The sequence below is a fragment of the Symphalangus syndactylus genome, chromosome 13 (assembly GCF_028878055.3).
Source record: "Symphalangus syndactylus isolate Jambi chromosome 13, NHGRI_mSymSyn1-v2.1_pri, whole genome shotgun sequence".
In the NCBI taxonomy this organism is placed as follows: Eukaryota; Metazoa; Chordata; class Mammalia; order Primates; family Hylobatidae; genus Symphalangus; species Symphalangus syndactylus.
In genome coordinates, this window is record NC_072435.2 from 106,185,907 (window position 1) to 106,328,657 (window position 142,751).

Genomic DNA, 142,751 nt, shown 5'->3' on the forward strand with positions numbered 1-142,751 from the left:
GTGGCTCATGCCTGTAATTCCAGCACTTTGGGAGGCCGAGGCGGGTGGATCACTTGAAGTCAGGAGTTCAAGACCAGCCTGACCAACATGGTAAAACTCCATCTCTACTAAAAATACAAAAAAAATTAGCTAGGCATGGTGGCGCACGCCTGTAATCCCAGCTACTTGGGAGGCTGAGGCAGGAGAATCGCTTGAACCTGGGAGGCAGAGGTTGCAGTGAGCTGAGATTGTGCCATTGCACTCCAACCTGGGCAACAAGAGCAAAATTCCGTCAGAAAAACACAAAACCAGCCGGGCGCGGTGGCTCACGCTTGTAATCCCAGCACTTTGGGAGGCCGAGGCGGGCGGATCACGAGGTCAGGAGATCGAGACCACGGTGAAACCCCGTCTCTACTAAAAAATACAAAAAATTAGCCGGGCGCGGTGGCGGGCGCCTGTAGTCCCAGCTACTCGGAGGCTGAGGCAGGAGAATGGCGTGAACCCGGGAGGCGGAGCTTGCAGTGAGCCGAGATTGCGCCACTGCACTCCAGCCCGGGCGACAGAGCGAGACTCTGTCTCAAAAAAAAAAAAAAAAAAAAAAGTAAAACACAAAAACAAAAACAAAAAAACTCATAAAATTGAGCCGGGTGTGTGGCACGTGCCTGTAGTCCTAGCTACTCTAGAGGCTGAGGTGGGAGGATCCCTTCAGCCCAGGGGTTCAAGGCTGCAGCGAGCTATGACTGCACCACCTTACTCCAGCCTGGGCAACAGAGTGAGACTCTGTGTCTACCCAAAAATAAAAATAAAAAAGGAAAGAAGAAATATTCATAGAATTGCCCACCAAAGAAACCTGTACTCTGATATGTAAGAAAAACCTTACATCAAAACTATCACACAAAAATGTATACTGCATATAAATTATCCCTCTATAAACCTAAGAAAAAAGAAATGTGGAGCAAGTATGGCAAAATGTCAATTTCTGAATAATCTTGGAGGAGTACACAGTGGCCTTCTTTTCTGTGCCTTTTATCCTGTTTGGAAAATTTCTTTTTTTTTTTTTTTTTTGAGAGAAGTCTTGCTCTTGTCCCCCAGGTTTGAGTGCAATGGTTTATCTTGGCTCACTGCAACCTCAGCCTCCCGGGTTCAAATGATTCTCCCGCCTCTGCCTCCCAAGTAGATGGGATTAAGGCACCTGCCACCACGCCTGGCTAATTTTTTTTTTTTTTTTTTTTTGAGATGGAGTCTCGCTCTTTCACCCAGGCTGGAGTGCAGTGGCGCGATCTCGGCTCACTGCAGGCTCCGCCCCCCGGGGTTCACGCCATTCTCCTGCCTCAGTCTCCCGCGTAGCTGGGACTACAGGCGCCTGCCACCTCGCCTGGCTAATTTTTTGTATTTTTAGTAGAGACGGGGTTTCACCGTGGTAGCCAGGATGGTCTCGATCTCCTGACCTCGTGATCCGCCCGCCTCGGCCTCCCAAAGTGCTGGGATTACAGGCGTGAGCCACCGCACCCGGCCACGCGTGGCTAATTTTTGTGTTTTTTAGTAGAGACGGGGTTTCACCATGTTGGCCAGGCTGGTCTTGAACTCCTGACCTCAGATGATCTGCCTGCCTCGGCCTCCCAAAGTGCTGGGATTACAGGCGTGAGCCACTGTGCCCAGTCCCTGTTTGGAAAATTTCAATCTGAAAAGAACAAAAACAAAAATGATTTTTTAGAAAGCCGAGTTTATTCAAACTGCAGTCTGGTTCAATAATAGGATGCAAGGTTAAAACTGTATGGTAAGCTGGGTATGGTGACTCATGCCTGTAATCCCAGCACTTTGGGAAGCTGGGGTGGGTGGATCACTTGAGGTCAGGAGTTTGAGACTAGCCTGGTCAACATGGTGAAACCCTGTCTCTACTAAAAATACAAAAATTAGCCAGGCGAGGTGGCAGGCATGTGTAATCCCAGCTACTCGGGAGGCTGAGGCAGGAGAATCACTTGAACCCGGAAGGTGGAGGTTGCAGTGAGCTGAGATTGGGCCACTGCACACCAGCCTGGGCAAAAGACTGAGACTCCGTCTCAAAGAAAAAAAAAAAAGAAACCCAAAAAGAAAAAAAAATAACAACTGTATGGTAAACAAGGAATTCTTATTTCATTCCTGTTGGTGAGTGTCTGTGACTGTATGTATGACTTTGTTTTAGAAAAGGTCAAATGCAAATGTGAGACCTTTCGAGAATGTGAAGTCTGCTCAAATAGTCCTTCTGTCCCTGTAACGTTTCAGAAAACACTTAAAGAACAAGAATAGGCTGGGCACGGTAGCTCACGCCTGTAATCTCAGCACTTTGGGAGGCCGAGGCGGCTGGATCACTAGGTCAGGAGTTCGAGACCAGCCTGGCCGAGATAGTGAAACCCGTCCTACTAAAAATACAAAAATTAGCCAGGCATGGTGGCGGGCACCTCCCAGCTACTCGGGAGGCTGAGGCAGGAGAATCGCTTGAACCTGGGAGGCAGAGTTTGCAGTGAGCCGAGACCGCTCCACTGCACTCTAGCCTAAGCGACAGAGCAAGACTCTATTTCAAAAAAAAAAAAAAAAAAAAAAAGAACAAGAATAGTACTCGGTGGTTGATGAGGTATGTGGGGACTGGGAGAATGAGAGCAGTTAAGGATTATTTTCTTCTGGGCGTTGATCTGGAAATCAATTACCCAACTAGTTACTTCAGTCAAAATGGTACAGCCAATCCTCCATCTTCACACAGTCTTGATCCCTTTGTAGATCTAAAGTAACCCCTTTAGGAAGCTTGATGACTCTGCCACCTCATTTGTGAAATGTTTGGGTGAGATGAATAAAAACAGATATACTAATCACTAGAAAAAAATTTATACTTTTTTTGTTTTTGAGACAGAGTCTCACTCTGTTGCCTAGGCCAGACTGCAGTGGTGTGATCATGGCTCACTGCAGCCCTTGACCTCCTGGCCTCAAGCGAGCCTCCAACCTCAGCCTCTAGAGTAACTGGGTTTACAGGAACGTGCCACCATGCCCAGCTAATTTATTAATTTTAAACAGGTTGGAAGCCATGACTTCAGCAATAACAAGAACAACAATAATAACCAATTCACCTCAAACCACACCAAAGAGCAAGACAGAGTGGTTGACTCTACCTTGTGAAGTTAGCCTTAGTTTTTTTCCCTACTTACATACTCCTCCTATCTTTGATTTTTTTTTCTTTCAGGCTCCTCATATATGGCAGCTTCTCAGCACAGAATTCTAAAAAGCTGAATTGTCTTAAGCCTCCCAGTGTCAGCACACACTATAAGGAATTGTGAATGCCAATAATCCTGGAGAAACAGATGGATATTTGAAATCACAAACATTTATGCACTAACCAAATGTTGAGGTTTTGGGCCCAATATGGAACTCGATCTTAGCCACTTTTGTGTCCTTCCATCCTAATGAGGGAACCTGCTAAGGCCAGGGACAAAAGGAAGGGAGAAAGGGTGTTCTTGGTTGAAAGATGAAAACAGGCTGGCAGAAATGGGTCACCTGTGAAATGAAAAGTTCCAATGTTCCTAATGTTTGCAAAATGTATCTGGGTAGGTGCAATCCTCATTCAGAGTCAAATATCATAAAATTACTTTGGGGCCATCTGTCAAGTGTTTGAGATTGGACAAAAGAGGTAGTGAAATTGGCAAATCATATCATAGCAGGTCCTGGTTGGAATAATGGGATATCAGACTTGAAGAGGACCTCAGAGGTCCTATAACCGTAACAAAAATTATAAAACTGGATGGGAGTGGTGGCTCACGCCTGTAATCCCAGCACTTTGGGAGGCCAAGGTGGGCAGATCACTTGAGGTCAGGAGTTCGAGAACAGCCTGGCCAATATGGTGAAACCCCATCTCTACTAAAAATACAAAAATTAGCTGGGCTTGGTGGCGGGTGCCTGTAATCCCAGCTACTTGGGAGGCTGAGGCAGGAGAATCACTTGAACCTGGAAGGCAAAGGTTGCACTGAGCCAAGATCCTGCTACTGCACTCTAGCCTGGGCGACAGAGTGAGACTCCATCTCAAAAAAAAAAAAAAATTATAAAGCTAAAGGATGAGTTATCAAAATTTAATCCAGCAGTCTAAAATTTCAAAACAGAAAATAGAACAAAATGGTTCACAGGTATTAAGGAATAGGAAAGAAAGTAGAGGGCTGGAAGTAAAGAGGTTTAAAAAGGAAAACAAACATGCCCTGGTTTTAGAAGTTATGAGATGAAGGTTTGGAAAATATATACATATTTTTTTGAGATGGAGTCTCGCTGTGTCACCAGGCTGGAGTGCAGTGGTGTGATCTCGACTCACTACAACCTCCGCCTCCCAGGTTCAAACAGTTCTCCCACCTCAGCCTCCCAAGTAGCTGGAACTACAGGTGCCCACCACCACGCTCAGCTAATTTTTGTATTTTTAGTAAAGAGAGGGTTTCACCATGTTGGCCAGGATGGTCTCGATCTCTTGACCTCGTGATCCACCCGCCTCAGCCTCCCAAAGTGCTGGGATTACAGGCGTGAGCCACCATGCCCGGCCTACTTTTGGTTATTTTTTTAAAAGGGGAAGCATTTAATCAGTTATTAAAAGCAGTCCAGAATTTCAGTCAGATGCTAAAGCAATCCTTCACAGAAAAAAGAGAAGTATCTGTCTTACACATTTGAGCGATTCAATTATATTTTTATACACTGTCTCTGGAATGCCACAGGAAGGTGCTAAAGATATCACTTTGATGATTTAGTTTTGCTAAATACATTTAATAAACTAGATATATATACTGTTTGGCATTCTTTTGAATTGGTATACACATTTCTTGAATAAATATTGTGTTATGTTTAAGGTTTTTTTGTTTTGGAGTGCAGTGGCACGATCATGGCTTACTGCAGCCTCAAGCTCTCCGGGCTGAGGTGATCCTTCCACCTCAGCCTCCTGAGTAGCTGGGACTACAGGCACGTCCCACCACACCTGGCTAATTTTTGCATTTTTTGTAGAGATGTGGTTTCACCATGTTGCCCAGGCTGGTCTCAACTCCTGGACTCAAGTGATCCTCCCAAAGGGCTGGGAGTACAGGTGTGAGCCACTGTGCCTGGCCATGTCTAAGTACTTTGACATCTACTTCTGAACTGTGCGGAGATTAAGTGTCAAAGGTGCAGCCAACATCCCTGGGCTTGGGTACCTCCTAAATAAGCCCATTCAGAATGGAGAGGCTTTCCTAAATCTTAGGGTCTCCAGGTCATTTTGTAGCATTACAGTGGATTTGCTTTGTTTTCCCCTTTAAGATGTCTAAATTATTTTACTTAATTTTTGTAAAAGATTTTTGTCTTTAAATAAGTTCTTAGGCCTGGCGTGGTGGCTCATGTCTGTAATCCCAGCTCTTTGGGAGGCTGAGGCGGGAGGATCACTTGAGGCCAGGAGTTTGTGACTAGCCTGATCAACATAGTGAGACCCCCTCTCTACAAAAAATGATAAAAGGTATTAAGTGTTCATTTGTCCCCTTTATCACAATACAGCAGACAGAAGTTATCTGGCAACGTTGTGAGATGCAGCTAAAACAAAAAAGGTGAAGCCAGTGTTGACAGAGTCTGGGATAGAGAGAATTCAGAGACAGTGATCTCACAGATCCCTGTGCTCCTTCGAAACACCCACGTTAGTGGCGTTGGGACGGTGCTTCCCAAATTTCCGTCCAACTCATCTGCTTGCATCGGGACATTTGTTAAAAATATTTATTCCTGGCTGGGAGTGGTGGCTCACGCCTCGAATCCCAACTACTCAGGACTCAGGAGGCTGAAGCACGTGGATCACTTGAATCCAGGAGTTCGAGACCTGTCTGGGCGACGGAGGGAGACCTCGTCTCTACAAAAAAAAAATACAAAAATTAGCTGGGTATGGTGGCGCGCGCCTGAGTTCCCAGCTACTCAGGAGGCTGAAGTGGGAGGATTGCTTGAGCCCCAGAGGTCGAGGCTGCAGTGAGCCGAGATCGCGCTACTGCACTCCAGCCTGGGCGACAGAGTGAGACCCTGTCTCAAAAAAAAAATCCCCCAAAAACTGATTCCTGGGTCCTGCCCTAAACTTACCAACTCAGGATGTCCTGAGGTGGTACCTGGAAATCCGACTTTTTTTTTTTGGTTGAGACAGAGTCTCGCACTGTTGCCCAGGCTGGAGTGCAGTGGCACGGTCACGGCTCACTGTAGCCTTCACCTCCCGGGTTCAAGCGATTCTCCCGCCTCAGCCTCCCGAGTAGCTGGAACTACAGAAAATCTGCATTTTTTAAGCAAGCGCCGCAGACCGGTTGGGAACCACAGCCGGGATTTACACGCCCCTCGTTTACGCCAGCATCACACCCGCTCACTATTGCTCGCCCCTGTGCCTGCCATCGCTGCCTCACCCAGGCTCCGCCCTCCGTCCTCATCCGGGATCCGCCCCCTGCCTCATACAGGCTTGGACCCCGTCAGTCTCCTGCAGCTTCTGGCGGCTTCGCAAGCCCCTTCCCGTGATGCCCCGCGCCTGGCTGCCGCGGTTGCCGGGCAACGCGCGGTCCCGGTCGCGGGCCTAGCTGGGACCCTCTGGGAGATGAGGCCGCGAGGTCTCCCGCCGCTCCTGGTGGTGCTCCTGGGCTGCTGGGCCTCCGTGAGCGCCCAGACTGAGGCCACCCCGGCGGTGACGACAGAGGGCCTCAACTCCACCGAGGCAGCCCTGGCCACTTTCGGAACTTCCCCGTCGACCAGGCCCCCCGGGACTCCCACGGCTCCAGGGCCCTCCTCGGGCCCCAGGCCTACCCCGGTCACGGACGGTGGGTACCATGTGCCAGCTCCTGGGGTCCACAGTGATCCAACCTCAAGGGGGCAGCCCCGGTGAGGACGTAATAATGATAGCTAACGCTTATAGAGCACTTACTGTGTGGAGACACTGCTGAGTGTTCCGTAAACGTCCGTTCTCTAAACAAAAACCTTGAGAGGTAGCTGTTACTATCACTGTCAGGTAAATGAGAAAACCAGGTCTCAGAGTTTAAGTGGGACGGTATCAAACCTTTGAAAATACTTGAAGTGGTCCCAGACAACAGTGATGCAAAGAGCAATAATGAATGAATCTTTGCAGCCCAAGACGAAATTAAGTAGAGACAATGGTGGAAATTAGTGCCTAGGCTGCACTGAACTTGCACTTCAAGAGAGGCCAAAGGTCTGTCTTACTAAATGTGACTATGTTAAGACCCTTGTCTGTTGACCTGAATTCTAAAAACCTACGATTCCTCCTGTGTTGAATTGGAGGTGGAAAGCTATTGAGGGAGGGGTTACGCTTACTTCTTAGGAGTCATGTTTAGGGATAATTAACATTTTTTTCAGAAAATTATTGTTTAGTTCTAGAATTACACAGTGGAAATATTTTATAATCTAATTTGACGTTTGGCTGGCGCCGTGGCTCACGCCTGTAATCCCAGCACTTTGGGAGGTCAAGTCGGGTGGATTGCTTGAGGTAGGAGTTTAAGATCAGCCTGGTCAAAATGGCGAAACCCAGTCTCTACTAAAAATAGAAAAAATAGCCGGGCGTGGTGGTGCATGCCTGTAATCCCAGCTACTCGGGAGGCTGAGGCAGGAGAATCGCTTGAACCCATGAGGCAGAGGTTGCAGTAATTACCACTGCACTCCAGACTGGGCGACAGAGCAAGACTGTCTCCAAAAAAAAAAATTGACGTGGATGACTTCACTGAATGACTGTGACCCGTTAAGATTGAGTGCAAAACTTTGTGAATATGCCTTTTCCTGAGATGAGAGTTCATAGCAGCTGATTCTTAAAGTGGTTCATGATCTCAAAAAAAGTTTTTTAAATTTTCCGATTGTGTGAATTGAGAGTAACCCCAATAGATATGCAGTACTTTTAATCTTTTTTTCAGTCTTTCTTTTTGAGACAAGGTCTCGCTCTGTTACCCAGGCTGGAGTGCAGTGGCGTGATTATATCTCACTTAAGTCTCAATCTGCTGGGCTCAAGGGATCCTTCTGCCTCGGCCTCCAGAGTAGCTGGAACCACAGGTGTGCTCCCCCGGCTTGCTTTTTTTATTTTATTTTTAGTAGAGATGAGATCTCGCTGTGTTGTTCAGGCTGATCTCAAACTCCTGGGCTCAAGTGATCCTCCCACCTTGGCCTTCCAAAGTGCTGGGATTACAGGTGTAAACAACTGTGCCTAGCCTATCCCTTCTTAAGATCTTTTCTCAAATTGATTAAGGCTCGGTATTAGTAAGTAAAAAAGTCATCAGCTGATATCTTGAACGCTAGGACTTAACTTCAGTTACTGAACCTTTATTTCTCCAAAAGCTCTCCTTTCTGAATTATGAGTAATCTGAAAGAAAAAGTACAGAGAAATATATGTGCTATTTTAATATATAAACAGAGCTCTGTTTTATATTTAAATTGTTGATTTGATGAATTAGTAGGGAAGTTAAATCAGTGATAAACTGGGACAGAATAAAGCCAAGTATTCAATGCCTGAAACTCTTTAAGGTTTTTGGACTGGATTGTCTTTTATTCATGTGAGTACTCCATCTGTTAATGCATTTTCTCTCCAAAATAAAGCTATGCTTGAAACATTGTTATTATAGCATGTGTTCAAGGCTGTTTTTCTAGTATAGGGGATGAATTTGTGCTTGTCCTCACACTTTATTCTTTTTTGGATACAGGGTCTCACTCTGTCACTCAGGCTGGAGTATAGTGGCAGATCACAGCTCACTGCAGCCTCGACCTCCTAGGCTCAGGTGATCTGCCCATCTGAGACTCCCAGGTAGCTGGAACTACAGGTGCATGCCACCATGCCTGGCTAATTTTTTGTAGAGACGGGGTTTCGCCATGTTGCCAAGGCTGGTCTCGAACTCCTGGCCTCAAGTGATTGCCCACCTAGGCCTCCCATAGTGTTAGGATTACAGGCTTGAGCCACTGCACTCTGCCAGTTGCCTGTCTTCACCTTTTTGAAGGACCTCTCTTTAGACTTGTGACAGTAATAACTCATTTGTTAACTGTTCACTGTGTGGAAGACACTGTGCTAAGCATTTCACCTATGATGTATCTCATTTAATCCTTACAACAACTCCATGATGAGGGTACTGTTATCCCCATTTTTCAGGTGGGTAAATTATTTGCCTAATTTTAGGACACACAGCTTGTAGATATCGGAGCAGGAGGCTGACTCTGAGTGGAGAACTGGATGGAAAATTGCAGGTGGCTTCAGGCAGTGTTGGGAGAAGAGTGATAACCCTTCATCTTGAATCTGGGCTCTGTTCATTTGTACCCTGCTCTACAAGCCAGGTGTGCAGATGCGATAGGAGGCAAGAGCAGCTGAGTGCTACTTAGACCTGACAGGGGCTGAACAGCTACTTGTTGGATGATTAATTACACTCGCATCCTGGGTAGAAACCTTTTTCCTAAGTGGAGTTATTAAACACTATTGCTTCGTCCTTAGTGGTCTTATAGCTACCTATAAGGGCTTTAAGTTTTGAAAACAAAGCAAGATAGTAATTTTAAACATACAGAGAACCTGAAGCACTTTTTATTTTTTATATTAGCGTGCATAAGTTGTGTCATTTTACTAAGCACATAGAAGAGTTCTCAACTAGAGAGAAGCACTGTAAATTTTAGGGGGAAAGCTTTTGTGTCTTAGACTAAGAAATCATCGCATGTTAACAAAACCTTCCCCTTCACCTCACACATTTTTTTGTGCAGAGTGCATTATACCTTTTACGGGGTACTCTTTTTTTAATCACCCAGGCTGGAGTGCAGTGGCACAGTCTCAGCTCACTGCAACCTCCACCTCCCAGGTTCAAGCGATTCTCCTCCCTCAGCCTCCCAAGTAGCTGGGATTACAGCTACGCGCCACCATGCCTGGCTAATTTTTTTGGTATTTTTAGTAGAGATGGGGTTTTACTATGTTGGCCAGGCTGGTCTCGAACTCCTAACCTCAGGGGATCCACTCTTCTCAGCCTTCCAGAGTGCTAGGATTACAAGCGTGAGCTATGGGATACATTTTTCTTTTCTCTTTTTTTCTTTTTTTTTTTTTTTTTTTTGAGATGGAGTCTTGCCCTGTCACCCAGGCTGGAGTGCAGTGGCATGGTCTCGGCTCACTGCAGCCTCTGCCTCCTGGGTTCAGGCGATTCTTCTGCCTCAGCCTCCTGAGTAGCTGGGACTATGGGTGTGTGCCACCACACCCGACTAATTTTTGTATTTTCAGTAGAGACGGAGTTTTACCATATTGGCCAGGCTGGTCTCGACCTCCTGACCTCGTGATCCCCCTGCCTCAGCCTCCCAAAGTGTTGGGATTACAGGTGTGAGGCCGCTGTGGGGTACATTTTTCTAAAGCTCCTTTTTATCGTGAAATAATTCATACGTACAAGTAAGAATGTTGGGTGGACACTAGCAGCATTTGCTTCAGATTCCTTTTTTGTTATTTTTGTTTTTTGGCTTGAGATCTTTTTTTTTTTTGAGATGGAGTCTCACTCTGTCATCCAGGCTGGAGTGCAGTGGTATGATCTCGGTTTACTGCAACCTCTGCCTTCTGGGTTCAAACGATTCTCCTGCCTCAGCCTCCCTGAGTAGCTGGGATTACAGGCGCCCACCACCATGCCTGGCTAATTTTTGTATTTTTTTTTTTTTGAGATGGAGTCTCGCTCTGTCGCCCAGGCTGGAGTGCAGTGACACGATCTCAGCTCACTGCAAGCCCCGCCTCCTGGGTTCACGCCATTCTCCTGCCTCAGCCTCCCCAGTAGCTGGGACTACAGGTGCCCGCCACCACACTCAGCTAGTTTTTGTGTTTTTAGTAGAGACGGGGTTTCACCGTGTTAGCCAGGATGGTCTTCATCTCCTGACCTTTTGATCCGCCTGCCTGGTCCTCCCAAAGTGCTGGGATTACAGGCATGAACCACTGCGCCCAGCCTAATTTTTGTATTTTTAATAGAGACAGGGTTTAACCATGTTGGCCAGGGCGGTCTCAAACTCCTGACCTCAAGTGATCTGCCCGCCTCCCAAAGTGCGGGAATTACAGGTGTGAGCCACTGTGCCTGGTTTGAAATCTTTTGAAAAAGAAAACGTTACAGATAAGATTGAAGGTTGATCTTACTTCTTCCCTTCCAGCAATAATTGCAACCATAAATTCATTCTCTATTTTTTTAAAAGGGTTTTCTTTTCCTTATTTGACAGAATAAAATAGAGAATTAAAAATCCAGATAATCATCTTTGTTACAAAGCGGCAAAGAAAAATCATCCTTATTAATGATTACAAGTTGACCAGGAGTGGTGGCTCACGCCTGTAATCCCAGCACTTTGGGTGGCTAAGGCCAGCGGATCACTTGAGGTCAGGAGTTCGAGACCAGCGTGGCCAACATGGTGAAACCCTGTCTTCACTAAAAATACAGAAAAAAAAAAAAAAAAAAAAGTTGGGCATGGTAGTGCATGCCTGTAATCCCAGCTACTCAGGAGGCTGAGGCAGGAGAATAGCTTGAACCCAGGAAGTGGAGGTTGCAGTGAGCCAAGATTGCATCATTGCACTCTAGCCTGGGCAACAAGAGCCGAAACTCCTTTTAAAAAAATAAAAATAAATAAAATAATTAAAAGTTGTGAAGTGGGGGGGATTCCTACCCCGCCCTCATACCTTATTGTCTAAATCACCAAAGACATTCTGAGCACCTGAGCCGGTATGATTCTTGGCCAAGGGTCTGTGAATATGAATTCAGCTTTAAAGCAGCAGGTTATACGTGAAGAGAGGGGCAAGGTTGAAAAGCCTCTTTCCTGAAGGTTAAAGTGGGCCCTTCCTCTGAATCGTAATCTCCAGAGACTGGGCTTAAGGACTTTGGAGTTTTAAACTGGTGGTTCTTATGGTCAGGCAAATGGTTTAGGGGTGCTTGTTCTTAAACTTGTCTAATTTTAAGCATCACCTGGAAAGTTTCTGAAAACTGCAAATGCCTGGGTTTCATATTCATCTTACCAAATCAGCATCTCTGTAGGCAAAGCACTAACAGAACTTTCCAAGCGAGTCAGATCATTAGCCACTTTGGGGAAACCTCTGATTGTGGGATGCTCAAACTGACTCATTTCCACTTCACAAATTTCCCCCAAAGTGCAATAGGAAAAATAAAGTGGACCTTTTGTATGAAGTTGACTTATAGTTTACTGCGGTGGCAGGGGGCAGTCACCACCTGCTGATGTTGATGCTCTGGATCCTACCCCTCTTTTTTCTGCAGTTGCTGCTCTGTGTGTCTGTGACTTATCCCCAGCACAGTGTGACGTCAACTGCTGCTGTGATCCTGACTGCAGCTCCATGGATTTCAGTGTCTTCTCTGCCTGCTCAGTTCCAGTTGTCACGTAAGTTTACGTATGACACATGCAATTTTGAAAAAATTTGACCAGGATAATACAATTTGGAGAAAGGGAAAACTTTCCCAGGCTTAAAAACCCAAACCTGATTTCCGGTGTTTTGCGTTGTTCTGAAGCCATACTGTCCAAACTAATATGTAAAAAAATTACTATGCCTGGCAGGGCGCAGTGGCTCACGCCTGTAATCCCAGCACTTTGGGAGGCTGAGGTGGGCGGATCACGAGGTCAGGAGATTGAAACCATTCTGGCTAACACGGTGAAACCCCGTCTCTACTAAAAATCCAAAAAAATTAGCCGGGCATGGTGGCGGGCACCTGTGGTCCCGGCTACTCGGGAGGCTGAGGCAGGAGAATGGCGTGAACCTGGGAGGCGGAGCTTGCAGTGAGCGGAGATCGCGCTACTGCACTCCAGCCTGGGCGACAGAGCAAGACTCATTCTCAAAAAAAAAAAAAAAAAGTAGCTATCCCTTATTTGCATTCAGCCAGGTAACTGTGCAGGCAAAAGAGAAGAGAGAATATACATTAAAATAATGTAATGAAACCTCTGTGTTTGAAGATTGAATTACATTTCAATTTGAGTTGTAAACAGACAGTGGTCACATTTTTTGTATCAGTGAATTAGTATAGCCTAGGGTGAAAAGTGCAGTTTAATTTCACAGCTTTTGTTGTGGTCATAGTATTTGTAACAAAAAATTAGGTAAGAAGTCTTTGTTTGTACTTTTCTGATATGTAAATCTACCAGGAATTCTCACAGTTCGCATTGTATAGAACAATGAAAAATGACATTCCCAGCTGATTATAAGGTAAAGAAATAATCTGTTCTGAATGATCTCTTATAATTGAGATTTCAAGGCTTTTTTTTTTTTTTTTTTTTTTTTTGAGACGGAGTCTCGCTCTGTCGCCCAGGCTGGAGTGCAGTGGCGCAATCTCGGCTCACTGCAAGCTCCGCCTCCCAGGTTCACGCCATTCTCCTGCCTCAGCCTCTCTGAGTAGCTGGGACTACAGGCGCCTGCCACCACGCCCGGCTAATTTTTTTGTATTTTTTTTTTTTTAGTAGAGACGGGGTTTCAACGTGTTAGCCAGGATGGTCTCGATCTCCTGACCTCATGATCCGCCCGCCTCGGCCTCCCAAAGTGCTGTGATTACAAGCGTGAGCCACCGTGCCCGGCCTTTTTTTTTTTATTTTTTATTTTTTTTTTTTTTTTATTTTTTTTTTTTTTTTTTTTATGAGATGGAGTCTCACTCTGTTGCCCAGGCTGGAGTGCAGTGGTGCGATAGTGGCTCACTGCAACCTCCGCCTCCTGGCTTCAAGCAATTCTCCTGTCTCAGCCTCCTGAGTAGCTGGGACTATAGGTGCACACCACGATGCCTGGCGTATTTTTAGTAGAGCCGGGGTTTCACCATATTGGTCAGGCTGGTCTCGAACTCCTGACCTCAGGTGATCCGCCTGCCTTGGCCTCCCAAAGTGCTGGGATTTCAGGTGTAAGCCAACACGCCCAGCTTCAAGGCTTTTTGAAAAACTGGCAGCACTTAGAAGAGGCTCATTAATTCAGGATGGGACCAACTTAGTATTCAGAGATAGCTAATTTAAATTTAGCCTTATAGCAAGTTTTAGCAATTGATACTTGATAGGTGAACCCTTTTAAGAAGAACAATGGGTTTTTCCTGTGAGAAACTATTTTATTGACCAGTGGGATTTTGAGCCTATTTAGTATTGTAAAAATGCTCAGAGAACAGGGCAATGTAGTCAGATTAATTTTCTGGCTACCTGGCCTGTAGCATGTTTCAGTATTTGTTGAAAATCATTCTGTTTTCCTCCCTTAGTAAATACGGGAGCCTGAAAGTGAGATTTCACCTGGCTGAACGCAAATAAGGGATAGCTACTTTTTTTTTTTTTTTTTTTTGAGACTGAGTCTTGCTCTGTCGCCCAGGCTAGATGCAGTAGCACGATCTCCGCTCACTGCAAGCTCCGCCTCCCGGGTTCACGCCATTCTCCTGCCTCAGCCTCCCGAGTAGCCGGGACCACAGGTGCCCACCACCATGCCCGGCGGCTTGGGGCTATTTTTTTTTTTTTTTGAGACACAGTCTTGCTCTGTCGCCCAGGCTGGAGTGCAGTGGCTCCATCTTGACTCACTGCAACCTCCGCCTGCTGGGTTCAAGTAATTTTCCTGCCTCAGCCTCCCAGGGAGCTGGGACTACAGGCATGTGCCACCACGCCCAGCTAATTTTTTGTATTTTTAGTAGAGACAGGGTTTCACCGTGTTAGCCAGGCTGGTCTCGAACTCCTGACCTCTTGATCTACCCACCTTGGCCTCCCAAAGTGCTGGGATTACAGACGTGAGCCACTGTGCCCAGCCTGGAAGATCTCTTTACTCCTTAACCATTAGTGCCTAGTAGAGCTCCTGCCACATAGTGGGCCCTCATTAAGAATGAGTTGAATTGGCTGGGCACAGTGTCTCACACCTGTAATCCCAGCACTTTGGGAGGCTGAGGCGTGTGGATTACTTGAGGTCAGGAGTTCGAGACCAGCCTGGCCAAGATAGTGAAACCCCATCTCTACTAAAAATACAAAAATTAGCTGGGCATGGTGGTGGGTGCCTGTAATCCCAGCTACTCAGGGGGCTGAGGTGGGAGAATCGCTTGAACCTGGGAGGCAGAGGTTGCAGGAGCCAAGATCGCACCGTTGCACTCTAGCCTGGGCAACAAGAGCGAAACTCCATCAAAAAAAAAAAATAATAATAATGAGTTGAATGGATGAATGAATTTCTCCCTTCCACCTCTGATTTCCTAGTGTCCCTTTTTGACTTCCTCTACCATTAGTCTTTTAGGCCGACACCAGGCCAAAAACCCGGAGGCTCCCCTGACCCCTGCCTCTTCCTTTCCTTTTCCTGTCTCAGCAGTCTTTCCTTTCTCCCCACCTTTCTTGAGCACCTCCTGAATCCCAGCACCAGGGACATAAAGATGAGTTAGGCACTTTCCTGCCTTCAAAGAGCTTACCGTCGAGTAAGGGAGACAGGAGTGGATGGCAGTTTCTACATTAAGCATGATGAGAAGGCAGAGGAATGGCATCTAACTCAGCCCACTAAGGAATGCTCCCCAGAAAACAGGAGCTGAGCTGGGTCCTGAAGGACACGTGGAAGATGGTCAGGATGGACTGAGGGGAAGGGCATTCCAGGCAGAGGGAACTGCATGGACAGAGATGGGGGGATGCGGGATGGCCTGCTTAACTGCAGGTAACTCAGTGTGGCCAGAAGAGGGGTGGGGTGAGAGGAGTGTAGCAAAGAGAGCGGGGGTCGGGTCCCCAGGGGCCTTGTGTGTATGCTAAGGGGTTTGGACTCTGTCCTGAAGTCCACAGGGCCTGGGTTGTAAGAGGATCAGATTCCCATCTTATGTAATTCTGCAGCAGCATGTGCAGTGGATCACAAGGCCAAGCCTGGTGGCAAGTAAAAAGCTATTAAGCTGTTGCAGATGCGGATTAACGGTTTCCCTCCCCACCTTCCCCAAAAGCTGTGACAGTGGGGCTAGGGAGAAGTATCTAGATCTGATGGTGATACTGAAATACTGCACAGGATTGGGGATGTGGCTGACTGGAGGGGAGTAAGGAGTCCCATTCTGTGGCGTCTTCCATCACTCTAGCCCTCATGGTCGTCCATCCCTGCTCCTACTTTATGAGCTCACACCTCATCCTGTCAGGCACTCACTAAAAGACCTTCAGAAGTTCTCATTATCTATAGGCTTCTTAGCCTGGATTCAGATTCATTCCCACCTTCTTTCAGAGCCTATCACCTGCTACCAGCCATCTCAAATCCATTCCATCCCAACCTTAGTACTCAGAGTTTCCCAAAGACCATAAGTCGTTACCCAGCCTTGGCCATTGCTGTTCTTGCACTTGGATTTGCTTCCCATTCCTACTGTCTGTCTGATTTCTACTTATCCTTTAAGGCCCAGTAAAAACTGAATGATAATATCCAGTCTTGGCAAGAGTACAGGGAAATAGGCACTCTTACTACAGTGTTGGTGAGAATGTATATTGTGCCCTTCTAGAGGGCAATCTGGGAGTGTGTCTCAGAAGCTTTAAATAATGTTACCTGCCTTTTGGTTTAGCAGTTCCACTTCAGGAAACATATCCTAAGGAAACAACTGGAGACAGTCATAAAGATGTATGTATGTATAAGGATGTCATTATAGCATTACATATAATTGGGGAAAATTAGAAACCTAAACCAATGAGCATAGCTCCCTGCAACCTTGCTCCTGGGCTCAAGCAGTCCTCCTACCTCAATCTCCCAAGTAGTTAGAACTATAGGCATCTACCAGCATGCTGGGCTAATTTTTTCTTTGTTTTTTGTAGAGATAGGGGTCTGTGTTGCCCAGGCTGGTGTTGAACTCCTGGCCTCAAGTGATCCTCCCCAGCCTCCCAAAATGCAGGGATTACAGGCATGAGCCACGGTGGTTGGCCTGTACCATATCCATATCTATATTGGTTAAACAAATTGGGGTATTAATGGGCTGGTATACGATGATGAAGCCACTTAGTATAATATTGTAAGTGCATATTAAGCATTATATATTAAGTGAGAAAAGCCTCAAAACAGTATGTAGAATATAGTCCCATTTTTATTATGACTCTATACCATTATCTATCTGTCTGTCCAGCTGTCTATTTTTTTTTTTTTTTTTTTTTTAAGAGACAAAGTCTCACTTTGTTGCCCAGGCTGGTCTTGAACTCCTGGCTTCAAGTGATCCTCCTGCCGTGGCCTCCCAAGGTACTGGCATTGTAGGCGTGAGCCACTGTGCCCAGCCTCTATATTTTTTTGAGACAGGTCTTGCTCTGTCACCCAGGCTGGAGTGCAGTGACATGATCATAGCTCACTGTAACCTTGCTCCTGGGCTCAAGCAGTCCTCCTACCTCAGCCTCCCAAGTAGTTAGAACTATAGGCATCTACCAGCATGCTGGGCTAATTTTTTCTTTGTTTTTTGTAGAGATAGGGGTCTGTGTTGCCAGGCTGGTGTTGAACTCCTGGCCTCAAGTGATCCTCCCCAGCCTCCCAAAATGCAGGGATTACAGGCATGAGCCACGGTGGTTGGCCTGTACCATATCCATATCTATATTGGTTAAACAAATTGGGGTATTAATGGGCTGGTATACGATGATGAAGCCACTTAGTATAATATTGTAAGTGCATATTAAGCATTATATATATTTATATATATATATATATATATATATATTTTTTTTTTTTTTTTTTTTTTTTTTTTTTTTTGAGACGGAGTCTCGCTCTGTCGCCCAGGCTGGAGTGCAGTGGCGCAATCTCGGCTCACTGCAAGCTCCGCCTCCTGGGTTCACGCCATTCTCCTGCCTCAGCCTCTCCGAGTAGCTGGGACTACAGGCGCCCGCCACCACGCCCGGCTAATTTTTTGTATTTTTAGTAGAGACGGGGTTTCACCGTGGTCTCGATCTCCCGACCTCGTGATCCGCCCGCCTCAGCCTCCCAAAGTGCTGGGATTACAAGCGTGAGCCACCGCGCCTGGCTTAAGCATTATATATTAAGTGAGAAAAGCCTCAAAACAGTATGTAGAATATAGTCCCATTTTTATTATGACTCTATACCATTATCTATCTGTCTGTCCAGCTGTCTATTTTTTTTTTTTTTTTTTTTTTTTTAGAGACAAAGTCTCACTTTGTTGCCCAGGCTGGTCTTGAACTCCTGGCTTCAAGTGATCCTCCTGCCGTGGCCTCCCAAGGTACTGGCATTGTAGGCGTGAGCCACTGTGCCCAGCCTCTATATTTTTTTGAGACAGGTCTTGCTCTGTCACCCAGGCTGGAGTGCAGTGACATGATCATAGCTCACTGTAACCTTGCTCCTGGGCTCAAGCAGTCCTCCTACCTCAGCCTCCCAAGTAGTTAGTACTACAGGCATCTGCCAGCATGCCAGGCTAATTTTTTCTTTGTTTTTTTGTAGTGATAGGGGTCTATGTTGCACAGGCTGGTCTTGAACTCCTGGCCTCAAGTGATACTCCCCAGCCTCCCAAAATGCTGGGATTACAGGCATGAGCCACGATGCTTGGCCTGCATCTGTATCTATAGCAAATTGATTGGGGTTTGTCAAATCTGGGATTGGTTGAAGACTTGAAGACTTAACTCATAACTTCTTTTTTTTTTTGGAGAGAGAGTCTCACTCTGTCGCCCAGGCTGGAGTGCAGTGGCACGATCTTGGCTCACTGCAACCTCCCAGGTTCAAGCAATACTCCTGCCTCAGTCTCCCCAGCAGCTGGAACTACAGGCGCATGCCACCATGCCTGGCTAATTTATTTTTGTATTTTTAGTAGAGACAGGGTTTTGCCATGTTGGCCAGGCTGGTCTTGAATGCCTAACCTGAGGTGATCCGCTCTCCTCGGCCTCCCAAAGTCTGGGATTACAGGCATGATCTACTGTGCCTGGCCCTGTACCATAACTTCTAAGCATTAAAACTTCCAGATGACTCCACATTTTCTTATTCTCACAGTCCTTTGAAGACAGCTTTATTCTAAAGACAAGGAATTTGGATCTATTCTGCGTACTTTTAAACAATCTGAAGGTCTGCAAAATTTTATCTAATTGATGCTATCAGAGTTTATAAAGTTCATTGACATAAAAATTATACCCTGATCTATGTTCTTGACAAGATTTCCTTAAAGATTATTCTACTTGTCTCAATTTTGTTTTTTTCTGTTAGAGGAAAAAATTTTAAATGCCAAACTTTTTCTTTTTTAAAAAGAGACGAGGATCTCACTATGTTGCCAGACTGGCCTCCAACTCCTAATCTCAAGTGATCCTCGCATCTTAACCTCCTGAGTAGTTGGTAATACAGGTGCATGCTACTGTGACTGGCCCAAATGCAAAATATTTTAACACAGAATAAACTAAATAAAAATGGATTCAGCCAGGTGTGGTGACTCATGCCTGTAATCCCAGCACTTTGGGAGGCTGAGGCAGGTGGATCATCTGAATTAAGGAGTTTGAGACCAGCCTGGCCAACATGGTGAAACCCTGTCCCTAATAAAAATACAAAAATTAGCCAGGCATGGCAGTGCACACCTGTAGTCCCAGCTACTCGGGAGGCTGAGGCAGGAGAATCACTTGAACCTGGGATGCAGAGGTTGCAGTGAGCTGAGATCGTGCCACTGCACTCCAGCCTGGGAGGGTGAGACTTTGCATCTCAAAAAAAAGGATTCATTTTTTTTTTTTTTTTGAGATGGAGTCTCACTCTGTCACCAGGCTTGAGTGCAGTGGCGTGATCTCGGGTCACTGCAACCTCTGCCTCTTGGGTTCAAGCGATGTTCGTGCCTCAGCCTCCCTAGTAGCTGGGATTACAGGCACACGCCACCACGCCCAGCTAATTTTTGTATTTTTAGTAGAGATGGGGTTTTACCATCTTGGCCAGGCTGGTCTCGATCTCCTGACCTTGTGATCTGCCTGCCTCAGCCTCCCAAAGTGCTGGGATTACAGGTGTGAGCCACCGTGCCCAGCCGGATTTAATTCTAATGTCATGCTTTCATAAATATCCTCCACGTAACTGTTAACATAGTACAGTACAAGCATCTGACAGTTTTTAAATAATCTTGCTAAGATTGTGTGCTTATGTCTTGTGACTTTGTATTATTATTTTTTTAATTTTCAGGGGCGACAGCCAGTTTTGTAGTCAAAAAGCAGCCATCTATTCATTGAATTTTACAGCAAACCCACCTCAAAGAGTATTTAAACTTGTTGACCAGATTAATCCATCTATTTTCTGCATTCATATTACAAACTGTAAGTATTTGACATTGATATATTTTGTGAAACTCTGGAAAATTTTTCTCAAAGTTATGGAAAAATGTCTCAGATTTCTTTTATGATTATAATTATGATTTTTTTGAGACAGAGTCTTGCTCTGTCACCCAGGCTGGAGTACAGTGGAGCAATCTCGGCTCACTGCAACCTCCACCTCCCAGATTCAAGTGATTCTCCTGCCTCAGCCTACTGAGTAGCTGGGATTACAGGCGCCTGCCACTATGCCTGGATAATTTTTTTTTTTTTTTTTTTGAGACGGAGTCTTGCTCTGTCGCCCAGGCTGGAGTGCAGTGGTGCGATCTCGGCTCACTGCAAGCTCTGCCTCCCGGGTTCACGCCATTCTCCTGCCTCAGCCTCTCCCAGTAGCTGGGACTATAGGCGCCCGCCACCACGCCCGGCTAATTTTTTGTATTTTTAGTAGAGACGGGGTCTCGATCTCCTGACCTCGTGATCCGCCCGCCTCGGCCTCCCAAAGTGCTGGGATTACAAGCGTGAGCCACCGCGCCCGGCCTGCCTGGATAATTTTTGTGTGTGGTTTTTTTTTTTGTTTGTTTGTTCGTTTTTTTTGAGACGGAGTTTTGCTCTTGTTGCCCAGGCTGGAGTACAATGGCTGGATCTCGGCTCATCACAAATCCTCCACCTCTTGGGTTCAAACGAGTTCCTGCCTCAGCCTCCCAAGTAGCTGGGATTACGGGCATGGGCCACCATGCCCAGCCAGTTTTGTATTTTTGGTAGAGACGGGGTTTCTCCATGTTGGTCAGGCTGGTCTCAAACTCCCGACCTCAGGTGATCCACCTGCCTTGGCCTCCCAAAGTGCTGGGATTACAGGTGTGAGCCACTGTGCCCAGCCCTATTATTACTATTTTTTCTTTCTTTCTTTTTTTTTTTTTTGAGACAAAGTCTCACTCTGTTGCCCAGGTTGGAATGCAGTGGCATGTTCTCAGCTCATTGCAACCTCTGCCTCCCGGGTTCAAGTGATTCTTCTGCCTCAGCCGCCCGAGTAGCTGAGATTACAGGCACCCGCCACCACACCCAGCTAATTTTTTATTTTTAGTAGAGACAGGGTTTCACCATGTTGGCCAGGCTGGTCTCAAACTCCTGACCTTAAATGATCCTCCTGCCTCGGCCTCTCAAAATGCCAAGATTACAGGTGTGAGCTGCCTCGTCCAGCCCTCAGTTAGATTTAAAGCAATTATTCTATGTTTTGCTATATGTATAGTGTATATCTTTAGAGACCATTTCACAGGTAATAGGAAGTAACTTTATAGACCTATGGGCATGCACATTTTCTTTAAAAGTAATTATGCTTGTGTAGTTGTCTTTTGAAAGCTTATACTTATCTCAAAGGTGTTTATAATATGCAGACATACATAGGAATCTAGGTTTCTATATATACATGTGTTTTTTTAACTTTATTTCCTCCTGGTTTAATGGTTGAAAATCAGGCTCAGCTTTGAACATTACCTGTGGTTTCTATTTCCTTTTTTTCTTTTATTTTTACTAAGAATATTTGCATGAAAACAGGATCTTTATTTTTATCTGAGCGTTTAGCTCAAATATATGTTTAGATCCAAAGTACATGTAAAATGTTATCAGGATATCAAAGATCAGAGACACATTTATGCTTTTTATTTGTCAATTAAACTCTCATATTTTCAGAATATCTTTATAGATTTTGGTTTTGTTCTCTTGTGATTGAAAACAGGCAGATGCTCTGTGTGATTTGTAATCTGAAGTGATAACTGGCCAGTGACTGTCAGGTTCTCTGTCGTAACACCAGCCCAGTGAACATGCCAGCCTGCTCCCTTCTCTCTCTTCTGTGAACAGCACATTTTACTCCAGGACTTTCACAGTGGCTGTGTGAGAGTAGAAATCAGATTCTTTCATTCCCATAGCCATCTGGAGAGAGCTTCTCCTTACAGGTTGATACAGCAGACTCATCAGTCCAGGGGCTAGAGAAAAAGACAGATTATTACTGGCTTCTGTTGTGCTGTTTACTTGTAGCTGCTACAGACTATTACTTCCCCATTATTAGAAGAAGCAGGCTGAGTCTGGAGGTCCTGTTTATTTAATAAGCTTTAAAAAATCCTGGGAGAAGTGAATATGGAAAAATACACTTTTTTTTTTTTTTTTTTGAGATGGAGTCTCGCTATGTTGCCCAGGCTGGAGTACAGTGGTGCTATCTCAGCTCACTGCAACCTCTGCCTGCTGGGTTTCAGCAATTCTCCTGCCTCAGCCTCCCGAGTAGCTGGGATTACAGGTGCGCACCACCATGCCTGGCTAATTTTGTATTTTTAGTAGAGACAGGGTTTCACCATGTTGGCCAGGCTGGTCTCAAACTCCTGACCTCAGGCGATCCGCCCACCTTGGCCTCCCAAAGTGTTGAGATTATAGGTGTGAGCCAGTGCTCCCAGCCAAGACACTGTTTGTTTTTTACATCAGCCTTGATGCTATTAAAAACTGTTTCCAAAACCTTTATATAGGTCATACGTATTATACATATATTTTATACTGATTTAAAATACTGTTTTTTTTAAAAAAACAGATAAACCTGCATTATCCTTTATTAATCCAGAAGTACCTGATGAAAACAATTTTGATACATTGATGAAAACATCTGATGGTTTTACATTGAATGCTGAATCATATATTTCCTTCACAACCAAACTGGATATTCCTACTGCTGCTAAATATGAGGTGAGCCTGAACTTGATTGATTCTTTTCATCCCATCACAAATGTCTTTCCTTGTAAGTTAATTTTCAAGGTTACCAGGAAAACTGGCTTCCTTGAGACAGAGTTGATATTATAGACTAAAAAACTTAATGTTCATGCCTACAAATCAAAGATCATGAAAATTAAAACTGAATATTTGAAGATGGATTAAAGACTTAAATGTAAGACCTAAAACCATATAAACCCTAGAAGAAAACCCAGGCAATACCATTCAGGACATAGACATGGGCAAAGACTTCATGAGTAAAACAACCAAAAGCAATGGCAACAAAAACCAAAATTGACAAATGGGATCTAATTAAACTAAAGAGCTTCTGCACAGCAAAAGAAACTATCATCAGAGTGAACAGGTGACCTACAGAATGGGAAAACATTTTTGCAATCTATCCATATGACAAAGGGCTAATATCCAGAATCTACAAGGAACTAAATAAATTTACAAGAAAAACACAACCCCATCAAAAACTGGGTGAAGGATATGAACAGACACTTTTCAAAAGAAGACATTTAAGTGGCCAACAAACCTATGAAAAAAGGCTCATCATCGCTGGTCATTAGAGAAATGCAAATCAAAACCACAATCAGATACCATCTCACGCCAGTTAGAATGATGATTATTAAAAAGTCAGGAAACAACAGGTTCTGGAGAGGATGTGGAGAAATAGGAACGCTTTTACACTGTTGGGTGGGAGTGTAAATTATTTCAACCATTGTGGAAGACAGTGTGGCAATTCCTCAAGGATCTAGAACCTGAAATACCATTTGACCCAGCAATTCCATTACTGAGTGTATACCCAAAGGATTATAAATCATTCTATAAAGACACATGCACGCGTATGTTTATTGTAGCACTATTCACGATAGCAAAGACTTGGAACCAACCCAAATGTCCATCAATGATAGACTGGATGAAGAAAATGTGGCACATATACAACATGGAATACTAAGCAGCCATAAAAAAGGATGAGTTCATGTCCTTTGCAGGGACATGGATGAAGCTGGAAACCATCATTCTCAGCAAACTAACACAGGAACAGAAAACCAAACATCGCATGTTCTCACTCATGAGTGGGAGTTGAACAATGAGAACACATGGACACAGGGAGGGGAACATCACACACAGGGGCCTGTCAGGGGGTGTTGGGCTAGGGGAGGGGATAGCATTAGGAGACACACCTAATGTAGGTGATGGGTTGATGAGTGCAGTAAACCACCATGGCACATGTATACCTATGTAACAAACCTGTACGTTCTGCACCCGTTATCCCAGAACTTATAAAAATAAAACAATATTTGAATGCTGAATAGAGGATTTAAGGTTGTTTATTCTTTGATAAACTTGTAATTTGTCTCTTCAGAGTTCTTTGTTCTCCTGAACCTTAAAAGATGTAGCAAAATGCTTGAGGCATGTTGCTGAGATCATGGAGTAGATTGGTTGGTTGCCTGGTCATCTTCTCAAAATTGTATTTAGTTTTACAGATTGTGGAAGATGTGTGCTGTTTTATGTCTGTTCAGTAGTACACCTTTAAATGCGACACATATTAACTGAATGAACCTTCTTTTGGAAGCATCTTTTTAAAAGCAGAGTATAAAAGCAAAATGTACTAGTTCTAAAAGTTCAAAGTATAGAGGCATATAAGTAAAAGTTGAAAGATCCCTGTATCCATTAAAATTCATACTGCAAATCACTTTGAAAAGATTGGTGTGTATTCTTCCTGATTTTTAAATGTCTATTATAATGTATATATGGTGTTGTATAGAAGTGGGATTTATAGGTATCCACATTGTTCTAGAAAATTCCTTTTTCAGTGATAAATCATGTGCATCTTCCCATGTCAATATAAAATTTACCATTGAGCATTTTCCATGTGCCAGGCACTGTGAAGAGCTTTTCAGGCATTACTTCATGCACCCCCATGGGAGGGATGCACCATTGTCTCCATTTACCTGATGAGAAAAACTTAGGCACAGGAAAGTAACTTGTCAGAACTAGTGATAGAGCTGCGTTGTTGTCTTGTGTTTTTTTTTGAGACGGAGTCTTGCTCTGTCGCCCAGGCTGGAGTGCAGTGGCGTGATCTTGGCTCACTGCAACCTCCGCCTCTCAGGTTCAAGCGATTCTCCCACCTCAGCCTCCCAAGTAGCTGGGATTGCAGGCACCTGCCATCATGATCATCTAATTTTTGTATTTTTGTAGAGACAGGGTTTCACCATGTTGGCCAGGCTGGTCTTAAACTCCTGACCTCAGGTGATCTGCTTGCCTCGGCCTCCCAAAGTGCTGGGATTACGGATGTGAGCCACCGCACCCAGCCTAGAGCTGCAGTTTACAAAATATTCTTGGCTGGGCACAGTGGCTCACGCCTATAATCCCAGCACTGTGGGAGGCCAAGGCGGGCAAATCACTTGAGGTCAGGAGTTCCACACCAGCCTGGACAATATAGTGAAACCCCATGTCTACTAAAAATACAAAAATTAGCTGGGCGTGGTGGTGCGTGCCTGTAGTTCCAGCTACTTGGAAGGCTGAGGCATGAGGAATACTTGAACCCAGGAAGCAGAGGTTGCAGTGAGCTGAGATCATGTCACTGCACTCCAGCCTGGGCAACAGAGCAAGACTCCATCTCAAAAACAAACAAACAAACAAACCCAAAATATTCTTTTCTGTGTATGTATCTGAGCTGTTCCACTCTTAACAGACCTGTTTCCAGTTTTTGCTGTTATCCACAATGAACAGTCTCATATATACATACATTTTTGTACACTTCACTGATTAAATCCTTAGGATACATTCCTATAAATGAGTTAGTTTGGTAAAAATGAATGGAAAATTTAAATATTGATACCAGATTGCCCTCCAGAAAAATTGCAGTGCTTTACACTCCCAACTCCAGTGAGTGGAAGGAGTTGTGTCCCATACTCCTGCTGGCACTAAAGCATTTGGATAAACTTTCAAGTTTGAGAAAATTGGCTATAAGCCTAATAGCTATTAATCTGGGTTTTGAAGATTGGAAAATAATTTTGTGGGGTTTGGTTTTGGGAAAGAAGGCATTCTTTCATAAAATTGATTCATAAAAAATTGATTTTTATGATTTTAATGTATACTGTATATGTTATTTAAATAATTAATGCTAGCGAAAAATAATTATCTCACCCCTGTGTCCGGCCACCTACTTTCTGTCTGCAGAGGCAGACTGTTATGCCATTGTCTCATGTACCCTTCCAGAGAAATTCCATGACTAAGAAGCCTGCAAATACAGTAACATGCACATACAGAAACACACATCCTTTTAAAAATGGCGACACAACTAGATGTGAGCTTCTTGAGGGCAAGGACCACATCTGTTTTTTGCTCATCACTGTGTCCCTGATGCCTGCAGTGCTGCTTGGCACATTGTGGGTGCCCAGTAAGTGTTGAATGAATACCTTAATTACACCATAATGACTGTTGGTTGTTGTGTTTGCAGTATGGGGTTCCTCTGCAGACTTCGGATTCGTTTCTGAGATTTCCTTCGTCCCTGACATCATCTCTGTGCACTGATAATAACCCTGCAGGTAAGAAAGTGGCCATTCTTCTTTCCTTAGACATTTGCTGTTATTATTAGGTTGGTGGAAAAGTAGTTGCGGTTTTTGCCATTAAAAGTAATGACCAAAATCGCAATTATTTTTGCACCAACTTAATACTTTACATTTGTAGTAGTCATAATTAAACAGGCCTCGTAACTAAAAACAGAATCTTCAGGTTAAAAGAGGCCTCAAAGGTCATGTAGTTCAATTTCCCACCCAGGGCCAGTCTTTTCTACCACATGCAGTCACTGCTTGAGCACTTGTAGTGATGGGGAACTGACTACCTGAAAACAGCTCACTCAATTGTTTAACACTTCCAGTTGTTGGAAAGTTCTAAAGCATATCAACAGCTAACCATTATTAAGCACTTAGTGTGTTCTGGGTATTGTGTTAAGTGCTTGCATGTGTTTTCCCTTAAATCCTCTCTGTAATCCCTTGAGGCCAGATTAGTGTCTCCATTTTTTAGAGCAGGAAACAGAGATGTGCAGTTTCTTGTTCAGGCTCACTCAGGCGGTGGTGGAGAGGGGATGGACCCCATGCAGTTGGCCTGCAGCCTGTGCTCCCCTATGCTCCTCTCCATTCAGGAGCCTCCAAGAGTTTGCAGAATGGCCCCCTAGGCAGTGGAAGGCAGCAGGCTTGGCTCTCCCATCCCCAAGGGGCCTCACTATGAAGAAGCTAAGTAATGGATGATAGGAAAATGTATTCTGCTGAAAAGACAATCTTGCACACACAAAGAACAGTGTAAATTAAAACCAAACCAAAGGCTAGGTGCGGCGGCTAATGCCTGTAATCCCAGCACTTTGGGAGGCTGAGGTGGGCAGATTGCTTGAAATTAGGAGTTTGAGCCTGGGCAACATAGCGAAACCCTGTATTTATAAAAAATACAAAAATTAGACATAGTGGTGCACATCTGTAGTTCCAGCTACTCAGGAGGCTGAGGTAGGAGGATTGCTTGACCCAGGAGGTGGAGGTTGCAGTGAGCTGAAATCGCACCGCTGCACTCCATCCTGGGTGACAGAACAAGACTTTGTCTCAAATAAAAAAAAAAGAAAACAAAACCAAAAACAACTCCCCCTCCCCCGCAACAAAACCTAAAAACCAAACTGAGATACCATTTTCCCCTGTCAGATTGGCAAAACTAAAAAAAACTGAAGCTGTGGGGAAATAGGCACTCCACCTACATAGCTGGTAAGACTGTAAATTGGTACAACCTTGGTGAAGGGCAACTTAGCAATTTGTATCCAGATTACAAATGAATGTGCTCTTCAACCCAGCTGTTCTACTTCCAGGAGTTGATCCTACAGAAATGCTGGCCAACATGCAAAATAATAGATTGCAGCATTGTTGGTGATAGCAAAGATGGAGACAACTTAAGTGTTCATTAATAGGGAACTAGTATAATAATTATGCCACATCTATAATATAATACTAATTATCCCCAAGAAAGGAGGAGCTGCTTCATGTAAAGACAGGCCAATCTCCAAGATATATTGTTCAGTGAACAAAATGAGGGGCAGAATAGTGTATATATTGTACATTTGTTTCCAAAAGGGGAAAGAAATAATAATAAAAATATGTGTATGTTTTTTACACACATATTTGCTTTTATTTCCATAGAATATTTCTAGAAAGATACACAAGAAGCCTCATGCCAGTTGCCTCTGGAGAAGGGGACTGGTGGTAGCTGGGGGGCAGGACAAGAATTGGAGGGGGATTTACTCATTATCTTTTTGTACTTTTTGAATTTTGAATCTCATGAATGTATTACCTTTTTGAAAAATAATTTAAAACATTGTAGGCCAGGTGCACTGGTTCACACCTGTAATCCCAGCACTCTGGGAGGCCAAGGCGAGAGGATCACTTGAGGTCAGGAGTTTGAGATCAGTCTGGGCAACACTGTGAAACCTTGTGTCTACTAAAAAAAAAAACAAAACAAAACAACAACAAAATTGTATATCTGTGTTGTAACTTATTTTACAGTTTTACCTAGATTAAAATTTTTTAGTTGCCATTGGAAAATTGAAAAATTTCTTCTCTTTTTTATTTTTTTTTCCTTGGGAATGTTAATGATTTCCAGCGTTTCTGGTGAACCAGGCTGTTAAGTGCACCAGAAAAATAAATTTAGAACAGTGTGAAGAAATTGAAGCCCTCAGCATGGCTTTTTACAGCAGCCCGGAAATTCTGAGGGTAAGAATTATTTTGAAGTGGAACTTACTCATTAGGTATGTTTCTGTTCTTTCTGCGCTTTTAAAATATGACAAGTACAGAATAATTTCAGTACATGATTGATACTCGAGTTTAAATTTCTCCAGTACTTTTGTATCAGTGATTATTGAAATAATCCTTTAAATAATTTTTATTTTTATATAGTTAGCTCATATTTTGCTTTTTTTGATTTTTTTCTTTCATTCATTTTGATGGTAACCAATATCTGTCTCCTGAATAAAAACAAATCTTTACTAATAACTAAAAACTTTAGAAATCATAAAAACATCTTCATGTCTGTGACAGAAATAATCGTATTAGCCCCAAAAAGGGCTCTCTCTCAGAAACAGGCCAGAAAATAAGAGGAAATCCACTTTCTGGTTGGCAGATGACACAGGCAGTCAGGAAAGAACAGGAAATGGGAGAAGTGGGCACGATGATGAAGGGGCCCCTTCTCTCTGGTTGCAGTGATTGAACCCTAAACTGAAGAAATGAGTGAGGCCACTGGCCCACATGACAGATGAGATGGAGGGTGGCAAGGGAAGAAGACTTTTTTCAATGATTAAAAACCATATGATAGGCTGAGGCAGGAGGATCACTTGAGGCTAAGAGTTCAAGAACCAGCCTGGGCAACATAATGAGATCCTGTCCCTACAAAAAATAAAAAAAAACTTTTGTGGCATGGTTGTGCACACCTGTGGTCCCAGCTACTCGGGAGGCTAAGGCAGGAGGATCACTTGAGCATAAGAGGCTGAGGTTGCGGTGAGCTAAGGTTGCAGTGAGCTAAGGTTGCAGTGAGCTATGATCGCACTCCAGCCTGGGTGACAGAGTGAGACCTGGTCTCTAACAAAACAAAACAACCCCCCCCACCGCCAGAAACATACGATTATTGTCAAAGGGGTCCCCTTCCCAATTTCCTTTTTATGAGGGGTACAGGGGTAGGGTGGTTCATGGCACCATTATTTATCTGGACTTCAGTTTTTAGGATCAAATTTAACCTTTCCCTCTCCCCTCATTTTCTCTCTCCCTCTCTTGTGTAAGTCAGCCATCTAGGCTTGTGAATTCTTCTAGTTAGCTTGAGCTCACAGTTATCTTGAAGTAATTCCTTGGGAATCCAGGTACAGTTCTCTTTGAGCACAGGTCTCTACAAACAGGTCTATTTGTCTCTCTCACCACGTTTCCCAGTGGGCCCTTCAGAAAGAAAGCTGTGGCTCTACTAGGGAGGCAAGAGCTTGTCATTGAGGAGGCTTGGGCCAGAGGCAGGAAGACCAGTTAGGAGGCTGTGGAAATCGCCTGGGCAAGCATTGGTGACCTTCCAGCAAGGACAGGTGCAGTGAGAGTGACCAGGAGTACAAGAACTGTGCTTCCCACAGTGCTTATGGCCGTGAGACCATGTGGAAGTATACAATAATGACCCTGGAGCATGGAGCCTTCCTGAGACTAGCTTGGTGAGCTTCCACCTGGAGGAAATGAAGATAGAAGGAAAATGCAGTGTGACCTCTTTGATTAGGACATAGATTCAAACACATGCAGATGGGAAGTCTTGATCAAGGAAATTCTGTTTTCTTCTTTGTGAAACCTTTAATAAGATGAATATACTCTTCAACTCAAGATCTGAAAAAGCAATGAAAATACTTCTTTTTGTTTATTTAACACAATTTTTTGTGGTTTCTTTTTATCTAGGTACCTGATTCAAGAACAAAGGTAAGAGTATTTATTTATTTATTTTTGTAATAGAAAGTAGGATAGTTTATAATACTGTCTTATTTCTGAGCCCTTTTAAATGAATACAGTTACAATTAGAAGGGGACCTTGTTGCCAAAAGCAAATACATTTGCCAAAAAGCAAGTAGAAGTGCAGTAGGGAAACTCCTTAGTGGGAGTCACACTTCTGGGCTTTCCAGCTGCCTCTGTTGTTGTGGTTTTGTATTCTTCCATGGTTCAGTGACACCACTGTTGTGACCAGTAGTGGGTGTGATTGACTTCTAGACATTAAGGCTGTCCCTTGCTCCCTTCTTGGTCTCTTGTTAAGAAAGCTGTCCAGCTCCCAGGATGCTGCCCGTCCCACTTTGGCCAGTGGGTGTCCATACCGTGTGGGAGGCGTGCCCCGTGGTGTACCTTCAGGGCTTTATTTGAGGGTGGGTTCTTTTCAAAGCCTTATCGCCCAGCCCAGGGTTCTACTTGGTTGTGGTCAGGATGCCAGGGTCTCTTCGTGGCTATGTCAGAAGGAATGTGGATCCCTCACCCCTTATTCTAGGGTTTGCACCCTAGGCCTGCCTGTGAACACAGTCCCCATGGAGGCCTGAGTTGGTGGCTTTGTCATAGTTTCCCACCCTGTGGAATTGGCTAGCCTAGGTTCAAACCTCAGCTTTGCCATTATTTTCTTGTCTGACTGACACCGTGGTCTCCCTTTGTTGAGTGGATGGTAAGCGTCTGTGCAGAGGTGTGACGCAAGGCCAAGTGGGAGAAGCACATGAGGTGCTGGTGTGGCATCTACGCATGGGATGCACTCGGGATGGGAATACACTGGCTGTGATTGACTTCACTGATGCTCTGCATACAAACGTGTTTGAGGGAGATGTTTGAAAGGAAATAGCCATGTGACTTTGGGTCTTATAGAACGGTGTGTGAGGCTGGATCCCGTCTTCTGTGAAGGGTGGGAAACCCTATTATGAGGAATGATGGATGTTACTTGTGTTTTCAAACTTGTTTTAGTTATAGAGACCCTTTCTTAAATGCAGTCTGAAGCGGAACCCTCCCTAGAGTGTAACACAGACTGAATGTGGAGCTGTGCTGGTTGGAGCAGGGATGGGACCTGAAGCCCTCCACCTGCCCAGTCTCCTTCTCTGTCCTCTTTGGTCCCAGTGAAGAACCCTAGGGCTCCCGGGAATGCAGTGTGAAAGTCATGCAATGGGCTAGGTCTCACCTCCCTCCAACCCCTAGAGGGTGCTTGGATATTACCACTCAAAACTGGAACCGTCTGTGGGGGCAGCAGCCCTATCAGCCTTGTTCATGATATGATATGTCCTCATTTCTAATGCAGCGTCCAGTATGTACTGGGCACTCAATGAGTTACGTATTTAGTGATGAATGACTAGGAAGGAGGTGGGTCCATTCAGGGTGGGAAGACCTATTATGAGGAATGTGATGGATGTTACTGGAAGGCTTGGAGCAGGTGCCGGGACTGTTCTAAGTGCTGTACATGTCCGACGTCTTTGAATCCTCTTGGCTGTCCTAGGAGGTAGGTTCAGTTACTGTCACTGTCTGGCAGATGAGTCACAGGAGATGAATGAGCTTGCCCACGGCTGCACAGCTGGGAAGTGGCAGAGCTGGGACAGGGATCTAGGTGGTCTGGCCCCAGGGACCTTATACTTTACCACCATACTGGGCCAGCTCTACTCTGTGAGCCCATGTGACAGGCTTCACACACTTTCCTTCTTTGCATCCTGTGGACACACAGGACATGGCAGACTGGGACTTCCAACTTAGGTCTGTGTGACACCAAAGGTTGTGCTCTAAAGGACAAGCATGTAAACTAATAGTAGGAATTTGTTAAAAATGTTCTTAAAAAGCAGATTTTAAGGTTAGAGGATCAGGAGTATAGAAATTGGTTCTAATCTCCCCACTAAGTGAAGACTGTTATGATTGCCTGGAATCATTGTCAGTATCTGTGGAGCCATCAGCGAAAGATTCCAGGGTAGCCCTGTAGTTTCATTGAGTATGCTGGAGTTCTTTACCAGTGTGTGGTTTGGGAATGGTATGTGGTGGAAGAGGAATCAAGGAAATCAGCACAGCCCTACTGTTTCCTTCTTGTGACAGTTGAGTGAGCTGTTGAGACGAGGGCAGCTCCTGCCATTGACACCAGGACTCTCCAAAGCTCATTGACACTGAGTCCTTTGGTTTTTGCCAATTCCATGCACACACCATGGAAGTGGCTCCAGCAGAGGCTGCTATGGCAGGCTATGCTCTTTCTTGGAACCCGGTGTCATTGCTGAATCAGGGGCTGCTATGCACAGAGTATGGAACCTGGGGTTGCCCTTGTGTTAAACAAGAGCTAATTGAATCACAGCCTAGGACCCCCTCCATGCTGAAACCCCTAGGTGCGGCATGTGATGCAGAGGGCCTCACACTGACTAGCATTGCCCTTCTGCCATTCTCGTCATGACAGCTCACGTCTTTGTTACTGAGTCATGTCACTTTCTTCTATGAGAGGTTTTGACTCACAGGTCTTCTCGGTCATGGGAGCAGACACTTAAGGACTGCTTATTTATCTCTAAAATAACTGCTTAAATACTTGGTCATTTTGAATTATAAACAGCATGGTGCATAATTGAGTGTAAGTTCAAAGTGGTATAAACAACTATTAATAGATACATGAGGCTCCTTCCTCAACAGTGGTTTCCAAGAATTGAAGTTTAGAGCAAATGACAGATTCATCCCATAGTACGAGGAGGCCCAGCTACCTTTAGAGGATGGCTTGATGCCTTGTTACTCTGCTGGTGGTGGCCATGAATGCAAAATGTCCTTTAATAGCACTGGGATAAACAAGGCTTCCCTGGTGCTGCTGAAAACGTTTGTCTGTGTCTGTTTTTTGTTGCTCATAATCCCACCACCCAGAGAAACCACTGTGTGTGTGTGTGTGTGTGTGTGTGTGTGTGTGCGTGTATGTGTGTGTGCGCATGCTTGCGCTTGTATGGAAGTTGTGTATAAATTGGGCCAAATGAATATTCAGGGGTGTGTGGGGGCTTAAGGATATGTATCCTGGGACTGCTTGTGAATGTGCACATGGAGTGTGCAGGAGTTGTGTTTTGGAGGTGAGGATATATATGTGCACTTGACAGTGTGATGGAGTTTTGTGTGTATTTGAGATATAATTCACATACCATAAAACTCACCATTTTAAAGTATACAATTCTGTGGTTTTTAGTATAGTCACAGGTCGTGCAACCATCACCACTAATTCCAGAACATTTCCATCACCCCAAAAAGGAGCCCTGTGTTAGCAGTCACTCCTCATTCTTCCCCAGCTCTGTCCCCCATCCCCTGGCAACCACCGATCTACTTTTCGTCTCCATGGGTTTGCCTATTTGGACATTCCGTATAAATGGAATTAGAACTGTGGCCTTTTGTGTCTGGCTTCTATGACTTAGCATGTTTCTAAGATTCATCTGTACTGTGGCATGTATTAGTACTATTTTTAGGGATGAGTCATATGCCTTTGTAAGGCTAGACTTTGTATTTATCCATTCATCAGTTGATGGACATTTAGGTGGTTTTTGGTTTTAGCTATTATGATAGTGCAGCTGTGCCAACATTTGTGTACAAGTTTTTGTGTAAACTTTATGTTTTCAGAGGTAACTACTTTTAAAGTTTTGGTTGTATCCTCTCAAGTATTTTCTTTGTGAATGTATATATGTTTATTACTTTTGCAAATGTGGATCATAGTATACACATTGTTGTGTAGCATGCTTCCCCCTACTTGGCCATATATCAGGGGAGGTTTCTTTCCAGTTGGTTTTTATTTTAGCCCATCCTCCCTGGGTAGAGCGTCTTCAACACTCCAGGTCTTCACTCTGCAGGTCCCTATCACTGTTCAGTCCATCGTCATTCAGTCTCTAAATAAAACACTCACCCGACGGGAAGACACTAATGTGCTGCAGCCGGCTCTCGTCAACGCTGGACACTTTAGCCATTGCATGAATGTTGTTCTTGAGGTAGGTGCCAAATTTGGCTTTGAGAGCTTGTCTGTGGCAGATTTAAGCCTCCTGTTGCACTGGGGTAACTGGACGCCCTCCGAGGATGCTCTGCTCAGCCTATGGTGTGGCTTTTCTTGGCTCAGCTGCCTGCTTATCTTCCTGCTGTCTCATCAAAGGACACCTCTTGTCTCCACAAACTTGGCGACTTGCCGGAATACATCAAAATATTTTTGTTGTTGCTGTTTTTGTTTTAACACGTTTCCTCTGCAGAGATAGGCTTATTACATTCTGCTTGGACCAGCTTATGTGGAACTTCTGTAATTGGGCAGAGTGGCTCAGATGACCCTGTCTGCTAGGGGTGGTGCTGAGGGAACACCTCTCATAATCCAACTGGACAGCAGAGCAAGGCTTCAACACATGGAGAAACGGGAAAGATTTGCTATCTATGGGTGTTTTCAGTTATTCATACAGCTTCTGAAATGTAATGGAACAGGTATATTTAGAGTATCATTTTGTTTTTAGGTAAAGTACAGCCTCACATACACAGATGCAGGTGAAGTCACCAAAGCTGATCTCTCATTCCTTCTGGGGACAGTTAGCAGCGTAGTGGTCCCACTGCAGCAAAAGTTTGAAATTCATTTTCTTCAGGTAAGGTTGATCAATTTGGCATAAGTATTTAATTGCCAAGTTAAAAAGAAATAATGACTTCTCAGTGGATAAAACTGAATTTCTAAGTATTGCATCCAAGCCTTTGTAGTGAACAGAGGGCTTTGTGTAGCCTGTGCATTTGTAATGAAACCAAGCATTCTCCTTGTATCTTTTTTCGTTTTAGGAAAAGATTCCCTTCCACATTAGCTTGTTCTTTTACAGTATGATGTACTCCTACACCTGGCAGATGTATTTATAGTTCTGAGTAGGGAGGGAGAAATTCTTTTATTGGTTGGTAATTCCAGATTTTATTATGAAAGAAGCATTTTTCTCCCTGCCATTTCCTTATTAAAATGAGAATTATTTGGGGGCATTTCTGCATTGTCTTTCAGGAAAATACCAAGCCAGTCCCTCTCAGTGGAAACCCTGGTTATGTCGTGGGGCTCCCATTAGCTGCTGGATTCCAGCCTCATAAGGGATATCCTTTTTGGTTCTGTAGAGGGTGGATTTATTCCTCTCTCCATGTGCGTGGGCTGCACTGCTCTTTATCGCTGAGGCTCCCCTGGGTTGCTTGTGGGAAGGAGAGAGCAGTCCAGGCCGAGCTTCCTGCAGGCGGCTCTGGTGGGCGGCCAGTCTGGCTACACAGCAGGTGGGCTGGGGGGAGACTGGCAGTTGGGGGTGAGACACCACGTCCTGGGAAAATATCAGTGTTTTTTTTTTTTTTAATCTCCTTTTTTTTTTCAGCCTGCCATTAAGCCACAAAATATGTCAGTGTTTTACAACGAAAATCTTAAGAGAGAAAAGTCGACATTTAAACGTTTTTAATTTCACATTTAAACAGACACTCCTAAACAGATTAAGTGATTTTGAATATTTAGAATTTCGAAGGGCCAGTTTCTGAGAATTCTTCTTCTGAGAATCCATTTATTAAGGAAAATAGAACTGTTTTTTTGCCTGCTCCTGGGAAATAGCTGTCAAAATCCCAGAGGCCCAGAAAAAGTGTATTTGGGTCTCCCTCATGTCACACAAGTGACACTGTCTTCTTACCTGAGAACCAGGTGCTCTAGCACTAGGCAGTTGTCCCTTAACTGTCTGTGAATGTCTGGGATTATTCAGACCACAAATAGATACGGACAGCTTACTATTCTTCATAGCACAACTGAGCAAGACTGCTTAGCACTAGAGGGGGTCCGGACCCCAGTATTATTTGGTTACACTATGCAATCTGGCTGTAAACTAAGGTAAAAGAATCACTTGTTTCTATTTGAACTTGTGCTGATCAGAAAACAAAGCATTCTCACTTTTCCCCATTTTAATCAAATCTCTGCATCAGCTGATGAGCTCACCTGAAAGCCACATATAGTATATCATCATGCATGAATAGTAGCAAAACTGTTACAATCATTTTTGTTATTAAATACGGCAAAGCAAAAATTTCAAGGCTTTGTATGTTTCTTTTTTTAAGAGATGGGGTCTCGCGCTGTCTCCTAGGCTGGAGTACAGTGGCGCCATTATAGCTCACTGCAGCCCTGACCTCCTGGGCTCAAGGAATCCCGCCTCAGTCTCCCAAGTAGTTGGGACTACAGGCATGCACCACCACACCAGGCCTTTTTTTTTTTTTTTTTTGAGACGAAGTCTTGCTCTGTCACCCAGTCTGGAGTGCAGTGGTATAATTTCAACTCACTGCAACCTCTACCTCTGGGTTCAAGCAATTCTCCTGCCTCAGCCTCCTGAGTAGCTGGGACTACAGGCATGTGCCAACATGCCCAGCTAAATTTTGTATTTTTAGTAGAGACAGGGTTTTACCATGGTGGCCAGGCTGGTCTCAAACTCCTGACCTCAGGTGATCTGCCTGCCTTGGCCTCCCAAGGTGCTGGGATTACAGGTGTGAGCCACCATGCCTGGCCTAATATTTTTGAATTTTTTTTTTTGTAGAGACAGAGTCTCACTATGTTGCCCAGGCTGATGTTGAATTCCTGGGCTCAAGCGATCTCCCATCTCAGCCTCCTAAAGTTCTGGGATTACAGATGTGAGCCACTGTGCCTGGCCCGTATGTTTCATTTTTAAGGTTGTTTAGCATTTGAGTTCACAGCAAAAATATTTCCCCTGAGAATATTTCCTATGTTTCTCAATTTTAATATACACAGCACATCAAAACCAGTGAGAAGAAGCCTGAATATGATCTGTTTTTATCTTATCAAATATGTACATAATGTAAAATACCAAACAGCTCTGCATGGCTTGTTATAAAAATAGTTCTTACCCTCATTTGCCCCACCTTGGAGGCAACCACTTTCAACTCTTGTAGCTGTTTTTTTCAAATTCTACCCCCAAATCTTGAAATAACCTGCATATAATGCTACTTCTTGATTTTTTTGGTTTTATGAATTTTTTATTGAGTTTCCATTAAGGAAGACAAAGGTTTGGCTCTTTCCCCTTCATCCCCTACCTCATGACCCACATACTTCCCGCATCTTCCCAGGGTCATTGGATCATTATTTTGGTTAGACCAATATTTACCATTTACTTATTTTTTGAGACAGGGTCTCCCCCTGTTGCCTAGGCTGGAGTGCAGTGGCGTGATCAGGCTCACTGCAGCCTCGGCCTACAGGCTCAAGCAATCCTCCTGCTTCAGCCTCCTAATAGCTGGGACCACATGTGGGTGCCATCACACCTGGCTAATTTTTAAAATTTTAGTAGAGACAGGGTCTCCCTTTGTTTCCCAGGCTGGTCTCGAACTCCTGGGCTCAAGTGCTCCTCTTGCTTCAGCCTCCCAACATGTTGGGATTACAGGTGTGAGCCACCACATCCAGCCACCATTTACATTATTAGTTCTGATCCATTTAGACCAGCATTTCTCAAAGGGAGAGGGTTCCATGGAATACATTTCCACAAGACATCAGTAGGGGTAGGTCTATGGTCCAATACGTTTGGGAAACACCAAATTAAAGTTAAAACAATGGTTCCTTCCTGTATTACTCATCAGAGCCTTTAATAGGCAAATGTGCCTCAGGAGGGACATGGGGATGTGGAGGTTCAATGCTTCCCCAACTTTGGCCATGAAACCCTTCTTTTTTTTTTTTTTTTTTTTTTGAGACGGAGTCTTGCTCTGTCGCCCAGGCTGGAGTGCAGTGGCGCAATCTTGGCTCACTGCAAGCTCCGCCTCCCGGGTTCACACTATTCTCCTGCCTCAGCCTCTCCGAGTAGCTGGGACTACAGGCGCCAGCCACCACGCCCGGCTAATTTTTTTGTATTTTTAGTAGAGAGGGGGTTTCACCATGAAACCCTTCTTGTACAGATCTTCAGTGGAACACAGTTTGGGAAACATTGTTTTAGACTCATCATCTCGCAGGTCAAGATTTTGCAAAGTTAGAGACTCTTTAGCTTCTGTCAGATAATCCCTCTTTTGGAGAGCGAGAAGATAATGAAACTGGGAAGGAATGAAACTGCTAGTGGGGCTGGGAGCGGTGGCTCACGCCTGTAATCCCAGCACTTTGGGAGGCCGATGTGGGCAGATCACCTGAGGTCGGGAGTTTGAGACCAGCCTGGCCAACATGGTGAAACCCTGTCTCTACTAAAAATACAAAAAAATTAGCCAGGCATGGTGGTGGGCGCCTGTAGTCCCAGCTACTCAGGAGGCTGAGGCAGGAGAATCACTTGAACCTGGGAGGCAGTGGTTGCAGTGAGCCAAGATTGCCTCATTGTACTCCAGGCTGGGCAACAGAGCAAACTCTATCTCAAAACAAAACAAAACAAAAAACCAAAAATCAAAAATTAAAAAACAAAAAACTGCTGGTGGGCTGGGTGTGGCGGCTCACTCCTGTAGTCCCAGCACTCTGGGAGGATTGCATGAGCCCAGGAGTTTGAGGCTGCAGGGAGCTATGATGGTGCCACTGCACTGCAGCTTGGGCATCAGAGTGAGACCTTATTTCAAAAATAAATAAGGGAAGGAAAGGAAGAAGAAAATAAAGAAAAACTGCTGGTGGATGAACAACCACTCAAGCCTCATTCAGTTGACTTCTTTTTCCTTTACCAAGACTGACTGGAGCTCTCCCGTGTCAGCTCGTAGCACAGAAGGTGAAGAGCCTGCTGTGGGGCCAGGGCTTCCCAGATTACGTGGCCCCTTTTGGAAATTCCCAGGCCCAGGACATGCTGGACTGGGTGCCCATCCACTTCTTCACCCAGTCATTCAACAGGAAGGTAAAGGGGAGAAGGTACAGGTTCCATGCTAGCGGTCTTTCTCTTCCAGGTGGTGTGATGAAGGCAGCCGGGGAAGCCAGCTGTTAAGGAGGCAGGATGGCCATGAGTGGGAGCGCCGGCTGAATCTTGAATACTGATTTTTGCCCCTTGTTAGCAATGTTGCCTCTGGCCAGCAGTTTTATGGCTTTGAGCCTCTGTTTTCATCTGTGAAATGGGAACGCTAGTCATAGTGAGTGAATGGCCTCATGGGGCATTGAGAGGGTTAAGTGAGGTAACATGTGGCCCTAGGCATGGTGCCTAGTGGTCCATAAATGGGAACCACTGTGATCCTCATCCTGTTGCTACCATCATTGTGATTGTTGGTGTCCCCCGAGCCCTCTCCAGGCATCTCATGACACGATAGATGAATGTTGAGTCTTGTATCAAAAGACTGAGACTTCCTTCCATGCATGTGGCTGTCCCACCCATTGTCCCCTGGTCTACACAGGCAGCCCACACCTGAGAGTTTTCACTGCCACAGTTCCTCACAGAGTTGAATGGAAGTTGACAATCCTACAGATAGGTTCCCGGTCACATGTGATGCTTCTGCCCACCTTTTTCTTTTGTCTTAGCAGTCAGTGTGTGGGCCGGCCCTGGCCCAGAGGCGTGCTCTCCATCTTAGCCTGTAATTGCCCAGCTTGTTCTTGTCACGCTTTCTTCAGACCTCTCATTATCCTCTCCGAATATTCCTAGCATGGGCATAACGGGGGTGAGGACTGCTCATTTCTCTGATCCACGCTCCCACCGAGGCCAGCAGAGACCCGGGATTACTCAGTCCCTGCCGTTCCACTGCAAAGTCTTGGCTCAACTCTCCCACCAGAACCAGGCACATTGCTTCTGGCTTCTTGGCCATGGGTGAAGACATGCAGTTATTACTCCTCTTCAGAAGGGAAGACACGAGTTGGGAGGAGAGGCAGCAGTGCGCACATGGCACCGTCAGGGTCTGTGCTGATCCTGGGTGCTCAGAGGGCCTGCAGCAGCGGGTTTTGTACCAACTCTGCCGGCAACCCAGGTAGAGGCAGGCACGAGCACCTGCTAAACTCAGTTTCCACCAGCTGCATGCTGCATTGTCTCCTAAGAACAGGATATTTGAGAGGATTGTTCAGCCTGTGCGGTTTTTAAAGGCAGTTTCAAGCTAAGGAATTCCATCAGTGCTTTTTTCGCAGCCACCAAATTTAGCAGGCCTGTGAGGTTTTCATATCCTGAAGAGATGTATTTTAAAGCTTTTTTTTAATGAAAAAATGTCAGACATACACAGAAGTAGAATAGTACCATGGAGTCCCCACGTACCCAGCCTGCAGCTTCAACAGTTACCACATTTGCCAACTGGAGAGACTGCCAAGGCAGGAAAAAGCCATGGAAGGCCCACGACCCCTTTTTTCCTTGGGTCAGAGGCCTTAGAGTCGGCTGCCAAAGCAGCCAACCAAAGGGGCAGCTCAGCTCCTTCATGGCACCAGCAGTGTTCCTGATGCAGATGAAGAGTTGATGTCTTTGACAATATACGGACACTGCCTGGATACCCAGATGCCACATCTTAATTGCCAATTGATGAAATTAGATAAGTGAGAAGAAAGCACTTAAATTTCCCCTCAGAGCATTTTAACATGACATGCAATCAGGTTTTATTTGTCTGCTAATAATTATTTCTCCCCCTCCATCCCTCCTACCAGTTTCTTTCCTGAAGTCTGTGAGGCAGGTATAAACAGGTAGATGAAGTTAGAGCAGTTATGGCCCTAAAGGGTCCACAGTTGGGTATCGGCACTACCGCAGTTTCAGGTGATGTCGGCCTTTTTAGAAATAGGAGGAGATGGAAAAATTACGCTTCAGCTGTTAAAAATATTTTTGGGGCATTTACTTTAAAACATGTACCTTCTCTAAGCTGTTTTTATCTGAACTTGTAGAGTCTATTCATTTTCTTGTTCAGAACATTTTGTAATATGTGAAACTTTTATAATTAAAATTCTGAACTGCAGATTAAGTCTGACTTGCAGTTGTGTAAGATTCTAATAGATTAACAGCATTTTGTTTTGCAGGATTCCTGCCAGCTCCCAGGGGCTTTGGTTATAGAAGTGAAGTGGACTAAATATGGATCCCTACTGAATCCACAGGCCAAAATAGTCAATGTAACTGCAAATCTAATTTCATCCTCCTTTCCTGAGGTAGGCCTAACCTAGTTTAAAGCCATAGGTTAAGACAGAAGTCCAGACACAACTCAAGTGTGGTAGGTGACAGGTATTACTTTGTGAAAAAGATTATAATTTAAACGATGGGGGTTCATAAAATATTTCAGCAGTCATTCTTTTACTTAGAAACACTGACGATGGTTCTGTTTATATTAGCATTCTGGTTTAGATTGGATCTTTAAAATTCTCATGAAAATTATGATATTCATGTGTTAATCAGACACCCTGGTAAAATTGTTTCTCTCATCCAAGTTAATAGACAATTAGTGCTCCAGGACCTATCAGATTCATGAACTGACAGTAGTTGAGTGAGGAAGAGAATGAAAAGTGTCTCACTGTCATTCTGGGAGCACACTGGAGGGTGGGCCTTGCATCTCTCTGTTTGTTACAGGCCAACTCAGGAAATGAAAGGACGATTCTTATTTCCACTACGGTTACATTTGTGGATGTGTCTGCACCTGCAGAGGCAGGCTTCAGAGCTCCGCCAGCCATCAATGCCAGGCTGCCCTTTAACTTCTTCTTCCCGTTTGTTTGACGTAAGTGAGGAAACTACGCCTCTCCTCTGAGGTCATCCCCTTTGGAAAGTGTGCACGTGGGGCTAGAAGTCCCTAGGGGACACTGCATTTTATACTTTTTGAGGGTCTCGCTTTGTCGCCCAGGCTGGAGTGCAGTGATGTGATCATGGCTCACTGCAGCCTTGACCTCCTGGGCTCAAGCGATCCTCCCACCACAGCCTCCTAATAGCTGGGACTACAGGTGCACACCACAACACCTGGCTAATTTTAATACATTTTGTAGAGATGGGGTCTTGCTGTGTTGACCAGGCTGGTCTCAAACTCCTGGGCTCAGGTGCTCCTCCTGCCTCGGCCTCTGAAAGTGCTGAGATTACAGGTGTGAGCCACTATGCCTGGCCTTATTATACTTCTAACCTTTGAGATTGCCTCCAGACCAGCACACTGCCCTTCTCCACTCCCTTCCTGCCTTTTTTCCTTTTGGAAATGTTATTCTGTCTGACTTTTGAATGGGGAATATGCTTAACACATAGGTCATAGACAGAACCCAAAAAGTCTTTGGGGAGATGGTAAAGAAAATGAACAGGACTTGAAGCAGCAGAGGCACAGGAGATTTGGCCAGTTCATTCATCCCCTGCTTTGAGTTATTTTAAAAATACTCAGTTCAGGTTTTTTCCTTTTTGGGTCCGGTTGAAATGAGTACAAGAAATAGCAAAATATTAGATAAAATCATGCGAGAAGAGTACACAGCCTTACAAGGGGATCTTCCCCCAAATACCATGTTAATTATAGTGGAGTCTTGGGTCTAATTGCCATTTCTACACCAGGCACTGTAGCTAGCTTGCTCTCCGACTGGCAGGCTGGTATGGGTGCCACAGAGGAAAGAATACAGTAGGAGGGTCCAGGGGAAAGAGAGGTTTATTTTATACAGTAATTGTACAGTAATTGAGGAAAAATGTTGTCAGGTGGCAGAACGCAATGGAGCCACCTAGAAGCTGGCTGATGCAGCTGGGGCACACAGAGGAGGGGCCTGGGTACCCCTTTTGGGGAAACCGAGACAAGGGAAGCTATTTAGAACAGCTTGAAAATAAGAGCCTTTTCTAGAATGGGGTGGCAGCTAAAGTAGCTTCTTTTTCTTTCTTTCAGAATGCTCAGATGCATCAGTTCCTTAATATACATGTGAAATTTGAAAACTGTACATTCGGTGAGATTAAATTTTATATACAACTAGCAATTGTCCAGCTTTGTTGCTCATTTTCAAGCAAGGCTAAAGTGTTCAACATGAGAAAATGTGATACATTTGATACAGTGCGGGGTGGGAATGGATGGGCAGCTCTTGGTGGTACTGGACTTCCACAAGGCTGTGTCCACCCAGAATCCATGCTGGCAGGAGGGAGGCAGAGGCATCAAACCAAACCTCTCACCAGGCGGCCCAGGAGGGGCAGCTGTTCCTCTTGTGACAGCACAGGCCCATGAGGCAGTGTCTTCTCTTTGAGGGGAGCTGGTCCGAGTCTAGTTCACTTCCCCAACAAGTCCATGCTGTCGCAATAGCTTGTTAAGTCTTTCAATTTCTTGTTCCTATTGCAAAAGCAGACAAACACTGGAATTTACTTTGAGCCTCGCCAGGAATGTGACAATCATTCAGTGAGCCCCAGGCACAGGACCACAGAGATGAATGAAAGCTACACTGTCTGTGGCATTCAGTCTGCTGAGAAGACTGCTAAAATCAGATAGGCTCCACTAAGCAGCAGTGACAGCAGTGAGAAGACAAAGGTAGGGGATGTGGCAGAGCCCTGGGATGTGGGGGTGGGCACAGCTTCAGGGAGGATGTGACTCCTGGGCTGGATCTGAAAGGACAAGGCAGGCTCAGCCCAGGGAAGGGCGCTCTAGGCACATGAGCAGCGCTGTGCTGCAAGCGGGTGCTGCAGCAGAGGCCAGCTTCCCAGATGTCTTTTTTTTTTTTTTTTTGAGACAGAGTTTTGCTCTTGTTGCTCAGGCTGGAGTGCAATGGCGCGATCTTGGCTCACCGCAACCTCCGCCTCCGAGGTTCAAGCGATTCTCCTGCCTCAGCCTCCTGAGTAGCTAGGATTGCAGGCATGTGCCACCACGCCCGGCTAATTTTTTATTTTTAGTAGAGACAGGGTTTCTCCATGTTGGTCAGGCTGGTCTTGAACTCTGGACCTCAGGTGATCCACCTGCCTTGGCCTCCCAAAGTGCTGGGATTACAGGCATGAGCCACCATGCCCGGTACCCAGATGTGTCGTCTTACCTTCTCAGAGCAGCTGAACTCAAGGTGTTGAATCTTGGCGGCCAATTGTACATTCATCTGTTTTAACCTTAAGAGTTGCCGTTCTGAACGTGTCTTAACCGAGATGATAATCCCTGAAATAAAATTGGGGGTCTCAGTGATACTGGTTTCTAACTTAACCACTCAGGAAAAAAATCTGTATTCTTACACCTGTATAGAGTTTGGAGGAGTGGTGACAGACACGCGAGACAGTCATCACTTTAGGGCATCAGAACTGGGAGGTCAGGGTTTCGTGTCTGAGTTACTTAGTACCCAGTTATGCAGTATCTCTCTTTAGCTGGCATGGCTGGGAAATCCTTAAAAATAATCACTGACAAGATGAGCATTAGGCTTCTTAACCTAGAACCTGTTCACAATCATATGGGTGCATAGCAGCGGTGTTCATAGATGCCACGAAAGCACAGGCTGGGAAATGCCCCCTTTCCCTATAACAGGCATCTTCCGTAGGAACTGAAAGGCTTTTTTTCTTTCCTTTGACAAGAGTCCAGTTTTTTTTTTTTTTGTTTTTTGTTTTTTTGAGAGGGGGTCTCGCTCTGTCACCCAGGCTGGGGTGCAGTGGCACAGTCTTGGCTTATTGCAGCCTCCAAATCCTGGGCTCAAGCGATCCTCCCACCTCAGCCTCCCTAGTGGCTGGGACTACATGTGTGCACCACCACACCCAACTGATGTTTGTATTTTTTTTTTTTTTGTAGAGATGGGGTTTCACCATGTTGCCCAGGTTGGTCTCAAACTCCTGGGCTCAAGTGATCCTCCTGCCTCAGCCTCCCAAAGTGCTGGGATTATAGGCATGACCACTGCACCCAACCTTTTTATTTGCTTGACGTAAACCTGCTCATAACCAGCTCCTAAAGGGCTGAAGAGGAAGAAGGGAGGAGAGGGAGGTGAAGGGGCAGAGGGGAGGCCTCCATAACAGGAGCCACTGTGAGCTCAGGCACCCAGAGTGACTGCGCAGCCAGGCCTCGGATGTATGCCTGAGCCCCCACTCTCCATCCACAGCCTGGGAGTGCAGGAGACCTACCATTGATGATCCGGGCCACCCGCCACAGCCGAAGCAGAATCAGCAGGCCCAGAGCCTCAAACTCGTGCTTCTGGAACAGGAGGACAAGATCGAGGACGAATGAGACCACCACCACGATGGCATCCAGGATCTCAAACTTGTGGTGAAAGAACTCCAGGCGGAAGACAAATAACTTAAAGATAATCTCCATCATAAAAAAGGCCAAGATGGTGATGCTCATGTAGTGGAATACCTGAAGGGGACAAGGAACCACAGTCAGGGGAGATTGGGCCTCTGGGAGGTCAAGCTGCCCTCGCATGCACCTGCCTCGTCACCAGCAAGATAATTCATCTGTTGGACAAATCCAGATGCTCAGTGCTGGAAACACAGCTGTGAACACCACAGATGAGGCACCTGCTCTCTAAAGGGCAATTAGGCAATGTCAGAATTAAAGCATCCTCTAGACCCTTTGGACCAGCAATTCCATGGCTAAGAACTTACCCTACAGCTGAGCTCCTGCGTGCACAGGGACTAAGGATATTTACTGCAGCACTGTTTGCAGAACAAATACTTTCTGCATTGTTTGTAAGACAACAGAAATGTCCATTAGACAAAAGTGTCCATTAGAAGTTACTCTTGAAATGAATGGTGGCACTTCCATATGGGGCCCTAAGGACACAGTTGTTAAAACGATTAAGCTGGGTGTGGTGGCTCGAGCCAATAGTCCCAGTTACTCAGGAGGTTAGGTGAGGCCTCCTGCCTAGAGCCCAGTTTGAGGCCAGTCTGGGCAACACAGCAAGACCCCATCTCTAAAATAACTGAATGAATGAATGGAGGCAGATCCATATGTTCCAATTAGAGTGATCACCAAGGTAGGTGGAAAGTGAAAAGGGTTCCGAGATCTTGATCTAGTCCTGGCTGGGCACAGTGGCTCACGCCTGTAATCCCAGCACTTTGGGAGGCCAAGGCAGGCAGATCTCCTGAGGTCCGGAGTTTGAGACCACCTTGGCCAACATGGTGAAAACCTGTCTCTACTAAGAAAATACAAAAAGTTAGCCAGGCGTGGTGGTACATGCCTGTAGTCCCAGCTATTTGGGAGGCTTAGGAGAATTGCTTGAACCCAGAGGAGAGGTTGCAGTGAGCCAAGATTGCACCACTGCACTCCAGCCTGGGTGACAAGTGAGACTCTGTCTCAAAAAATTAAAATATAAAATAAAATATAAAATAAAATAACCAGTCCTCACACCAAGATAACCATTTCCAGATCTGGGGCAGGGGAGGTACAATGTGGGCAAGGACGTCTTGTGCCAGAAAGCAAGGAAGTCTTCAAAGACATCACAGAGTCATGTCAACAGGACCCAGCAGTCAGCTTGAAGAGGCTCACAGTGACAACATTTGGGACAATCTGAACATTGAAAAGAATGACTGAGATTGATTGTAACACAGTGAATAAAAAAAATTCAGTGTGGCACATACACCCATGCACACATACACACATGTGGGAAAACAGGGAAGTGCTTTTTTATAGAAGAGTACCGACTACTAAATGTAGAAGGAAAGACAGAAAATCACCATTTTGCATTCCCTAGTGTAGTCACTGACTCAGGCAAGGATCACCAACAGATGCCAACTGGGGAAGAGGATATTTGCATGCTACCAAAGCAGTACTGGGCAGATCATTTACCACTGCAATGGGAAAAATGCCCCTGGCCAGTGGAGCAGTCCAGCATTTACTACCTAAATCAAGTGACCCAACTGAGTGGGACCCCTGGCGTGGTGTGCCTCCTGAAAATGCCACATCCAGAACATCGCCAGCCAATGAGGACTCCCTGCTGATCAAGCCCTGGACCTAACCGTGGTGTGCAGGAAATAAAGAAACAAGGCAGGAGACCTCAAAATCGTCAGACAAATCCAGAACATGGGACATTCTACTGGCTGGGCTCTTCCAAGAGTCATTGTCATGAAGGAAATAGAAAAGCAGGAGGATTTCTCTAGATTAAGAAAGCCCAGGAAGGCCGGGTGCAGTGGCTCACACCTGTAATCCCAGCACTTTGGGAGTTCAAGACCAGCCTGGGCAACACAAGGAAACCCTGTCTCTACAAAAAGTTTAAAAATTAGCTAGGTGTGGTGGTGCGTGTGTGTGGTTCTAGCTACTCAGGAGGCTGAGGTGGGAGGAAGGCTTGAGCCCATGAGATCAAGGCTACAGTGAGCTGTTAGGTGCTCCTGCACTCCAGCCTGGGTGACAGAGCAAGACTGTCTCAAGTAAAAAAAAATAAAAAATTCCAAGGAGACATAACCAAATAGAATATTGGAATTCTCTATCCTAGTTTGAAAAAAAGTGCCATTAAAGACATTCCTGGGCTGGGCACAGTGGCTCTTGCCTGTAATCCCAGCACTTTGGGAGGCCAAAGTGGGCAGATCACTTGAGGTCAGGAGTTCGATACCAGCCTGGCCAACATGGTGAACTCTCATCTCTACTAAAAATACAAAAATTAGCTGGGTGTGGTGGCGGGCACCTGTAATCCCAGTTACTCTGGAGCCGGAGGTAGGAGAATCGCTTGAACTCAGGAGGCGGACGTTGCAGTGAGATGAGATAGTGCTACTGCACTCCAGCCTGGGCGATAGAGACTGTCTCAAAAAAATAAAAAGAGACATTTGGGATGAGTGAATAAAAGTGGTTGTTAGGTGGGACTATTGATCTTATTTTAGGTCTGATGATGCTCTCATGGCTCCATGGGAGAAAAACCTTATTAGGCACGTTGAAGTATTTAGGAGTGAAGGGTTGTGATGTCAAATGGCCAGATGGAAACGTGTGTGCATCTGTGGGGATGTATAGTGACAACGCGAACACAGCAAAATGTGTCTTTGCCATTTTTCATAAAAAGTTGAGAGGAAAAAAAGACAATAAGTATGGCAGGTATGTTAATGGATTCTATTAAAAATAGAGGAAGAGAGCCAAGTGCAGCATCGCACGCCTGTAATCCCAGCACTTTGGGAAGCAGAGGTGGGTGGATCACTTGAGCCCTGGGGTTCAAGACCCAGTCTCTGAGAAACATGAAAACAATTATTTAGGAGAAAACAGATGGACAGGGAAGATTCTCCTTCTATGCCGGCATAGGAGATGTCACAGGGCTGCCTCTGGGAAAGGTATCAGGAAGAAGTTTAATATTTCCTTCTGCCTTTTTCACCACTTGCAAAGACATACATTTGCATATCAGTTCCATTTTGTTTTTCCAAAAAAGGGCATGGCGGGGGTTGCGGGGGGAAATGCCTTTTTTTTTTTTTTCTGGAGACAGAGTTTTGTTCTTGTTGCCCGGGCTGGAGTGCAGTGGTGCTATCTTGGCTCACTGTAACCTCTGCCTCTGGGGTTCAAGCGATTCTCCTGCCTCAGCCTCCTGAGTAGCTGCAATTACAGGCGTGCGCCACCACGCCCAGCTACTTGTATGTATTTTTAGTAGAGATGGGGTTTATGTTGGCCAGGCTGGTCTCGAACTCCTGACCTCAGGTGATCCACCCACCTTGTCCTCCCAAAGTGCAGAGACTACAGGTGTCAGCCACCATGCCCAGCCAGGGATGATTTTAACTCTCCTGATCTCCTCCCTTGGCACTGAGACAGGGTGTGTCCACCACCCTTTGGGTGAACATCTGGGATGGGCTTAGTAACTGAATCAGTGAATAAACAGCACATCTCCTGATGGCCCAGCAAGGGGACCATGCAGACCATCAACAGAAGACAGGAGGAATGCCCCTCCTGACCCAGAGATGGCAGAGTGGATCCACCCCACGTGCTCCAGCTCACTAGCCTAGCATCGCCCAGGATTCCAGCCATCATGTGAAACAAGGTTTCCTGCTTGTAGTAAATGCTAATCCATAATCTGGAAAGGAAGATGAAAACACCTATCAAACTACCACAGACCTTGCTACTCCAAGTGAGGTGTCAGCTGCTCCACTCTGCACCCCTTCTGTGCAGATAACACAAGCAAAACATATCAGTAAGACCCCAGAAGAGCTGTCAACCCCTACCCTGGCAGCATAGTCATTCTTGTCGGGCTCGATGATCTTCAGGTCCAGGATGAGCTCAGCAAGCACCAGGAGGGCATCCAGAACCACCAAGCAGATGATGATGACCTGTGGGCCAAGGGAAGGTGCCAGAGACCATGAGACCCACACAGAGGCCCTCCGTCTCCCATCATTAAGAGCTGGCTTGGAAGCACGTGGGTGAAACCACTGGGCAAAGCCATTAAGGATGGGAGGCTACTGCCATAGCTCGCCAGAGGCCCCACCAGGATGGAGGCTGTGCAGGGCCAGCTCCTCTCTGATAGAAGCTGCCAGCCTCCTTCCTGCCATCCTCCTGGCCTGCTCTGCCTCTAGGCGCTGCCCACCTTCCCTGCCCTCCCAGAACATCTCTGGCTCATTTTCTGACCTTTGGTCACTGTTTCTCAGATACCACCTCTCAAACCAAACTGCCCATACCTAGATGGCAACAAATAATCAGGTTTTTAATTTTTTTATTATTATTATTTTTTGAGACAGAGTCTTGTTCTGTCATCCAGGCTGGAGTACAGTGGCATGATCTCGCCTCACTGCAACCTCTGCCTCCTGAGTTCAAGCAATTCTTCTACTTCAGCCTCCCGAGTAGCTGGGATAACAGGCACACACCACCATGCCTGGCTAATTTTTGTATTTTTAGTAGAGATGGTGTTTCACCATGTTGGCCAGGCTGGTCTCAAGCTCCTTACCCCAAGTGATCCACCTACCTTGGCCTCCCAAAGTGCTGAGATTACAGGCGTGAGCCACCGTGCCCAGGCAAGTTTGTATTTTTCTATTCCTGGGGACTGCTGTTGCTGGGGTGCTCACAGAACAGATGCTCAATAAATAATTCAACACAGCCCTGCCTCGGCAGTCTGAGTCCTGGAAGGGACCTTGGGGACTGCCGACTGCAGGTTCCTCGGCTACAGGGACGGCTGCTGTGCTTACAAACCAGCTTCTGCCCGGAGATGTGAGGTGCCTGCCCCAGCTCACGTGTGCTCACAGTGGGTGAAAAGGGTGAAGGGGAGAAGAGTCCCGGTGTCCTGGAGAATTCAGGAGAGCTGCTATGGGAAACACAGCCTCGTGGGCTTTGTGATGGGCTGACAGAGGACAGGTGGGGAGCAGTGTGGAGTGGGTGGGTGGTCTCACTGATGGCGGCTGTGGGAAGCAGCTGGTGGTGATGGCAGTCACCGTGACAGCTGGTGATGATGTTGGCGAGGGCACTGATGGCAGGGTGGAGGTGACAGCATTGGGGATACCATAATGGCAGTGGAAATGCAGCAGTGGGAGGAGCCCCAAAGGACCTCGAGTGACCCCTCTCTTCCCTTGGAAATTCCAGGCCATCACCGTCCCCCCCAGGGCCTTGCTGCTCACGCTGTCAGATCAGTAGATTCTGGCCTCTGAAAAAATTAATCTGCCATTATCTTGGCAATTTCTGCAGTTTCAGGTTAAAATTAAACAAGTTCAGGCCTCTGCAAGAACAGACTATTAATCCTTTGATCCTTTCAACCTGTAGGTAATTATTTCAGTAATTATTTTATGACGTGGTTTCTTGTGAAAATTGCATGGCAAATTGCTTTGTAATGGTAATGAAGTTTTCACACATATTCAAATTCAGCAAGCTTAATAAAGGTGCAAGCCTTTAGTGGGGTTTTTGTTGTTGTTTTTCCTTGGTTTTATTTTGGAACTAAAGGGATCTGAGAGCTCATGTGAGGTAAAACCAAGCCGCAGAGCTACAAGGAACAGACCCAATATTCAGCCATGAAAAGGATGAGGTTCTGACCCACGCTACTATGAAATCGTCATACTAAGTGAAAGAAGGCAGACAGACAAGATCACACATTATATGATCCCATCTAATGAAATGTCCAGAAATGGCAAATCCAGAGACAGAATGCAGGTTCACAGTTGCCCAGGGCTGGGGGAGGGGGAATGGGGAGTGACTGCTAATGGGTACCAGGTTTCCATTTGAAAATGCTCTGGGGCTGGGCATGGTGGCTCATGCCTGTAATCCCAGCACTTTGGGAGGCTGAGGCGGGCAGATCACCTGAGGTCAGGAGTTCGAGACCAGCCTGGCTAACATAGTGAAACCCTATTTCTACTAAAAATACAGAAAATTAGCTGGGCATGGTGGTGTGTGCCTGTAATCCCAGCCACTTGGGAGGCTGAGGTAGGAGAATCGCTTCAACCTGGGAGGCGGAGGTTGCCATGAGCTGAGATCGCACCATTCCAGTCCAGCTTGGGCAACGAGCGAAACTCCGTCTCAAAAAGAAAAAAGAAAAAAAAAAAAGAAAATGCTCTGGAACTAGATAGTGGTGACTTGTACAACACTGTGAATGTGTTAAATAAATGCCACAGAATCATTTACTTAAAAATGATTGTTATGTGAATCTCACCTCAATTTAAAAAAGAAACAATGCAAAAGAAAAATGAGAGACAGACCAACCCAAGGTCACAAAACTACAATGCCAGGGTAATAACCCCGGCCTCTATGAAAATTCATCCTTGGGGCCCTGAATCTGCCGGTTCACAGGGAGTGTTGCTTCTAAGGGGAACCAGGTCACAAGGAAAATTGCTGAGAATTCAGAGAAGCTGCTTCATTCCAAATCCTCACCCTGGCAAAGACTGCAGAGTCCGCGTCGTGGGGCGGCCAGTCCTGGGCTCAGCTCCCAGCTCCCCCATCTGCCTGGACCTTGGACACATCTCTCAATGCTGGAAGCTTCAACGCCCTCTCGGGGAAAATGGGGTGGGCCACATTTTCTACCCCAGAGCAACAATGGGAGCATGATGTGAGTGAAGTATGAAGAGTGCTTAGCACAGGGCTGGCCTGCGGTGCATGGGAATGAAAGTGAAGCTCCCTGACTCCTGGGACCACTTTCCCTTGGCTCGACTCTGTCCTGTCATTCATGGCTTCCTTGGGCCCTGAATCACCCCATATTCTCTCCCTTGGTTGTGCCATCCCATGTAAGAAGGGACCGCAGTTAACTATTAATATATCAAGCACCTTGGCCATCTCAAACCACCCAAGAAAGGGATCCCAGGAGCTTCCTGGATGCCGATCCTACCTGCAGAGACTACAACCCCTGAGCCTCACCACCTACTCCAGTGTGGCCTCACTGCTGCCACCAAGTCCCTCTACAAATCTGATCTCCCACCCACATGCTTAGAGCTTTCAAAGGCAGCCCATGACCCGTGGATGACCTTCCCTGGCCTCTTCTCTTGCCAGTTGTCTGCTGGTGACACCCACACCCGATCCACGTGCACCCTTCTCAATTCCTGCAATGCTGCCAGTCCTTGGCAAATGAAGCCCCTCTACCTGGAAGCCTCCCACGCCATCCATCCGTGGGGCTCACTCCTGCTCAGCATGCAGGTGTCACCTCCTCTGACTCAAGTCCCTGATCAGGTCCCCCCACCCCCAGGACCTCTCAGAGCCCCCCTCCTTCCTGTGGAGGGCTTCTCTCTATTTGTAACCAATGTGTGTCTCAGTGATGGCTCCTATCATTCCTGCCTCTCTGCAGCCTGCCAAATCCTCAATGAGGGCAAAGATGTGTCTGCCACATTTGTCACTGTACACAGCAGGTGCTCAATAAGTGACTGTTGGGTGGGTGAATAAACACCTCCACTCACTTTATGACAGGCATTCATCTTTTTCCCCAGCAGGAGTGTCTCTGGGTGTCCCAGCTCAGGGACCAGTCCCCAGCCCTAAGCCCAGGCAGGAGGGGGATATCCTGATGGGGCGGCCCAGGGCTCCATTGCAGCTGCAAGGAAGCTGGTTCTTTCCTTCTGCTCCTGAAATTGAGGGTTTGGGATTTCAGCCCCAACAACTTAATAGCATGTTTCCTTTCCCATCACAGCCACAGAGAAGCTGGGTCGCCAGGCGCTCTGGCATGTCAGCTGGCTTGCTTTGCTGCTTTCAGCTTTGCTGCTTTCAGCCACACAAGAGTGGGGGAAAAAAAGACCAAAATAAATTTTTTTTCTCTTTTACCCTGGAATAAAGTCTCTTTTACCCTGGAATAAAGTCAGTGATGGAAGAGGCAAGGGCTACATTTCTCTGCTTCCAGAAGAGGGACAGGGTCTATTTCAGCCACACAAGAGTGGGGGAAACAAAAAGACCAAAATACATTTTTTTTCTCTTTTACCCTGGAATAAAGTCAGTGATGGAAGAGGCAAGGGCTACATTTCTCTGCTTCCAGAAGAGGGACAGGTCTATTTTGTTTGGGGACACCTGAAGTAGCATCCCCCAAATGCCCACCTTTGAGAACTGTGTGCTTCCCTGTGGTCCCCAGACCTGTGCCCTCCCGGGACTTGAATGTGTTTCCAGGCACCCAGACATAGGCTCTGCCACCTTGGGGATGGGGATTGGGTCCAGAGAGGGCTGACCAGACTCCACTTGCATTTGTCCTTCAAAATCAGAAATGTCCTTCTAGACTGTGTACGGTGGCTCACGCCTGTAATCACAGCACTTTGGGAGGCCAAGATGGGAGGATCACTTGAGGCCAGGAATTTGAGACCAGCCTGGGCAACATAGCAAGATCCTATCTCTTAAAAAAAAAAAAAGCCCTTCTAAATGGCAGGACATGGCCAGGCATAGTGGCTCACGCCTGTAATCCCAGCACTTTGGGAGGCTGAGATGGGTGGATCACTTGAGGTCAGGAGTTTGAGACCAGCCTGGCCAATATGGTGAAACCCCATCTCTACCAAAAATACAAAAACTAGCCAGGTGTGGTGGCAGGCATCTGTAATCCCAGCTACTTGGGAGGCTGAGGCAGGAGGATAGCTTGAACCCAGGAAGCAGAGGTTGCAGTGAGCTGAGATCATGCCACTGCACTCCAGCCTGGGTGACAGAGCAAGACTCTGTCTCCAATCAATCAATCAATCAATCAATCAATGGCAGGACAGTTGGCCGGGCGCGGTGGCTAATACCTGTAATCCCAGCACTTTGGGAGGCTGAGGTGGGTGGATCACCTGAGGTCAGGGGTTCAAGACCAGCCTGACCAACATAGTGAAACCCTGTCTCTACTAAAAATGCAAAATTAGCCAGGCGTGGTGGCAGGCGCCTATAATCCCAGCTACTCAGGAGGCTGAGGCAGGAGAATTGCTTGAACTCCACAGAAAGTTCAGTTCCCTTTGCTCGTCTGTGAGGACCACCCCAGCTCTGCTTTCTCCCTGCAACCACACCTGGAGGCTATCAGCAGTGGGCTAAGGCCAGGACAGGCAGGTATTTTGGGCATCACTCCACAAGAGAGACTGAGGCCCCCAGCGTGATGGGTCTCCATGAGGCAGGGGAGCCTCTGGCACTGAGTGTTCGCAGAGTGAATGGATGAGTGTTTTTTCTGTCTGTTTTTTACCCTTTATTTACTTTTTTTGTGTGTGGTAAAATTTGCATAACGTAAAATTTACCATTTTAAAGTTGGTGTAAAATTTAGTGACATTCAGTCCATTCACAAGGTTGTGTAACCATCACCACTATAATTCCAGAACATTTTCATCTCCTCAGATGGAAACACTCCCACCTGTGGCAGCCGCCAATCTGCTTCCTGTCTCTATGGATTTGCCTGTTCTAGACATTTTGTATCAATGGAATCCTACACTCTGGCCTTTTGTGTCTGGCTTCTTTCCCTCAGCACCATGTTTTCAAGGTTCATCCACGTTGTGGCATGGATCAGCACTTCTTTGCTTTTGATGTTGGAATCATATTCCACTGTACGGATAGAACACATTCGGTTTAACACTCATCCATTGGTGGACCTTTTACTTTTAGATCATGGCTCTTTTCTCCCTGACAACTTGAGATCTGCCTACTGCATTCCCAGCATGGTACAGGGTCCCCGGCACATTGTAGGTGCTGGGCAAACACTCGTAGAATGAATGAGGCAGTGGCCAAACGGGCTCAGCCTGGCCACCTGCCTCACATTCCCTGATGGCTCTCCTGCCAGCTCTGGGTATCCCAGACTCCTGCCCCACCTACCTGAAACCTGTGGGAGCTGAACAGTTTCCTCAACGTGCCCCTGAAGTCAAGGGGGGCCCTGGGCGCGGGGCCAGGGGCAGGCGCAGCGTCAGGGGCTGCAGCTCTGCCTTCCTCGCCTGAGGCTGGTGTGGGTGGTTGCTGCTCCTCCTCCTCCTCATCCTCTTCATTCTCCCATTTCTTGTAGTTGATGTTCCAGGCATGGTAGTCGTCCCCCACGACCGTGAAGTGCCTTAAGAACTTGCTCATCCTCTCAGCGGGAGCCACCTTGGCCCTGCGGGTGACTGCCTAGAAGGCGGAGACAGAGAGCAAGAGCTTCAGGCAGTTGGCCACTCAGAGCCCACATGGCCCAGGCTGGGCCAGGCCACTGCAGGTGAAGATGGTCCTGGGTGCTTAGAACCCCCTGCAAGCAGAGACCATGAGGTCACGGTGGTTTCTCATGCTTTTATTTTTGGAATCCAGGGTCTCAGTGTCTATGAGGCAACAGGAAACTCCTGCCCCCAGCAGGCCTGTCACTGTGGTCTGGTTGGCAGTAACCAACGGAATCAGTACTGCAGCCCGGTCCCAAAACACCCGCCAAAGGCCCATGTATGAATACCGGAAGGGCCGCCCCAAGGTTCAGAGACATTACAATCTGGAAACTGGAGGGGCCAGTGGGCAGGGCGTGGGGAGGGGAAGCCAAAAGTAAAAGTACCCAGAGTTTCATAGAGAAGTCACGAGATCCCCACTCATCACGCCACACATCCTGACGGGCGCATGGCAGACAGACATTTTCCAAGTTCAGCCAGTGCTATTCACACAGACAGTTGTTTAAAGCAAAAGCAAATATCCCTGTGCCCTCTCTCCACTTTACCCAACTTGCCCTACCAGGTATCAAATTTACATAAAGTTAAATAATTGAAATGTGTAGGTATGAGTGCAAGAACAGGCTACATGACTACTGGAACAGGAAGAGAGAGCTTAATGTCCCTGAGGGAGCCTAGAGGAGATGGGGTGGCCGTCCAGACTCACGGGAAAGAAAGGCTGGAGAGGCTGGGACACCTGGCTTTCTCAATAGGAAAAAAAATCCATTCCCCACCTTGCCCCCCCAACAGAATATATCTGAGATGCACTTACATGAATGTGTAAAGTGTATTTAAAAAGGAACAACTTAAAAAGTCTTAGAACAAAATACAGGCCAGTAACTTCATGAGCTTAGGATAGGAAAAGATTGCTTAAATAACAGAAAACACCACAAAATAGGCTGCGTACAGTGGCTCATGCCTGTAATCCCAGCACTCATCCCATGGGCTAAGGTAAGTGGATTCCCTGAGGTCAGGAGTTTGAGATCAGCCTGGCCAACATGGCGAGACCCCATCTCTACAAAAAATACAAAAATTAGCTGGGTATGGTGGCGCATGCCTGTAATCCCAGCTACTCAGGAGGCTGAGGCCCCAGAATCACTTGAAGCTGGGAGGCGGAGGTTGCAGTGAGCCAAGATCACGCCACTGCACTCTAGCCTGGGCAACAAGTTGAGACCCTGTCTCAAAACACAAATGAACAACACAAAAACAAACACAAAATACATAGATTTGACTGCATCAAAACTAAAAGCTTTACTATGACACCTCCCACCCCCAACACCCTACAAAGTTATAAGACATACCACAGACAGGGATAAATATTTACAATGTATGTGATAGACAAAGAGTAACCAGAATATATAAAGAAATCTTATAAATCAAAAAGAGAAAGAAAAACTCCATGGAAAACCGGGCAGTGGACGTTAACAGGCAGGTCACGTAAGAGAAAACTCAAATAGCCAAGATGCTTATCCCCAATACTACTCAGAAAAACGCAGCGTGAAGTAACAATAGCACATCTTTTCACTCCTCAGGTTGGCAAGAGTCTTAAAGTCTACATCAAATATTGGTGAGGGCGTGAGGCAATGGGGTCTCTTGAACACTGAAGACAGAAACAGGCACCAGCACCATCATTTTGGGGAGAAATTTGGCATGATCTTGTCAAGTTGAAGTTGTGTGTATCTTTCTGAATGATCTAGTGATTCTATCCTTACATAGGGTCCAAAGAGAAACTTGGGCACATGTGCTCAAATTGGTGACATGTTCAAAAATGTTCATTGCAAATATTCACCTAGTTGGGCAGGTGTGGTAGCTCACACCTGTAATCCCCACACTTTGGGAGGCTGAGGTGGGAGGATTGCTTGAGCCCAGGAGCTGAGACCAGCCTGGGCAATATGGCAAGACCCTGTCTCCAGAAAAATAAAAAAAATTAGCCAGGCATGGTAGCATACCTGTAGTCCCAGCTACTTGGGAGGCTGAGGCAGGAGGAGTGCTTGAGCTTGGGAGGTCGAGGCTGCAGTAAGCCATGTTCTCCAGCGTGGGCAACAGAGTGAGACTCTGTCTCGAAAAAAAAAAAGAAAAAGAAAAAGAAAATTTATCTACATGTGGGAGATAGAGGAATGAATATTCTCTGTTCATGTAATGGGACACTATATAGCAGTTAAAATGAATTAACTGCGTCTCAGTATGTCACTGGTGATGCTCATGTGTACCCACTCGGCAGCACTGAATACAGTAGACCAATCACTTCTTTCTTCAAATGCTTCCTTCATTGGCTTCTGGGATGCCACAGCCTTCTGGTTTTCCTCCTACCTCAGTGGTCATTTCCTGTTAGTTTCTTTTGGCCAGTGGATATCTTAGAGGAAGACTTTACATTCAATTTTCTTTTTTTTTTTTTTTAAAAGAGGATCTCACTTGTCACCCAGGCTAGATGCAGGGGTGTGATCATAGCTCACTACAGTCTTGAATTCCTGGGCTCAAGCAATTCTCCTGCCTCAGCCTCCCAGGTAGTTTGGACTATGGCACACTATAAAGTATCTGACTAATTAAAACAATTATTTTTTTTAGAGATGGGGTCTTGCTATGTTGCCCAGGCTGGTCTTAAACTCCTGGGCTAAAACAACCTTCCAGCCTCAGCTTCCCAAGTAGCTGGGATTACGGGTACATGACACAGTGTCTGGCTTACATTTAAGTATTAAGTACAACTGTATACCCAGCACCTAGAAAAATGCCTTGCACTTAACAGACACTCAAAAATACTGTTTGTTAAGCAACAATGAATCTAGCAATGTGGATAGCTCCTTAAAAATGTTGATTGTAGAAGAAAGATATGGAAGAATAAGAACAATGTCATACCACTTAAGTAAAAATGTTAAATATATGGAAAATATTATATATTGTTTTGGAATGTGTAAAAGCATGAGTGTAAACATACACAAGAATGAGATTTCTGCTTCTGGCCTTATTACACTATAGAGTAACTAATAACAGATTATCCCTCCTGCCATAACCAATTATAAAACTGGATAAAATATGTGAAATTTACTGTGATCCCTTAGAGAAGAAAAATGAATGAGGCAAACCCTACAATCATCCTGGCTTTGTGCCTGGAGGTAATTTCTGGACTGTGAAGGCAAAGACTACAGTTCAAAGCTACTGAGTCTCCCTCCCCTCGGGAATCTGCATGGCAATGTACCAAAAATAGGAAAGCTATGCAGAGGAGGAGACCCCAAAATATGGACTTTGGCTGAGTCCTAAACATCGTGTATGTGGAACAAGATTTCATGAGGCAGGGAAAAATATAACTTTCAGGAAAAAAACCCCTTGGGGTGCTGTGAGCTGAACAACTACCAGAGATTACATAGGACTGGGTTGGGAGATATGTAAATTCCCAGCAGCCAGAGTAGAGAGACCTCATTGAACACCCTAAGCATTCAGCAGAAATCCCAGAAAAATTATGCCTTATGAGTAGACCTAATCTAGCTTTATAGGAAAGGCCACATTATACTCATCCCAACAAAGCTTAAAAATAAGCCTTGAAATGAACAAGCTGATCCCCAAGTAAATTTACTGCCTGTTGGAACAAAACTCAATACTTTATTAGGAAGACAACAACATAAACTCAACATCATAGATGCATACTGTCTAGCATACAATAAAAATTACTAGACAGATAAAGCTGAAAAATGTGGCCCACAACTAATAAAAAAATCAGCTGATAGAAGATTAAAAATGGTTGGGCACAGTGGCTCATGCCTGTAATCCCAGCACTTTGGGAGGCCAAGGTGGGCAGATCACCTAAGGTCAGGAGTTCGAGACCAGCCTGACCAACATGGAGAAACCTCATCTCTACTAAAAATACAAAATTAGCTGGGTGTGGTGGCACATGTCTGTAATCCCAGCTACTTGGGAGGCTGAGGCAAGAGAATTGCTTGAACCTGGGAAGCAGAGGTTGCAGTGAGCTGAGATCACACCATTGCACTCCAGCCTGGGCAACAAGAGTGAAACTCTGTCTCAAAAATAAAAATAAACATGTACAGAGATAATAGAACTGGCCAAGAAAGACTTGAAAACAAATATTACAAATATATTCAAGGATTTCAAGGAAAACATAAACTTAATGAGGGAACAAATAAAAATCTTAATAGAGAAATGGAACCTACAAAAAAGATACACATGGCTGGGCATGGTGGCTCACTTGTGTAATCCCATCACTTTGAGAGGCCAAGGTGGGCAGATCACCTGAGGTCAGGAGTTCAAGACCAGCCTGACCAACATGGAGAAACCCCATCTCTACTAAAAATACAAAATTAACTGGGCATCATGGCACATGCCTGTAATCCCAGCCACTCAGGAGGCTGAGGCAGGAGAATCACTTGAACCCGGGAGGCGGAGGTTGTGGTAAGCCGAGATTGCACCATTGCACTCCAGCCTGGGCAACAAGAGTGAAACTCCATCTCACAAAAAAAAAAAAGAAGGAAAATAAAAAGATCCAGTAGGATATTTTAGAACTGAAAAATATATACACGAAATGAAAAATCACTGGATGGGCTTAACAGCTGATAACATATTACCAAAGAAAAGATCAACAAGGCTGGGCACAGTGGCTCATGCCTGTAATCCCAGCACTTTGGGAGGCCGAGGCGGGTGGATCACAAGGTCAGGAGATCGAGACCATCCTGGCTAACAGGGTGAAACCCCATCTCTACTTAAAAAAAATACAAAAAAATTAGCCAGGCATAGTGGCCGGCGCCTGTAGTCCCAGCTACTCAGGAGGCTGAGGCAGGAGAATGGCGTGAACCCAGGAGACGGAGGTTGCAGTGAGCCCAGATAGTGCCACTGCACTCCAGCCTGGGCGACAGAGTGAGACTCTGCCTAAAAAAAAAAAAGAAAAGATCAATGAACTTAAAGACAAGGCAACAGAAAACATCAACTGGAAACACAGGGAGAAAAAAAAGCTGAAAGGAAAAATAAACAGAGCCCCAGGGACCATATCTACTAGTTTAACATATGTGTACCTGTGTGCATGGCCCTCCAGGAACTGGCATCTCTCCTTCCCCACCGCCTCCTCACCACACTCCAGCCACCCGTCTGTCCCTCTGATGCTCCACACTGAGCCATCATGCAGGCTTTCCCTCAACCTGGAATACTCTTCTCCCCACTCCGAGCTTCGCTTACTCTTACTTATGCTTGAAATGTCAGCTAAAATGTCGGTTCCTCAAAGAGGCCCTTCCTCACCCCTAAAATCTAAATCAGTTCCCCTCCCATTCATAACCTCTCCTCCCACTTTTCCTTCAAGAACCCTTATCCTAGTTTCTAACTAGAAACTGTTTTGTGCAGCCACATATTTTTCTCCCTCCTCACTAGCATTTACCCTGCATGAAGGTAGGGTCTGTGTCCCCTGAGTCTTGTGTGACACCTGACCTTGAGCAGAAGCCCATCATGCACCTGTTGGCTGGGGGCACTGGTACCTCATCTCCCATGCTGGGCTCATCTCGGCCGGACCAAACATCTCTGGACTCCCAGGGCTGGCGAGGGCCAGGATATACTGAAGCTCTCCAGGCAACCACTGGCCATAATTCCTTTCTTTTTGAGACAAAGTCTTGTTCTTATTCCCCAGGCTGGAGTGCAGTGGAGCTCAGCTCACTGCAACCTCCACCTCCTGGGTTCAAGTGATTCTCCTGCCTCAGCCTCCCGAGTAACTTGGATTACAGGCGCTGTCAACATGCCTGGCTAATTTTTGTAATTTTAGTAGAGACAGGGTTTCACCATGTTGGCCAAGCTGGTCTCGAACTCCTGACCTCAGGTGATCCGCCCGCCTCTGCCTCCCAAAGTGCTGGGATTACAGGCGTGAGCCACTGTACCTGGCCATAATTCCCTTTTTTGCGACAAGGTCTCGCTCTGTCACCCAGGCTGTGCTGTAGTGTGCAATCACGGTTCACTGCAGCCTTGACCTCCAGGGATCAAGCAATCCTCCCACAAAAGCCTCCTGAGTAGCTGGAACTACAGGCACATACCATCACACTCGGCTAATTTTTTGTATTTTTTTGTAGAGGCAGGGTTTTGCTATGTTGCCCAGGCTGGTCTCAAACTCCTGGGCTCAAGTGATCCACCCGCCTCAGTCTCCCAAAGTTCTGGGATTACAGGCATGAGCCACCACGCCCAACCCCACACTTTCCTTTGGAAACACCTTACCTGGCAGACAAGAGCAGCCTGTCCTATTTCTCAGTAGTGTGGGAACCTCAAGGTGCTTTGCAAAAACCACATTTATATTTTACAGAAGAGGAAATTTTTCTTTCTGAAAACTTGCAACCGGTGAAGAAGCAACTTTTAGTAATTTGGGATGAAAATATCTAGGGCACTCAGCAGAGCAGAAAACATTTCTGGTTTTCAGTCAAGAGTCTGTCATGCCAGAAGCAGAAAAGTTCCAGAAAAGGGCAAAGATGGGGTTGATCAAGCGAATGTGGTGGGCCTTGACTCAGCAGCTTCATCATGCATCCCAGACTCCCAGCATTCATGGACAGACTGATCCTGCCACCACGCCCGGCTAACTTTTGTAATTTTAGTAGTGTGGCGCAGAGCACCTGCCTCGGTGCCTGGCTCAGAGCAGCCCCCACCTCTGGAAGTGCCAGCTATGATCATCCCTTAGCAACAAAAACTCACCTGGGCGTGGTGGCTCACACCTGCAATCCCAGCACTTTGGGAGGCCAAGATGGGCGGATCACTTCAGATCAAGAGTTTGAGACCAGCCTGACCAACATGGCAAAACCCCATCTCTATTAAAAACAAAAAAAATAGCCAGGCATGGTGGTGGGCGCCTGTAATCCCAGCTACTTGGGAGGCTGAGGCACGAGAATTGCTTGAACCTAGGAGGCAGAGGTTGCAGTGAGCCAAGATCATGCCACCGCACTCCAGCCTGGGCGACAGAGTGAGACCGTCTCAAGAAAACAAAACAAAAAACCCCAAAACTCCTCTCCTCCAGATTCATCACTATCCTTGGATATTTCACTTCTCTGCCCACTGCCTGCCTCTGCATCCCTCAGGCTGTTAAGTTACATGAGCTGATACAGCCGCTTTGTGGCTTAAGTGACACTGAGGTGTGTTTCTGTCACTTATAACCCCAAAAGTCTACAGGTGGAGTTGCTGATGCGGGACAGCCCCACAGCTCCATCTCCCGTGCAAGAATCATTGCTGTCCCCACTGTACCCTGATGCTCCTCTGAGGTCACCTTTCCATATTAAAGCCTGTGACTGTGGCTCCAGCCTGCCTGACTGTCCCACACTCTGACGCTGTTGAATCTGCTCTGCTTGGCAATCTCGCCCCCTGCTTCTCCTATCTCTGGCCGCCCTCCTCAGCCTCCTGCACCATGTCCCTGCCCCACACCAGGAGTCCTGGAGACCTCAGCCCTGACCCTGTCCTCGGGCCGGTGACTCTCTCTTTGGGGGTCTTAGCACACCTTTGTTCTCGGTGCCATTCACATTCAAATCAAAGACTCCAGTCTGATGTTCAATATCCTGCTGAGTCATTGGTTTGCTGTGACCCAACTGACTTGATTTCTTACCTTTCTTTCCCAGTCCACTCCTCCTTCCACATCCCCTACGGCACGCTGACCTGGCTGCCCAGGCCAAGAACAGAAAATCGTCCTCGGCTCCTCCCTCTCCCTCACACCCCATCAGTTTCACTTCCTGAACCTGGCTGGCACTCCATCGTCCCCTCTCCCTCACCAGAGCCTGCCCTGACCCTTCCTCCATCTGCCTGCGGCCAGGTCCTCCTTCTCCAATGCCAACCTGACTGTGTCCCTGCTGTGCAGCAACCCCCATGCCCACAACTGCCTTGGGGATCAAGTCCCAGCTGTCTTGGCTTCCCCAGGCCCTGGTCTCCCTGCCGGCCTTATTCCTTCCTAGCACCCTGCCTCTGCCACCCTCCAGCCACCTGGAACTTGCAGTTCTAGAGAGGACCACGCTCTTTTGCTTCTAGGACTCTGCAGGGCCTGTCCCCATCCCATCTATCTTCCAGGTCTTACACCTAGATTTTACCTTCCCTGAGAGGCCTTCCTTAATTCTCCCTCACCCCAGTTGGGGTGTACGTCATGCCATCTTAACAACCACTGGGACACTGTCCCCACCACACTGGGCTGCGAATGCTGGGAGGGCAGAGACTCTTCCTCAGTCACAGGGAAGAGGCTCAAGAAATGGTTAAGAGGCTGGGTGCAGTGGCTCACACCTGTAATCCTAGCACTTAGGGAGGCCGAGACGGGCAGATCACTTGATGTCAGGAGCTCGAGACCAGCCTGACCAACAGGGTGAAACCCCATCTCTACTAAAAGTACAAAAATTAGCCGGGCGTGGTGGCACATGCCTGTAATCCCAGCTACCTGGGAGGCTGAGGCTGCAGTGAGCCAAGATTGCGCCCCTGCACTCCAGCCTGGGTGACAGAGCGAGACTCCATCTCAAAAAAAAAAAAAAAAAAAAAAAAAGAAAAAAAGAAACAGTTAATAAATGAATGAATTAACAAAATCTTAGGCACTGCTCCTTCAAGGTAAACATATTGCTGACCTCTTTTACAGGTATTAGACCAGAAAAACTACCACCTGGGAGAGAAGGGGAAAGTGAAAAAGACAGACCTAGAAGCGAAGGAGAGAAAAGCATTTTGTGGACGCCTATTTTTACAGGCTCAGAATCCGCCATCTGTGGGAGGGGGAAAGTCCCTAGTTCATTGTTATCCAACAATCGGAGAAAAAGGTACTTTTGAAGAAAGTCAGCCAACTCCCAACTCCCATGGCCTGATGTCCCTTCAGTATCCATTTCCCTGTTCCCTCCCAGAGCTATTTTGGGGGACTTGATTTACATATTAACTACCACCCTCACCCCAAAACTCTAAGACACAATGGCAGCAACATGTATTACTATGGTTGCTTATTTTATCACACCTCATATCATCTCAGCATGCTGCTAACTTCCTTCCATGCACTATTTCATTTCAACTCCTAACAACCCTGAGGTTGAGGCCATCCTTTAGGGTCCTGGTGAGGGGGGGCCTTGTCCAAGGTCACACACTGTGGGGAACTGGAAAAGCAGGATCTGCCCCTGGGCTCCATGACTTGGAGACTGTGTTCTAGAAAACACAGCTGACAGAAAGCCAGGCAGCCAGTGACTGGAGAGCCACCTGCTCAGAGGGTAGAGTAGGTGGAATTGTGCACACCCCCCTAACAATTCCTGTTCCCCTGGACCCTTAGAATGTGACCTTATTTGGAATGTAGGTCTTTGCAGATGTAACTGAAGATGTTAAGATGAAATCATACTGGATTTAGGGTGGGCCCTAAATCCGGTTACTGGTGTCCTTATAAAAAGAGAAAAGGGGCCAGGCACGGTAGCTCACGCCTATAATCCTAGCACTTTGGGAGGCTGAAGTGGATGGATCACTTGAGGTCAAGAGTTCAAGACCAGCGTGGCCAATATGGCGAAACCCCGTCTCTACTAAAAATACAAAAATTGGCCAGGCACAGTGGCTCATGCCTGTAATCCCAGCACTTTGAGAGGCCAGGGTGGACAGATCGCCTGAGGTCAGGAGTTCGAGACCAGCCTGCCCAACACAGTGAAGACCTGTCTCTACTAAAAATACAAAAATTAGTGGGGCATGGTGGTGGGTGCCTGTAATCCTAGCTACTCAGGAGGCTAAAGCAAGAGAATCGCTTGAACTCGAGAGGCTGCAGTGAGCCGAGATCACGCCACTGCACTCCAGCCTAGGCAACAGAGCAAGACTCCATCTCAAAAAATATAAATAAATAAATAAATAAATAAATAAAATAATTAGCCAGACATGGTGGCAGGCGCCTGTAATCCTAGCTACTGAGGAGGTTGCAGTGAGCCGAGATCATGCCATTGCACTCCAGCCTAGGAGACTGAGACTCGGTCTCAAAAAAAAAAAAAAAAAAAGGACACACAGAGGGTAAGGTCACGTGAAGGTCACAGAGGTCAGAATGATATGTCCACAAGCCAAAGACTGCCAGCAATGCCAGAGGCTGGGACGGAGGCCTGGGACAGATCTCCCCATCCCAAAGCCTCCAGGAGCCAGTCCTGCCAACACCTTGATTTTGGGCTTCTGGTTTCTGGAACTGGTGAGAATGAGTTCCTGTTGTTGAAGCCCCCCAGTCTGTAGTAATTTGTTACAGCAGCCACAGGAAACCAGGACAGAGGGTGTGTGCCCGAGTTAGCCAGGATGGTCTGTAGGCCAGGTACTGTCTTTCCCTTTATCTTTCTGGGCCACACATTTCTCCTGGACTCCAAGGAGAAAGCCGACTTCTTCAGGGCCCAAAACCACCTGGAGAAAGCCCGATTCTGCAGCCAACAACAGTGACAGCGGCTCCTTTTTCTCAGAGCCCACTGGTCACACCACCTGCTGTCGCTTGATACTTTTAATGCTCCTAGGTAGGCAGGGAGGGTAGGTGAAGTCTCTCCATTTTGCAGAAGGGGAAACTGAGGCCTGGGGAGGAGAGACTGCTTGCCTGAAGTCACACCGTGCCACACATTGTGGCAGGGTGACAGAGGCAGAGGGAAGTGGGCACTCCTGTATGCCAGCTGTTGGGCATATGTAAATGGGCGTACTCTTCCTAGGAGGGTAACAGGGCAGTTCATCTTTTGAAAAAATATTTGAGTCTCTCTGATGTGCCAGGCTTGGGGACAAAGGAGGGGATTGGCCCTAAACCAATTTATATCAAAATTTTATTTCCTTTTTATTGAGATGGGATCTCATTTTGTTGTTCAGGCTGGAGTGCAGCCTCAAACTCCTGGGCTCAAGCAATCCTCCTGCCTCAGCCTCCCAAGTAGCTACGACTACAGGTGCGTGCCACCATGGCTACCTTGGTTTCTATCAACATTTAAAAGTCCTTATCGCTTGACTTTACAAGAGACTCCCATGTGCACACGGGTGCTTGCTCCAGTCCTGCTTCAATAGCCCAAAACTGGAAACCACCTCAAAGTCTGTTGCCCAGGACACCATGGAAGACCCACACCACAGAGAACCACACCACTGTGTGGCAGGCCTGTAGACCTCATGCACCCACAGGGAAAGGGGTCTGCAATCTATAATTATGGGAAAACTGACAAAATCAACCCCAACTCCCAGGAGGAGAGAGAGACTAGGTTGGTGGGTGAAGCTCTGCATTTTTTTCTAATAAGTTTGGCTGATACCAAACATACTAGGTATGATTTGGTTTGGCTGTGTTCCCACCCAAATCTCAACTTGAATTATATCTCCCAGAATTCCCATGTGTTGTGGGAGGCACCCAGGGGGAGGTAATTGAATCATGGGGGCCAATCTTTCCCATGTGATTCTCATGATAGTGAACAAGTCTCACAAGATCTGATGGGTTTATCAGGGGTTTCTGTTTTTGCTTCTAATTTTCTCTTGCTGCCACCACATAAGAAGTGCCTTTCACCTCCCGCCATGATTCTGAGGCCTCCCCAGCCATGAGGAACTGTAAGTCCAATTAAACCTCTTTTTCTCCCCAGTCTCAGGTGTGTCTTTATCCGCAGTGTGAAAACTAATACAGTAAATTGGTACCAGTAGAGTGGGACATTGCTGAAAAGATACCTGAAAATGTGGAACCAACTTTGGAACTGGGTAGCAGGCAGAGGCTGGAATAGTTTGGAGGGCTCAGAAGAAGACAGAAAGGTGTGGGAAAGTGTAGAACTTCAAGAGACTTGTTGAATGACTTTGCCCAAAATGCTGATAGTGATCTGGACAATAAGGTCCAGGCTGAGGTGGTCTCAGATGCAGATGAGGAACTTTTTGGCAACTGGAGTAAAGGTGACTTTTGGCATGTTTTAGCAAAGAGCTGGCAGCATTTTGCCCCTGCCATAGAGTTGTGGAGCTTTGAACTTGAGAAAGATGATTTAGGATATCTGGCAGAAGAAATTTCTAAGCAACAAAGCATTCAACGCCTGCTGTTAAAGGCATTCAGTTGTATAAGGGAAGCAAAGCATAAAAGTTTGGAAAATTTGCAGCCTGATGATGTGATAGAAAAGAAAAACCCATTTTCTAGGGAGAAATTCAAGCCAGCTACAGAAATTTCCATAAATAGCAAGGAGCCTAATGTTAATCCCCAAGACCTTGGGAAAATGTCTCCAGGCCATGTCAGAGACCTTCACAGCAGTCCCTCCCATCACAGGCCTGGAAGCCCAGGAGGAAAAAGTGGTCTTATGGGCCTAGGGACTTGGTGCCCTGTGTCCAGCTGCTCCAGCTGTGGCTGAAATGGGCCAACATACAGCTCAGGCTCTGGCTTGAGAGGGTGGAAGCCCCAAGCTTTGGCAGCTTCCATGTGGTGTTGAGCCTGCAGGTGCACAGAAGTCAAGAATTGAGGTTTGGGAACTTCCGCCTAGATTTCAGATGTTTGGAAATGCCTGGATGCCCAGGCAAAAGTTTGCTGCAGGGGCAGGGCCCTCATGGAGAGCCTCTGCTAGGGCAGTGCAGAAGGGAAATGTGGGGTGGGAGTACCCACACTGAGTCCCTTCTGGGGCATCACCTAGTAGAGCTGTGAGAAGAGGGCCACAGTCCTCCAGACCCCAGAATGGTAGATCCACCGATAGCTTGCACCATATACCTGGAAAAGCCGCAGACACTTAATGTCAGCTCATGAAAACAGCCAGGAGGTGGGTTATACCCTGCAAAGCCACAGGGGCGGGGCTGCCCAAGACTATGGGAGCCTACCTCTTGTATCAGCCTGACCTGGATGTGAGACATGGAGTCAAAGGAGATCATTTTGAAGCCTTAGAATTTGACTGCTCCACTGGATTTCAGACTTGCATGGACCATGTAACTGTTTTGTTTTGGCCAATTTCTCCCATTAGGAACAGCTGTATTTACTCAATACCTGTACCCCCACTGCATCTAGGAAGTAACTAGCTTGTTTTGATTTTTACAGGCTCTTAGGCAAAAGGGACTTGGTTTGTCTCAGATGAGACTTTGGACTGTGGACTTTTGGGCTAACAATGAAATAAGACTTTGGGGGACTGTTGGGAAGGCATGATTAGTTTTAAAATGAGGATATGAGATTTGAAGGGGTCGGGGCAGAATGATGTAGTTTGGCTGTGTCCCCACCCAAATCTCAACTTGAATTGTATCTTCCAGAATTCCCATGTGTTGTGGGAAGGACCCAGGGGGAGGTAATTGAATCATGGGGGCCAATCTTTCCCATGCTATTCTCGTGATAGCAAATAAGTCTCACAAGATCTGATGGGTTTATCGGGGTTTCTGCTTTTGCTTCTCTCTCATCATCTCTTGCCGCCACCATGTAAGTGCCTTTCGTCTCCTGCCATGATTCTGAGGCCTCGCCAGCCATGTGGAACTATAAGTCCAATTAAACCTCTTTTTCTTCCCAGTCTCAGGTATGTCTTTATCAGCAGCATGAAAACAAAGTTTATCCCTAAGAAATTGCCATTTTTGGAGTGAGATCCAGCCTGCAGGGAGTTAAGTGGTGAATGAAGTATTTAGTGGAGGTGGGAAGAGAAGGAACCAATATACTCATAACTGGAATCCCTGAATAAGGAAATGAGATTGATAGACTAGAACAAAGATATAATTCAAGAAAACTTCTCTGATATAAAAGGACTTAAAAATGCCATCTTTGTAGATAAAAACTAGAAGAAATTGATAATTTCATATAATTCAACCTAATATATACCTGTTTGCTGTTTTAATTTATTATGCTATACATATGTTCATGTAGAGTTGTTAAAAAACAAACATAAAGCTGGGTGTGGTGGCTCACACCTGTAATCCCAGCACTTTGGGAGGCCAAGGCTGGCGGATCACCTGAGGTTAGGAGTTTAAGACCAGCCTGGCCAACGTGGGGAAACCCCGTCTCTACTAAAAATACAAAAATTAGCCAGGTGTGGTGGCGTGTGCCTGTAGTCCCAGCTACTTAGGAGGCTGAGGCAGGGGAATCACTTGAACCTGGGAGGCGGAGGTTGCAGTGAGCTGAGATCGTGCCACTGCACTCCGGCCTGGGCGACAGGGCAAGACTCCATCTCAAAAGAGACAGAAAACCAAAAAAAAAAAATAATAAGTAAGTGATAAAGCCAGCACAGGAACTCAAGTCCACCAGCTTTGTTCTTTTCTCTGCCAATACGGAGAAAAAAATGGCAGAAAAGTAGATTTTTTTTCAGCAACAAAAATGATATTTTAGAGATGGGACTGGGAGTGGTGGCTCATGCCTGTAATCCCAGCACTTTAAGAGGCTAAGGCGGGTGGATTGCTTGAGCCCCCGGAGTTCAAGACCAGCCTGGCCAACATGGTGAAACTCTATCTCTACTAAAAATACAAAAGTTAGCTGGGGGTGGTGGTGGTGCATGCCTATAATCCCAGCTACTTGGGAGGCTGAGGCATGAGAATCGCTTGAACCTGGGAGGCGGAGGTTTCAGTGAGCGGAGATAATGCCATTGCACTCCAGCCAGGACAACAGAACAAGATTCTGTCTCAATAATAATAATAATAAAATAAATAAGAGATGGGATCAAGGTTCTGAGATGCAGTCTTACCTCCCTTAGCAGAGGAGCAAACTGAGGCCTGCAACATGGTAACCACCACCTGTCAAGTGGACAGTCCACAGACTTGCAGCCAGGTGTGCTGCTTCCTGGTCCAGGGTCTTAACGACACTCAGGCAGGGCCAGAGCAGCTGTCCCCAGTCCTAGCTTCACTCACCCTCCCCTATAGCCCTATCCAGCACTAAGCCTGGTGCATTTCAGCAACTAAATGACTCCTGATCTGCCACCTACTTCCCCCACCCTCTGCCACTGCCCTGGCCAACCCCCTGCCTCACTTGGAGGCTGTCGCAGCTCCTTTCTGCTCTCTCCTTCCCTGCTGCATTCTCCATCAGCTGCAGGAGAGCATCCCTCCAAGCTTGACTACATCACTCCCTGTGCAGAAAAGGGCCAGCCCAGCGGTCCCAAGGCTGCCTTCCTCAGACAGGCCTGCCTGGCCTCCACTGGCATCTGGGAACTTGGACTTCTGGAAAATCCCCACCATTCCCTGATAAGAGCGGCTCACTGTGCCTAGACGGCTTGTGGAAACAGCATGGTTTATGCTGAACTCCTGCTTTCCTTTGGAGAGTCTGGAACTTTTCTAAGTGCCAGGCAGAGGGTACCTCTGTGCCCAGCTCCAGTGAAAACTCTGGGCACTGGGTCTCTAAGGAACTGCTCTGCTTGCAAACACTTCACATATCTTGTCACAACTCCCTGCTGGAGGAATTAAGTGTGACCCCAAGGACCTCTGCCCCCAACCCAGGAGAAGGCTCTGGAAGCTTGCACCAGGTTTCTTCTGAACTTCACCCCACGTGCCTTTTCCCTTTACTGATTTTAATTTCAATCCTTTTGCGGCAATTAATCTGAGCCAGGAGCATGTCTGCATGCGAGTCCCACAGGTCCTCCTAGTGAGTCATTGACGCTGGGCACAGGGTCTCGGGGACCCTGACACTCTCCCTTATTTAAAACTTTTGGCTGGGTGCAGTCACTCACACCTGTAATCCCAGCACTTTGGGAGGCTGAGGAGGATCACTGAGTTCAGGAGTTCAAGACCAGCCTGGGCAACAGAGTGAGACTCCATCTCTACAAAAAAATCTAAAAATTAACCAGGTGTGGTGGTGCTTGCCTCTGGTCCCAGTTACTTGGGAGACTGAGAAAGGGGGATCGCTTGAGCCCAGAATGTCAAGGCTGCAGTGGGCTGTGATCGTGTCACTGCACTCCAGCCTGGGTGATACAGCAAGACCTTGTCTCTTAAAAAAAAAAAAAAAAAAAAAAGACACCAATGCCTCCCAGAAGCCCACTCCTGTTTTGCAGGCTCTATCTAGCCTCTATCTGCCCATCTTCTCACCTTCCCTCTCACCTCTCTCCCCACTCTGGCCACATTGTCTCCTTTGAGCCTTTCATACTTGGCTGGTTTCTCCAACCACAGGACCTTTGCACACGTGACTTCTTTTGCATAGAATGTGCAACCCCCTTTCACCCTGTCCTCTATCTTCTTCTTCATCCCAGCTCTCAGGAGCTGGCCAGGCCTTCCCCATCACACTCTCATGTGGCCCAGCTGTTCACAGCATGATGTCTGTGCCTGGCAGACCACAGGCTCCTGTTGAACCTACCTCCTGGATGGTGGAAGGCAGAATGAAACCCCTGAGCAAATCTCTTCTCTGTGGGGAGGCAAGAGGACTCCAGGCAGCAGGCTCAGCTGCCCCAGCACTTCTCCCCTCCTGCCCCAGGGGATCCGTGTTCTGAGGAAGGCCTATTTTTAAAATCAGGGAAGTCTTTAAATAAGTGTAGAAACTTTTCCTTCTCTAGGGTGGGGAGGAAGTCTGAGGTTCATGAAAACAACCACCGTGACAGCTGATCAGCTCTGGCAGGAGGGGCTGCTTACAGGCTGAGGGGTTTAACTGGCGGCCCAGTTTCCCCTAAAGCCATGGTCCCCAACTGTCTCCTTTTTCTATAGGGTTAGGAACCCTCCTGCCTGATAGATGGGCCGGTCAGCCTGGAGATGATGGCAGGGCTGCATACAGACTATATGGGACATATTTACAGGAGTAGGAAGTGTAATCATTCCAACTATCCCCAGAATACCTGCTATTTAATATTTTCTGAGCTCTGTGCAAAGACCTTCATTAACAAACTGTAAGAAGCCCATGAGGTGGGGACTACAATGTCTCTGTTTATGGATGAGGAGACTGAGAACAGAGAGGCCAGTGACTTGCCCCAGGTCACACAGCCAGCGAGAAGCAAGGCTAGGATTCCAACCCAGGCTGCCAAGCCCAGCGCTCCCTCCTCCTGTCGGACCCCTCATGAACATTGCCCAGCCCTGCACCCTCCTCACAGCTGGGGAAGCCCCATGCTGGGAAGGAAGTTTGGAGCAGTGTTTCTCAATAAGAAATCACATTTCATACCCTGCCTCTCAGTACACACTGACTTGTGTACACACATTCTATAACTAGCACTAGAGTTACCATGTGAGACGCTCTTATTTTCCATTTCATTCTATTTCATTTTTTTTTTTGAGACAGGGTCTCACTCTGCCACCTAGGCTGGAGGGCAGTGGCATGATTAGGACTCACTGAAGCCTCAACCTCCTGGGCTCAAGAGATCCTCCCACCTCAGCCCCAGAAGTAGCTGAGACTACAGGCGTGCACAACCATGCCTGGCTAATTTTTTGTATTTTTAGTAGAGATGGGGTTTCTCCATGTTACCCAGGCTTGTCTCAAACTCCTGACCTCAAGTGATCCGCCTGCCTTGGCCTCCCAAAGTGCTGGGATTACAGTTGTGAGCCACTGCACCTAGCCCTGTTTCATTTCTTAAAAGGTCAACTGTAGCCCACTCAATGGATTTCAGGACCCATCAATGGGTTGGGTTTAAAGACACAGTTTTAGGGGGACACGCTCTGCCTATTTCCCTGGGAATGACTGAGAGGGGAGTCTGGTCCAAGTCTGTGACATCAGTCATGTCAACCAGGAGCAGGGGCTGTATTATTTGTTTTACAAAAGTGTAGAAAGAAAAAAGAAAAAGTTACCCAGGTAGAAATGAAGAGCTGCCACCTGTGTGACTAGGTCACCTGAGCCAATGTCTAGTGATGCTTTGGCCATGGAAACCACAGGACACAGAGCTCAGCTATCCCTCTTTCCTCCTTCTGCAGTGGGAGGGGCTGCCTAGGCCAGGCTGCATGTTGGAATCACCTGGCAGCTTTAAGGCACCCCAAAACCTGAGTCCTGGGCTCAGAGCTTCCAATTCAACCCATCTGGGTGTGGTCTGGGTGCTGTGGTGGTGAATGTACAGCCGAGGTGGGTAAGGAACCCCAGCTGCACCAGGGGCCTCTGCATGCCTCATGTGAAAGGAGCCCAGGAGCTGCAAGGATTTCTACACACACCTGGCTCTTAAGTTCCCCAGAGGTGGCTGCTGAGTGCAGTCACCTGCGCTGAGGAACAAGGTCAGCTGAGGGCTGAGAAGCTGGTTCATCCTCATGACAGAGCCAGCAGCTCCCATGTCTTAAATGCAGGCTGGAGCCAGGCACCTGGCTAAGTGTTTTCCACACGCAATCTTGTTTAACCCTCACCTCAACTCTGTGAGGTAGTGTGATCGTTCCCATTTTACAAAGAGGAAAACTGAAGCCCTGGGAGGTGGGAGGGGGCAGAGAGGGGCTCTGAGGAGGGCCGGTGAGCCTATCTCAGCAGAACTGCAAGCCAGGTCTGCACCATGGCTACAAAACCCCACCAGTTTCTCTCCTAACACAGCTGTTTTCCTCTCAGAAACGAGGAGAGCTGACAAGCTCTAAAAGCAATCTCATTAAGACAACTTTTTCCAAAACACAATTAATTCCATAAGGGCAGATCATGAAAAGGAACATGTTCTTCAAACCAGTAAGAGGCTTATTTGCCACAAGTGGTCCTGGCCCTTTCCCCAGCCCCCCAGCAATGTCCTCCTGACAACACCCTCTCAGGCTAGCCTCTGTGTGACGACAAACAGGCTCCAGGCTCCAGGTTCCAGGCCCTGGGAGTTCCCCAAGGTGTGTCCCTGGTTCTGCATTTCAATCCCTACTTCCCTTGCTGTCTCTATGCCCTGGTATGGGCTTCTGACACCGTCCTCCCCCCACCAACTCGTTCCTGCAACCCCCAGCCTCATTTGGAACCCCCAGACTCAAATGCATACCCCCAACTTGACCTGCTGCCATTTACCCTATGAACAGACCTATAGCCTTGATCTATTTATTACTATTGTGAAAAGAGGAACAAAAGAAAGGAAAATAAATTCATAACAATCCCTGCACACCAAACTTATGTATCATGTACCCATCTACCTCTTTCTCTCCCACCTGCCTATATCTTTTACAATTATAATCAAAGACAGTGGGCCAGGTGCGGTGGCTCATGCCTGTAATTCTAGCACTTTGGGAGGCTGAGGCAGGTGGATCATTTGAGGCCAGGAGTTCGAGACCAGCCTGGCCAACATGGAGAAACTCTGTCTCTACTAAAAATACAAAAAAAATGAGCTGGAGATGGTGGCACACGCCTGTAATTCCAGTTACTAGGGTGGCTGAGGCCCAAGAACCATTTGAACCCAGGAGATGGAGGTTGAAGTGAGCCGAGATTGCACCACTGCACTCTAGCCTGGAAGACAGAATCAGGCCCTATTGCAAAAAAACAAAACAAAAAAAGACAGCAGACAATTTTCTATCTTATTTTTTTACCACTATATGCATCAGATTTGCACCTGTTCAGAGGCCAGGAAACTTAACAAGGAGTCAAATGGTCTCATTATTGCATTTTGCATATTTTTTTTAACCATTCTGGATGGTTTTTAATCCAATCCTAAGACCACATTTTCTCACATTTTAACATCTCTGAAATCTGGCTGGGCCTGACAATTGATCGGTTTCAGCCTTGTGTTACTTTTTATCACAGTAAATGGCAGCACATGCTTGTTTCGCTTTTTTTCTTCATAGTACATAAAATAAGGTGCATGCACAGTGTTGTCTCATGTGCTAAGAAACATGGTGCCATAAATTGTACTTTTTCTTTTTTATGGGTTCTTTTCCCATAAGTGAGATGATCAGGCTTGAATATGGTTATTTTCAAGATTCTTGATACACATCGTCAAATTTTGTGTCTAGAACAGTGCATGGATTGACTCAGTCCCCCGTGATATGTACGAGTGAGCTGGTTTCATCATAGTCTAATCAGCATTAAGCATTTCCAAATGTTCTTTTTGGTTTGGCTAATTTAATAGGGAACTACAAATGAAGGAAAAGCATGAACAGTTCCCACTTAACCTTTCTTCCATGCTGACTCTCTTATGAAGGATACCTGGAGCTCCTGGGGCTCCTAACTCTTACAGTTACCAGGGTCATCAATTTGATGAAATACACAATCACCATCATCATCATCACATGGTCATTCTGACCCTCACATTTGCTTCTCAGACTCTGCCCCATTCACCCCTGCTGCTGCCCTGAGCTTCCTGCTCTGCCCTCACCAGCTTGCCCTGGCCAGGCCCCCAGAACCTCAAGATGAACAGCTGATGTGAAAGTCAACACTTCCTTTCTACCTCGCCCCCAATCTTCACAACCAATGCCCCCCAAATCCAACAAACCTGCACCTCAGATATCAAAGACACAGTCTATTTCCTACTCGAGATGGCCAAAAGATACAGGAGGAAAGCATTTCCTCTGGAGTCAGGCCAGGTTGAAATTCCAATTTCTGTTTTTTTTTGGAGATGGAGTTTTGCTCTTGTCACCCAGGATGGAGTGCAATGGCACGATCTTGGCTCACTGCAACCTCTGCCTCCCAAGTTCAAGCGATTCTCCTGCCTCAGCCTCCCCAGTAGCTGGGATTACAGGTGCATGCCACCATGCCTGGCTAATTTTTGTAGAGATAGGGTTTTGCCATGTTGACCAGGCTCATCTTGAACTCCTGACCTCAAGTGACTTGCCCACGTTGGCCTCCCAAAGTGCTGGGATTACAGGCATGAGCCACCATGCCTCGCCTAAAATCCCATTTCTGCCAGTTTCTAGCTGTGTGATCTTGAGAAGTGACTTTACTTCTCTGTGCCCAAGCCCTGTATGGACTCAGTACTTGCCTAACATTCTGAGACCATTGTATTATCAAATCTTCCCGACAGTCCTTCAAGGGCAGGGGTGGTAAATAATCTTTTCACTATTTTCCAGATAAGGAAACTGAGTGCACCATTGCACTCCAGCCTGGGCAACAAGAGTGAAACTCCGTCTCAAAAAAAAAAAAAAAAAAAAGCACATAGTTATTAACATACAGGGCTGGGATTCAAATGGTCTGATGTGGAATATCAGGCTACTTGGAGGTTTTGTGAAGTCCTTTTATAGCTTTTCATCATTGTGATTTTACATATTTCAGTATAGTGGAAACACCTGAATAGGTGGTTCCCCCTCTCCTGTTTGAAACACCAAACAGAATTATCCTCTCAAGGCTGGGATATCCTCTAATGCTGCAAGACCACAGAATCCATTACCTTTTCGTCCCAGGTGGCCATGTCCCTGTTGCCTCTGGATCTGAAAAATAAGAAGACATTTGTCCAGATCTATCATCTTGCTGCCATCTATCTTGGTGTGTGCTCTGTAATCCTTTCTTACAAATTAGTTTTAAGTTAGTTTACTTTTAACTGTGCCTGAAATTAGTGTAAAGTACAAAGTGTATGTAGGAGGGCATACATCCTGGATATACAGCCAAATGAACTGAAACAGGGACTCAAACAAACACTTATTTGTACGTGAAAGTTCATAGCCTTTCACAGCATTATTCTCAAAAGCCAAAAGGTGGAAACGACCCACTTGTCCATCAGTGGATGAATGGACCAACAAAATGGGTCTATCCACACAATGGAATGTTATTCAGCCATAAAAAGAAATGAAGGGGGCCAGGTGTGGTGGCTCACACTTGTAATCCCAGCACTTTGGGAGGCTGAGGTGGGCAGATCACCTGAGGTCAGGAGTTTGAGACCAGCCTGGCCAACATGGTGAAAACCCGTCTCTACTGAAAATACAAAAATTAGCTGGGCGTGGTGGTGGGGATCTGTAATCCCAGCTACTTGGGAGGTGGAGGCAGGAGAATCGCTTGAACCCAGGAGGCAGAGGTTGCAGTGAGCCGAGATCGTGCCACTGCACTCCAGCCTGGGCAACAGAACAAGACTCCATCTAAAAAAAAAAAGAGAAATAAAGTACTGATATATATTACAATGTAGATGAACCTCAAAGATACCATGCTAAGTGAAAAAAGCCAGACATAAAATGTCACATATTGTATGATTCCATTGATATGAAATGTCCAGAACAGGATATGAAATGTCCAGAACAGAACAAGCAGATTGGTGGTTGCCAGGGGCTGGGGGCAGGGAAGAATGGGGAGTGACTGCTTAATGGCTTAGGGGGTTTCCTTTTGGGATGATGAAAATGTTCTGTGCAGCTAACAAGGTATTTTTAAAAAAGCAAAATGATATATTATAATTTTAATACAAAGAAAAACAGTGAAAATGTTCTGATAGAGATGAAAGCTACACACTGTGAAACGTACTAAATGCCACTGAATTATTCACTTTAAAACGGTTACCTTTACATTATGTGAATTTCGCTCCAATTAAAAAAAGACAGACATTACAGTGTTGGGGTTGCTCTGAAAACAGTAAAACCTTCTGAACACCCACCACCAGCTACATCAGTGAATGCACCTCTAAGCAGCAGGAGCTGCTAGTGCTGTTGAGTATTCACATATGGACGTGGAAAGACGCCAGCCACAGAGTAAGCAGAGGAGTCACATTACAGCAGAGTCTACAGGATGACCCCATCTAAGTCAAAAGAAATACAGATGCTTTTTTTTTGGTCCATAAGGATCACTCTTCGCAGTGGTTATCTTTGGAAGAAACGGGAGTGATCTGGGTATGAGGCTTTCCTTCTCTGCTTCTGGGAGGTGTGAACTTTTACAATGAGTAGGTGTTACTTTAAAATATTATTTTTAACATAGGTGATCTATGCATGTAGTAAAAAATTTAAATTATACAAAAAGATATTCTATGACAAGTCAGTCTCCCCTCTACCCATTATCCTTCCCAGAAGTGATCGCTCTGACCAGTTTCCTACGTCGCCTTCTAGAGTATTCTATGCCCTCACAAGCACATGAGTAGATACTCTCCCCCCACCTTCTATTTTTTTTTTTTGTAAACAAATGTGAACCCACATACTGCTCTGAACCTTATTTCCCTTTAGGGTGTGGTAGGCAAAATAATGCTCCCCCTCAAAGTTGCACATGCCCTAATCCTTGAACTTGTATATTACTTTACATAGCAAAAAGGATTTTGCAGACATGATTAAGTTGCAGCTCTCAAGATGGAGGGAATGATTCTGGATTATCCTAGTGAACCCGATGTCATCAGAGGGGTCTTTGATAAGTGGAGGCAGGAGAAAGAAGAGATTGTGAGGACAGAAGCAGAGGCTGGAGTCAGAAAGATCTGAAGATTCAGTGCTTTAAAGATGGAGGATGGGGCCTCAATCCAAGGCATGTGGGCCCGTCTAGAAGTTGGGAAGGCAAGCAAACAGATTCTCCCCCAGAGCCTGCAGCAGCAACACAGCCCTGCCCATACCTTGACTCGAGCCCACTGAGACCGATTGTGGACTTTTGACTTCCAGAACTGTAGCATAATAAATGTGTGTTATCTTGAGCTACCAAGCTTGTGGCCATTCGTTACAGCAGCCACAGAAGACTAACACAGTATCTCAGAGGTGGTTCTATGCCAGTGTGTCCTGTATGAATAGGAATGTGTTTAATCCTACTAGTGATGGACACTTATGATTGTTTCCAATCTCCTCCCACCCCAGTGCTTCAATAAATGACACTGCACACCCTTTTTTTTTTGTTTTGTTTTGTTTTTTGGAGGTGGGGTCTCACTCTGTCACCCTGGCTAGAATGCAGTGGTGCAATCAGAGCTCACTGCAGCCTCAAGATCCTGGACTCAAGGGATCCTCCCACCTCAGCCTCCTGAGTAGCTGGGACTATAGGCACACACTACCAAGTCCAGCTAATTTTTGTAGAAAGGGGGGTCTCACTATGTTATCCAGGCTGGTCTCAAACTCCTGAGTTCAAGTGATCCTCCTGCCTCAGCCTCCCATAGTGTTGGGATTATAGGCATGAGCCATTGCACCTGATCCCTCTATGTAACTTCTATAATTTTTTTTTTCCCCTGAGACAGAGTCTTGTTCTGTTGCCTAGGCTGGAATGCAGTGGTATGATCTCGGCTCACTGCAACCTCTGTCTCCCAGGTTCAAGTGATTCTCCTGCTTCAGCCTCCTGAGTAGCTGGGATTATAGGTGCCCACCACCACGCCCAGCTAAAATTTTTTTTTGTATTTTTAGTAGAGACGGGGTTTTGCCATGTTAGCCAGGCTGGTCTCGAACTCCTGACTTCAAGTGATCCATTGCCTCAGCCTCCTAAAGTGCTGGAATTACAGGCATGAGCCACCGTGCCTGGCCTAATTCTAAAAAATTATTTTGTAATAAACTTTCAAGAAAACTTTAAAAAGGTTCTTTCTCTCCCCACAGTTACATGCTGAGGGTGCAAGGGACTCTTAGACTTTCTCACTGGTTGACTGGCAGAGCAGCTTCTGGACCCAGCAGAGTTCAGCTTTGCATGTCCCTATACCAGCCCCCTGGGATTCTCAACCTGCTCTCACGAGAGAGGCTCAAGGGGAACTATCACCACAAGATGAGGTGAAGGGAAAAATTACGGTGCCCTAGAGATTTCCTTCCTTTGCAAGACAGGAACTAGAACTAGCACACATGCAGAGAAACACTCAGCTTCAGCAATTCAAGCAACAGCAAATTAAAAACTACCATGCCCTTCTCCATTAAACTAGCCGAAACAAATAAAAAGGATAAAACCCAATGCTTGCAGAGCTGCAGAGAAATGTGCACACATTCCTGGGGATGATTTTTCTAAATAGCTACCTGGTCACAAGAGGTAAGTGCCTCCAAAATGATCCCACCCTTGACTTGCACACCTTGGTTAGGAAAGTGTATCTCCAAGAAGCCATTTGATAGCCAAAAACATGCACAATATGGACAATGATATTTATAGCTAAATTGAGTAGTGCGGCTAACACCTGGAAGTGGCCCTCAACCCTCAAGCCCTACTTTAGGGAAAAGCTGAGGAAGACAGTGGGCTCTTGGGAGGGATAATTCTGAAGTCTATGTATAAACGGGAGAAAAAATGCTGTCAGGCAGTGAGAAGAAAAATGGGCTGATGGTTGACACATTGCCTGCAACTGTACAAAAGTATCTGAGCCTTTCCTAGGTGCCAGGCACTGATTTCCCAGGTTCTGGGAAATCCAAGGTGAAGAGGCAAGGGCAAGATCAGGATCCTGGTAGACTGACATGTTACCTGGGGAGACAAACAAGAAAGCAAGGAAATATACAAGACAGACCACACCCCCAGCTAAGCACTGGGAAGCCAGCTAGCCAGCCAGAGTAAGGGGCCAGGGAGCAGGCGGGGTCTCCTTAGGTGGGGTGGTCAGGGACAACCCGACATTTATGGTGTCCCCTGAATTACAAGGGAGTATGTCACAGATTGCAGAGAAGAGCATTCCCGGGAAAAGGAAGAACACGTGCGCTGTGCACAGCCCCGAGAGAGCGGAGAACTTAGGAGGCGGTGGCTGGGGACAGCAGTGGAGAGGACAGTGGCTGGAGAAAAGAATCGAGAATAATCACACAGGGCCTGATCATGGAGAGGGCTTGGTAGGCGATGCTGGGGATTTGGATGGGAGTGAGGGGTCAAGCGTGATGAGGTGGCAAGAGATGCTGGGGGCCTGGACTCAGGGTGGAAGTAGGGGGTGGAGTGGCCAGATTCAGGATATGCTTTGGATTAGAACTTGTCGCTAGCCTAGACTGCGGGGAAGGGACGAGGAGGGGGGTGGTGGATGACAGCTCCCAGGGCCCAAGCCCCAGTGACTAGAAAAGGATCAAGTCTGGGGACAAGAACACTCTGGCTTTCTCCTTCTTGCTAAACCAGTGTCGGGGAGGGCAGGAGCCACAGAGCAGCTCTGAACCTTGTGCAAGCCTCAGCCCAGAGATTTTCAAAACCCTGCCCTTATCAGCCTTTCCCTCTGAGGAGTCAGAGCCAGAGAAGTTGCCGCCCCCTTGCCTTGGTCTTACTCAAGCAGCTCCTAGTTGCTAGTGGGGCTGTCCGGAAATCCTTCAGATCTCAGATAGCCCTGAACAACCTGAAGTTAAAGGTGCCCAGGACAGAGAAGTACTCTCAGAGGGGCGGGACAGAGGGTGGAGGAGGCCCTGGAACCATGAACTTTTGGTAGTAACCTGGTGCCAGGGGCTAAGCCTGTACACCAAGCATCTTATGTCATCTTCTCAGCAATCCTGCGAGGTAGGTACATGCTTAACCTCATGGGACAGATGCGGAAACTGAGGCACAGACAGGCCAAGTCACGTAGCTGAGCCTGCAAGATCCCCCACACCCAGCACTGGTAAAAGTGGTGGGGACAATGTTCCTGGAGGGAGTTCCAGTGAGGAACTGCTCTCCCCTCTCTGTCTTGGCGTTTACCCTGGCCCCAATCTTGTTCCTCAGCATCTCTGTCTCCAACAGGTGGGTGCTTTTAAAGTGTTTCTAGGGAAGGGTTTGCTGCCCCGGGGCTCCTCCGTCAGGGATGGCTGGGCCTGCTCATTGCAGCCTTCTCCCGGGACACCCAGCACTGCCTCTGCCCCTACTTCTCTCTCACAATCTCTCGGGAGGGCAGCGGGGCAGGGACGATGCATCCGAGGACTTAGGGGACACAGACCTGGTTGTGAGTTCTGGCTCTGCCTCCTTTGGCTTTGTGACCCAAGGCAAGGGGCTTGGCCTCTCTGCGTCTTGGTTTCTTCACCTGTTAAGAGGGAGACGACGATGGTCACCTGCGGCTGCTGCGCGGAGTGTGAATAACTGAAGACACCTGGCCCAGGGCGGCGCGCACCACCAACTTTCTGGGATTGGGGGGTCACTAGGGCCGGCATCTCCCGCGTCTTCCTCCCATGGACTCCAGTCCCTGCCGAGGGGAAGCACTGCCCGCCCGCGCCGCCCGCGCTGGGACACGCCAGAGCCGAGGGCAACCGAGGGCTGGGGTCCTGCTGGGGCTCCGCGGCGAGGCCTGGACAGCGGAGATGCGGGGGGGTCCCCTCTTCTCGGAAGGATCGAGCACTGGGGGTCTTGTAGAAAGGGCTGCACGCCAAACGGGGTACGCCCCCCGCCCGGCCCGAGCACTTACCCGGAGCCCCACCCGCCCGCGGTCACCGCTGCGACTGGGAGCCTCAGAGCAGGTCTGGCCCGGCCTGTCCCGTCCCGCCCCGCCCCGCCCCGCCCCGTACCAGGCCCCGCCCCCCGCCCGGGCCGCCCCCGCCCCCGTCCCCGCCCCCACAGCCCGCAGACCCCCAACGGTCGGCGGGCTTCTAGGCCTCGGCCTGGGTCTCAGTCCCCTTGTCCCTGCCTGTGGTCAGTCCACCCGTTCGTCCCTACCTCCCTCATCCCGGCTGCCTCCCAACCCGCAGGCTGGGCCTGTCCTGGGCCTCCCGCAGTTACAAAGGTCCCGTCCGTGGGACTGAATCGCGGATCACGAGAATCCTGCCCCGAGCCAGCCTAAGGGAAGGGTGGGCGGGGGAACCACTTCCTTCCTCCGCCGGCTGGAGCGGGGCGAATCCACCCCGCCAACCCCTTTCGGGGAGCTTCTGCTCCATCCCACCGTCTCTGGGCCACCCCTGCCTCTGGGTCTCCTGATTCCTTGGCCTCGTGCCCTGCACAGTTTCTGCCATGCAGGGGTGGAGGGTGGGCAGCACGCTCTAACGAATGAGCAACCTCTCAGCCCTCAGGACTTCCCTTGGTCGAGGGCGCTGAGGCTGCTCATGGGATGGTACTGGCAAGAGGGAGCCTTCCCGCGTGCAGCCCCTGCCTGTCCTGGGCCGCCTTGCTCCTGGCCAACTCGTACGGCCCCGCAGGCGCAGGCCCAGCTCTGAAGTCCCTCCCCTGTGGGCCCTCCCAGCACCCTGTTCACACAGTTGAATCAGTTCTGTTAGCTTCTGTCTTCCCCCAGAGACCATTTGTCCCAAACATCCTGCAGAGCCGTCTTCTGCACACCTCTCCCTTCCGGTTGGGTCAGGGCTGTGGGGAGAGGCTCACCTCCTTGGGGTTGTGTTAGTTTCCTCATGCCGCTGTAACAGATCACCACAAACCTAGTGGCTTAACACAAATGTGTTATCTTACAGCCCTGGAGGCCAGAAGTCTCAGATGGGTCCTACAGGGCCAGAATCAAGGTGTGGGTGGGGCTGTGCCTTCTGGAGGCGCCAGGGTAGTGTGTTCCTTGCCTTTCCGGGCTGGAGAGGTGCCTGTGATCCTTGGCTGCCTCAATCCGACCTCTGCCTCCATGGTCACAGCGCCTTCTCCCTTCTAAGGCGCCCTGTGATTATATGGGATCCACCTGGATAATCCAGGCTAATCTCTCCAGCTCAGGATCCTTCACGTAGTCACATGTGCAAAGTCCCCTTTGCCACTTAAGGCAACGTACAGGTTTGGAGGGGTTAGGATGTGGATATCTTGGTAGGGGGGTGCATTCTTCTGCCTCCCATAGGGTTATTGTCCGCTTCAACTGACTCGGCTTTCCCCAATTCTGCTGGGCAGCTGGCTTTCTTTTCTTTTTTCTTTTCTTTTCTTTTTTTTTTTTTGGAATGGAGTCTCACTGTGTCATCCAGCCTGGAGTGCAGTGGTGCGATCTTGGCTCACTGCAACCTCCGCCTCCTGGGTTCAAGCAATTCTCCTGCCTCAAGCCTCCCGAGTAGCTGTGATTACAGGCCAGCATTACCATGCCTGACTAATTTTTGTATTTTTAGTAGAGACGGGGTTTCACCATGTGGGTCAGACTGGTCTCGAACTCCTGACCTCAATTGATCTGCCTGCCTTGGCCTCCCAAGGTGCTGGGATTACAGGCCTGAGCCACTCCACCCAGCAACAGTCTCACTCTGTGGCCCAGGCTGGAGTGCAATGGCATGATCTCAGCTCACTGCAACGTCTGCTTCCTGAGTTCAAGCAATTCTCCTGCCTCAGCTTCCCGAGTAGCTGGGATTACAGGTGCCTGCCACCACACCTGGCTAATTTTTGTATTTTTAGTAGAGATAGGGTTTCTCCATGTTGGTCAGGCTGGTCTCGAACTTCTGACCTCAAGTGATCCGCCCGCCTCGGCCTCCCAAACTGCTGGGATTACAGGTGTGAGACATCATGCCTGGCCTGCAGCAGGCTTTCTTTTTTTTTTTTTTTTTTTGAGGCAGAGTCACGCTCTGTCACCCAGGCTAGAGTGCAGTGGTGCGACCTCGGCTCACTGCAAGCTCCATCTCCTGGGTTCATGCCATTCTCCTGTCCCAGGCTCCCGAGTAGCTGGGACTACAGGTGCCCGCCACGACGCTTGGCTAAATGTTTTGTACTTTTAGTAGAGACGGGGTTTCACCGTGTTAGCCAGGATGGTCTCGACCTCCTGACCTCGTGATCCGTCTGCCTCGGCCTCCCAAAGTGCTGGGATTACAGGCATTAGCCACCGCATCTGGCCAGCAGACTTTCTTAAAAACATTTTGGTTAGATCTCCTGACTTCTCAGTCATGTATTATTACAACAGTCCCATGCCAGTTCCTAAGGCATAGTCTGGTCCATTTTCAACTTCAACTTCCTTATATTTTATTAAAAATTCTCCTCCTCCCTCAGGGCCAGCTAGACAGAGTGGAGAGGATGTGGGGACTGCTCCCAACAGCCCCTCCTCTGTGTTCACTCCCCTCTGGTTGAGGAAGGGAAAAGGGAACAAGTACCCTGTCCCCTAGTTGCACACCTGGAAGTCGCAGTCCTCTGTCTTAACATCTGGTCTTGCCTGTAGTTAGACCGTTAGTGCAGACAGGTGGTGACCCCAACAGGCCCTGCTAAGGCAAGGCCCTGGCCTGGCTCAATCCTCTGGCTCCCTTCCCCTACAGAGGCATCGCTCAGTGGTCTCCCCGGGTGCTTGCCTCTGCTTCACATTGCAGAGGTCCTGGGAAAGTCTGCAGCTCCCAACCTTACCGATGGCCTGGAACCTGGGGCCACCAGCAGGGACCTATATCCATATTTTTTGGGAACCAGGATCCCAAAGGAGCACTTCAGCAAATCTGGAGAATTTGGTGATATTCTCAGCATTGTTATGTTCACTGAAATCCTGCTACTGCTTAGGCATTTCAGTGGACAGGAAAAGATCTCAAATGTGTTACACTTTTATCCCCAGGTGCAGGATTTGACCCGCAGTAGGTACTTTACATTCCTATTGCATAAATTTTAATGAGTATTGAGCATAATAAGATTGGGGTGCCCTCCATCATTGCTACTATTCAACATTTCATTGATGATCTCAGTCAGTGCAATAAAACAAGAAAAAAGAAATACAAAGATTGAAAAGAGAAAGACTATCATTTGCAATCGATGTGATTGTCTATCTAGAAAATCCAAAAGACCTAACAGACTAACACGTGACCACCTACTGTGTGGTAGGCTCTTTCAAGGTACTAAGTGTAAGATGAAAGAACAGCCTTTGTTCTTAGTGAGCTCCTATTTTAGCTGGGAAAGTGAGGCCAACAATACTTAGGGGAGAAGGCCGGGCATGGTGGCTCACACCTGTAGTCTGAGCACTTTGGGAGGCTGAGGCGGGAGGATTGCTTGAGCCCTGGAGTTCAAGATGAGCCTGGTGACAGAACAATACCCCATTTCTACAAAAAATGTTTTAAAAAATTAGCTGGGTATGGTGGTGTGCCCCTGTAGTCCCAGCTACTCAGGAGGCTGAGGTGGGAGAATCCCTTGAGCCCAGGAGTTCAAGGCTGCAGTGAGCTACGACTGTACCACAGCACTCCAGCCTGGGTGACAGAGCAAGACCCTGTCTCTTAAAAAAAAACAAAAACCAAAACCCAAAAAAACAACTTAGGGAAGAGTAACCTGAGGTCCACAGAAAGAATCCAGGAGGTCTATGAACTTGGGTGGGAAAAAAATTGTCTTTATTTTCATTAACCTCTAACTGAAACGTATTATTACTTTGTTTGTTTGTTTAGAGACAGGGTCTCACTTTATTGCTCAGGCTGGAATGCAGTGGCTCGAGCACAGCTCACTGCAGCCTCAAACTCCCAGGCTCAAGTGATACCCCTGTCTCAGCCTCCCAAGTAGCTGGCACTATGGGCACATGCTACTGTACCCAGCTAACTTATTATTTATTTATTTTTATTTTTTGTAGAGATGGGGTCTTGCTTTGTTTCCCAGGCTGGTCTCAAACTCCTGGCTTCAAGCAATCCTCCTGCCTCAGCCTCTCCAAATTTTTTTTTAAAAAATTGAGATAATAGATGTGAGCCACTGGCCTTTGACTGAAATTTAATATTTCCTTCAATTATGAATGTAGGTAACAAATTACAGTTGCATTAAAAATATCACTAACTGGCCAGGCGTGGTGGCTCATGCCTGTAATCCCAGCACTTTGGGAGGCTGAGGCGGGTGGATCACCTGAGGTCAGGAGTTTGAGACCAGCCTGGCCAACATGGTGAAACCCCGTCTCTACTAAAAAGTACAAAATTAGCTGGGTGTGGTAGCACATGCCTGTAACCCCAGCTACTTGGGAGGCTGAAGCAGAAGAATCGCTTGAACCCAGCAGGTGGAGGTTGCAGTGAACTGAGATCACACCACTGCATTCCAGTCTGGGCAACAAGAGTGAAACTCCATCTCAAAAAAGAAAAAAAAAAAACCACTAACTTTGTCATCAGTCAAAATCACAGATGTTTTTAAACCACAGTATAGTTATTGGAGATATCTCAAAATATAACTTATATGTATCATTACTTCAAAATTATAGTAGTTACTGAGCCAGCTGTTCTTATAGTTTAATGAGTACTATAAGAACTTCATCTATTTATTACAAGTAAAAAAAAAATTCAAAACTTCAATGCAAGATAGCCGGCATCATTTGTAATACAATGCATTCGTTCTGTTTTATGCATTGAAAAACATTACTCTTGGAAGAGGTGTAGAAGCTTCCCCAGATGTCAAAGGCCCCAGATTACAAAGATTAGGAACTGTGTTAGATGAAGGACTTGTTCCGGTTTGGGCAATACCAAAGCAGTTCTCTTACACAATGCAGTCCTTGCCCCAGCCCCGGTCCTCCGCATTCCTTACCAAGCAGTGAGCCCAGCTTGCTTGAGTTTTCCGGGTGTCCTGCCTTTTGATGTTCATGGAGCGTGTACTTACTTATTTAGGGATGGGGTCTTGCTCTGTTGCCCAGGCTGGAGTGCAGTGGTGCAATCACTACCCACTTCAGCCTTGACCACCTGGACTCAAACTATCCTCCCGTCTTAGCCTCCTGGGTACCTGGGACCACAGGCATGCATCACCACACCTGGCTAATTTTTATTTTTTTGTGGAGATAGGGTCTCACTATGTTGCCTAGGCTAATCTCAAGCTCCTAGGTTCAAGGGATCCTCCCGCCTCTCAAAGTGCTGGGATTCTAGGCACGAGCCACTGCGCCTGGCCACATGGAGCATTTTGAGGAAGATCTGAGTACAGCCCTGGGGGACTGGGCCATCCCTGGGCTCCAGCACAGCTGGGGCTGGGCCAGGGCAGTGGCCAGCTCTGGCTTTGCCCAGCAGGAAGAGAGAGGGCTGCCTCTGCTGGTTTTGGTTCCTCCAAGGCAGTTTTCAACGGCTGCAGTTGACCACTTCCCTTCCTAGGGCAAAAGCCCTGTCCTGGCTCTGGTAGAGTGTGAGAAAACGGACAGAGGGAGAGAAAAGTAGATGAGTTCTCAGCCAGGGACAGGTGGGGGTTCTGTTGGGATTTCTCAGAGTGACATCTGTTGTTTAGGCCCAGAGGTGCCTTTCCCAGCAGATAAGATTTATCTACAGCAGCGACGGCCACACGACGGGATCTGCACAAGGCCTGGGCACTGACGCCTGATGACGCAGCTACGTGAAAAGGGCACGGTCACCTCCGACTCTCTTCTCTGGCACTCGGCTCAGCCTTCTGCCTCACAGTTCAGAGTCACACAGAAGAGTAGGAAGAACATGGGCATTGCATCAAAGAGGCCTGGGTGTAAATCCTGCCTCCATGCTTTCCCTTGCCCGCTGGGTGATCTGTCATCAATTCAGCAAAGAGTTTCTGAGTGCCAACTATGTGCTAGGCAGAGAATACAGAGTTGAGTAAGACAGGCAGGTCCTGCCTGCCCTCATTAAACTTAGTCTATATAGGGAGGCACACAAATACTAAACGACAAATTACAAAGTGATAAGTATTGAAAAGGGGCTGGGTGTGGGGGCTCACTCCTGCAATCCCAGCACTTTGGGAGGATGAAGCAGGCAGATCACTTGAGGCCAGGAGTTCAAAACCAGCCTGGGAAACATAGTGAGACTCTCTCTCTCTCTCTCTCCATATATATATATATATATATATACACACACACACACACATATATAAACATTTCTATAATTATAATTGTATAATTATAATTTTATAATTACATATATTTTGTTTATTTTTTGTATACACACACACACACACACACAAAACCTAGCCAGGTGTGGTGGTGCATGCCTGTATTCCCAGCCACTCAGGAGGCTGAGGCCAGAGGATTGCTTGAGTCTAGGAGGTCAAGGCTGCAGTGAGATGTGATCATGCCACTGCACTCCAGCCCGGGTCACAGAGTGAGACCCTGTCTTGAAAAAAATTAAGTATTGCAAAGGAATGAGCTGGGGCTTGTGGTGGAGGTAACAAAAGGTGGAGACTGAGATGCGGATCCACTGAGGCAGGATGGCAGGGAAGGGGTCTCTGAGGAGGTGATATTTAAACGGACACTGAAAGCTGAAGTAGAAGCAGCTATAAAGAGAGAGGGAAAACCTTTTCAGAAGAGAACCGCATGTGCGAAGGGCCTGAGGTGGGAAGAGCTTGGCCTTATGAGGCCAAAAGGAGGCCAGGATTGTGGACGCACAGAGGAGGGGGAAGAGAGTCATGAGAAGTAAGGCTGGGGAGGAGGCCGGAGGCCCACAGAAGGGGCTGGAGTCCACGCAGAGCACAGGAAGCCATGGGAGTTCTAAGCAGGGGAGGGACCGTTTGATTTTTTTTTTTTTTTTTTTTTTGAGATGGAGTTTCATTCTTGTCACCCAGGCTGGAGTGCAATGGCGCGATCTCGGCTCACTGCAACCTCTGCCTCCCAGGTTCAAGCGATTCTCCTGCCTCAGCCTCCTGAGTAGCTGGGATTACAGGAGCCCGCCACCATACTCGCTAATTTTTTTTTTTTTTTCAGTTGAGATGGGGTTTTGTCATGTTGCCCAGGCAGGTCTCGAACTCCTGACCTCAGGTGATCTGCCCACCTCCACCTCCCAAAGTGCTGGGATTACAGGCGTGAGCCACTGCGCCCGGCCAGGACCATTTGCTTTTTACAAAAAATGTGGTAAAACACACATAACATAAACGTTACCATTTTAACCATTATCAAGTATACGGCTGGTGGCATTTAGTACATTCACAATGTTGTGCAACCTGCACTACTATCTAGTTCCAGAACCTTTTCATTATCTCAGAAGGAAACACTGTCAAAGGCCCCATACATGGTGGCATGCACCTGGAATCCCAATCACTTTGGAGGCTGAGGCAAGAGGATTGCTTGAGCCCAGGAGGTAGAGACCAGCCTGGGCAACAACATAGCAAGACCCCATCTCTAAGAAAAAAAAAATGGAAACCCTGTACCCATGAAGCAGTTCCTCCCATTCCCGTCTCCCTCCAGCCCTAAGAACCCGCTAGTCTACTTTCTATCTCTATGGATTTGCCTGCTTTAAATGGAATATCATCATATATGGTCTTTTGTGTCTGGTGTCATTCATTGAGCACAATGTTTTCAAGTGTCATCCATGTTGTAGCATGGTCCTTCATTCCTTTTATGGCCAAAGAATATTCCACTATATGGGTCTACCACATGTTGCTTATCCTTCCATCTACTGATATGGTTTGATTAAAAAAGATAACTCTGGTTGTTGGGTGGGGATTAGATTATAGGGAAGATAAAAATGGAAGTGTAGAGGAGAGATAAGGATGGCTTGGACAAGTCTGTTGGGAGTAGGGAAGGAAAAAGGGGCGTGATTCCAGATCCATGTGGGAGACAGAACGGACAGGTGGGAACTGTGGGTGGCCTGGAAGGGGCAGAGCACCGGGGTGCACTGTGGTGCCCTCCATCGAGCAGAGAAGCCCGGGAGGGGGCCAGGTAGAGGATGTCCCCAGTTTTGATAATGTTTTGTTTGAATTGTCAAAGTGGAGGTGTCACCTGGGCAGTGGGACCTGAATCAGGAATTTGGCAGAGAGGCTTGGGCGTCATCAGTGCACAGCTGGTATTGACAACAAGGCCCAGGCTGGGATCCCCTTCCAGAGTGTTGACAAAGGGGTTCAGGACCAAGCTAGGGCCTGGGCAGGTGAAGAAGAGGCTGCAAAGGAGACAGAAAGAGTAGCCAAGAGATAGAAGGAAAAACCAAGGGCGTGTGGGATCCTGGAAACCAAGAGAGGAGCGTTTTGAGGAAGAGGAAGGAATCAGTGGTGTCATATCAGATGGAAACTGATAGGGTGAACAGCGCAGAGAGGAAGGGAGTGGAGAGGAGATACAAAAGCACTTGAAGGGAGCAGAGAAATGGGAGGACAGCTGGAGGGGCCCACACTGGAGTCCCCCCAAGACTAGCACAGCACCTGGAATGCAAGAACACACATTGATTCAGTTCTTACTATATGCCAGGCACCGTGCTAAGCATCTTTTTTTTTTTTTTTGAGATGGAGTCTTGCTATGTCGCCCAGGCTGGAGTGTGGTGGCACGATCTCAGCTCACTGCAACCTCCGTCTCCCAGGTTCAAGCGAGTCTCCTGCCTCAGCCCTGCCTAGTACCTGGGATTACAGGTGCACACCACCACGCCTGGCTAATTTTTGTATTTTTAGTAGAGATGGGGTTTCACCATATTGGCTAGACTGGTCTCGAACTCCTGACCTCGTGATCTGCCCACCTCGGCCTCCCAAAGTGCTGGGATTACAGGCATGAGCCACTGCGCCTGGCCATTAAGCATCTTGTCTCCATTTCACAGCTAAGGCTGAGACTCAGAGAATTATTCACAAGGCCACACAGCTGGTAAGAGGCAGAGCTAGAACATGAACCTGGCTCCCAATACAGGATTCTCAGTGGGATCCTTCTCTGCCCGCAGAGAGAGAGAGTGGGTGCTGCTACTGTTCGTGGGTCAAGTTCTCCAGTCCTTTAGGATCTTTCTTGTCTGCTTTGTATTATTATTTTTTTTGTTGAGTCAGGGTCTCACTATGTTGCCCAGGCTGGTCTTGAACTCCTAGCTTCAAGCGATCCTCCTGTCTTGGCCTCCTAAAGTGTTGGGATTACAGGCGTGAGCCTCTATGCCCAGCCTTTCCTGTCTGTTGAAGTGGGTGAGCTTAACATTGGGAAGATGGAGGCAGAAGACACTAGAAATATGTTCTAACTCACTTTAGTGAGCAGAACCTCACACTCAAGGGTTTAGCAGCATCCCCTTGTTCCACCTGCTGGTTGCTGGTGGAAAGTGCTCTCCACACCTCGGTTCCGCTCTCCAGGCCAACTAGAGGTTCCCGCAGCCACTGCAGCACTGGAGCAGAGCCGCCCTGGCAGGAGTCCTGGCGTCTCCACCACGGGAGTCTACATTGAACTCCCCTGCACCCCTTGCAGTTACCTGTTGCGGCAGAGGTCATGTGATCATCAACTGCTCTGGCCTGGGGGACCCGAGCGCTGTCTGCAGGGACTTCCAGGAGTTTCCTCCTCCTGCCTCTCCTTCCTCTGGACAAGACCCGGTGCTGAGTCACTCCGTCCACTGGCCCTGGGCAGCCCCCACTTCCCTCCTTCTGTTTTTGAGAGGAGTGGACCTGTTTACCCGTTGTTGGGTCAGGGTGTCTGGTGCTTACTGTCAAGAACACACAGCCAGCCAGGCACGGTGGCTCACGCCTGTAATCCCAACACTTTGGGAGGCCAAGGCGGGCAGATCACTTGAGGCCAGGAGTTCGAGACCAACCTGGCCAACATGGCAAAACCCCATCTCTACTAAAAATACAAAAATTAGCCGGGCGTGGTGGTGGGCATCTGTAATCCCAGCCAGCTGGGAGGCTGAGGCAGAAGAATCACGTGAACCCGGGAGGTAGAGATTGCAGTGGGCTGAGATTGCTCCACTGCACTGCAGCCTGAGCAACAGAGTGAGACTCCATCTCAAAACAAACAAACAAACAAACAAACAAACAAACCACTTACAGCCCCTGGCCAGCCTTGACCTTTGCTGGGCTTTGTTGGGTCTTGGCTGCAGCCCAGGGCACATTTCATGTTCTCGGCACACTCGCTGGGTCCCTGGTGGAACTGCTCATCCAGGCATCCCCCTCTTCCTGCCAAGGGGTGGGCCTGGGACAGGAGCCAATGGGAGAGAGACAGAGCCATGGCGAATGGCCACATGCACTCCCGTTGGGGTGGGCTCCTGCAGCAGAGAAGCTCCTAGGCCCCCCACTCAAGCCAGGGTTTCCAGGCCTCCGTCATTCTATGGGGGCCCCACTGCCTTCCAGCCGTCTCCTGTTTGCTCCAGTCAGCCTGAACTGGTTTTGTCGTCTGCAGCCTAGGAGCCCAGGCCAGGAGCTGAGGGAGAGACAGAGAAGATGAGGTCCTTGCTGGTAAGGGACACACTCAAAGTGCGGGAGGCAGAGCCGAGAACAGCTAGATCGAATGTGAGGCTGAAGAGTGAAATGGCCAGTGATGATGATAACGGGAAGATAATAACAGCGCCACTGCCCCTGCCCCTCCTCTCCCGGCCGTGTGCCAGGCGCTGTGCCAGGCACATGACACACATCTCCTCTTCTAGTCTTCACAATGGCCATGAGGTAGGCCCTCCGATGAGTTAGGATTATGTTCTGCGCAGTAGAAAGTCCAAAATATCAGTGGCTTAAACAAGCCAGCGCTATTTCTCATGCCACAGGCTGGAGGCATGAAGTCCGGGGCTGTAAGGTGCCTCCGTTCCACAAGGCGGCAGGGACCCCCCGCTCTGCCAGGCCTAAGGGCCTTCTTCCTCCTGGTCCAAGAGGGCGGCATCTGCATTTCAGGCAGGAGGACCCAGGAGGGGGCAAACAAGATTGGGACCATAGACACGTGCCGGCCACCTCTCCGAGTGGGCCACACGACACTGCTGCTCCCAGCCCGTGGGCAGCACTTAGTGCCATGAACAAGGGAGACAGGAAGTGTGGCCTTTATATAGGGCACCACATGCTAGCTAAAAAGTCTGCGATTGTTGAAGAAGTGGAGAAGAGATCTTTGGGAACCTGCCAGTTATGGTACAGATAAGAAAGACAAGGCTCAGAGAAGTGAAGCTGTTTGTCCTCGTCGCCCAGCCATGAAGTGGCAGGGTAGGACTCCAATGGGACTTAAACTCTGAATCACACAGAGGACAGCAAAATCACAGGGAGCCAGAGGAGGTCTTTGGGGCAGTGGCGTTTAAGCTGGGTCTCCTGGGCTAGGAAAAGGGGAGAAAGGACATCGTAACAGCCAAGTTCTAGAAGAGTATCTTTTGAAGAAAACCGCTTTTCTTGGGGTGGCATTTCTGGGCCACTGCCTGACTATCTCCAGCAATGGGGAGTTCACTTCCTGTGAGGCAACTCACTGTACTTGGGAATATTTCGATCTCTCTCTCTCTTTTTTTGTTTGACCGGGTCTCACTCTGTTGTCCAAGCTGGAGTGCAGTGATGTGATCATGGCTCATTGCAGCCTTGACCTCCCAGGCTCAAGTGATCCTCCCACCTCAGCCTCCCAAAGTGCTGGGATTACAGGCATGAGCCACCACACCCGGTCTACTTGGAGATACTTATAACTGGAGTTTTCCCTCAGAGAGTGTGACTGCTGTCTTCTGTTTTTCCCTGCTCGGCATCTCTTTCCCTTCTTCTGGTACCATCGACTGTCCGATAATTTCAGTCCAGGTGGTTTGAGAAGCTGACCTAACTAGGCCAGTGGGGCTCAAGAGTGGAACTCCAGCTGGAACTCCTAGTGGAGAAGTCTCAGCTGGGACTACTATTTGCAAGGATGGATGGGCCCAGCCCCGTGGGGCATCACATGGGGAAGGACCACCTGGAAGTTAGACCAACACAGCAGAGAGCAGGGCCACAGGATAGAGAAACAGAGGCCGCATCTGGTCTCACTGAGGCCTTGTATCCAGCTGTGCCCAGCGCTACCCTGGACATGTTAGTTGTACAAGCCAGCAGATTCCCTCTGCGCTACGACCAGTTTGTTTCTGTCACTTTCACCTGAAGAGCGCTGACTAATGGAGGTAGAGCACTCCGGCCTGTTTTTATTACCATCTAGGGGGAGCTGGGGAACACCTGTGTGTTTTATAAAAGTACTAGGGCCTAGAGCAGTGTTTTTCCAAGTGCAGGCCAAAAACAATACCAGCATCACTCTGATACTAAACTTGATGAAAATGCACATTCCTGGGCCCCAACTTCCAAATCAGAATCTTGGGCAGTGAGGCCCAGGACTCTGCATTTTGTCTAGCACTCCAGGAGATCTTCAGGGCACCCAATTTGAGAACCAGTGGCTGAATTAGGTGACCTGGGATCCGATCTAGCTCAGAGTCTTCCACTAACTTGGATATTAAAACAGGTCCCTGGGCTGGGCGAGGTGGCTCACGCCTGTAATCCCAGCATTTTGGGAGGCCAAGGTAGGCAGATCACTTGGGGTCAGGAGTTCAATACCAGCCTGGTCAACATGGTGAAACCCCATCTCTACTAAAAATATAAAAAGTAGCTGGGCATGGTATTGCACGCCTGTAGCCCGAGCTACTGGGGAGGCTGAGGCAGGAGAATCACTCGAACCTGGGAGGCGAAGGTTGCAGTGAGCTGAGATTGTGCTATTGCACTCCAGCCTGGGTGACAGAATGAGGGTCTGTCTCAAAAAAACAAACAAAAAACAACAAGAACAAAAAGCAAACAAACAAACAACAACAACAACAAAAAACACACACAGGTCCCTGTGGCTTTTCTTTTTTCTTTTTTTTTGAGACGGAGTTTCACTGTTGTTGCCCAGTCTGGAGTGCAATGGCACGATCTTAGCTCACTGCAACCTCCGCCTCCTGGGTTCAAGCGATTCTCTTGCCTCAGCCTCCCCAGTAGCTGGGGCTACAAGTGACTAAAACTTGGTCTAACACATCACAGGCACACATATATGCTTGTAAATACAAAGTAATGATCTAGAAGAAGACAGAAGAAACCAAGACTGAGGAAGTCTTGGCATCAAAATGGCCCTGGTTTCTGGTTCTAGATCAGCCCAGGCCCCCCACTCCTTCTGGTCTGGGCCTGGTCTATGTGGCCCTGAGTCAACCTTTGGTGAGCATGCAGGTACTTACCAGGGGCTTGGGGCCAAGTGGGGCCATCTGTGACACAGGGTCATGAAGTTAGGTGCTTGCAAATAAGCATTTCAGATGAGCCAGTCTACTTTCAAATGCCGTTGGTGTGAGGGAGGCAGCGTTCTCTTTGGAAAACAGGAGGACAAGACAATACAATAAACTATTTTATTTATTATTATTATTATTGAGACAGTCTTGCTCTTTCACTCAGGCTGGAGTGCAGTGGCATGATCTCGGCTCACTGCAACTGCTGCCTCCCGGATTCAAGCAATTCTCCTGCCTCAGCCTCCCAAGTAGCTGGGATTACAGGTGTGTGCCACCATGCCTGGCTAATTTTTGTATTTTTTTTTTTTTTTTGAGATGGAGTTTTGCTCTTGTTGCCCAGGCTGGAGTGCAATGGCACAATCTCGGCTCACTGCAACCTCTGCCTCCCGGGTTCAAGTGATTCTCCTGCCTCAGCATCTCGAGTAGCTGGGATTACAGGCATGCACCACCATGCCTGGCCAATTTTGTATTTTTAGTAGAAACATGGTTTCTCCATGTTGGTCAGGTCGGTCTCGAACTCCCGACCTCAGGTGATCCACACGTCTCGGCCTCCCAAAGTTCTGGGATTACAGGCATGAGCCACCGCACCAGGCCCAGTAAACTATTTTAAAAAATGCAAGGCTTGGCACAGTGGCTCCCAGCACTTTGGGAGGATCATTTGAGCCTGGGAGTTTGAGACCAGCCTGGGCAACATAGTAAGGGCATGTCTCTACAAAAAAAAAAAAAAAAAAAATTAAAAATTAGCTGGATGTGCTGGTGCATGCTTGTAGTCCCAGCTACTTGACAGGCTGAGGTGGGAGGATTGCCTGAGCCCTGAGGGTTGAGGCTGCAATGAGCTGTGATCCCACCACTGCCCTCCAGCTTAGAAGACAGAGTGAGATCCTGACTCTAAAAAAAAGGAAAAAAAATTAAAAATTAAAAAAATCATCTTGTGGCGATCCAAGCAGAAATATTTATACATAAAATGGTATCTAAGACTTCAAAATAACCATATTGGGGGAGTGCCGTGGAGAGGAAACAAATTTGGCTCCAACTTGATGCCTGTTAAGGCTGAATGATAGGTACGTGGGGCTTCAGAAGTACTCTTCTACTTGTGTATATATTTGATTCTTTTCCAGAGTTAAAACAAATAAAAAGGATCGCCCCACTTTGTTTATTTATTTCCCCCCCCCCTTTTTTTTTTTTTGACAGAGTTTCACTTCATCGCCCGGGCTGGAGTGCAATGGCATGATCTCGGCTCACTGCAACCTCTGCCTCCCGGGTTCAAGTGATTCTCGTGTGTCAGCCTCCTGAGTAGCTGGGATTACAGGCGTGCACCACCATGCCTGGCTAATTTTTATATTTTTAGTAGAGATGGGCTTTCACTATGTTGGCCAGGCTTCTTTCGAACTCCTAGCCTCATGTGATCTGCCCCCCTTCGGCCTCCCAAAGTACTGGGATTACAGGTGTGAGTCATCGCGCCTGGCCTATTTTTCTCTTTTTAAAAATGTATTGTTTCTCTTGTTAAAAATTTTTTGAGACCTCTTCACTTTGATCGACAATTTGACTGCATGAAATTTATCCAACAGAGATCACCTAAGTTGAACATGTGTACACCTAAATATGGGCCAGGATATTCACTCTGGCATGATTTATAGTAGCAAACAAGGGCAAACAACCTACAAGTCCGTCCATAGGGGGTTGGTTAAATAAATTATGATAAAGCCATACAAAGGAATATTGTGTGGCTCTTAAAGAAGAAGAAGGTAGCAATATGTACACATAATACAGAATAATCCCCAAGATTTATTATTTAGTATAGGTTAATATACTTACTTAAATAGAGATGTAGAAGTATATACAAAAAATAGTGTGGGCCAGGCATGGTGGCTCACGCCTGTAATCACAACACTTTGGGAGGCTGATGCAGGCAGATTGCTTGAGCCCAGGAGTTTGAGACCAGCCTGGGGCAACATAGCAAGACCCTGTCTCTACCAATAATTTAAAAAAAAAAAATTAGCCAGGTGTGGTAGTGCGTGCCTGTGGTCCCAGCTACTTGAGAGGCTGAGATGGATCACTTGAGGCCAGGAGTTGGAGGCTGCCGTGAGCTATGATTCTGCCACTGCACTCTAGCCTGGGTATCAGAGTGAGACCCTGCCTCTAAAAAGAATAAAGTTAAAAAACAAACATAGAACACACCTCCCCAGGTAAACAAATGCAGGGGCAGTAGCTAAAGCACTGTTGCTATAAATGAACAGCCACACCTGGTGACTAGTAGGCCCCCAGGTATCCCCCTGGGCTGCGTTTCAGGGATGGGGCCCTGCCATTCCTTCTGGCACAATCCTAGAGCTGGCCTAGGGTCCACTGAGCTCACTTGCCTCTTTTGGCCCCGATGCAGTGGGCACTCCTCCACCTGCACATGTTCACCTCCAGGAGGCAGGCTGAGAACGAAGCTCGTTACAAAGAACAAATGTTTCCAAGTAAACACTGTCAGCTGTGCTGGCATAAAACAGGTCCCCATGTCTGATCATATGGGTTTTTTTTCCCCACGCACGTTTTTTCTATTGTACTTTTGGCTTCACGCTTCTCTATTTTCAACGAAGTGAAGAAGAACCTTATTTCAATAAGCTTTTTGAAAAATTAGAATCAGGGGCTGAGTTGAAAGAAGAGAATGAAATACAGCTCTACAATGTATTAATATGGGAAATCTACAAGACACAGTAAGTAATGAAAACAATGATTTGATGTCATTTGTTAGGAAGATAGGTACTCATACACGCTGGCACAAAAAACAAACAGGGATAGTTTCCTCTGGGGAGGGATCAGGGGCAAAGGGACAATTTAATTTCACATTTTAAAGTGTCTGCATTTTTGTTTTAAAAGACTGTTTTCCAGCCTGGGCAACATGGAGAGACCCTCACCTCAGGCTTGGGAGGCTGAGGTTGGGGGATTGCTTGAGCCTGGGAAGTTGAGGCTGCAGTGAGTCGTGATTGCACCACTGCACTCCAGCCTGCGCAACAGAGCAAGACACTGTCTCAAAAAGAAAAAAAAATTGTTCAGAGTGCTTTTATGTTCATGGCAAAATTGAAAGGAAGGTACAGAGATTTCTCATATACCTTTTGCCCCCACTCCATGCATAGGAGTATTTGGATCTTTAAAACATGATTTACATGCTATTATATTTATTAAAACATTAATTAAAAATGTTAAAATATGCTAAAAGAAAAGAAAAGAATCTGGGAGGCTGAGGTGGGAGGGTAGGAGGATCGCTTGACATCAAGGCCACCGTGAGCTGTGAGTGCACCAGGGCAATCCAGCCTGGGAGACAGAGTGAGACCCTGTTTCAAAAAGAACCAGTAATTGATTTGTTGACTGTATGAAATTACTTTCCTGGCTGGGCGCGGTGGCTCACGCCTGTAATCCCAGCACTTTGGGAGGCCGAGGCAGGTGGATCATGAGGTCAGGAGATCAAGACCATCCTGGCTAACACAGTGAAACCACGTCTCTACTAAAAACACAAAAAATTAGCCAGGCGTGATGGTGGGCGCCTGTAGTCCCAGCTACTTGGGAGGCTGAGGCAGGAGAATGGCGTGAACCTGGGAGGTAGCGCTTGCAGTGAGCCAAGATCATGCCACTGCACTCCAGCCTGGTCAACAGTGAGACTCCGCCTCAAAAAAAAAAAAAGAGAAAAAGAAATTACTTTTCCTTCAGTTTCCTAATTGGCTCTGTGTTACTTATGGAAAGCTTGTGGATCTCTGTGGAACAGAATTTCCTAACTGTGCTTTTAGCAAACTATCAACTACATGATGGTAGGAGGATGGGGCTCTTGTTTTGTTGTTACTGTGTTTTACACCTTTCATCAATGCTACCTGGATTTGGTGGCAGGAAATAGTCAAACAATAAAAATAATACCTAATATTTGCTGCCTATTATGTGTCTGGGTTCTTTCCATGTATTAATTTATTCAGTCTCAGAGCAACCATTGATATAGATGCTGCTACCCCTATTTTTTTATTATTATTATACTTTTAAGTTCTAGGGTACATGTGCACAATGTGCAGGTTTGTTACATAGGTATACATGTGCCATGTTGGCTTGCTGCACCCATCAACTGGACATTTACAGTTAGGTATTTCTCCTAATGCTGTCCCTCCTCCAACCCCCGACCCCCCAACAGGCCGCTGTGTGTGATGTTCCCCACCCTGTGTCCATGTGTTCTCATTGTTCAACTCCCAGTTATGAGTGAGAACATGTGGTGTTTGGTTTTCTGTTCCTGTGTTAGTTTGCTGAGAATGATGGTTTCCAGATTCATCCATGTCCCTGCAAAGGACATGAACTCATCCTTTTTATGGCTGCATAGTATTCCATGATGTATATGTGCCACATTTTCTTAATCTAGTCTATCATTGATGGGCATTTGGGTTGGTTCCAAGTCTTTGCTATTGTGAATAGTGCCTCAATAAACATATGTGTGCATGTGTCTTTATAGCAGCATGATTTATAGTCCTTTGGGTATATACCCAGTAATGGGATCACTGGTTCAAATGGTATTTCTAGTTCTAGATCCTTGAGGAATCACCACACTGTCTTCCACAATGGTTGAACTAATTTACAGTCCCACCAACAGTGTAAAAGTGTTCCTATTTCTCCACATCCTCTCCAGCACCTGTTGTTTCCTGACTTTGTAATGATCACCATTCTAACTGGTGTTAGATGGCATCTCATTGTGGTTTTGATTTGCATTTCTCTGATGACCAGTGATGATGAGCATTTTTCATGCATCTGTTGGCTGCACAAATGTCTTCTTTTGAGAAGTGTCTGTTCATATCCTTTGCCCACTTTTTGATGGGGTTTTTTCTTGTAAATTTGTTTGAGTTCTTTGTAGATTCTGGATATTAGCCCTTTGTCAGATGGGTAGATTGCAAAAATTTTCTCCCATTCTGTAGGTTGCCTGTTCACTCTGATGGTAGTTTCTTTTGCTGTGCAGAAGCTCTTTAGTTTAATTAGATCCCATTTGTCTATTCTGGCTTTTTTTGTTGCCATTGCTTTTGGTGTTTTAGTCATGAAGTCTTTGCCCATGCCTATGTCCTGAATGGTATTGTCTAGGTTTTCATCTAGGGTTTTTATGGTTTTAGGTCTTACATTTAAGTCTTTAATCCATCTTGAGTTAATTTTTGTATAAGGTGTAAGGAAGGGGTCCGGTTTCAGTTTTCTGCATATGGCCAGCCAGTTTTCCCAGCATCATTTATTAAATAGGGAATCCTTTTCTCATTTCTTGTTTTTGTCAGGTTTGTCAAAGATCAGATGGTTGTAGATGTGTGGTGTTATTTCTGAGGGCTCTGTTCTGTTCCATTAGTCTATATAGCTGTTTTGGTACCAGTACCATGCTGTTTTGGTTACTATAACCTTGTAGCATAGCTTGAAGTCAGGTGCTGCTATCCCTGTTTTAACCAAGGGAAGCACTGAGGCACAGGGAGATTAAGGGATTTGCCCAAGGTCACACACAACCAGAATGCAAGAGTCAGGATTCCCACCTGGGCCACTGGCTGCAAACCCCAGGCTTTAACACTGCCTGCAAAGTCCAGGCTTTAACCACTGCCCAGTATGGCCTCTCAAGAGAAGCAACAGCTTCCAGAAGCTGCCCCTGTGGGCTTCTGTAGACTGGGGTGCCAGTGTAACCAGCTATATGAATCCACCAACTCACTACAGAAAGGGGTACCCTGCTTCTGTAAGAGCTAGGTTGAGCTGCATAGTTTGCAGAAAACCTTATTATAGTTTTGAGTTAGTTTCCTACTTCTTTATAACAATTGGCTCTTAAAGGAATAGAAAGCTTAAATGGAATCTCACCCATCTATCTATATTGTTTAGAAACTATTAGCAACTCAGAAAGTTCTCTCATGGCTGAAAGATATATATGACTCCAACATTTATTCATCAAAACAAACACATGCACAATGAAAATAATAGTTATTACCAATGGGATCTCCATTACTCTTGGCAAAACGACTTTCTCCTGAGAATTCACAACCAGGATCTGCAGGTTTGTGGCCTAATTTCATGAGACTTGTATAATCTGAAAAATGTCAAGTGGGTCTGGGCATGGTGGCTCACACCTGTAATCCCAGCACTTTGGGAGGCCAAGGTGGGCAGATTACTTGAGGTCAGGAGCTCGAGAACAGCTTGGCCAACATGGTGAAACCCCATCTCTACTAAAAATACAAAAATTAGCCGGGCATGGTGGCAGATGCCTGTAAATCCTGCTACTCGGGAGGCTGAGACAGGAGAATTGCTTGAATCTGGGGTGGAGGTTGCAGTGAGCCGAGATCACACCACTGCACTCCAGCTTGGGTGACAGAGCGAGAGTCCGTCTCAAAAAAAAAAAAAAAAAAAAGAAAAGAAAAGAAAAATGTCAAGCAAGGATTTAAAGAGTCTAGGTTGATACTGCCCCAGTCTACCAGCAGAGGCAAACTCTGATCTTCTCTGGAGGATCTCAACTTCAGTTCAGGCCGCAGAGAATCCCATGGATAAAGATGTGAAGAAAGTTCTGGCCAGAGCAATCAGGCAGGAGAAGGAAATAAAGGGTATTCAATTCGGAAAAGAGGAAGTCAAATTGTCCCTGTTTGCAGATGACATGATTGTATATCTAGAAAACCCCATTGTCTCAGCCCAAAATCTCCTTAAGCTGATTAGCAACTTCAGCAAAGTCTCAGGATACAAAATTAATGTACAAAAATCACAAGCATTCTTGTACACCAATAACAGACAAACAGAGAGCCAAATCATGAGTGAACTCCCATTCACAATTGCTTCAAAGAGAATAAAATACCTAGGAATCCAACTTACAAGGGATGTGAAGGACCTCTTCAATGAGAACTACAAACCACTGCTCAATGAAATAAAAGAGGATACAAACAAATGGAAGAACATTCCATGCTCATGGGTTGGAAGAATCAATATCGTGAAAATGGCCATACTGCCCAAGGTAATTTATAGATTCAATGCCATCCCCATCAAGCTACCAATGACTTTCTTCACAGAATTGGAAAAAACTACTTTAAAGTTCATATGGAACCAAAAAAGAGCCCGCATCGCCAAGTCAATCCTAAGCCAAAAGAACAAAGCTAGAGGCATCACGCTACCTGACTTTAAACTATACTACAAGGCTACAGTAACCAAAACAGCATGGTACTGGTACCACAACAGAGACATAGATCAATGGAACAGAACAGAGCCCTCAGAAATGATGCCGCATAGCTACAACTATCTGATCTTTGACAAACCTGACAAAAACAAGAAATGGGGAAAGGATTCCCTATTTAATAAATGGTGCTGGGAAAACTGGCTAGCCATATGTAGAAAGCTGCAACTGGATCCCTTCCTTACACCTTATACAAAAATTAATTCAAGATGGATTAAAGACTTATATGTTAGACCTAAAACCATTAAAATCCTACAAGAAAACCTAGGCAATACCATTCAGGACATAGGCGTGGGCAAGGACTTCATGTCTAAAACACCAAAAGCAATGGCAACAAAAGCCAAAATCGACAAATGGGATCTCATTAAACTAAAGAGCTTCTGCACAGCAAAAGAAACTATCATCAGAGTGAACAGGCAACCTACACAATGGGAGAAAATTTTTGCAACCTACTCATCTGACAAAGGGCTAATATCCAGAATCTACAATGAACTCAAACAAATTTACAAGAAAAAAACAAACAACCCCATCAAAAAGTGGGCAGAGGACATGAATAGACACTTCTCAAAAGAAGACATTCATGCAGCCAAAAAACACATGAAGAAATGCTCCTCATCACTGGCCATCAGAGAAATGCAAATCAAGACCACAGTGAGATACCATCTCACACCAGTTAGAATGGCCATCATTAAAAAATCAGGAAACAACAGGTGCTGGAGAGGATGTGGAGAAATAGGAACACTTTTACACTGTTGGTGGGACTGTAAACTAGTTCAACCATTGTGGAAGTCAGTGTGGCGATTCCTCAGGGATCTAGAACTAGAAATACCATTTGACCCAGCCATCCCATTACTGGGTATATACCCAAAGGACTATAAATCATGCTGCTATAAAGACACATGCACACGTATGTTTATTGCGGCACTATTCACAATAGCAAAGACTTGGAACCAACCCAAATGTCCAACAATGATAGACTGGATTAAGAAAATGTGGCACATATACACCATGGAATACTATGCAGCCATAAAAAATGATGAGTTCGTGTCCTTTGTAGGGACATGGATGAAACTGGAAACCATCATTCTCAGTAAACTATCGCAAGGACAAAAAACCAAACACCGCATGTTCTCACTCATAGGTGGGAATTGAACAATGAGAACTCATGGACACAGGAAGGGGAACATCACGCTCCGGGGACTGTTGTGGGGTGGGGGGAGGGGGGAGGGACAGCATTAGGAGATACACCTAATGCTAAATGACGAGTTAATGGGTGCAGGAAATCAACATGGCACATGGATACATATGTAACAAACCTGCACATTGTGCACATGTACCCTAAAACCCTAAAGTATAAAAAAAAAAAAAAAAAAAAAGATGTGAAGAAAATGGGCAACTCTGCCAAAAAATCACAACACACACAGAGAAACAACTATGAGGAACAATAGAAACAACAGATGATAGAAACATTCAGAAGAATGGCAAAACCCCCCACAAAAGCCCACAAATGATAGATACAAACCCACAAACACTTCAGATATTGGAATAATCAGATAGAACATAAAATAACCATGTTTATTATATTTAGAGAAATGAAACTTTTTTTTTTTTTTTTTTTTTTTTTTGAGATGGAGTCTCCCTCTGTTGCCCAGGCTGGAGTGCAGTGTCACGATCCCGGCTGACTACAACCTCCACCTCCCGGGTTCAAGCAATTCTCTGCCTCAGCCTCCTGAGTAGCTGGGATTACAGGCATGCGCCACCATGCCTGGCTTTTTTGTATTTTTAGTAGAGACGGAGTTTCACCATCTTGGCCAGGTTCGTCTTGAACTCCTGATCTCGTAATCCACCCGACTTGAGCTCCCAAAGTGTTGAGATTACAGGCATGAGCCATGGTGCCCGGCCAAAAAGTGTCAGACCAGAAGGCCATGGGGTCAAATAATTTTTTTTTTTTGAGACGGAGTCTCACTCTGTCACCCAGGCTGGAATGCAGTGGTGTGATCTCGGCTGACTGCAACCTTTGCCTCCCTTGTTCAAGTGATTCTCCTGCCTCAGCCTCCCCAGTAGCTGGGATTATAGGCGCCTGGCTAATTTTTGTATTTTTAGTAGAGATGGGGTTTCACTATGTTGGCTAGGCTGGTCTTGAACTCCTGACCTCAAGTGACCCACCTGACTCAGCCTCCCAAAGTTCTGGGATTACAGGCATGAGCTACTGTGCCCGGCCAAATTTTAAAAGTTTTAAAAAGATTAGCAAGAAATAATAGACAATGAAGAATGATCAAGTGGATTGTGAAAAACAAAAAACTCCCCCCTCCCAAAAAATAAGGGAAAACAAAAAACCCAATAGAACTTGAGATAAAAATGTAGTAATTAAAAATTCAGTGCATGGATTAGATTAAGCACAGCTGAAGAAAAAATTAAACTAGAAGATAGAGCTGAGGACATTATCAAGAATGCAAACCATAGGGAAAGAGATGGAAAAAAACAAGATGTTAAAGTGAAAGACAGAATGAGGTCTAACACACATCTCATTATATTTCCCAAAGAGAATAGGAAAAAGTGCAAAGATAACTTCTAATATTAATAATGCAAATTAAGGCCAGGTGCAGTGACTCAGGCCTGTAATCCCAGCACTTTGGGAGGCCAAAGTGGGGGGATCACCTGAGGTCAGGAGTTTGAGCCCAGCCTGGCCAACGTGGTGAAACCCTGACTCTATTAAAAATTTCAAAAATTTCCAAAACAAAAAAAGTTTTGTTTTGAAAAACAAAAAAAAATTTTGTTTTGAGAAACAAAAAAAATTTTGTTTTGAAAAACAAAAATTAGGCTGGGCGTGGTGGCTCATGCCTGTAATCCCAGCACTTTGGGAGGCCGAGGTGGGCAGATCACGAGGTCAGGAGATTGAGACCATCCTGGCTAACATGGTGAAACCCCATCTCTACTAAAAATACAAAAAATTAGCTGGTGTGGTGGCAGGCGCCTGTAGTCCCAGCTACTTGGGAGGCTGAGGCAGGCAAATAGCATGAACCCGGGGGGCAGAGCTTGCAGTGAGCAGAGATCGCGCCACTGCACCCCAGCCTGGGTGACAGAACGAGACTCTGTCTCAAAAAAAAAAAAAAAAAAAAATGCTCGCTTAGTGAGGTGGCTCATGCCTGTAATCCCAGCGCTTTGGGAGGCTAAGGTGGGCGGATCACTTGAGCTCAGGAATTCAAGACCAGCCTCGACAACAAGGCAAGACCCTGTCTCTCTAAAATATAAATAAAAATTTTTAGGCCGGGCACAATGGCTCACGCCTGTAATCCCAGCACTTTAAAAGGAGGCTGAGGCAGGTGGATCACTTGAAGCCAGGAGTTCCAGACCAGCCTGGACAACGTGGTGAAACCCCGTCTCTACTAAAAATACAAAAATTAGCTGGGCATGGTGGCATGTGCCTGTAATCCCAGCTGCTCAGGAGGCTGAGGCAGAATTGCTTGAACTCAGGAGGTGGAGGTTGCAGTGAGTGATGGTGCCACTGCATTCCAGCCTGGGTGACAGAGTGAGACTCTGTCTCAAAATAAAATAAATAAATAAATAAAAATTTTTAAATGCTGAAGGAAACCATTTACAGAAATACATATATTTTTCTTTCTATGAAGCTCAAAAATTGCCCGGTACTGTGGTTTGCACCTATAATCCCAGCTACTTGGGAGCCCGAGGCAGGAAGATCTCTCGAGGCCGGGAGTTCCAGACCAGCCTAAGCAATAGAGTGTGACCCTGTTTCTACAAAAATAAATAAATTGGCAAAATTTAACAGTATATTGCTTAGGGATACAAACACAGTGAAGAAAAGTAAGGAAGTGATTACTTTCAAATTCAAGATAATGGTTAACTCTGGAGGGAGATGGGTAAGTCTGTAACTGGGAAGGTACGCAACACGGGCTCTTAAGCTATTGGTAATAGTCTACTTCTTAACCCAGGTGATGGGTATGTGGGTGTTTTATGTATTCTTTTGTATTAAGGCATTTCATTTAAAAAATACACTAGCCAGGGGCGGTGGCTCACGCCTGTAATCCCAACATTTTGGGAGGCCGAGGCAGGCGGATCACCTGAGGTTGGGAGTTCGAGACCAACCTGACCAACACGGAAAAACCTCATCTTTACTAAAAATACAAAATTAGCTGGGCGTGGTGGTGAATGCCTGTGGTCCCAGCTACTCGGGAGGCTGAGGCAGGAGAATTGCTTGAACCTGGTGGGTGGAGGTTGCAGTGAGCCGAGATCACGCCATTGCACTCCAGCCTGGGCAACAAGAATGAAACTCTGTCTCAAACAACAACAAAACAACAATAAACCATTAAAAATACAGTCACATGCCACCTAATGAGTTTTCAGTCAATGATGGACCGCATATGTGATGGTGGTCCCATAAGACTATAATACCATATTTTTACTGTACCTTTTCTATTTATATATGTTTAGATACAGAAATACTTACCATTGTGTTATAATTGCCTACAGGATCCAGTGCAGGTTTGTAGCCTGGGAGCAATAGGCTCTACCGTATAGCTTATGTCATCTAGGTTTGTGTGGGGACACTATGATGATTTGCACAATGATGAAATTGCCTAATGACACACTTCTCAGAATGTATTCCCATCGTTAAGTGACATGGGACCATATATATTATATAAAATAACATATAAAATGACAACATACCTTATAGATACACACACACATTGAAAAACAGATACACAGGCCAGGCGTGGTGGTTCACCCATGTAATCTCAGCATTTTGGGAGGCCCAGGCGGGTGGCTGGCTTGAGGTCAGGAGTTCGAGACCAGCCTGGCCAACGTGGTGAAAACCTGTCTCAACTAAAAATACAAAAATTAGCCATGTGTGGTGGTGGGTGCCTGTAATTCCAGGTACTCAGGAGGCTGAGGCAGGAGAATCACTTGAATCCGGGAAGCGGAGGTTGCACTGAGCCGAGTTAGCACTAGTGCACTCCACCCTGGGCGACAGAGAAACTCTGTCTCAAACAAAAGAAAAAAAAAGAAAGTGGCACTGAAATCTCCTTGAGGAAAAACCGTGGTCTCCTAAAGGATGCTTTGTTCAAATCTGCAAAATGCTTTCTGATCTCCTGTGTCTGTTACCGCAGTGCTAAGAAATGAAAACCAGGCCGGGCGTGGTGGCTCATGCCTGTAATCCCAGCACTTTGGGAGGCCAAGGCGGGTGGATCACCCGAGGTAGGGAGTTTGAGACCAGCCTGGCCAACATGGAGAAACCCCATCTCTACTAGAAAAATACAAAATTAGCTGGGCGTGGTGGCATATGCCTATAATCCCAGCTACTTGGGAGGCTGAAGCAGGAGAATTGCTTGAACTTGGGAGGTGGAGGTTGTGGTGAGCCGAGATTGTGCCATTGCACTACAGCTTGGGCAACAAGAATGAAACTCCATCTCAAAAAAGAAAAAAAAAAAAAAAAGAAAGAAATGAAAACCAGCTAAATAACTTGGAAAATGGTAGTTACATGTTGACTTCTTTTTTTTGGAGATGTAGTCTCACTCTGTCATCCAGGAGGGAAAGCAGTGGCATGATCTTGGCTCACTGCAGCCTCCACCCCCTGGGTTCAAGCAATTCTCCTGCCTCAGCCTCCTGAGTAGCTGGGACTACAGGCGCACGCTGCCACGCCTGGCTAATTATTTTGTATTTTAGTAGAGATGAGTTTCACCGTGTTGCCCAGGCTGGTTTCGAACTCCTGAGCTCAGGCAATCTGCCCACCTCGGCCTCACAGAGTGCTGGGATTACAGGTGTGAGCCACCGTGCCTGGCCACATGTTGACTTTCTACTTGGAGAATACTTGGATTGAACTTCTTATCTATTTGGATCTTAGAAAAGGCATCCCCAAATCAGGGAAGGCTCTACCTAATAAGTTGTACTAACATCTTACCAATGCTGGTCTACAAACACAGGCCTGTATGTAGCAGCCAATATTTTTCTGTTCGGGGACAAGCAGCCCCCAGCCCCTGCTTTTAACAGAGCTGTTCTGATTTTATTCATTTTACATGAGGCCTCCAATATGATTTTGTTTTATGGGTTCCACCTGTCAAAAAAGTTCAAACAGCATTGTCTTGGAGAAATTCTGGTTTTCTGGAGTTCAGAATGCAGATCACTTTCTCAAAACTTTCATTCTTGTGCCAGGCGCAGTGTCTCACACTTTGGGAGGCCAAGGCAGGTGCATCACCTGAGGTCCAGGGGTTCGAGACCAACCTGGCCAACATGGTGAAATCCTGTCTCTACTAAAAGTACAAAAATTAGCTGGGCGTGGTGGCGGGCGCCTATAGTTCCAGCTACTCTGGAGGCTGAGGTGGGAGAATCGCTTGAACTTGGGAGGTGGAGGTTGCAGTGAGCCAAGATTGTGCCACTGCACTCCAGCCTGGGCGCCAGAGCAAGACTCCAACTGAAAAACAAACAAAAACAAAAAAGCTTTCATTCTAGCAGGATTATATTGACCTCAGCAAGATTATGGCTTCTAAAAATAAACGTGTAAAAACACAGCATTCATGGCGACCAAAATGTGCACCCAATGAGTAATTTGCACTGCAGCAAATCTTAAGATTGCCTGCTTGCTCTCCTCTCCTCAGTCCACCCTCCTAAGTAATACCCAGTGGCCCTACAACAGTGAGAGGAACATGGGGCAGATCTGAAACCAATCTAAGCCAAGCTAGTGAGTAAAATCCAGCTAACCCTCTGATCCACGCTGAATCTGGGTCCTTCACTTACTCTGGACAGCCTCCTGAGTGGGGGACCATGTGAGTCTATGATCTGTCCATTCCACCTCTCAATCTGAAGGGCAAGCACTAGAGAAGATATGTGGTGTTTGTGGGTCAGTAATCAAAACTTGGGAAGGCCTGTAATCCCAGCACTTTGGGAGGCTGAGGCAGGCGAATCACTTGAGGTCAGGAGTTTGAGACCAGCCTGTCCAATGTAGGAAAACCCTGTCTCTACTAAAAATATAAAAATTAGCTGGGTGTGTGGCACACACCTGTAATCCCAGCTACTTGGGAGGCTGAGGTGGGACAATCACTTGAGCCCGGGAGGTGGAGCTTGCAGTGAGCCGAGATTGTGCTACTGCACTCCAGCCTGGGCGACAGAGCAAGACTCTGTCTCAAAAAAAAAAAAAAAAAAAAAAAAAAAAAAATTGGGAAGTGATTTCATTATGGTTAACTAACAGGGGCTCCTTGAGGAGCTCGTGGAGCTGGTGAATGAGCAAAGCCCCATCAGATGGTAAAAATCTTCTGCCAACCTCAGCAAAAACACCCTTTATCCCACCCGCTCCCTCTGCCACACCTACCTAACTTGCCAGGGAAGGGTCAAGCCAGTCTGTCCAAGAATATAATGACTAGTTTACTGTTCTCTTGTTCATCAGCTCTGAACAACTGGTGTGTGGGATGGTCCTCTCTGGGAGACATGGTATTTGATACTGTGCTAATTGGGTGGCTAGAAGAAAAAAGGAATATGCATTTTTAAGTGACATTTTAGAATTGTTTCAAGAGTTGCACCAAATATGCATTTTGGCTGAATGAATATTAAAATCAGGATTTGGTGGTCATAGCTAAATATCGCTATTAGGGAACTGATTGTTTGGAACACAGGAATGAATTTAAAATTCTATCAAAAATTATTTTTTGAGACACGGTCTCACTCTCTCGCCCAGGCTGGAGTGCAGTGGCGTGATCTCAGGTCATTGCAACCTCCGCCTTCCAGGCTCAAGCGATCCTCCCACCTTAGCCTCCCAAGTAGCGGGGACCACAAGTGTGCGCCACCATGCCTGGCTAATTTTTTGTATTATTATATTTTTAATAGAGATGGGGTGTCACCATGTTGCCCATACAGGAAAAAAATTTAATTGATACCATTTAATTATTACAATCATCAGAATTCTCCCAAGTTTGACGCTGGGCTGGTATGCTTTTTTTCTTTTTTGAGACAGAGTTTTGCTCTTGTTGCCCAGGCTGTAGTGCAATGGTGCGATCTCGGCTCACTGCAACCTCTGCCTCCCAGGTTCAAGTGATTCTCCTGCCTCAGCCTCCTGAGTAGCTGGGATTACAGGCATGTGCCACCACCACGCCAGGCTAATTTTGTATTTTTATTAGAGACTGGATTTCTCCATGTTGCCCAGTCTGGTCTTGAACTACCGACCTCAGATGATCTGCCTGCCTTGGCCTCCCGAAGTGCTTGGATTACAAGTGTGAGCCACCGTGCCCAGCCGGTATGCTACCTTCTTAGCACCACCCGTTGCTTTATTGCTCCTGCGGTATCTGCACGTTTGTAATACTAAATAGATGCTCACTTTGAGGTTGGTGGAAGGGCAAGTTGCTTTTTGGCTGGTCCTACCACCAAATTGGTTGTTCCATCCCAATAGCAAGGTAAAGACTCATGTCTTCCTTCTCAATTCCTAGACTTTAAAAAATCTGGTTGATGCCAGTGACTTTACACAACCCCACAATCTCAAGCTTTGGGCAGTGCCTCAGGATGCTTTGAGATGCACTTAAAAGACTTGCCGTACTGATTCACTCCCAATATTTTGCATGCCTTATATTTTAAAATTCTTACAAACTTTTGTTATTTCAAGTGTATAAAGTTCTTGAACTTACGTAGGTAACATTCTATTTCCCTATTACTTCAAACTTTCTTAGTTTTAACTTTTTTTTTTTTTGAGATAGAGTCTCGCTCTGTTGCCCAGTCTAGAGTGCAGTGGCAGTCTTGGCTCACTGCAACCTCTGCCTCCCAGGTTCAAGCGATTCTCCTGCCTTAGCCTCCCGAGTAGCTGGGATTACAGGCATGTGCCACCACACCCGGCTGATTTTTGTATTTTCAGTAGAGACAGGGTTTCACCATGTTGGCCAGGCTGGTCTCAAACTTGTCACCTCAAGTGATCCACTCACCTCGGCCTCCCAATCACGCTGGAATTACAGGCATGAGCCACTGCACCCAGCCTAGTTTTAACTTTTTGATTACAAAACTGTTTACATGATTAACTGAAGTGCTTTAATCCTCTAACATATTTATCTATCAAATAACTGACATAATTCTCACAACTGAAATACTTACCTGTGTTTGAAGTTATTGGGATACTTGTAATACATCTGGATGACAAGTCCATTGGAGCTACAGCTGATCAGATGGGATGGCAGTCATCTCTGTGATCACACAACTATGAACAACCCACTAATTCAGGGATGCACTAATGCAAGTACTCATTCTATTTGAGTCGTAGGCTGAAGGTGTTGATAGTCCATCATTTCCACTCTTCTGAAGCTCACACATCAGCAAGGATGAATGAAAAGTGACTTCTGCCTGCACCTGGCCTAAGTTTTCCTAAAGTTCCTGTGTGTTGCCATTGGTTAAAATCTTAGGGCTATTCGTTGGTCTTATACCAGGGCTAATGTTTCCTGAATGCTTGAGTAAGGCAAGTTGTAGATTTTTGGTGGGCTAATCCTCACAATCCCATTGCTTAAGTATTCTAGTTATCCCTATTCTGTGGGTGAGAAGGAAACCAAAGCCTGGGGCAGAGGGTGCCATGTTCTTCCAGCCTGGGCTGATGCATACATCTGATTTGCAGGATTGAAAAAGTTCTTACTCATCAAAACACCCCTGCAGATTCAAGCCAGCTGGTACATGAGGTTGAGTTTTGGGTCTTTTCCTCAAGATAGGAAAACGGAGACATAGCACTTCAAACCCACTTTTTTGTTTGTTGGAGACAGAGTCTTGCTCTGTCGCCCAGGCTGGAGTGCAGTGGTGCGATCTCCGCTCACTGCAAGCTCCACCTCCCAGGTTCACGCCATTCTCCTGCCTCAGCTTCCCAAGTAGCTGGGACTACAGGCGCCCATCACCACGCCCGGCTAATTTTTTCTATTTTTTTAGTAGAGACAGGGTTTCAACGTGTTAGCCAGGGTGGTCTCTATCTCCTGACCTCGTGATCCGCCCACCTCGGCCTCCCAAAGTGCTGGGATTACAGGCGTGAGCCACTGCACCCGGCCTCAAACCCACTTTCTGGAAGTTTTCTTTAATGTCTTCTATAGACCCAAACATGAGGAAGACATGCCTTCTTTGTTCTGATGCAGATCCTCAGCTTTGTCCCTTCTACTACTAATTTCAGGCGATACTTGGATTACGTGGCCCTTGTCTCCGTGTCTCAATTCACATGGTGAGTCTGCAAACTGCCAAAATAAACCTAAGATTTTTCATGCAGCACTTCCCTGCAATGGTTCCTTTGTGTTTTTTGGTATCATGATGCCTTAACTTGGTAGCTTGTATCTTCACTTCCCAGCAAACTGAATTCCCTTTCAAACGCTCATCACGGTCCCACATTGAGAAATTTGATTGATACTCCTTTCCATCAGTTTAAATCATGTGCCTTCTTCATGGCTCAGCATTCAGTAATTTTTTCTTAGTCCCTGTGTTCCATATCCCATTTATGTGTATGTTATTTGAGAACTCTGGCCTTCAAGGTACTTCAAGAACAAGGGTTATATGTGAGTATCTGTGCAGTCCACTGCAGCTAGACGTAGGCAGGCCTAGTTTGTGTACCAAATCAGCAATTTCTATATGACGGTATTACATAGATGACTGAGTGACTAAGGATGCCTAGCACCTGCCTTTCTGTATGGTTTTGTAATGGTGCTGTCATCTTGTGACCAGGAATACTTGACAAAAACAAAACAAAAACACTTACTAGAATAGTATCACACTAATAATTACAACTTCCTCTTTCCTAGTTACTTCTTTTGCATAAGCTGAAAACATCTATGATGGTGTTCCCTTATGCAGTAAATGCTCAGACATACTTAGCTATCCATAGCTTGGTATCAGGTGCAAAGCAAAGCAAAGGTAAGTGACACTTCAAACTCAGCCAACCGAGATGTGCAAAGACATGAAAGAACTGGCATCGATAAGACAACAAAAAGCAAACATTTAGCAAATACCACCGAGTTGAGCATTCTAAAGACACCACACAACTTCACTCGAGATTCACAATGTGAGATGGCTACTGCTATGGACGTTTCATAGCTAGGAACACAGTGGCTCAGCATTCAGGTCACTCACTCAAATCAGGTAGGAGGGGCCAGGACTTGGGTTATCACACACATCTCAAGTTCTGCTGTCAAACAGATTTCAAATTGAGTCTCTCCTAAGGATCTCAGGTCCTAAAACCAAAGATTAATCTTGTCTTCTTCTTGACCAATGTTCCTTAAGAAAAATTTGAGCCCGATACCACACTCCAATAATATAATCCTAGCAGAGCAGCCCAATTTCACAACTTTATAGCATTTTGAAACCTAGTGTCAATTCATTAATGTTCAGGACATAAAGATGTGCAGAATTTGCCTTTGACACAATTATCGTTCACTTTTTTCTTTCTATAGTCAAAGAAGTCTGGGAGAATATTACGTAAAAGTGAAACAGCACAAGTTTGGATATTGTCAATGTGGAGCAGGAAGGTCATGAGGTCCCCCTTCCCTCTTTGATGGGAGCAGGGCAGGGTCCAGATGCCTCAGGACCGGAGCTTGTTAGCAGAGGGGAGTCCACGGCCCTGTGCTCTTCTGTGTCCTTCAAACAGTTCCTTGCTAGGTCCTCTGCCAACACCCTCAGGGAGACCACTTTGTAACAGAAAAAAAAGCTTTTCAAATGACATGGCTCTTCACTCATTTTTAGCGTACCTTTGAGAAATTAAGATACATACTTGTGACAAAATACGACATGATACTGTGTTCCATATAAACCAGGGAAGGGGGAAGATATCAAAGAACTGTGCATGAAAATATAGGTGGCTGATTCAGAATAACAAAGTGAGCTGCTTTCAAATTCGCCACTAAGTTCAAGTGAACCTAGACAGTAAGAAAACTATGGACACAGATTAATCCCCATCTCCCCAAATGGTAGAGGAGGATCGTTCCACCTCATCACTCTATTACACGAATAGATGTCTCCAGGTTACAACTCAAAGAGTATTAGTATCTGTATTATAATCCATCTTTGGAAAACAGACTATTTGAAAGAAGCAAAACCAAAATGCAACCGTGTGGTTTCCAGAGCAATTTATTCAGGAAAATCTATTCAATATGCCATCAACAGTTCTCCTGTGTGTATTGTGCTGATAAATAGACACTGAGAAGATTTAACAAGTTCATCATTTAATAAGTCTGAATTCATTTTCACCACATGGTATTGTACACGGTCATCTGTTGAAACAGATTTCTTTTTTAACAGATCTTAGTTTAAAAAAGTCATAGGTACTGTGAGTTCTGTATAAACTGGTGGACAGTAAGTTAGTTCCTTTGTTTTAGCTTATAAGCCTCAACTTCACCGCAGAATAAAGAATGTAGGCCAAAGAAAGCATAATCGGTCACTCGTATAGAACAGTATTGTTTCTATAATTTGAAGCTTTCTGAATGGACGGGTTCAGGCCTGATGCAACTGTAAAAAGATTACTTAATGAATAGACTATATGGAAATTGTACAAAATGTTATTACCTTTAATCATTAGTAGCTTAAACAGCACTATATCACTAATTGCTATTCAAAATCAAAAACCTGTTTTTGAATCCCCAAGAAGGCAGCATGTGTACACAACCATACCACCTTGTACTTAGGGGTGTGTCAAAACATAATTCAACAGAAACTTTGGCTTTAGGAAAGAGTCACAAATATTTAAAAGAATGGCTTTAATTGTCATTTTAAGTATACGGTCGGGGAAAAGTGTGCTTTAATTAAATATACATCATCCCAGTGACGCTGGCAAGGTTGAAAGTTACTCCTAATGTTGATAGCTATAAAAACTAGTTTGTACATAACAAGACAATGAGAGGAAAAAGCAATCCCTTTGAAACAAAATTCTCAAATAAAAAATGTTCACAGTGGTTTGTATCAACAGTATGCATTTTATGACAAGAACATGTACAGATTCAGAGCACCCTAGGGCTCTCTTTATGTCCTAAAGAAAATGAGCATTTACATGATTATGGGTTGTACTGAATTAAAAAAGATCAACTGTACACTTACTCCTTAGACAGGATAAACTGTCCTGGGGTGTACAGCTTTAACACCATCATTAAAATTGTTTGCAAAAGGAACAGAGAATTAAAAAACAAAACACTTTTCTTTTTGGAGTGAAGAGTCTTTCATTTGCTGTTATAACCAGCAAATGCCATTCACTAAATCAAAAACGGAAGGAAGGGCCCCCACAAACACAGATCTATCTGAGCAAGCTGACCAGTACACATTACAGTCTTAAAAATGAAGGTTATATACTCTATGTTACAAGTCCCGACTAGGCAGTGTCAAAATGACATCTATTTCTTTGCTTGCTTTGTGATCATACCCCTTGGAGGCGTTACAGGTCTCGTGGCATTTGGCTTCTTTTTCTCTGCAGGCTTTAAAATCTGGAGATTCAAAAGACAGTTGATTTAGGAAATATGCTCAACCCCAAATCTTAAGAGTCCTTAAATTTCATTTAGATCTTTTGTTCAGATGGTGTTTACAACTGCCCCAACAACTGTAAAAGCCCCCCTAGCATATTAACACAAGCTACGTTGAATGTAAACATTTAGTAATTAATGCTATGACGAACAGATAAAATCTATGATCTGGACAAATTATTTTTGTCTCTGAGTATAATGACCATCTTCTGAAGTCTACACCTGGTACTATCTTTAGCTACTCCTTCTGATATAGGGGAGAAAGTTCTTTACAAAGTGTTTCTCCAACCTGTAGGGGATCCTTGCACAGTCTTTGGAATTTTGAAAGCTGCAAGTTCTCTCTGATAATTGGTAAAAAACTATTTTAATTCATTTAACTGATGACTGCCACATGATTTGGTGGCTGTATTTATGTTTATGACTAGGCTGGCTTGAAGTTGTACAAGTTTATCATAATAAGCAAATGAGAAAAAGGCTGAGGCAGATTCTAAATAATGCTTTTGTGCCAACTGAAGGCCAAATGATGTCATGGTACATTAACAGAAGTTTTGTGGAAGTCAGACTAGAGGGCAGAACTAAGTAAACACATAGCACAAGGCACTCAGTACTTTTCACATGCAAGTGGTGATTTAATTTTAGCTGAACATTACATTGTCATTATGGTTTTAGATTTACAGTAAAAGAGCCATAAAGCATAAGGAGGCAATATGCAATGCAAAACATTATAATTCAACACTGGGAAAAGGTGCCATAATTAATTTTTTCTTTTACAAGGGATCCACACATTATTCAACTATAATACACACTGGTTAAGGGAAAATAAAAACTTAGCCTACTCAGCATAAATGAACACTAGGCAAAAAGTAGCAATTATATTTTTCAATCAGCAAAGTGTAAACATATTAAAAGGAAATAATGTTGAAAGCATGCTCTACCTGAAAAGAACACATTAGTGTTTCATCCACACTCATCATGGCACCTGCATTGTCAAACTCTCCACAATAATTGGGTGCAGAAAACAGAGTGACCAACTGCCTCTTTGCAAAAAATTCATATCCATCTTCAACCACCTTGAAGAGAAAATTTTTTCAGTATAAATAGGTGCAAATATTAGGTGAGTAAAACCATGTTTCAGTTTCCCATTGAGCCTGATATCTTGTGTTCCAGAAACACTTTGTATAAATAAGCAATACCTACCCACCAAAATCAACAAGGAGAATCTGTGCTCACACACATGCTCTTAAGTGTACATGTAAAATTCAAAATCAATACCTGATGGGCTCTACATATAAGATCCAAATCATGCTTATGGAGAAATTTTGCAACCACTTCTGCACCAAATGTGAAGGACACTCCTCTGTCATTTTCACCCCAGCCTAAGACATCTTTATCGGGGTCAGACCACAAAAGATCACAAAGAAGACCTTGATCTGGTACATCAGTTGGTCGCATAATTCGTCGAATCTGCTCCATAGATTGAAGATCTGGTGATAAGCCTATTCAATGAGGAAAAAAAAAAAAATGAAGAAAGCAGAACTTTTAAAAGGATACTACCCCTTCAAAAGTTCTATTTGTCTACACAGAAATTCAATAATCCTGACATAAAAACTGAAATCTATGATTATATTTTATTTACTTTTGGTTAAAGGAAAAAAAAACAGAAAAAGGACAACTGGATACATACTAGAATTATATTCAGTAATGCATGGGGTGCAGTAGGTTTAAACGGTATATGGAAACAGTTATATTATACAGAACACTGTAAAATAAAATCCAGTGATTTAAAAAACTCTTCTATGGGCTTCCCCCAGCTGATGACAATAATGAGCGATGTTATGACTGATGGCTTATAATGACTGAGCTGAGAAGATACGGATGCTCAGTGTGAGGTACGTTCTCTAGGAAACCTGCACTGTACAGACTATTAAAATCTACAAGAGCTTATTCTATCGAGTTACAATATGGGATGCATATTGTATTAGTTAAAAACCATGTATCCAACTCTACCAAAACCTGTCTAAGTACAGAAGCACAGAGATAAAAGACATTATGCTGGCTTTTTGATGGCTGATTAATTTCAGACCATACATGGAAATAAATCCTCTTTGCAATTACTATTTTAATTACATTATAGAAAGCACAACCACTGAGCAAAGCAAAACAACTTATAAAATATATATGTATATATTTTTAGAGATAGGGTCTTGCTCTGTTGCCTAGGCTGGAGTGCAGTGGTACGATCATAGCTTACTGCAGCCTTAAACCCGTGGGTTCAAGTGATCCTCCCGCCTCAGCCTCCCAAATAGCTATGGCTACAGGTGCGCACCATTACACCTGGCTAACTTTTAAAACTTTTTCTAACGACAGGGGTCTCGATATGTTACAGGCTGTTCTCGTATTCATGGCATCAAGTAATCCTCCTGGCTTGGCCTCTCAAAAGTGCTGGAATTACAGATGCGAGTCACTATGCCTGGCCAAAATAACTTTTAAAATCCAAGTCAGAGAAAGTTCTGAGAGGATAAAAAACAATCAAGGGAAAATCTATTCACATCTTGAGTGTTCTAGAGGATCTCTGGCACAGCAAATTACACATTGTTCATTTTATAGTTAAAAATACTTTTCTGCCAGGCGCGGTGGCTCAAGCCTGTAATCCCAGCACTTTGGGAGGCTGAGGCGGGCGGATCATGAGGTCAGGAGATCGAGACCATCCTGGCTAACACGGTGAAACCCCGTCTCTACTAAAAATACAATAAATTAGCCAAGCGTGGTGGCGGGTGCCTGTAGTCCCAACTACTCAGGAGGCTGAGGCAGGAGAATGGCATGAACCTGGGAGGCAGAGCTTGCAGTGAGCCGAGATGGTGCCACTGCACTCCAGCCTGGGCGAGAGAGTGAGACTCTGTCTCAAAACAACAACAACAACAACAACAACAAAAAACAACAAAAAAAAACACTTTTCTGAGCCGGGCACAGTGGCTCACACCTGTAACCCAGCACTTTGGAAGTCTGAGGCAGGAGGATTGCTTGAGCCCAGGAATTTGTGACCAGCCTGGGCAACATGGTGAGAATTCATCCTTACAAAAAATAAAAATAAAAATTTTCTGCTCTATTTTCAAACCTAACTTACAGAGTCTAGAATTTCCTGTAATAAATCAATTCTTTAAGATTTTTATCCAAATGATCCTGGCTGTATCAGAGTGAAGGTGCAATGCAACACATCAACAAAGGAGGGTGTTCTGTCAGAGAAAGTCATCCCAATGATAACTCACAAATGTTAAAGTGTTCACCCTTTGGAAGGGATCAAAACCTATTTGGAACAAAAATCAGCCCACCTACCTCCATGACAGCAGAATATCTTCTCATCCACGATGGCTGCTATCGGTAAACAGTTAAAACAGTCTGTGAAAGTTTTCCATAGTTTAATGTTGTATCTTCTTTTACCTGTGATTAAAAAGAGAGTATTACTGTCTGTAGGCTCATTCTCTCAGGATTAACTTCCCCCAAAGCAAGATTCTGGGTGCCTTTTAAGCAAACGAAACTATGTTTTTATTAAGAATCTTAATAAAACCATCTTATTTTAAGGCTCTTTTAAAATAAGAGTTGGGCGTGGTGGGTCAGACCTGTAATCCCAGCACTTCGGGAGGCTGAGGTAGGAGGATGGCTTGAGCCCAGGAGTTCAAGACCAGCTTGGGCAACATAGTGAGACCCCATCTCTTTAAAGACTCTCCTTAGGGAAGGGGTTTAGGAGAGACACATATCTGATCTAAAAGCAATGACTTACATTTTCACATGAAATCTTTTTAAATTCCACAGAAGCATGAAACCAGAATCCCAGATTTGATAATGATTAAGGATTGTCATCAAATCCCAGGAATTATCTGGCAGCATCAATTCTGTTTGAAATCGTCTGCTCTGTCCAATCTCACCGCAGCTAATTCCCTACTTCTGAATTCAGTTACGAACTTATACATGTGGCGTTACGACCTTCCTTCTGAGGAAACCTGAGGGTTAGCACCCATCCCCCATGTACCCCCCTCAATAACCTACTGATACCAGAGGATCCCCAGCCCTCAGTACTCTAGCAGGAGGCACAATGCTCACATAGCAATGGCTGCCTCTCACAGGCACTACAGGGCATTTGTTTCCAACAGTGCACAGACTCCACATGCTCCCACAGGCCTGATGTCACAGGGTGGTCATGTTCCCTCAACAGCACAGGCATCCACATTCTGGAGTCAGAGTGCAGTTCTGACAGAAATATGCCTCTATGCACTGTTTCTACAGGAAACTGATGTTCTGAGTTTAAAACCTACTCACATATCTTGCAAGAACAAATTTCTCTGGATTGACTGAGGACTGTCCAATTGTCCAGATGCCTTTGTTTCCTGTACTTACTATACTAAGCACAATCTTTAAAAACCAGGAGTTTGGCCAGGCGCGGTGGCTCACACCTGTAATCCCAGCACTTTGGGAGGCCGAGGTGGGCAGACCATCTGAGGTTGGGAGTTTGAGACCAGCCTGACCAACATGGAGAAATCCTGTCTCTACTAAAAATACAAAGATTAGCTGGGTGTGGTGGCGCATGCCTGTAATCCCAGCTACTTGGGAGGCTGAGGCAGAAGAGTCGCTTGAACCCGGGAGACAGAGGTTGCAGTGAGCCTTGATTGTGCCATTGCACTCTGGCTTGGGCAACAAGAGCAAAACTCCATCTCAAAAAACAAAACAAAACAAAACAAAACAAAACAAACCAAGAGTTTGTCCTTAGTCTCTTCCTAGGGACGACAGGGACATCTAAAGGTTTAAACCTGTACCTCTCCTTTGAGAGTTAGAGCCAGCCCAAGCAAGTGACCTGAACCACACCTCCCACCCTGTAATGCAAATCAAGCAACTTAGGGAGTTTAGCACAGGGCTTGAAATGTAATGTAAATTCAACAAATGTTTGCCTTCTCTCTACAGAGGAGAGTGTTATCTCTTCTCCTAATAATTTCTGGTTTCTCAATGACTGGGTCTAACCCTGACTATTGTTCACCCTGTTGCATATCTCTTTAGAGGCTACTAATTCCTTCACTGGGGGGTTCGGAAAGTTTAACAAACTCCTCCCGCTGGGCTGAGGAGGCTGAGGCAGGAAAATTGCTTGAACCTGGGAGGCAGAGGTTGCAGTAAGCCGAGATCGCACCATTGCACTCCAGCCTGGGCAACAAGAGTGAAACTCCGTCTCAAAAAAAAAAAAAAAAAAAACAAACTCCTCCTTACGAAAGGCTGAAGGGCAATCTGCAAAACCACCACCTCCCATTTCCAACAGCAATACTATTACTACTACTACTACTACCACCACAGGATGAATATCCTTAATCCAAGATGCTCCAAAATTTGAAACTTTTTGAGCACTCACATGATGCTCAAAGGAAATGCTCACTGGAGCATTCTGGATTTCAGATTTTTGGCTTAGGGATGTTTAACCAGTAATTATAACACAAATATTCCAAAATTAAAAAAAAACAAAAAAACAAAAAACCTCTGAAACCTGCAACACTTCTAGTCCCAAGCATTCCAGGTAAGGAATACTTAACCTGTATTATAAAAACAGAGCTGCTGTCTTAGCTCCCCAGTGATAGTGACTTCCTCTTTCCCCAAGGTCAGCTTCACTTCTGGATATTTTTTTTGAGGTGGGGTCTCATTCCATCACCTAGGTGGAGTGAAGCGATGCAATCTTGGCTCACTGCAACCATGGTCCCTCAGGTTCCAGTGATTCTCCTGTCTCAATCTCTTGAGTGTCCGGGACTACAGGTGTGCACCACCATACTTAATTTTTGTATTTTTAGTAGAGATGGGTTTTCGCCATGTTGGCCAGACTGGTCTTGTACTCCTGACCTCAAGTGATCCACCCACCTTGGCCTCCCAAAGTGCTGGGATTACAGGCATGAGCTACCAAGCCCAGGCTTTGATTCTTTAGTTATGCCACATACTCCAGCTTCTCCTGCTGATTCCTGCTGGCTTCTCCATCAAGAATCAGTTTGTTTCCTCCGTTTGCCTCTCAGCACTTTAAGCGTGGGCCTGCCTCTTTCTCTTCTCTCTTCATTTCCTCCCTAAGGCCATCTCAGACCACTAAGAACATCTGGCTCCTGAAAGGTTTAGCCAGGGTAATCGCCTAGCTTCCAAACCCTAAGATTCTGAGCCATAACCTGTAATGCAGTTTCCCATTACTGTACATCAGACAGCTACAGTAGCAGAAACAGATCAACAAACACTCATGTTTTACCCAACAACATATACCTCAGACTTTCCATCACATTTGCAAAGTTTAAAAAAAAAAAAAAAGAAATGGTAGTATAAAGTACTTATATACCTGGAAAATAGGCAGTGGTTTTTAAATTGTCCCATGAAAATCAACATTTGAATGCAACTTTTCATTTTAATAAAATTAATAAGTATTTTTTATATATATATAAAATGTCTGCAAGCCTTCAACCAAAAGCCACCTATGTCAAGGGCACTTTTATGCCCACAAGTAGACTGGATGGCAAATTATATCTGCCTGATGGGAGAGAGGAAGCTTGAGCACGAGATCTATAAATTGTGTTGATGACCAAACAGGAGTCGAAACTGATACCCACCAACACTGATCTTCTAAGTCATTTTTTAAAGGCCTCTGCATTAAGTAGAAACTGAAACTGATGCAGCCAGTATCATTATATTAGGATACACGTCACAACAATGAGGTCAACCGGATTTGAATTAATCAGTGCAAACATGAAAAGTATTTGCTGGGCTAACAGCTATGTAAAAGGAATCCTTTCTTAACTCCAGAGTAACACTTGGAATAAGTATCCAAAACACAGTGTTGGCTGGGTGTGGTGGCTCATGCCTATAATCCCAGCACTTATGGAGGCTGAGGTGAAAGGATTGCTTAAGCCCAGAAATTATAGGTCATAGTAAGCTATGATCCCACCTCTGCACTCCAGCCTAAGGCTCTGTCTCAAAAACAAACAACAAAAAAACCCCATCACACCTGCCTTGCATTTCACTACCTAAGGAGTAGTAACTGGCTTACTGGTACTTCTCTGACACAGAATCACTGTTAATATTGAATGTCTTTCATGTACAAGTGCAATGCTATCAGTCAGTCCAGAACCCACAGAATTTTTGTCCCTGATGATTCCTGCCACCCTATCTTATCAGCTGGATCTCAAGGTCACAGACCAAGCAAACATCCAGTTGTGGGAAAGGGTGGTAGTAGAAGGGCTCAGTCTGTGAATATAATCTTTCTAGGATGCACTTCTAACAAATGTGCTAGCTCAACACATCTATGTGAATTGAGATGGAAAAACACCGCATCTGGAGACTCTAGGTTACGATGTGGTCTAGGGGAGGGCCACAGGGACAACCCTTTGCTGATCTCCCTATAATCATATTAGCAAATGCCAAGTACCTGAAGTTCCTTAACCACCTCTTCACTCCAAACCTGAAACCCCTCCTGGCAGCAATGATGAGCACAAAAGGAAGGTGAAGGTAAAGATTCAAAACCTTTTCTGACTTAAAACCCTTTATTGAACTGATATTTTCAAAGCTTTTTTTTTTTTTTTTTTTTTTTTGAGATGGAGTCTCGCTCTGCCGCCCAGGTTGGAGCACTGTGGTGTGATTTTGGCTCACTGCAATCTCCGACTCCCAGGTTCAAGCAATTCTCCTGCCTGAGCCTCCCGAGTAGCTGGGACTACAGGCATCTGCCACCACGCCTGGCTAATATTTGTATTTTTAGTAGAGGCAGGGTTTCCTCATGTTGGCCAGGATGGTCTTGATCTCTTGACCTTGTGATCCACCCGCTGTGGCCTCCCAAAGTGCTGGGATTACAGGCGTGAGCCACTGTGCCTGGCCTATTTTCAAAACTTTAAGAACTGTGTTTTGTCAATAGTCAAATCAAAGTGCACCTTTAATTAAACCATCCAAAACGGGTCACAAAATGTGTAAAATACTGTAAAAATAATCTTTGTTCAGCACATTTTAGTTTTAGGAAAGTTATTGCCATTCTTCCTGGGTGCGGATATGCCAGAAGGAGAAAAACTATAATAATTTCAAAAACTAATTATTTACATATTGCAAGATTCCATTTGCATGCAATGTTCTCTAGAAAAGACAAAAAGTAGATTAGCGGTTGCCTGGGGACTATGATGATGGTCGCATAACTCTAATAAATTTACTACAATCACTGAATTGTACACTTTTAACAGATTAATTTCATGGGATGAAATCACATAATAAAGTTGCTTAAAAAAACTATTTGGAATGGTTCTCAGATTTCTACTAAGAATTAAGTTATCTGTGAATACAACAATTTAAATCTTGAAGCAACCATTACCATGATCATTACTTCCTAATCTGATCATCACATCATAAAGGAATCCAAGACCTTATTTTATTACAGCGGCAGTGTTATTTTTCTACCCAAGAGAGAAAAAACCGGCTGGGCACCATGGCTCACGCCAGTAATTCCAGTACTTTGAGTGGCCTAGGCGGGCAGATTCCTTGAGTCCAGGAGTTTCAGATCAGCTTGGGCAACAAGGTGAAACCCCATCTCTTCAAAAAAATACACAAATTAGCCAAGCGTGGTGATGTATGTCTGTAGTCCTAGCTATCTGGGAGGCTGAGGCAGGAGGATCGCTTGAGCCTGGGAGGCAGAGGTTGCAATGAGGTAAGATGGTGCTACTGCACTCCAGCCTGAGCAACAGAGTGAGACTCCGTTCCCCCACCCCCCTAAAAAAGCTAAGCTAAAAACAAGTTGATGAAATAGAAAACATGAGAGATGATACCACCGCATCTAAACTCTCACAATTCCTAACAGAAGTACGTGATAATTATGATAAATATCTTAATTTCAATAACTCTTCCTTAGATATAGAAAAGTACTTACATTCATCATAAAATCCATAAATTCTGTTGATGCTGGCACATTCATGGTTCCCTCTGAGAAGAAAAAAATTCTCAGGATATTTGATTTTGTAGGCCAGTAAGAGGCAGATCGTCTCCAATGACTGCTTTCCCCTGTCCACATAGTCCCCAAGAAACAGGTAGTTGCTTTCTGGTGGGAAACCACCGTACTCAAAAAGTCGCAGCAAATCATAGTATTGCCCATGGATGTCACCTGGAAGCAAGAATTTTGTTACACAGTGTTCCCATACTTACAGCTCAATCCACTAACAAAGCTTTGGAAAGACATTCTTTAAATATTCATTGTACAATGGCATTGACCTCTAGTAATGAGAGTTTAATTGGGCAGCCAACACTAAGTAATTTCCAATCTTATATTTAGTTCAACTGAGCTTAACAAAAATTTTAAGTATATGTGTATGTCCAGAACCTCACATAAAATTCAACTAATTAAGAATTTATTCTGTGGAAAGGGTTATTATGTCCAAGCATGCCTTCTTGCCAAGTAACATGGTATTCCTTTCAGGCTGACTGATCAATATCAGATCTCTGACAGCTCAGTCTCTGGGTACTGTGTCAGCAGAACTGCTGCACTTCTAGTGAGCCTTGGCCCCATCTGAACAAAAGCACATACATACACACCACCCCCACCCCCCACCCATCAATGCATTTAGCTTTCAATTTCTCCCTGCTAGACAATGCTAAAGAACATTTTACTTTTAAAAACATGAACACAAAGTTTTATCAATGCAAATATGCTATAAGAATATATTACTCAAATGAATAAAGTTTAGTTTTACATTGAGTTAAAACACAGATTATTTGCTTCTATTATGCAGAAAACAGAACCACAAAATCAGCATCAAGGAAGTTCTATTTTTAGCTATAACCAGTGTTGTTTTAAACTTAAACATACTCCTATATATCCATGTAATTCAGACCTTTCCTCAGTTCTCCATTCTTAGTTTCATTTTTTTCTTCTGCAATGTTTATTATTTCAGCAAAATATATTTTTAAAAAATCTGAAGTACATCTAAGTAAACTAAGTCCATTAGAGGTATTTATTCTAAAGCTACTATTTAACTTAATTTTAAGTAGTTCCAAGCTATTCGCAAACAGGATAATGATTCTGCTAGCTAATACAAGGTCATCAACATATCCTTGACTCAGTTAATCAATCATGTAACCAAAGATAACGTGTGTGCCCCAAACTTACCACATATTTTGAGTGGTGCTTCAAGTTCTAGTAGGATAGGCTGACTGAGAAAGATTTCACGAGACTTTAAGCACAGTCCTCTGATTTCATTCTCCTGAAGCTGGACATTCTTACCAGGCTTGGACCCTCTCACTGCAGGAGAAAAATTGCAATTAGTCCAATGAAGCCAAAATACAAAATACAATATGAGATTTAGATAAAGGGGCAAAAACATGGTTTAACTAGCTTTCTGAGTGGCTTCATTTTCAGGACACTTAAAATAAACATGGTTTTAATGTCTAATTAGAATCTTAAAATCTTAGACAAGATTTAATTGCATCTTCGATACCAAGTAAGACTTCTTTTATAGTATTCCAAAAAAGGAGCCATCCTGTCTGTGCGAATGTTGTTAGAAACAGGACTGGAGGCCGGATGCAATGGCTCACTCTTGTAATCCTAGCACTTTGGGAGGCTGAGGCGGGCGGATCATGAGGTCAAGAGATCCAGACCATCCTGGCCAACATGGCGTGCTACTCGGGAGGCTGAGGCAGGAGAATCGCCTGCACCCGGGAGGTGGAAGTTGCAGTGAGCCAAGATCGCGCCACTGCACTCCAGCCTGGTGACACGGTGAGATTCCGTCTCAAAAAAAAAAAAAAAAAAAAAAAAAAAAAAAAAAAAAAAAAAGAAAAGAAAAGAAAAGAAACAGGATTGGAAATATTCAGAACCGTCCCCCATCAGTGTTTTTCAGAGGACCGTGGGTATCTCCTCCTGAGGATCTCTGATTTAATTTATCTATGAAAAAAAAGAAAATGTTGGTTCACTGTACTTATTTTGCCATGCATTTGCTGGGCCTGCATTTGTGTTTATGCTGACGTCTATATAGGGCAAAGGATGTCAGTCACGTGCTATACTGTAAGAAAGCACGTTTCCTAATAATTTGAACAGATAAGATAATAACGGGAGAAAGAAATCATTGCACAGCATGGGGCATCCACACCACCAGAGCACTTAGGGTTCTTCTATCAAAGTACAAACTTCGCAACAGAGCTCACTTGTCAGCACGTAGGTAGTTGTGGGAAAGAAATTTTCTGTTTTGGTTCCAGTTGTAACAGACTGGATAGTCATTAGATACACATAAAGTAGCACGGAACTGCTAAATGTACCTTAATTTTACAGTTATAAAGTTCACTTTTGGACCCCAAAATATGTAACTAAGTCTCGTTCTGATAAAAATGTTATACAACAAGAAGCAATAAAAGCACAGTAATAATAGTCTTTGAGGAAAGATATGAAACAGATGCATATTTAATATAACAGCAACTGAGCAACAAAAAATGTTTTTTCCATAAGTGATTTTCTTTTTCTCTCTAGACACACATACAGAGTTAGAACTCAGGAAATACTCCCAGTGAAAAATGGGATCCCGCTTCATTGGCCAGAAAATGCCAATCATCAGTGATTTCACCACAAGCTAACCAAAAACTTGGGCAGACTGCCCAGCAGGAAGCTTTATTTTTGGCTAGGAAGGAAATCCTAGAAGCTTCCGGTTTCAACGTGAAGTTTTTTCAGCAGAGTCCCACACTTATGAATGAATAGCTGACTCTAAGTCTTCCAAGAGAATACTTCTGTGATAATTGGCTCATACCATATAATGGCAGGCTTTGTTGTATGAATGCTATTGTAGTTAGTCAACACCATCAGATGAAATCAATGTTGCTAACAATTTTTTTTGGCTTTGGAAGCTCTCCACTGTCACCTTTGAACATAGTTTATATTTAACTCCTTTATTCTGTTTCTCTGTCTTCTGGGTGGGGACATTCAGAGATCAGTAAAAAGCAAAAGCAATACTAACAACAATTTAAAAATTCTTTTTTGAAGAAGCCTGATGCTCAGGCTGGAGTGCAGTGGCATGATCATAGCTCACTGCAGCCTCAACCTTCCAGACTCAAGTGATCCTCTTGCTTTGTCCCCCCAAAGTGCTGGGATTACAGGCACGAGCCACTGCACCTGGCCTTAAAAATTACTCTTAGCCGGGCGCGGTGGCTCACGCCTGTAATCCCAGCACTTTGGGAGGCCGAGGCGGGTGGATCACAAGGTCAGGAGATCGAGACCATCCTGGCTAACACAGTGAAACCCTGTCTCTACTAAAAATACAAAAAATTAGCCGGGCGAGGTGGCGGGCGCCTGTAGTCCCAGCTACTAGGGAGGCTGAGGCAGGAGAATGGCGTGAACCCCGGGGGCCGGAGCCTGCAGTGAGCCGAGATCGCACCACTGCACTCCAGCCTGGGCGACAGCGAGACTCTGTCTCAAAATAAAAAAAATTACTCTTAATATTAAGATTAGATGCAGCTTTTCCAGAAAAAATAAAGATTTCTATTTAAAGAATGGTGCTTACGAAAAACATCAACAAACATGGTCTGAAAGCTTCTTAAATTCCCTACAATTAGCAGCCAGCTTCTCCTCTACTCTCCTTCCCTCTTCCTCTCCCTCCTTTCTTTCTTTCTCTTTTCTTCCCTCTGTTGCCCAGGCTGGAGTGTAGTCGGCTCGCTGCAGACTCCCTGCCTCCGGCTCCCGTGATTCTCCTGCCTCGGCCTGCGGGCTGCCTGGGATTGCGGGCGCGCACCACCACCCCTGCCTGGTTTTTGTCCTTTGGCTGGAGGCGGGGTTTCGCTATGTTGGCCAAGCTGGTCTCCAGCTCCTCACCTCCGGTGGTCTGCCCGCCTCGGCCTCCCGAGGTGCTGGGACTGCAGACGGAGTCTCGCTCACTCGGTGCTCGGTGTTGCCCAGGCGGCGTGGTCTTGGCTCGCTGCAGCCTCCGCCTCCCAGCCGCCTGCCTTGGCCTCCCAGGGTGCTAGGATTGCAGCCTCCGACCAGCCGCCGCCCCGTCTGGGAGGTGGGGAGCGTCTCTGCCCGGCCGCCCATCGTCTGGGACGTGAGGAGCGCCTCTGCCCGGCCGCCGCCCCATCTAGGAAGTGAGGAGCGTCTCTGCCTGGCCGCCCATCGTGTGGGATGTGAGGAGCGCCCCTGCCCGGCCGCCCCACCTGGGAAGTGAGGAGCGCCTCTGCCCGGCCGCCCATTGTCTGGGAAGTGAGGAGCGCCTCTGCCCAGCCGCCCCGTCTGGGAAGTGAGGGGGGGCGCCTCTGCCTGGCCGCCCATAATCTGTGAAGTGAGGTGCGCCTCTGCCCGGCTGCCCATCATCTGCAAAGTGAGGTGCGCCTCTGCCCTGCCGCCGCCCCGTCTGGGAAGTGAGGAGCGTCTCTGCCCGGCCGCCCAGTCTGGGATCTGAGGAGCGCCTCTGCCCGGCTGCCCAGTCTGGGATCTGAGGAGCCCCTCTGCCCGGCCGCCACCCTGTCTAGGAAGTGAGGAGCGCCTCTGCCCAGCCGCCCCGTCTGGGAAGTGAGCGGGGGCGCCTCTGCCCGGCCGCCCATCATCTGCGAAGCGAGGTGCGCCTCTGCCCGGCCGCCCATCGTCTGCGAAGTGAGGTGCGCCTCTGCCCCGCCACCCATCGTCTGGGAAGAAGTGAGAAGCGCCTCTGCCCGGCTGCCCCGTCTGGGAAGTGAATAGCGTCTCTGCCCGGCCGCCCCGTCTGGGATGTGAGGAGCGCCTCTGCCCGGCCGCCACCCCGTCTAGGAAGTAAGGGGCGTCTCTGCCCGGCCGCCCCGTCTGGGAAGTGAGGGGCGCCTCTGCCCGGCCGCCCATCATCTGCTAAATGAGGTGCGCCTCTGCCCCGCCGCCCCGTCTGGGATCTGAGGAGCGCCTCTGCCCGGCTGCCCCGTCTGGGATCTGAGGAGCGCCTCTGCCCGGCCGCCCCGTCTGGGATCTGAGCGGCGCCTTTGCCCGGCCGCCCATCGTCTGGGAAGTGAGGAGCGCCTCTGCCCAGCCGCCCATCGTCTGGGATGTGAAGAGCTCCTCTACCCGGCTGCCCCGTCTGGGAAGTTAGAAACGCCTCTGCTCGGCCGCCCCGTCTGAGATGTGAGGAGTGCCTCTGCCCGGCCACCCCGTCTGGGAAGTGAGGAGCGCCTCTGCCTGGCCGCCCCATCTGGGATGTGGGGAGTGCCTCTGCCCGGCCGCCCTGTCTGGGAGGTCTACCACGGAGGCCAGGCGCAATGTGGGGGCTGGACGTGGTGGCTCACTCCTGTAGTCCCAGCACTCTGGGAGGCCAAGGCGGGTTGATCACTTGAGGCTAGGAGTTCGAGACCAGCCTGGCCAACATGGCGAAACATATGAAAAATACAACCAACCAACCAACCAACCAACCCAGCAACAACAAAACAGGTCTACCCTGGAGTCATACTCTGATTTTTTCTATTTTCCTCCCTTTCTGATCCTTTATCCCACTTTCTTTTTCTTCCTCTTCCTTCTCCTTCTTCTTTGTCAAAGACATAGAGGATTGAGTTATTATCATTGATCCATACAAAGTCTCTCTCTCATTTATTTTAATTCCCACCCCCCATTTCTATTCCCCGTCTTCCCATGTGCAACCTTCCTAATATGTTTGATACATCTTTTTGTTTGTATGTATTTTTAGAAAATGTTTATTGTTTTGTGTGCAAAAAAAATAAAAAAAATTCCCTACAATTAGCAGAAGGAAAAAAGTTATATAAAGATAGAAACTGCCAAAATCATCTTCCATCAGTTATCATACAGCTGCTCGGCCTTCAGGCCTCTGCTCAGACACCACACCTCATCCTGGAGAAAAGCTTCTCTCATCCATCTCCTCCTCTCCCTTCACAAGCTTGCTGCATGCTTTTTGAAAGGCTCTCTCAACATCAGGTCATTTCCCACCACACCCCCTCAACCATGCTTGTATTTGTTTTATACTTGCCAGTTTGCTTCTGCCGGCTCATCTGGACCCACTGGTAGAATGTAAACTCACAGTAGTAAACCCACAGCAGTAGTCCTGCTCTGTAGTGTACACGAGCCATAGCCAGCACGCAGCAGGTGCTCAAAATTTGTTGCATGACTGAAATCTGTCTAAGTCTTTAAGTAGCGTTGACTGGTGGCATTAGAATTAAATATACATTCCAGACTATATATGTATTTATTTAGAGATGGAGTTTCACTCTTGTTGCCCAGGCTGGAGTGCAGTGGCGCGATCTCAGCTCACTGCAACCTCCGTCTCCCAGGTTCAAGCAATTCTCCTGCCTCAGCCTCCCGAGTAGCTGGGATTACAGGCATGCGCCACCATGTCCAGCTAATATTTTTGTACTTTTAGTAGAGACGGGGTTTCTCCATATTGCAGGCTGGTCTCGAACCCCTGACCTCAGGTGATCTGCCTGCCTCGGCGCCCAAAGTGCCGGGATTACAGGTGTGAGCCACCATGCCCAGCCCAGACTATATACTTTAGATGAGCAAAAAGCATGTTTCTGCACTATATAAAACAACAGTGCCACTTGCTTACCAGGCTTTACTGGAATATTTTTCAAAGTATGAAAATCTAGAATTACTCTTAAATTTCATGTTGAATTGACTAACAGAGATTTCAAATGGGGCTTGGCAGTCCAAGTGAACACCGGAGAGTTCTTAAAAGTTGTTGTATCAGGCTGGGCATGGTGGCTGGTTACTGCGGAGGCTGAGGCAGAAGAATCGCTTGAACCCAGGAGGCGGAGGTTGCAGTGAGCTGAGATCGTGCCACTGCACTCTAGCCTGGGCGACAAGTGAGACTCTATCTCAAAAAAAAAAAAAAAAAAAAAAGTTGCCATATCAGCCAAAAGCATACAAATTCACTTCACTTTTTTTTTCTTTCTTTTTCTGAGATGGAGTCTTGCTCTGTTGCCAGGCTAGAGTGCAGTGATGCGATCGTGGCTCACTGCAACCTCCACCTCCTGGGTTCAAGTGATTCTCCTGCCTCAGCCTCCGAAGTAGCTGGGATTACAAGCGTGCGCCACCGTGCCTGGCCCACTTCACTATTTTCAAAACAAACAAACAACAACAAAAAAGCAACACCAATTTAGACCTAAGGATGTGACTTTTCAGTAGAACTATTAATATTTATCTGGCTAGAAAGGGAGATTCAGGAAAATGTATTATTACTGTTAAAAGCAAAGGTTGCTCTGTAGAAATGTATCTGATCTATTTTTCTGGCAAATCACTGACATGAGCATATGATAAAAACTTCCACACATTTTTATTGAAAACAAACTGGTAAAAATTTGAATTATAAAAGAATAGCAGCCAGATGCGGTGGCTCAGGCCTATAATCCCAGCACTTTGGGAGGCTGAGGTGGGAGGATCACTTGAGCTCAGGAGTTGGAGACTAGCCTGGGCAACATGGTGAAATTCAGTCTCTACCAAAAATACAAAATACAGCTGGACATGGTGGCGTGCGCCTGTAGTCCCAGCTAATCAGGAGGCTAAGATGGGAGGATCACTTGAGCCCGGGAGATAGATGCTGCACTGACCCGAGATCATGCCACTGCACTCCAGCCTGGGCCACAGAGTGAGACCCTGTCTCAAAAAAAAAAAATAAATAAATAAAATAGCATTGGTGATTATTTACAACACCAGCTCTTTCTCATAAGCAATACTAACTTTTGAAAGTTAGTTACTGGCAACAAGCAAAGCAAAGATGGAAACTATGGAAGGAAATTTAAGACAAGTTTGAGTTTATGAGGAATAAAAAAGTATTTTCCTTGCCACATAAAGGCCCCTTAATTGTTTAAAGAAAAACATATTAAAGAAATAGCATATACTAAAAAAGCCTTAGCTGAATTCTAATGAAGTTTCAGAACCTAAGAAAGACACAAGTGGTATAAAAATAAGCCAACGAAGATTTTGCTGTTTTAAAATAATCCTGTTAAAAAGTAGGTGATAATTTTAACAATATGCCACATCATATTCATTTCAGTGAATCAATAGCCTCATGATATTTGACAGATTTAGGAAAATAAGACTCAAACCAAAACAAAAAACAGTAAATATTTCCAACATTAAGCATTCCCATAAACAACTGAGTTCTTTTCTGCAGAAAGCATAAACCACAAAAATGTTATCAAGAATCCTTTGGGCCAGGTGCAGTGTCTAACGCCTGTAATCCCAGCACTTTGGGAGGCCGAGGTGGGTGGATCAGCTGAGGTCAGGAGTTCGAGACCAGCCTGGCCAAGACAGTAAAACCCCATCTCTACTAAAAATACAAAAATTAGCAGGGCATGGTGGTTCATGCCTGTAGTTCCAGCTACTCAACAACTAAGGCTGAGGCAGGAGAATCGCTTGAACCTGGGTGGTAAAGGCAGCAGTGAGCCGAGATCCTGCCATTGCACTCCAGCCTGGGTGACAGAGAAAGGCTCAAAAGAGAAAAAAAAGGAAAAAAAGAAAAGAAAAAAGAATCCTTTAGTTTCTCTGGAAAGTCACCAGCAGAAAGACGTCCATGTTCTGATTATCACAATTGTTCCCACACCCTTTCCTCTCCCATCCTGACTTTCCTAACTGATGGGGTTATACTTCAGGCATTGAGAAGTGACACCAAGGCAGGGAGTCGTGGTTCACACTTGTAATCCCAGCACTTTGAGAGGCTGAGGTGGGAGGATTGCTTGTGGCCCAGGAGTTAAAGAACAGCCTAGGCAACACCCTTGTCTTTAAGAAAAAAAAGAAAAAGAAAAAAAAATTAGTCAGGTGTGGTGGTGTGTGCCTATAGATCCAGCAAGCCAGGAGGATGAAAAGAAGAATCGCTTGAACCCAGGAGTTCAGGTCTCCAGCCTGGGGACAGAGTGAGACCCAGTCTCTAGCAAAAAAATAAATAAAAGTGACACCATTTTTTTCAAGGCAGATAGGATGTGGCTGCAAAACACTGTCTACTGTTCTCAATAAAGCATCTTGAGTTTTCTACACCTAGAATAAAGCCAATCCATTAAAAACTTTAATTTTCCAGTCTAAGAACACATTTCGGTAATATACCACTGAGTAGACTCTACATCTGACCCTACATTTTGAGTTTTCATTTGCTGTAAGCTTTGCTGTCGGTGACGACCACTACCTTCTAGAAGAGGGATGACAGTAAACCCCAGTGAAGTGGGGAAGCTGGAGATTTCAGACAAATCACCAAGATCCACAAACACATCATCTGTTCTCGATGCTTTGGATACAGAGGTATGATCTTAAAATGTCAAACTCTGTCCTGGAATTCCATAAGCTCCATGGAAATGAAATCTTTTCTTCTTGGTCTTGAATGACTTTCCAGTTCTTTATCTACAAAGCGACTGACACCCAGAATATTATCTCCTTCATATTTCAATCTCTAAGGTCAACTAATGGCCTCAATTGTAAATTAAGTTAAATGGTGAAGTCCATATAACATCAATAATTTCCCTGCTTTACCATCAGGAATCCTCACCTAGTCAAGTGGGCTGACTGGTACCGTGACTCTGCACTAGTTACAGGTTGCAATAGGACTGTGCTTTCAAAGACATCAAATCACCTCACTAATTTCTACAGCTGACCACTGCTGGGCTACAACTGCATGTCCATTTGCCCAGTTCTGAGGAGGAACGCCCTAGGCTCAGAATGCAGAGCATTCCTGTATGTCACATCCCCCCCAAGCACAACAATGTCACACACAATTCTGTCAGATTTCACTGCTGCCTCCTGCTACTGACAGGCAAGAGGGCACTGCGGGCACAAGGAGAGTAATCCTTTTTCAATGCTGTGGTTTAAAAAAGGACTCCTGCAAGCTGCAGATCATCTGTCTCCAACAGAGCTTTCCCACCTTGCCTAGGAGGAGAGGAAGTGGGCATACGACCAACATACTGATGGGAAAGGAAGGGCAAGGGCTCACATCAGAGCTCTTATCAATGAGGGAATTAGAAACTGACAACTTGGATGTGAGTGTAAAAATTACCTGCCCTGTAAACAAATAATTACAGGCTGGACATGGTGGCTCATGCCTGTAATCCCAGCACTTTGGAAGTCTGAGGAGGGCAGATCACTTGAAGTCACGAGTTCGAAACCAGCCTGGCCTCATCTCTACTAAAAATACAAAAACTTGGCCGAGCGTGGTGGTGCGTGCCTGTTAATCCCAGCTACTCAGGGGGCTGAGGCACCAGAATCGCTTGAACCCGGGAGGCAGAGGTTGCAGTGAGCCGGGATCCCACCACTGCACTCCAGCCTGGGTGACAGAGTGAGACTGTCTCCAAAATGAAATAAAAAATTAAATAATTACAGATGTTCGTTAGGAAAGATTACTTTTTTTTTTTTGGTTAGCATATTAAGAAACCTTCCCCTTTTTAAACCATTATGTTTGTCCTTTATTATCTTTAGGACCAAGGATGGCTAAACACCAGAACATGAACATTTTATACTGCACCAAAAAGTTGAACACATGGGTTATTTAAACAATTTTAGAGTTTCAGAATATCTGAACACTCCCTACTCTCAGAACAACCCTTATGTATCAGAGGATTAAATCTGTAAGCACTTTCTGTGAGCCAGGGCAGAGATCATATTTAAGTCACTAAAACAAGTCAGGCAATTTTGCAGAGCCTGACATGGTCTTGCACTTTGACAATGGCCTTCTTCAAAGCAAAGATGCTTCTTGCAAACCAAGATGTGAATGAAGTAAGTTACAACCACCTGCTATGCAAGAAAAATGCTAGCCACCACGGCTCCTTGAAGGAGGTCATTTACAAAGTAAAACTGCTCCAAATCTCACTTTTCTTCAATACATCAGACCAAATCAACAGCTGGCTTATTTTCTCTCAAAATGCCGTTTTACTGTGTAGTTATTTAAATAACTAACATCAGTTATACTAAGGAGTTAACAACCTTAAGGTTTTATCATCAGCAAGGCAGAGCTTGGATAAAAGCATCCATGGTGGGTTGCAGAGGTGATGCCTCACTTACAGAAATACGCAGAGTTCAGAGAAGAAAAGAACTGCAAAGGTTAGTGACTAAGATCTAAACCAACATGCTGTTTTTCTTAAGACTTCACTTTTCAGTTAGCTTTTTAGTACTATTACTGAGCTACTTCTCAACTAGCTTATACTGCTCTCAAGCTTAAAAGATCAACTCTGAACACGTAAAAAAAATCTACCAAAGTCACAAAAGTCATATTCCCTCTACTTTCAGATATACTTACATCTTAAAGTATTTAGAGAAAAAAAAAAAGGTTTTGGGGGCATTATGAAAAGAACAAAATTTAGGCTGGGCATGGTGGCTCATGACTATAACCCCAGCACCTGGGGAGGCTGAGGTGGGAGGATTGCTTGAAACCAGGAGTTTGAGAACAGCTTGGGCAACACAGTGAGACTCTCATTTCTATTTTAAATTATTAAATTTAATTTTTTTAAATAAAAAATTGTAAAACACAGAATTTATTACCGTCATTTAACTTAGATATCCACGTCTCCTCAATGGATCATCTTCGACTGTTTCTCTGCCAATTTAACACCCATGAGAAAAAAAAAATTTAAGTATACTTTGCAGTTAGCCTATTCCCAAGGCATTAAAATGCACTGCTTTATTAATTTCAGCAAAAAATGAAATATAAGAAAACCTGGTTTTCAAGTGCCACATAAAAAGAAGAACTATTAAGAAACAATGATCTCATTTTAGATGTATCATTACTTACCAGGCAAACTACTTATTAGGATTTTAAAGATTAAAATTAACAAAAGCTGTTTATGAATAGAGGCAGTTATGGGCAAACCAGAACTTAAATTAGCAAGCCTTAGATGATCTTAAAATTCTAATGTTTCTAATCCATGCAAATTCCAACTTTTCCTGTTTCCTCAGAGAAATAAAGCCACACATATCCCTGCAGAGATAAGCAGAATTTTAAAATTTAGAAAGAAAATATTTAACAAAAAGTTCCTTTCTTACAGCAAACTATTTTAATCAGTTTCTGACCAACTGCTGCCTCGAATAAATTAAAGAACTATATTAACTAGTATGAAAAAGTATGGTTCTTATATAAATACCTGGCATTAAAGGAATGACAAGGTTTTCACCTACAATACAAGGTTTTCACCTGCAATAACATTTCAAGAGCATTTCAGGGGTCCTTAATGACATTTAATTTTTTTTTTAAAGACAGCATAAAAGGAAAGAATGCACAGATTAAGAAAAGGAAGAGATATTTTCAGGAGCTTCATTTTAATAACTTACTTTAAAAGATCTGCAAATTCTAACACCAGAGCTGTCCAACTGTTCATGCCCTCGACTCCACCACTCACAGCATTTATAGTCCAACAATATTTTAAGACTGTATAAAGGCAAAAAGCAGTTAAAACTGCCAAGCTCCCATTATGAAGTGTCCAAGTTAGGGGATATGACTGAATTCTTACAAAGTCTTGGATAAGACGTTAGAATCCGTTGACATGCCCTTGAATCTGAAAGCAGCTCACTTCAGCTTCCTTCTTTAAAAGCTGAACCTCGCCCCTCTCCCACATCAACATGAATCAATTGCCAGGCACCTCACAAGTCTTAGACGAGCCGAAATTTAAAGCTTTCTATTAATCTTTACTTAACCACTGGCCACCTTCCTTCCTACATAAGGTGACAGTGTTGTCTGTAGCGAGTTCTAGCTCCCGGCTATCTGGGTTTGAAACCCAACTGTCACTAACTGTGTGACCTTGGTTAAGTGACTTCATCTCAGTTTCTTCTGTAAAATAACAAAAACAAAAAAAATTGCAAATATCTTGCAATGGGTGGGAGAATTAAAATGAAATCTGTCTTAAGTGCTCAAAGAATGCCTGACACACAGTAAGTGCTTTAGAAGCGTCAGTTATGATTATAGTAATAATTTCATGGACGCAAAGTGCTTAAGACAGAGCCTGGCACATTGGAAAGATAATGATACCGTCAGCCTCGTTGGCTTCCTGTTCAGATGCACGTTCAGGAAAAGAGCGCGGAGACCTCTCCAAGATTAGAACAACTTAAAAGGATTTGGAGGGCAGGCGAAGACAGGTTCTCACACCTCTTGAGACATGAACGCTTGTTACCAAGTAACAAGAAATGGGACCCCCAAGACCCCAGAACCACGAAAAATAAAAATAAAAGCAAGCAGGAAAAGAGCCCCCAAACCGGGTGGAACTCATGCCCTCATCAAACTGCCTTCCGAGAGGACGAGCACCGAAAAGTCCATCTCGCACAGTACGGCACACGTCGTCCAGGAGGCTGGACTGGGATCCCCAACCATCGCTCCAAAGACCCGTCCGGTGTGCGGGGGCAAACGGGTAGGGGCGGGAAACGTGGGGGTGGGGAGCGGAGTTTTCAAATTCCACGGCCGGGAGGAAGCCTGCATCCTCGTGCAACGAATGAGCGGAGCCTGGAGGGTGCGCGGCTGGCGACAAGTTGGGAATCCCGGGCTGGCCTCCCTCCGGCTGCAGTCCCCGGCCCGTGGGCCAACTCGAGGAGCTCACTCCCCACGGTGCTGCAAGCCCAACCGGCCTCCCAACTCCCCTCCCTCGAGCCCCCGGGGCCGCGGGCCGCCCTCGGGCCCGCCTCCCTCTTCAGCCGCCCGCCGCCCCTCTTACCTTCCAGCAGCCGTTGGATGATGCTGTCGATGTTGAGTTTATCTAAATCCGCCATCGCCTTCCCACCGCCGACCCTCCCGCAGCGGCGCCGCCGCCGGCTCGCGCCCGGGACTCACACCTCCTTTCCCACGCCACGAGCAGAGGCGGTGGTGGCGGCGGTGGCAGCAGCCGCGGCGGGTCCCCCCCCTGCCGCCCCGCTCCCTGCTTCCTCCTTCTCTCCCCACTGGAACCACGAGAAGAACAAAATGGCCGCCGACTCCTTAGACAGCCTCGGGCGGCGCACGGATGCGCGCGGGGAGTGCGGCGGCCTGGCCGGGACTTCTTTATGGGCCACAAGGCGCGCGGGAGGGGGCGGGGCCCGAGCGCGGGAGGGGGCGGGGCCCGGGCGCGGGGCGGGGCGGAGAGGTTGAGCGCAACCGCGTCCGCGCACAGGATCCTTCCGCCAAAAGGGCCGAGTAAATAGGCCCGCCCCCAATGCCGGGCCCGAGCGTGAGTTGCAAAGTTGCACGCGGGAGTTGGCGCTGGGGGAGGAAATGCAGCTGTGCACACCGCCGGTTGCGGCCATCGCCGGATCTTGTACATTGAGGCTAGATGTTTGCAGACCTGGCCAGGTGGGAGCTCACCGAGGGATTTCGGGGGTCCTGGAATTTACCCTTTAAGATAAATCTGGGGTGAGGATGGAAAAGGAGAATAATAAAGAAAAGAAGGTTGATTTATTTTGGATTCAGATATACTGGAACTTGGGACAAGAGAAAGGTTTATTTGGTAACTAAAAAGAAAAAACCCTCTTTCAGATAAGTCAAAATGTAACAGTTACTCATTGTGAGTGGTGGGTATATGGGTATTTGTATATATATTTTTTGTGCACTTCTGTAACTTTAGGGGTAAAAAATCCATCCTCAAAGAAAATTTCATCATTTCTATCCCTTGGATTTATCTTTCCTGAACTCGGAAAGTTATGTAATTATCGGGACGGTTATCCCGATTCTAGCCAGGGCAAAGTTGAACGAGCGCGTGCAGCAGTTAAAAGGGGAATTTGCAGATTTCACGCGTGCAGGCCGGGGGCGGGAAGAGAAGAGGCAAGCTGTGCGGGCGGTCCTGGGTTCTGCAGACACCCGAAGAAACTTTGGCCCATTCCTCTCTGGCTTCCCAGCCTCCCCGAGGGCACACCTATCCAAGGGGCCCCCAAACTGTGCCACCTCCAGGGTCTGCGCGTCGACTTTGGCTGGGTTTGGAAGTACAGCCCACACTCAGCAAACAGATCGGCTCTCTTTCCTGACCTTTCCATGTGCGTTGCTTCCTGCAGCGCTTTACATTTTGCAAAGCCCTCTCTCTCCGAGAAATTCATTTTGTTTCCCAAGGCATGCAGGATGCATGAATCCCCATCTCAGTATGCCACGAGGTAATTGCACCACCCAGGCATCCTCTTCCAAAGCAATGTCCTCAGGATGCGGGCTCCATGTCCCCTCACTTGGGCCCGCTCGCTTGGGCCCCCTCGCTACTGGTGCAGGGCCCTTGAGTTTCAGAACTCAGCCTATGGATGCACTTTCCTCAGGCACCAACTCACTTTCCCCTGCTACAGCTCTGTCCACCAGAAGTCACATAAGTGCCATTTGTCAGGCCAAGGCAATGAGCCCAGTTGGTGACATTTGGAGTTGGTGCCCAGCGCAGCTGTGAACATCTGGCTATGGAGGTCAGGGTGGCTCTTGCTGGAGTCCACAGGACTTTGGGCTACTCCAAGGCAGGGTGCATCATCGGAATGGCATTTAGAGTAGAAATATGAAAGACAGCAATTCATTCAGCAGACAAACATTTATGGAGTACCCACTCTGTGCCAGGCATTGTTCTAGACAGGGAAGCAGGGGTGATCAAGACAGACAAGGCTTTTCTCTATGGAGAGTCATTTAGTCAGTCGGATGGTAAGCAAAGATGCAAATAAAAATATCAGCTTCTGATAAGTGCAGTGGAGAAAAATAAACAAGAAAAAAACCAAATGCTACTATGTTCATTTCTTAGTATGTGCCAAAAAATGATCTCATTGAATCTCCAAGACAATCCTAGGAATTATGTCCTATTCCTATCATCCCCATTTACAGATGAAGAAAGTGAGGCACAGAGAGGCTAGGGTGGTTGCTGAAGGTCACACAGCCAGGAAGTTACAGAGCCAGGGCTGGAACTCAGAACAGCCTGAAACCACAGCCCTCGTTCATATTCAATAAAACCCGGCAGTGAACCCTCAGCAGCGTTTACATCCCTGGCACATACTGGGCACATATCAATTTGGAACCCAGTGGAATGACTGAATTGTGTCTCTGCCCACAATAGGAGTGCCATAATTTTCCTCATGCAAAATGGCAGGTGTGTTAACCTCTGGCAACATCATCAGGGCTGGAGGAGGACTTCAGACTGAGCTGGGACATGGGGAGAGCCTCTGTCCCCAGGCTGTTTTCTGCTGGGCAACTCCCCTCCAGAGTTCAGTTCTGCTGGCACATGCCTAAGTGATTAGCTGGCTCTGAGCCTGAGCATGGCATAGCTCACCAGGGTGGGCCTGCATAGCTCCCAGGAACCAGCAAATAGCTGGTGGAGGAAAGCACTGATTCCCTATTCGCCTTTTTCTGCCATTATCAGCACCAGTGGCTTTCCAAAGATGAGTTGATATAAGCATCCTGTCAGAAAGGATACAGCCTAATAAATGGAATGTCCCTTCCCCTCTCTAGGCCTCAGTTTGCCTGTCTGTAAAATGAGGAGAGTGGATTAAAGTGCACTTTTCAAACTGTCTTTCCCGGCTCCACAGAGCTTTCTTAGGGGGCTGCTGAAGATGATGGGGAGCTGATGATTAGAAAAGAGTGGCTGTGGCCAAAATATTGGAAACTCAATAGTGTCTCTGAGGATACTTAGGCTTTGAGGGGGGATCCCAATGCCTAAAGGGACCTGGCTGATAATACGAAAGAATTCAGCCTCTGGGTAGGGACTGGAGCAAACTGAGCCCACCTTTCATCCAAGGGGGCGGCCACTTCTCAGCTCCAGTCCCCTGGGGCCACTTGTGGCCAGATCCTCTGAGTTTTTGGTAAAACTTGAACATATGGATTTTTATGTTAAATGTTCCAATTTTAAAAAGTCGGTCATGAACTCAAAATCTTCTAAAACAGTGTGAGGCAGACAAAGCATATCTGTGGGTTACATTTGGCCCTAGGCCAGCAATTTGGAACTCTGTTCTAGAAGGCTGGGGATGAACTTTATTCTCTCCTTCCTTCCAATTTAATGAGCATTAGGATTGTGGTGAGATGATTGAAAGAAGTGTTGGTGGCTGGGCACAGTGGCTCACGCACTTTGGGAGGCCGAGGTGGGTGGATCATTTGAGGCCAGGAGTTCGAGACCAGCCTGGACAATATAGTGAAACACCATCTCTACTAAAAATACAAAAAGTAGCTGGGCGTGCTGGCGGGTGCCTGTAATCCCAGCTACTCCAGAAGCTAAGGCATGAGAATCACTTAAGCCCAGGAGGCGGAGGTTGCAGTGAGCTGAGACCGTGCCACTGCACTCCAGCCTATGTGACAGAATAAGACTCCGTTTCAAAAAAAAAAAAAAAAAAGAAAGAAAGAAGTGTTGAGTGTTGGTGATGAGGTTTGCCTGCAAATCTAGACCTCCTTGGATATTCCAGGGGTTTTATGCAAAGGAGGGAACCATGGGGAAAAAATATGGGTGAATGCTGTTTGACAACGTCCACAGTTCTACCTCAGCATCCTGTGGTGTTACCGGCAGACACTGGTATTCTTTTGGGCAACATTTGTCGAGGCCCTACTGGGTGTGAGGCACTGTGTGAGAAGCTGGGGACACAGCCGTGAATAAGCCAGACTTAGTCCCTGTCCTCATGGAGCTCCCAGTCTAGAGAAAGACACAGATGGGAACAGATAAACCATTTGAGGAGGATAATTTCAGAGAGCGGCGATTTCGTGAGAAAATTA

General features: G+C 46.1%; 3 protein-coding genes across 35 annotated transcripts; 1 reads left to right on the top strand and 2 right to left on the bottom strand.

Annotated features, from left to right (window-relative positions):
• Positions 1-6,399: 6,399 nt before the first annotated feature.
• On the top strand, positions 6,400-50,899 carry TCTN1 (tectonic family member 1). 29 transcript variants are annotated; one of them, XR_010114930.1, is made up of 18 exons: positions 6,439-6,776; positions 12,201-12,321; positions 19,994-20,124; positions 22,691-22,842; positions 26,339-26,426; positions 28,516-28,625; positions 30,327-30,347; positions 34,222-34,356; positions 34,861-34,986; positions 35,379-35,464; positions 36,087-36,227; positions 39,024-39,186; positions 41,244-41,384; positions 41,800-41,944; positions 43,067-43,124; positions 43,514-43,693; positions 45,225-46,097; positions 49,779-50,899. XR_010114930.1 is itself a non-coding variant. In XM_055235777.2 (15 exons), the coding sequence occupies exons 1-14, from the start codon at positions 6,557-6,559 to the stop codon at positions 41,941-41,943; spliced, it is 1,779 nt and encodes a 592-aa protein (XP_055091752.1). In that variant the 5' UTR covers positions 6,400-6,556; the 3' UTR covers position 41,944; positions 43,067-43,150. The 29 variants fall into 29 exon arrangements, 20 of the variants coding, with proteins under 20 accessions (XP_055091752.1, XP_063470526.1, XP_063470527.1 ...); XR_010114929.1 differs by lacking the exon at positions 49,779-50,899 and having other exon boundaries at positions 43,511-43,693; positions 45,225-45,871; XR_010114932.1 differs by lacking the exon at positions 49,779-50,899 and having other exon boundaries at positions 41,259-41,384; positions 45,225-45,871.
• On the bottom strand, positions 42,821-82,710 carry HVCN1 (hydrogen voltage gated channel 1). Of its 5 annotated transcripts, none has more exons than XM_063614522.1 (8): positions 82,353-82,408; positions 81,891-81,974; positions 76,569-76,608; positions 55,223-55,507; positions 49,249-49,353; positions 45,247-45,478; positions 44,190-44,302; positions 42,821-43,498 (listed from the first exon to the last, which is right to left on the bottom strand). In XM_063614522.1, the coding sequence occupies exons 3-8, from the start codon at positions 76,587-76,589 to the stop codon at positions 43,433-43,435; spliced, it is 822 nt and encodes a 273-aa protein (XP_063470592.1). In that variant the 5' UTR covers positions 76,590-76,608; positions 81,891-81,974; positions 82,353-82,408; the 3' UTR covers positions 42,821-43,432. The 5 variants fall into 5 exon arrangements, with proteins under 5 accessions (XP_063470592.1, XP_055091767.1, XP_055091765.1 ...); XM_055235792.2 differs by lacking the exon at positions 82,353-82,408 and adding an exon at positions 57,513-57,618; XM_055235790.2 differs by lacking the exons at positions 76,569-76,608; positions 82,353-82,408 and adding an exon at positions 82,601-82,710.
• Positions 82,711-114,810: 32,100 nt separating this feature from the next.
• PPP1CC (protein phosphatase 1 catalytic subunit gamma) lies at positions 114,811-139,120 on the bottom strand. The gene is made up of 8 exons (XM_055236787.2): positions 138,787-139,120; positions 126,341-126,472; positions 125,108-125,338; positions 119,539-119,643; positions 117,478-117,701; positions 117,141-117,275; positions 116,109-116,169; positions 114,811-115,204 (listed from the first exon to the last, which is right to left on the bottom strand). The coding sequence occupies exons 1-8, from the start codon at positions 138,839-138,841 to the stop codon at positions 115,134-115,136; spliced, it is 1,014 nt and encodes a 337-aa protein (XP_055092762.1). The 5' UTR covers positions 138,842-139,120; the 3' UTR covers positions 114,811-115,133.
• Between the last annotated feature and the right edge of the window lie 3,631 nt (positions 139,121-142,751).

What these genes read in the sequence shown, in the direction of transcription:
- TCTN1 (XM_055235777.2), top strand. Translation starts at nt 6,557, where the DNA reads ATGAGGCCGCGAGGTCTCCCGCCGCTCCTGGTGGTGCTCCTGGGCTGC. An exon ending in TGCTCAGTTCCAGTTGTCAC is followed by an intron (nt 12,322 to 19,993) that starts GTAAGTTTACGT and finishes TTTAATTTTCAG; the next exon opens with GGGCGACAGCCAGTTTTGTA. An exon ending in CTACTGCTGCTAAATATGAG is followed by an intron (nt 22,843 to 26,338) that starts GTGAGCCTGAAC and finishes TTGTGTTTGCAG; the next exon opens with TATGGGGTTCCTCTGCAGAC.
- HVCN1 (XM_055235790.2), bottom strand. An exon ending in AGAATGACTATGCTGCCAGG is followed by an intron (nt 45,479 to 49,248) that starts GTAGGGGTTGAC and finishes TGTCCCCTTCAG; the next exon opens with GTATTCCACTACATGAGCAT. An exon ending in AGTTCAGCTGCTCTGAGAAG is followed by an intron (nt 43,499 to 44,189) that starts GTAAGACGACAC and finishes CTTTTGCAATAG; the next exon opens with GAACAAGAAATTGAAAGACT.
- PPP1CC (XM_055236787.2), bottom strand. Translation starts at nt 138,841, where the DNA reads ATGGCGGATTTAGATAAACTCAACATCGACAGCATCATCCAACGGCTG. An exon ending in AGCACCACTCAAAATATGTG is followed by an intron (nt 125,339 to 126,340) that starts GTAAGTTTGGGG and finishes TCTTGCTTCCAG; the next exon opens with GTGACATCCATGGGCAATAC. An exon ending in GATATTCTGCTGTCATGGAG is followed by an intron (nt 117,702 to 119,538) that starts GTAGGTGGGCTG and finishes CTCATTGAATAG; the next exon opens with GCTTATCACCAGATCTTCAA.